Below are 136,488 nucleotides of genomic sequence, written 5' to 3'. Positions count from 1 at the left end.
CAGGACAAACGACTTCTTAAGCCTAAAATAAAAAACACATAAAGAAAAAGATCTCTGTGGCTGTTATACATTATATAGATGAAAAAAATGAATGACTAAAGAAGAAAATCTTCACATTTGAGAAGATGTGAGTCGATGACTATGAAAATGGGTCCAACTTATTTTCCTTTCAGCTGTACTTGTATAAACAGCAGAATGTTTCCCATCCATCCATTTTTTCAATCACCTCATCTTCAGGCGTTTATCCACCTTGAAGATCACTGGTTTACTGGAATCTATCTCAGCTGGATATGGGCGAGAGGCAGGGTATACCCCAGACGAGATGCCAGCTCATCACGGGGCACAGGGAAGAGAACCAACCATTCATGCTCTTGCACAACACAGGGGGAACATACAAACTGCACCACCATGCCACCATCTGTAGAGAGTTTTAATTTTTTAAATGGTATTTTATAAGAAAATATATTGTAAGAAAAGAAGAAAAAAAATAAAATCTCCACCTGACATAAAGTGAAGCAGAAGTAGAAAGTTACATGAGAAGAAAATATAACAAATTTAAAACTAAGGGCATTCCTCTGCTGACAGAGAGGACACGTAGCTGACGATAATAAATGTGGTTCAAAAGAACAGAGCAAGACGAGAGAAGGAGAAGGTGTTCTTTAATAGAAGGATAAATATTACACAGCAACAGGTTTGACATTTGGTTTTTCCTTTGAACGTGATCTTTGCGTTAGATAACTCAGGACCTCCAGGAATCCCAAGCAGGAAATGAGGGTGCAATATAAAAATGACGAATTTATTACTTCTCACTCTCACATATTGCCTTTTACCATTTCGGCAGTGTTGCGTCAGGGGCAACATTTGCTCAGTTTACATGTGACATTCTAAGGTAAGCAAAGCACATGACTTAACCCTAAAAACCACAGCACTGCTTTATCATCCACCTGGATATGGAAATTAACCTACGGCGACAAACACCTATTGGAAAATCCACGATGGGCTGATTTGGTATTTGTTCTCATAATCAAACTTCAACCTTAATCATGGTAAGGTACACAAAGAAAAAAAATTCCCCAGCCTTAAAAAAAAAAAGTATTTATGAACATGTTCTTCCTTGTCAGAAAGATAAACTGTGATGAATATTACAGTAAAGCTCAGTCTGAATTTGCTTTAGCTTCTTTATTGACTTCGGTAAATGAAAAACAACTGTGTGAACTAAAAGCCCAGCAAAAGGTGAGCAGAGTGTGAGGCATTCAAATGATATGAAGCCTGTGTAATACTGTATGAATACATGCCATGGCGCACAGGAAACCCAGTGTAAAGTATGACCGAACTCACTGAAGCTTGTGTGAGTAAAGTTTGTCTGGCTGTGAGGCCTGGCAGGCCCTGTCACAGGTTCCCCTTTCTCTGATGTCTTTGAGGTCGTAGTCTGAGTGTCTCACTCTGTTTCTCCTCCTATGGTGGTTTACACAGATTGGTGATGTAATGGGTAACATATGAAGGCCACACACAAACACGTGCAGACGCACACACAAACACTGATGCACATGCACGATACACAGACACCGCACTTATACCACCACATACCCATAATTACACACATGTACTGTACGCACACCCATTTACACAAACCCTGGATTCCCCCTTTTCCAGCGGGCATGTGCCAGTGTTTGCCTGCTTTCTCATACACAAAAAATAAAAGTCAAAACAATCATACATGACGCTTTTTTTAATGCGCTGCGCCGCCACGCGTGCATGTGCGCACACACACACACACACACTCAAAAGGAACCCCCACCATTGATGATTTGTGAGCGATCGACGCTGGCGGATGGCCTAATAGGGGGGCTGTGTGCTTCAGAACCACCCAGGAGACCCCCATCATGAGAACGAAGGAGAGTGACTAACTTCACTTTTTCTTTTCTTCTCTCAGCAGCTGTGTCTTCAAACGGCCCTTTCATGTGGGAAATTAAAAAGAGCGAGTGTGTCAATATCTCCCTACGTCCAACCACACTCATCTATTTCCTCCCCTCCGTCTCCTTCGCCTGCTGTTCTTCACTACTGTTGACCCGAGAAAACATGATGACCTTTGTTAACCACAACAACTCCGCCACCCACTCGCTGCCACCGAGCCCTCTGTGTTTTTTTTATTTGTGGAGGGGGGGGGGGGTTGGTTGCTGTTGTAGGGCCACCACTGGACAGGCAATTCTGTGTGTATATGAGTGTGCCAGTGTGCGCATACAAGGCCCACCACTAATTATTTTCTAACCACATCATGAGTGTATGTCTGTGAATGAGGGTCTCCTGAACTAAAGCGCTTTCTTGCCTTTCCCCCAATCTCTCTCTCTCTCTCTCTTTCTTAGTTTGTGTTTCTGTAACCAGGGTTCCACCCAAATGCCCCAAAAATTAGAACATAGTTTTCATAAAATTTACCAAACGTATGCTGCTGTTAGGTGAAAATGAGGGCCTGGGATGAGTAACATGAGGGACTGAGACTCCAGGCAGGTGTCTTTAAAGAAGAGGGTGCAGCAGTGTGATGTGATTAAGAGTATCTGAACTTTTGATGGAAAAACATTGCAATAAAACATTTATTCAACAAGGTTTTCATCCTCCTCATTAGTCCATGCATGTATGGATTCCCTAGTGATGTGAAGAAGAGAGCGACGCATCACCTGTCCCACCGCCATGGTTGGAAACTCATTCTTGATCCTTTGCAGTCGTATAGGCCATGCTTTCCTGCACCTGACAGTGTGTTTCCAGAGTGCCTCGCTCTCCTGTGTGTGTCTCTGTGTGTGTGTGTGTGAACGTGTGCCTAAAACATACAAAAAGGGTATGAAACCGTGCGCATGTGTGCTCAGTAGTATTTCATGCATCAGAGTTTGTTTTTTTGAGCCGCAAAGTATATTTTTGTTGTGTTTTCAGCTATTAAAGCGGTGTGTGACTGTTGCACTCGCATCCACGTCGTGTGTGTCTCTGTGTATGTGTGTGTTTTTGACCCCAAACCCCCCCGACCCCACCCCACTGACCCCCACCCTTAAAGCAAGTGTCTGTGTCAATGTCAATGTGTGTGTGTGTGTGTGTGTGTGTGTGCGTGTGTGTGTGTGTGTGTGTGTGTGTGTGTGTGTGTGTGTGTGTGTGTGTACGTGTACGTGTGTGTGTGTACGTGTGTGCATGCGTCCACTCGCTGTTTCTATGCAACACCACTTTCAGAGGCCCCTTCTGGTCTGGACAACACCTCTCTCCTGCTCCTATCCGTCTCTCACTCCTCACTCTTTCCTTCACCCTGGAGAGAAGGAGTGAAAAAATAAGAGGTGGGTGGGGGGGCAGTGGAAATAACAGGCTGCTGTCCCAGGAGGGGCTCTGAAAAAAAAAAGAGAGCAAGGGGTGAGAGACGGAGGGAGAGAAATATGAAATATGTTGTGCATATTGATTATAATGTAATAAATAAAGAAGGGGTAACCTAAGAGGACCCTGAATAAAATAAACCACGTGAGGACACTTTCTTTGACAGCTGGTCCTTGAACGCACCACCAGCACCAGCACACGGGCGGGTGAAGCGTTGGCTCTAAACGACACACAGTTGCATGAGATGTTCTGATACACGTGAAAACAATGAGCTTTTTAAAAAACGTCTGCAGTGATAGAGATAGAGAGAAACGGAGGAAGAGATTTCGAGATGGAAAGATTAAAAAAAAAAAAAAAGAGATAGATTGGCGCAGGTATAGCGGGATGCGACGGAGGAAGCTGCTGGAGATAGCGACCGGACAGGACGGGGGAGAAAGTGATAGAGGAAAGAAAAACAACAACGGAACATTTTTTTAAAGTTTCGCAAAAGGGAGACGGGCACCGGGGAGGGGAGGAGGAAAGAGGGAGAGAGAGAGAGAGAGAGCGTGTGTCTGTGTGTGTGTGTGAGTTTTTATGAATGAAGTGAGTCACTGCCGATGTGTCATAGGCCCGACGTCTTTATAAAGGAAGTTTTAAACAAGCCTAAACACTTCACAGCGCGCAAAAATTGGACTTACTACACTCGCATCCCTCTCTCTGCATTTCTGTTGCCTCTCTCTCCAGACTGTCAAAGTGTCTCTCTACCTTCAGCACTCCATTAAAACTTAAGGAAAACTTAAGAAAGTCTGACTATATATCCGACTCTTGCCTTCCTTTTCTAACTTTCTCTGTGGGTGCTTCAGTCATCACCCCACTCTCTCAATCATTCCCTCTCGTCCTGTCAACTTTCCTCCTCACGCAGCCTCGAGGAGCGCGAAGAAGAAAACCGGAGCGCATGACAATTTCCGGAGTGCAATTTATTTATTAATTTTCTATTTATTTATTTATCTACGTTTCTCTGCTGGTTTACCTATCTCTTGGACCCGAATCAATATGAAATGTAAGTTGGGTTTGTTTTTGTTTTTTTGTTTTTTTTTTTGCTCGAGTGTATCTTGATTCATAATGACTTTCATGTTAATTTTAAAGCTTTTTTTTTTTCCTCAAAAAATTTTTAATTTTAAAATTAAAAGACTGTGACATTTATGTGACTTGTTAACAGCTACCTTATCTCCCCCTTGCACTTTAAATCAAACTGTGCACAAATGACTATGTCTTGACGTAGTGTGGTTCACTGGGTAGAGGGCAGGCAGATGCTCCTTCTGTGTTATTTCGGCTGCAATTCTTGTGGTTCACCTGTAATTATCAAGCATTCATCATTTCAACAACACTGTGGTTCCCTTTTAATACTTAGTCTCCCTTGTATTTGAACTTGAAAGGAAAAGAATGAATGAGCTTACTGTTGACTTGACTGGGTCTATATAATTTATACCACCAACTCACATACTTATCCAGTTACAGGTGTGACAATCAGCAGCATTCATTGCATTGCTTATGGCAAAGAAGTGATGGTGATATTCAGTGTCAAAGCTCAGCTTTTAATGATTTAATGATTTGCATCCAGCTTGTGAAAACATGACTGTACCACTAAGGCTCTCCAGGATTCCTCTGCCAAGTCTGGAGCTATTGTTTATATTATGGTGCAATATCTTCCTTGGAGCTGACAGCCGTGGCCTGAGGTCTTTATCATTATGGCGAGATGACAGCGCCTTTCCTCTAATTGTTTCCGTTTTGTTCTGCCCCTGCAGTGCTACTTGACTCTTCCTCATCGCTCCTCTTCTCGCTACTATTGGCTCAGCTGCCTGTGTTCACGTCTGCCTCTCCGGTACCTCAGCGGCGGCCCAGTGACATGGATAAACTGTCCAATCAAACCAAAAATCTAATGAAGCTCACTCAAGAACTGCTGGTAAGAGAAGATGTTCCCATTGTGATGCCTAATCTCAGTTATTGCTTAAAGGAGATACTGATGAGGGCCTAACTATCCTATACTAATTGAATTGTTAGTTTGAGGGTGGGGTGGGGGGGTCCTGGTCATTAAGCCACACAGCCTGTTTTGATAGCATGGCATCTTCAACAGCAATAACTCCACACTGGACCTGGATGTTGAAACAGTTTGGCTGAATTATGCTCAGCTCGCTCAGGATTCAGTTTGACTTACGCAGCTTTTATTGATGACAGATTGGCTGGAGGTCATCTGCATGCTTAGATCTGGTGATTGGTGACCAATCATGTGCACTTATCCAGTCCAGCAAATGTGCAATGAAATCAACATGTTTTATGAAAATTATGAGAATAAGCATTTTCATATTTTTTTACTGTTATGGCATTACATGATACGTGATGTATCCAAGGATACAAGAAAAACAAAAACAGTTTTAGATTTCCCATGAAGACACATTTATAACTTCATATCAACACCATATCTGTATCCAACAAAAGTTGAACTTCCACATCAGCCATGGAGTGACAGCAGAGTACATCTCATTCTTGTTTACATGAAAACATGTTTAGGTTCTGCGGTTGTATTGTGGAAGGGCAACAACCTGGTGTCTCCACTCTCTTTCTTTGTAATGAAAACTGATTAGGAAAATAAGATTTGAGAACATAGCCAAGAGTTGGCTCCAGCTGGTGATTGTGTATCAACACCGTGTTTTAACAGGTGAAAAGAAAGTAGGATCATATCTCCGGATCTTTGGTCACACATGACTGATGCTGATTCTATTTTTGCATTATGCAAATCTTTAAAGTCTTTGTTCAGGGGATGAGTTTAAAAATAGCAACATACTCTCTAGTCCTGGGCACGATAGTGTTCAGAATGCATGTGTGTGTGTGTGTGTGTGTGTGTGTGTGTGTGCGTGCGTGCGTGCGTGCGTGCATGCATACAGTATGCACAGAGGCCATTCTACAGAAGCAGTGTTTACTAAGATGAATTTTTATTGATACTTTTTCTCTTTTTTTTTACAAAGATAGGAAAATACATAAAACAGAGATGCAAGGGAAGTCCCTGCAGGAAAAAAAAAACAAGAAGAAGAAACGTGCATGTGTGTGCATGCAAACAGGTTTATATAGGTGCAGCATGATTGCAAATGCGTGCACGCTTTTGTGTGTTATTTTGCGACCCTGTATGTGAATTGAGGGTTCTGTAAATAGTAGCGGTTGTGTAGGTGCAGTGTTTAGTGTTTTGCTTTTGGTCGCCACAGCAAAGTGACCTGATAAAAATCAAAAAGATTTATCACATTCCAGTATTTGCATTCAGGAAGAAAAAAGTTGGATGCTAAGTTCTGTCGGGTGAGGTCATGATCTACGATGGAGAGAGCAAGAAAAGAAGGATAAGACGCAGAATTAAAGGCTGAGAAAGATGGAGCAAAAAACCACAAGGGATGAAGACATCAGAGAGCCAACTGATGACAAGCTAGTGGCGTATGCGTGCACGTGTCTGTGTGTGTCTGTGTGTATCGTTTGTGTCTGTGTATGTGTGTGTGTACATGCACATGTTCACGTGACAGTGCATGTGCTGGCGCACCTGGTGTGAGACAGAGAGAGAGGGAGAGGAGAGGGGAAGTGAGAGGAGAGGGGAAGTAGGGCATGGAAATGGACAAAAGCACTGGAGACAAAACATTTGAGCCACAAACATAAGTGAGCTCTTATCAAAGCTTGATGGAGAGAATGCAAGACAATGTGGCACATTCATCACAAACAACGTCAACACAAACAAGAGGCAAACAGTAGAACAAACACTGCATGAGCAGGTCAGGAAGCATTAGCTACACACAACCTTTTTAACACAAAGCAATCATCAGCTTAATATTGTTTTGTTGATTAACTGATTGGAAATGACGTAAATCATCAGTCATCTACATTAATCCCCACATATTTGTGAATCAGGCGTGCACCTTTGATACTAAATTGCTGCCTTTTTAACACTTGGGCCTGCAATCAGGTTGTTACTCCCCTCTGGTGGACATCATGAGTACTACACCCACCGTCTGAACAAAGTTTACAACACAACTAGCTGGGCAGCAGCACTGCGTCATTCTATCTTTTTATAGCTGTGACCCTGGAGTTTCCCTACAGCCCTGTGTTGCCTATCCCACTTGGAGCTTTCTTAGTCACTGCATATGTTGTTATCCTTGCTCTTTATAGAAAACATCCTGTGGGTTCAGGTCATTTGCTCTTATTGTTGACATTTGGGGTGGCTGAATTTGGGTGAACTCACACTGACCTGATTGACCATTCTCCTGTCAGTGAAAGCTACCATTGCTAAGCACAGAAAACAGTAACACAGTCGAGGTGCTGAACTAATACTTTCCTCATGTTGCCGTGACTTGTCTCAGGATGAGTAAAATTGCGCTGATGCAAATTACTAACTGGCTGGTCTGGGTCTTGTTTTCTCTTTCAGAGGGAGCATGCATTTGACTCAGATGTGGAGCCCCACAGGTTCAGGTCTCTGCCAGAAATGAGCAACAGATCAGTCAATGACCTCAACAATCTTGAGGTAATGCTCTGATAATGTATTTGTGTGCGACTATGTATTTATGTGTGTGTGTGTGTGTGTGTGTGTGTGTGTGTGTGTGTGTGTGTGTGTGTGTGTGTGTGTGTGTGTGTGCGCACATGGTTGTAAAGGGTGAGGGGCTGGTCTGTTTCTGTCTACACAGTTACATCTTGCCACACCCATGCTAAGTCTCTAAAGTATGTCTTTGTTGTTCCCAGTTGAAGCCCACGCTCTCTCAGCTCCATTCTGACCTGAAGCTGTATGAGCACCACTTTGAATGGCTGAACAAGGTTTCAAAGAAGCACCACCACCCTGCGTTGCCCAAGTTGGTAGACATGATCAGAGAAATGAAATCGCTCATCAGCCTGCTGCACCGTCAGGTAAAGAGCTTGCCTTCACTGTGAACTGTTATATTGATCCATTTACATTTTGGCAGGACACCTTGTAATTTAGTAAAACCTTATGATAAATAAAGTGATCTTTATTCTATTTTCTTTCTTTTTTTCTCACCTCCAGATGCTCAGAGTTGAAGCACCAAGGCTGACCCCAGCTACCCCATCCCTCCCCCCTCAACTCCCCTACCAGTTTGATGTCCTACAATCAAGCCACGAGCTTCTTCAACACTTCAAGCTCTTCTGTGATTGGGCATACAGAGCGTTCCTCAGCCTCAAACCAAAAGTCTCTGCAGTACAATCATAATGCATACACATTTGTTCTTTGCCTTAAACTACTTGTCTGATCCAGTGATGGAGTGCTGTCTCTGCCAAAAGGGGAATTAGGACCATAGTTTGCACTGCAGTCAATAGCATCCCTTACAACTCCACAATATCAGCTGGTGACATATGTGTTGAAGAAAATGTCTTTCCGTCAGAGTCGACGAGGATGCGCTATAATGCAGCCAGTTACATCCATTGATATTTCCATTAAAACAAATTGCCAGCTTAACTAGAATGACCCCGCCATCATTACCCAAAACTCAGTCCTAAAGGCCTTTTTCATGACCATGTTATTTATGTATTTATTTATTTATTGACTGTTGGTAATTTATTTAATTTTATTTATTTGAAGTTGTAATGTGTCACTCTATCTGTATTTCTGTATCAGTGTGGATTTACTTTTCCCCACATTTCTATAATCTTTATTTTTGTCTTGTGTCTCACTGATCTTTCAGAAAAAAACACAGTAGCACTTGCTGAACCTATAGCTCTAATAATGACTTGTTTAAAATAATTTAATCTACTTTGCTTTTGTGTATTACTTTCAGTGAATAATTCTTCCAGTAGATGTAGCAGATATTTGGGACAGCCAAGGTTCTTATTATCTTTCTCTTTCAGTGCTCTTAAGGTAAATAGTTTAGAAGAAATTAATGCCATCTTCTAACCACGAAAAAACATGCCACGTATTAAAACATCAATTGATAACCTAAGAAATTAACCACATTTGTATGAAAATGTCCACATGCTAGTCAAAGAAAAGTGAATACTTTCTTTGGTACCTCATGCAGAGTCAAATTTTTCGACGACATGTTCTGCATGAGGAGGCATATTTAATGTTGTGGTAACGTTGTATGAATGTGCCCTGTTCCTGAGCACTGATTGACCTGATTAGATTCTTTGCACAAACTTGTTAGGATTAGCCTCTTGGATGAGTGAGATGGCTGATTTTGAACATGTGCTTTGGGGTATAAAAGTTTTTTTTGTTGTTGTTTTTGTTTATTCTTTTAAGTTAAACACCCAAAGCCTTAAAAATACTATGTATTGTGACACTATATTCTGTACATGTGTACATAAATGTACAAGAATGTAAATTGTTGTATACAGTGCGTCTGTGTATTATGTTGTTTTCTACAACATTAACTTTGCCAATTTTATCACTATAATTTTGATTCATTCCTATTCTAGTATTTGTTACAGTATTTACTATTTATTTAAGTAACATGGTGGAACTATTTATTTTGTGCTGCAGTGGAGCAAGCCTCCTATCTTTTTGTACTTTTATACAGTTTTTATTCTCATTTACTATTCTAATACCATCATGTTTAAATTATTGTTGTAACATCAAGATGCCTCTTCCACACCGTGATTGGCCTCAATGTGAAATATGTGCCTTGGTGAAATAAATTCTAAAGAATGTGCACACTGGGTATGAGTACACATTTGTGACGCTAGTCAAGCACGTAAACTGCGACAGATGTAATAATGGACACATGAAGATGATTTGTAAAGCAAAAGCAAAGAGTCAATAAAACTCTGTGTTTTTAAGAAAAAGAGTGCGGGTAGGTGGATCACAGATAAATGTTTTCCATTTAATTTGGAAGTAAAAATGATTTCAATGCGAGATTTAAAAACGTCAATCTGTCGGATGAAGCTCTTGACCAATGGGAGTGCGTGGTCTTTTGGCGAAAGCAGCCAATCAGAACCCTTGTTCTTAGGAGGCGGCATCGGGCGGAGAACTGCTGTTAGTTTGCGCTGTGTTTATTGTTAAGGTTGTGTGGATTAGCACTGCGGTACCCGTTTGCTTTTCTTAATATCTACAGAGCAAAATAGCTTTAAGATGAATTAAAGATGCTCGGTGAGTATTGCTTTAGTCTGAATTCATGGTTGGCATTGCGGGGCGGTGAAATGGAGCTATTCCGCAGTGGCTAGAGGTAGATTAGCTTTAAATGAGGGCCAGAAGCTGTTGTTGTTACAACAAACACTGGGGTGCTGTGCTGTGTTGTGTGTGGGCTCGCTAGCCAGTGACGGTGGGGTACACTTTAATAGTGTCCTAATTTAGCTGTGGCCTCTTTTAGTGGGAAGCACCGCACTGCGGGGAGGAACAGAATCGGACTGACGGCCAGATGATAGACAGCAGGGAGGGGGGACGAGGTTCATAGACGGGAGGGAGGGAGGCAGCGGTGGAATTTAAAGGGGACATTCCTACCCAGAGTTACCAAGTCTTAATTGTGTGTTTATTTCCATGTCAGACCTGTCCGAAGCTGCCTGCTGAGGAAGACAGCTGATGTTTCCAGTTGCAGACAGGGAAAGAATTCATGAAAAACTGAAGAAAATAATGAACGAAGGAAAGGTGAAAGAAAAAACATGATAATCCACCAAGAATAATCCACGTCTGCTTTCCAAAAACCAAACCTCATCTGCTACTAGCTTCCTCAAGTCATGGCTAACTCAGTGGCCTTGGTGGTCCAAGCAGAGCTTTTACCGCCTCAGTCCAACAACTCCCTCTCTGCTTTCCCATCCCTTCTTGGTTCGGGAGAGGATGGTGAAGAAGACAGGGCCAGAGGAGAGCTGGTGGATGGGGATAAGGCAGTGGTAGAAGGTGGAGAAGAGGTGGTTCTAGACATGGTGACGTCATCGGTGTCGGTCCCAGCTCAGCCGCCTGAGCAGTCGGATCATCCCTTTCAGTGCATGGACTGTGGGAAGAGCTTCAGGTGGTCATCCAGGCTGACCCACCACCAGCGGAGCCACAACAACGAGAGACCGTACCGATGCAACCTCTGCCCCAAGGCCTTCAAGGGCTCTTCTGCTCTGCTTTATCACCAACGGTACTCGTCATGGTTTTTTTTTGCTGGCTTTATCATTGTAATGCTGTTACAAAGGCGTAACAATGATGTTCATGTTTTCTTACTGACTGAAGTGAATTTACTGAGACAGATTAAATATTCTCAAGGTAGAAGCACATGTTGACAGAATCTTCAGCATGTGGAACAATTATCCACCCCTCCTTACTTAATGAATTGATTCAGTCTATCTAAACTTTCATAAGTAGGATGAAAAGTACATGACCTATATACCTTAAGTAAGTACAGTACAGTACAGCCTTTGCCAGGGTACCACAAGAAAGAATAATGCAGTGTACTTTCGTATTGATTCTATACTGTCTTCATTACTGATGCCTCTTTTAACAGTGATAATATTTTCCTTTGGCAGGTCTCACTCGGGGGAGAAGCCTTACAAATGTCAGGACTGTGGAAAAGCTTTCAAACGCTCCTCTCTGCTCCAGGTGAGAGTTGAACCAAAGTTTGGTATTATATAAACAAGGACTGTGTCAGGGAAAATGGGAAAACATCCCTTTCTCTTTGCCCCACAGGTCCATCAGAGCGTCCACACTGGAGTGCGTACTTTCTTGTGCCCCTATTGCCCACTGACCTTTAAGTGGAGTTCTCACTACCAGTATCACCTGCGCCAGCATACTGGAGAGTGTCCATACCCCTGTGACACCTGCCCCAAGGCCTTCAAGAACTCGAGCAGTCTGCGACGACACAAGAATGTCCACCTTGGTCTCAAGCCTTACACCTGCTCAGTGTGTAACAAATCCTTCACGCAGTCGACCAATCTGAGGCAGCACATGAGGATACACACAGGTGAACGGCCCTACATCTGCAGCGAATGTGGAAGAAGCTTCACACACTCGTCAAACCTGGCCCTGCACAAGAACTCACACTCCAACCTGAATGCAGGAGGGAAAGAGGGAAAGAGGGGAGAGGAGGCAAGGAAGGGAAATGAGGTAGTGGAGGTGGTGGTAGGGACAGAGGAAGTGACATCATCCATCTTGACAGACATGGTGAGATTTGTGAGCCAGGAAGGAACTGATGGAGTCGGGGTGGGGATGGAGGAAGTGTTCCTGTCAACCACCTCCTCCAGCCAGAATACGAGCCTTCTCCCTCAGCTCACCCTCACCCCCTCCGGGGGAGACGTGTGTTCGTCTAGGGCCATCGGGACAGAGGTCCACCTGAGCACAGACACTGGCGCCAGTGTACTGCTGTACAGCTGTGGCAGCTGCAGCCACACCTTTGGCACACGAACACAGCTAGAGGAGCACCAGTCCATCCACATGGCTCCAGAAGAACAGGGGGCCAATGCCGAGGCGGGGCCCGGCACGGGGATGGAAGTTGGGGATGGACTGGTAGGAGCCGGCCACCTTCTGGCTGATTTTGAGGAAGTGGTGGAGACAACCACTGTGGCTGAAAATGGACAGTCAGCAGAGGTGCTGCTTGGCTTGACGGAGGGAACAGATGGAGGCAATGCAGTAAGTGATGTGCGCTAACAGATACCCATTAAAAGAGAACACTAAATCCCTCTATTTACAGCCAAAGTGAAGTGGCTTGCAGTATCTGCAAAGGGAGTCAGGTCATGGGGCGGTTGGGGATGTTTGTGGACCAGTGTTGATGTAAAGATTTTTGTGTTTGTTTAATCAATGCATATCGTAGTAACTGAGCTTGCAACTTCTGTGTGAACTGAAAGTGACAGCATTATAAATATATTGTCTACTGATTGGTTTAAGGAAAATAAAACAAGCCAACATCAACAGTGTCATGCTATTGAATAAAAACAAAGAGGAAGTTCAATCTAATCAGATGGTCACGCTGCATGAGGTACTCTATCGTTACTGTTTGTAATCTAATTTTAGTTGGTCTAAAAAAATATCTCCTTGTCCTTACAGAGTGCTTAAGTATGGTATGAAGATGTGTTTTTATATGCGTTACTTCCACAGAATGTAGGCACCACCCAGGCCCAGTTTGACCTGCTGCAGAGCTTCACTGAGGTGACTCAGAGCTCTGAGACCATCCAGCCAGAGGCCAGAACCACATGGGCAGGGCTGTCATGTGGCTACTGTAATAAGACCTTCAAGACCAGTGGAGGCCTCAACAGACATGTATCACTGGTGAGGATAGTCCTCTACTAACAGAGTGCTGCAGTGTAGGCGAAGAACTGAAATCGATCTCTTGTTTTTTGACTTATCAAACTTGTGTGATGAAGTAATGATGTCTCGCGGGTTTCCCGTTTGCTTGTCCAGATGCACTCTCTTTCATCGCAGTCCCGTTCCCAGTTCAGCTGCTCCGCCTGCGACCGCTCCTTCCCTCTTCTGTCCTCACTCCTCACCCACCAACACTCCCACACCCCTGAGCAACGTCTGCTGGCTGAGGCAGAGGCTGAGATCGTGTGTCCTCCTTCCCTTTCCCTGTCTCTCCCCCTTCCTTCTTCTCCAAGCCCAGCTGACAAGCAGCAGGAAGGCCAGAGGGAAATTCACGTCAACATCATCACTGTCGGTGAGGAGCAAGAGGAGCAACCTGCCAAACCAACCAAAGCATCCAAAAAGACAGGAGCAAGCAAGAGCACTCCTGCTGGAGGTACAGTAAAGACATTATCATTGCATGACAGGCACAAACCCGCATTTCACCAGAGATTTTTGTATTATAGGGTACAAAAAATGATTTGCATTTGATATGCACTCTTAGGACAAAGCTGTGAAATGGTTGAATAGTTCTTAGACAACCATCAGTTTTAATTTTAGTTTCCTGGCACTGTTGTACAGAGAGGCCGTATCGTTGTTCAGAGTGTGGAAAAGCCTTCAAAGGTTCATCTGGGCTAAAGTACCACATGCGGGATCACACTGGGGAAAGGCCTTACCGCTGCACTGAATGTGGAAAAAGCTTCAAGAGATCATCGCTGCTGTCAATCCATCAGAGGGTAAGGACATGTGAGAGGTCTTTCATTTAAGGGCTAAATCTAACAATTTATGTCACCTTAAAGCTGAAAATGTCTCTTTTATAGGTCTAGTGTGTTTCACAGCTAAGCTACAGATGAAATCAAAAAGCCAAGGATATTTCTTTCATTGCAACTACCCTCTGTAGTTATAACTGAGGAAAACACTTAACCAGCTGTAACGTTTGATGGCATCGTTCACAAAATATAAAATGTGACCATTGGATTTCATTACACCTTTTCATTACAACTTTACAACTATGATTGCTTAAACATTGTATTTACATATTTAATGATAAAAATAATACGTAGCAGAAACTTGTTTTTTATTTATTTTTTTTCCCCTCTCAAAACTATTAAGTGTTGGTACATGTGTAAATGTTGTTAAGGACAATCCCAAAAAGCATAAAGGATCCTTTATTCTGTGCTCACATCACCCAGGTACACACAGGCGTCAGAGCATTCCAGTGCCCCCACTGCCCTCTCACTTTCAAATGGAGCTCCCACTACCAGTACCACTTACGTCAACACACAGGCGAGAGGCCGTATGTGTGTAAAGAGTGCGGCAAGTCTTTCAAGAACACCAGCTGCCTGCGCAGACACAGTCAGATGCACTCTGGCCTGCGGCCTCATACCTGCTCAATCTGTTCAAAGTCTTTCTCACAGACGTCAAACCTCAAACAGGTCAGTACAGCATGTACAGATTCAGTTTTGGACTCATGAAGAATAAACAAATCTGATGAATCTGTGTTTTGTCCTTAACTGTTTCCCACATTTGTCTTCCCTCTTCACTTTCTGTTATTTTTGCGAGCAGCACGAACGCACCCATTCTGGTGAGAGACCTTTCCAGTGCACGCACTGCAATAAAAGCTTTACGCACTCGTCCAACCTGCAGCTTCATCTTCGTACGCACTCCTCAAGCAAGGACTTCAAATGCCCGTACTGCTCAAAGGAGTTTGTCATGCACTCCTACTTGCAGAGGCACATCCGTACCCATGGCAGTGGGGTTCCCCTGCCCTGCCCTGGTGGTGGAGGCAAAGATGGAGTGGCTGTGAAAGCCAGTGTTGGGGGAGTGACAACCACCACAACCCTGCTCAACCCCATCACTCTGGAAACCTCAGGAAATCACGGTAGTCTGATCGTGTCCCAACCATCGCTCAATATCCCTCCCAACACCTCCCAGAATTACTTCATGATTCAAACCACCAGCGGCCTGCAGCTCATTCCTCTTTCGTCCCCGATGCCAGCCCCCCAAGCTCCCCCACCGCAAGCACTGCCACTTCCATCCCAGCAGCAAAACTTCTTTCTCCTGCAATGCCCCTCAAACAACGGCAGCCATTCCAATCTGATTCTCGTCCCGACGGCAAATAACCCGCCTCCCGCTCCAGAGCCTCAGGCCCTGTCGGTGCTTCAGACTATCCAAACACTCCAACCTGTCCTGAACCAAACTCAGACGCAGATGCCTCAGTTTTCAACCATATCACAGCAACAGCAGCAGACCAGGATCATCATCACCAACAATAATAATAATGTAAATACTCCCGCCGCCTTGCCAATGAACACTCTCTCAGCCAACTCACTGCTGACCAAGCCCATATTAGGGAAAAGCACACGGACAGCACGGGGTAGACGGGGACGCAAACCAAAAGCTGCTCTTCAAAAACCTACAACCGCTCCTGTCAGTCAGGCTGCAGGCGGATCTCTGTCTGCACCAGGCTGTCATGTGACCAGCGTCACACAGACTATCACAGACTCATCGCTATCATCTGCATCCACTATGTCTTGCTGTCCCTTGTCAACATCTGGCACTACTGTACCACTACTTTCAACATCCACCACTGTAGCTCCGGTAGTGGACGCCTCAGGACACCCATCGACCGCTACTGTGGTAATGCCAGTTACCACAGTAACCACAGCATCGGTTTCTACTCCTGTCCCACCAGAAGAGAATGCCTACGATGCTTTGGGGCAGTTGAGGACAGGGGAGGCCATGACAGGGAAACAGTTTGTGTTGTGTTTTGATAACGAAGGGCAAGCAAAGGAGGAGATGAATATGGAGGAGGACGGGGACTCGTACGTGTTACAGTTTGAAAGCGGCGCATCAGGAGAGGAAGTGGATGGCGAGGGGAAATCAATCGTGTTACAATTCCAGACAAACGGTCAAGGGGATGAGGGAAAGGGGGGAGATAAGGGAGGGATGATTTCACTTCTTCGTGAATGGGGTGGGGAAAAACAAGGAGAGAAACAGCCGGGAGAGGAAGGTAGCCAGGGAGAGTCTTATGTTCTACATTTCCACACTGAGGCACAAGACAGCAGTTCCTCCAATGCTGCCTTCAGCCAAGGGCAAGAGTCCAGCCTGCAGCTTTCCTGCACACCAGCCCAAAGTTTGTTACCACTTGACGGGCAGGAGGTGGTGTTTGAACTTGGGAGTGGGACCAAAATAGAGCAGGAACCTGAAGAGGGTATGCAGATGATAGCCCTGATCGAGGGTGAAGGGGGATTGATGGGACAAGAAGGGGTGGATTCCAATCCAGTCAGCAGTAGAGTTACTGAGGGTGGAGAGGCCATGGAAGGTATATTTCGACTAGAAAATGGAGAGGAAATTGTTATAATCGAGGTCAGCACCAGCAGCCTAAGAGATGGAAGAATGGAGAGAGGGAGTGGGAGGGAGATCGCACAAAGTAGTGAAGAGAAATGTGAGAGTGTAACAGCGGAGGCCAAGGAAAGGTCTGTGGAGGAACACACCTCCACAGGTGACAGAGAGGTACCGACATCAAGTGGAGACACGATAATAAACGGACCTATTCCTAATAAAGACACGTAGTCTCTAACTAACAATGATATGTGACAGAAAAGAAGGCTGTGTGTGACCGAGAGAGCTCATTTTTATTAAAAAGTCAGTTTGGGGTTCTCCTGCAGCCGAGGGGAGAACATGTAGTTAGATGAGTACTGTGTTGTAATCCCATGGTGCCACATACTAGAAATGTTATACATTCAAATAGGCTGTCATGGACTTTTGCTAAATATATTAGTTTAAATGATACTGTCATTGGCAGTTTGTTTATTAAATACAGTTCTGTGAATAATGTACATGACCAACTTTCTTTGTAATGTTAATAGTAATTAGCACCTAATTATTAATAAATATGTCAACCAATTTCTCATTTGGCTTTTATTTTGGTTTCTCTTTTTGGCCGCTACTTGTGTAGATACATGGCGTTTGATATTCACGTAGCGTTTACGCAGTACGGACTGTAGGTACGTAAATGACGTAGATGGCTATTCGAAAGCGTACAATCGGAAATAAAAAGCGTATCTCTATGCAGGATCCATCGCTTCCGTAAAAAAAATTAAAAAAATAAATCCTAGTGGTCATTCAACCGAAGGTGAAACAACCTGCGTGGACAAGAAACAAATAACCCACGTTAAAGAATTTAACTCCAGATTCCAGTATAATCTGAGCAGCGTGGTGCGTAAGGTAAGCGGAAGTGAGGGGGTTGAGAGCGGGAGGGGGTCGCAGCCCGCAGGACTCACTGACAGCCTTATAAGGATCTAAGAACAAGGTCTGCTCGCTTTCACTGTACCTTTTGATGATTACACCGGTAAACGTGGAAATGAGAGCTTTAATATTTGCGCGCATGAAGGACGCAGCAATGGCGACGCGCACACGCTGCAGATCCTCTGTCAGTCCCATCGGTCTTTGTTTGGATGCAGTGTGGTTGTTGTGTTAATATTCACTGCACAGCAAACAGGAATGACTGAGAAATAATAATTTCACTGTAGAGTTGGCGCATCGGCGCCAATATTCATTCTATAATATTGTCTTGTTACGATTTCTGATTCACTGAACCACTCAGATTTGACTGTCACCCGTTTGTCCACAAAGAACAGCTGTCATTCCATGTAATCTCGTGTGTGTGTGTGTGTGTGTGTGTGTGTGTGTGTGTGTGTGTGTGTGTGTGTGTGTGTGTTTAGTGTTCCTGTGCACACTGTGGATGCTGAAGTTTGCAGTATCGCTGGCAGCTGGCTGTTAGAACATGGTGAAACTGGAGCTGGATCAGGTGGTGATGAGGAGGATGAAGGAGGAGGACATAGAGGTGGTCAAAGCCCTCATCAAGGTTTGTAGAGGACGATAACAGCTTTAGATGTATGGTGGGAATTTATGATTTTCATCTGACGCTTTTGATTCTCCCAACTTGCATCAATGTCTCTCCAGGAGGGCTGTGAGGGCACAGAAAACCGTCTCATCCTCCACATCCTCACTCGTCCACTCTGCCTCTTCATCCTGGCTGTTTTCTCTTCAGTCCTGCGCTGTCTTGTCCATTCTTTTCTCCTAGCGCTCGCTATTCCAGTCTTTCTGCTAATTATCTTTCTGAAGATAACCATGCCACGGTCCACAGGGGTTCTGGGCAGCAGCCGCCCCTACTGGGACTATGTGGGAAGCAGTTACAGAGGGACACAGGATGACACACTGAATAACCCCTACTCTAGGATCAGTGGAAAAACACCAATGACTAAAAGGGTCAGGGTTGGCAATTTTTATTACAATTAACTTAATCCTAACAACCAAATTTTTCAGCTAAGAAATATTATTTCATTTTCTCAGCCAAGGTACAGGATTGGACCAAAAGAAAAAGACAAAGAGACTTCGACAGAGAAGATCAGCCCAGAGAGGGAAAAGACAGCGGGACAGGTCTGGGTGGCCGACTGCGAGGGTGACATCCTCGGCTGCATCTTCAGAGAAAATGAGAATCGGGTGGGCATCACAAGGATCTGCAGGTTGGTGACGGGCAGCTGGTATCGGAGAGAGGGCTTGGGCCGGCTGCTAGTCCAGAGTCTGGAGCAGAGGGAGAGGGAGACCGGTGCCCTCAGAGTGTATGCACATGTCCCCTACCCATCCAAGGTGGGGGAAGTCTTCTTCAGGAAACAGGGGTATCACCAACTTGGGGAGGGGACTGATGAAGAAGATGATGAGGAGAGGAAGCTAGAGATTCCAGAAAGAGGATTTCTGGGACACCCTCTGACTAAAGTGTTTTACAAAGACCTGTGATCCAGTGACGATTGACTCATGGATACAAAAATGCACCACGAATGTCTAAAAATGAAGGTAGCTGTCATTTCTGCACGATGGAGTTACATATATATAATCATTTGTTGCATATTTGTTTTATTTATGCCAGTGTTTATTTATTGACTGTGCTGCTGCTGTTTGTTTTGACCTTTTTATTATGTTGAAAACAATGACTTCATTTCATAAACCACATGTGTTGTTTATGGTTTAATAATCTCAAAATAACATGAAGCTTTATTTGTCTTATTCATAATTTGTATCAAAATAAAACATTGAAATGTTGGTTTGCTAAATGTATGTTTATGTGGTTCTTTACATTTCAGCACTGTGTGTGTGTGTGTGTGTGTGTGTGTGCGTGTCTGTGAAACCATGCAGATGCATAGGAGGTTGTACTTTAACTGTAAATGAAGTGCATGTGGTTTTAGGTGAAAAAGCAAAATCAAGCCTCTATTCTCTCATTGTTAGGTTGTTGTTTCCTTCCTTTACTTTGTGGGTTAATGAGTGCTAGAAAAAAAAGAGCTCAGTCACTTTGCATCAGATTTCTTGTTCTTTTTTTTTCTTTTCTTTATTTTATTTGATGATGGGAGTTATTACACTTAATTTATGCAAATATTTAGTACTTATTTAAATCATTAATTCACCCTGACATCTATTAAATATTTTCTTTCATATGAAGTGAAAAACATTTCCATCACCTGTAACAATATATTTTAAATTAACTGATAAGTCCAATTGCTTCCCTGAGATGTGGAATGGATCGCAAAGTGTTCACACAAATTGATTCAGTAATGAATATTTTCAAAATGAATTTGCGTCACATTTATTCATCAGATATTCAGACTGGAGATGTCTGTGGTTTGCAGGTGAATGACAGTTTATGTGACTGGGGGGAAAAAACACACAACCTCACTCTGAGGCCAACCTTAATATGGTTAGCAGCCCTCGTGCTTGCCTTGCGCTCACCTGCACTGCTAACCTCAGACGATGTCAGTATAGCATTAGTGTGCCACAAATAAACACCACAGGATGTTTGTACAATGTTAACGTGTGGGAAAGAGTCATATCTCATCTGAAGTGAAGACAAATACAAGCCTATGCTTCACCCCAAACTAAACCATGCAAGCTCTAGTGGAAAAAAAAAATCACAGTTCTTTAATTTGATGAAAAAGCCATGACACCTAGTAACATAACACTGTTGTTACTTTCACAAGTGTGTGGTCAGAACATTTTCTCCTTTACAAAGGTATGTTTTGACTGGTGACACGTTTAGGTCATGATCAGGCTGTTTCTTCATGACTGTCAAAGAGCAGACACCTGTTAGCTGAGCCTGGACTCGCCTGATCTGTAGCTATTATTGTTGTCAGGAAACAGATGTGAGTTCACACACTGGAAAGAAAGTCTGTTTGTGACTGTGGTCATGTGTGTCTGCACGTTATGGCTGTGTGTGTGTGTGTGTGTGTGTGTGTGTGTGTGTGTGTGTGTGTGTGTGTGTGTGTGTGTGTGTGTGTGTGTGTGTGTGTGTGCAAGCGCGTGTGCTGGGTGTGGGCGGGTGGGTTTTGGAAAGTATGACTTGGCATTTCCTACACCCGGTTTCTGCCCCTGACTACAGTTTAAATGCACAGCCATGTCTGGCTATACTATACCAGTCCACCACACACACTCACACACACAAGCACACACATTCATTCACACAGACACAGCACGAGAGTGGTAGTAGCGCAAGGGAACGTTCAAGCATGACTGTGAGATGACCTTGGTCAACTGTGGTCAAACCCAGAGAGCTTGGTGGGAAGTGGTTAAATACGTATTGGCACTTGATCAGCCTGTTGAAGTCAAGAAAAGACACATGCACACAGCATCAAATGTGCAAAGAAATTAGCCAAAATGCACCGTCAGAGTAATGTAATATGATGGGAGGTCACTCAGAGCATGGAGGCACACACACACACACACACATATGTGGGCACCGTGCAGTCGTAGGACATATTAGATAAATGTGTTCCAGATGATGTATAACATATAGGCTGTGTTGATGACATGCTCGTACAGATGGCTAACACACACACACACACACACACACACACACACACACACACACATGAACTCCCAAAACAGCCATCCTGGGAAACGGTGAATTCCCCAACCACAGACTGCATGAGAGGGTGAGGGGAGTCATGGGAAAGCAGGATGCCTGCAAGCAGTGCCACTGAGTGAGCAGACTGGACCAGAGCTAAAGCAGACAGAGCTAAGAAAACACGGGAGAAAAATAATACGCATCCCGATTTGATGAGAATAGATGAAATCATTTGATAGTTCAAAAGCTTATTAGTGAGATTTATCCACACGCCGCATTCGGTCAGTTGGACGGCGGTTCTAGCAGACACGTGAGGTTAGGAGGTCGAGTGCAGTTCTGCTCCCAGCCTGACGCAGCTTGGGAAAACCCAGGTTACAGGATGAAGAATAGTAGGTGTCAAGGTCTCCAAGCTCTGGGAATGCCTGTGGCTTCACCATACCTCGGGGCGCTGAGGAAGTTGAACAATTAATGGGTGAGGCTTAATAGAGGGAGTGACTGTGGTTGATCCCACGGCAGAACAAGGTGAGAAGGTATCTCACAGTTGTCGGTTCACAGTCTAAGAAAGCAAATATGAAAGGGGCAGAGACTGGATCTGACTTAAATGTCTGGAAAGTTCCAGTCAGTTGGCTCATGCACTTTACTGGCGTCTATGAAAAACTCCAAAATTTACAAATCATGTCAAACACGTCCCTTCTGAAGTGCGGTCACTGAAATTAATTTGAGATGTGTAATATGCCTCCCCTCCTTGCCTTGTTCCAAAGAATGGTTCAAGTTCAATTATTATGTGAACTAGAGATATTTCTATTCCTTTTTTTTAAACAGATGATTAAAAACCAAAATACCCTGAAAAAGAATTTAGCAAAATTTGTAATTTATTTATATCTTTAATTGTTTTTCCAGCAATGCAATCCGTACATCTCGTTGGTATTACACGCCCTAAATTGAGTTTTAAAAAAAACAACATTTCATCCAACCAGAAGTTGCCTCTGTTTTATGCAGGATGTTTATGTTTAGAGGTATATACTGTAATCTCAGTTCCCTTCCTTTAACACAACACACACTTTCGATCTTTCTCATTTACATTCATTCATTACCCACGTCCGCCTAAACGAAGCTCGTCTTTCGAAATGATTACGAAGCTTGACAGGTAAGCAAAATGGCTGCAATCGACTTGTATGCTGAGCATTTTTATTTTGACACATATTTTTATATAAATTTAACATGCATAGTTTTTCACAAATATCTAGAAATTACAATACTTATATATTCTTGTGTTCTTCAGTATAATGCTATACCAATATCTATGTCCCATTTGAGCGCTACCTGCGGGTTTCAGGATGAGTTCTCTAAATGCTGTCAAACTGAGACTAAGACTGAGAGTAGTGAATGTTGTCTTCTGACTGTCCATCACTCACGTTAAGTTAACCACAGGTTTTACATCACATTATTGTGCTTAAAGGGTGGTTTAAAACCATGAGTCATGAGTGAGCCCCTAAATACCACTAAGATGATGTGCAACATTTTTAAAAAATTCTGAGCGCCAAGTTTTTGTTAAAAAAAAAAAAGACTTGAAATATTCCGTCAGTAAGTTGTACCGCACCCACTGTGTGATTTCTTTTTCTACTCTTGTTGCATAACACAACACTGACTTACAAGAAAAAGGTTGTTTTGCTCTTTTTTTGCCTCAGCGTGCTTTTGCCCCGAAAAAAGTTCATCTACCATTATAAGAACATGCGCTGGGCGAGAGGCCGGTGTGAGACGTACCTCTGCTTTGTAGTGAAGAGGCGGGTGGGGCCAGACACCTTAACTTTTGACTTTGGACACCTCCGTAATCGCAATGGCTGTCATGTGGAGGTAAGTACTGTAGGTACTGGACAGTCCTGTTCAGAAGAAATAACATAGCTTAACAACAGGCTCCATTGTCTTATTCCTCCATAGCTACTTTTCTTACGCTATCTGGGGGCCTTGTGCCCTGGATTGTGGGGCAGTGGGGGTACTGGGGAGAAGAGGCTCAGTTACTCCATCACCTGGTTCTGCTCCTGGTCTCCCTGTGCCAACTGTTCCATCAGACTGTGTGAATTCCTGAGCCGAACGCCCAACCTTCGCCTCAGGATCTTTGTCTCTCGTTTGTACTTCTGCGACCTGGAGGATAGCCGTGAAAGGGAAGGCCTAAGAATGCTGAAGAAAGCCGGCGTGCAGATCTCAGTCATGAGTTACAAAGGTGGAGGAATAAATCTGAAAATGTGGTGGAGGAATAAAATCTATGTCAATAACAATATTTATGTTTTTGCCTCTCCTTTTAGACTTCTTCTACTGCTGGCAGACCTTTGTGGCTAGTAAACAAAGTAGTTTCAAGGCTTGGGAAGAGCTGCATCAAAATTCAGTACGCCTTGCCAGAAAACTGAACCGCATCCTCCAGGTAGAAGTTTTACCATACACCTCATTTTCCAATAGGATCAAGGTAAAGCCAGTGAGGATTTGTTTGGAATTCCAGTACTGAATGTATCGTTCTTTCCCAGCCGTGTGAAGCTGAAGATTTAAGAGATGCCTTTAAGCTTCTTGGACTGTGAAACACGACTGTGACACGAGCTGGAGTTACAGAAAATACATGCTGGTGTTTGCTCAGCACTACAACATCAAAACCAACGGGAAGAAAACTGAGAAAAATAGCTTTCAAGTTGTGGCAAGGCTTTTAACATTAAGTAAATGCAGCTTGTTGTTTATTTAGCAATGTGGGAATGTGTAATACAATCATATGCAAAGATCTGTCGTCATCGTAATAATGTCAAAATAGAATTAAGATCAGACTAATTCATGTAATTATCTTTGGAAGGCTGTACAATTCACAATCTGTTCACTGGGCTTCAAAAGAAACTAAAAAGTCATTCAACAAACTGCAGCCAAAAAAATAAAAACCCCTTAAAAAAATGTAAAAAAAAACAAAACACAATCACATCACAACCAGTTCTGAAACTTTTACACTAGCTCCCGGTAATTCACAGAATCATTTCCTATTCCTTGCTTTCAAATCCCTCTGTGGTGGTGGGCCAAAATGCATAGTTGGAATGCTTGTGCCACACGAACCATCCAGAACCCAGCATCTGGTTCTGGTTTACTGGTTGTCTTGAGAGTCAGATGAAAAAATGAGGAAGTAGTATGTTGTTTTGCAACCTCACAATTGTTATAAGAGGCCCAAAACAATTTTTTTTGCGCTGCCCACTGCTCCCATTAAATACAATCATTTCAGTTTTGAAACTCCTTTGATTTAATGTGTCTGAATTCACTTAAAGTGTTTAATAATGGAGTACATCTGCATTCCATTAAATTAATTATCACATATTTTAAACAGTCCGAGATGATTTTTTTTAAAAATATTGTAACTTGTTCATTTTTACCTGATTGTGAAATTTTTATCTTTATCACTTTAAGCTCTCACGTTAAAAACATATGTGAAATGTGCTTTATAAATAAAGTTGTCTCGCTTTGCTATATGTTGTCTCGATGATGTTTACCCATCTTATGGACGTGTAGTGACACAGTTTACCCTGGCTATCATCAGCTTTTAAGAATGATTCAGATCTGTGCTGCAGATCATCACAATCCTGAAGGATACTGCTGTCATAAATTATTTCATTCCTCTAATAACACAGGTCAAATAATATGACATTTTACATGATCTGTTTGATAAATATTTCTTAACTCTTCACACTAGTTTTTGAAGCAGGTTTTCAGTAAATTTGTTGTCACTTTTCCATTAATGTGAAATCACTTGAGTTTCTCAACAATTATATTTACTGTATCATCTTTTTAAAAGACAAACTGAGGGTATCTCCATCATGACAGACACCATAACACTGAAACGGGGTCGCCAGCTTGTGCGCATATACTCGGTCTATTACGGTCACGCAGCCGTCAACGCCGCAAGGGCACAGCGCTCACGGTCACCACCGGCGTACACCGACCGAGCAGGAGTCAAGATGGCGAACGAAGGTCCGTCTGAATACGAATCGATCCTCTGTGTCAAACCTGAAGTCAACGTTTACCGAATTCCACCGAGAGCATCCAACCGGGCCATCAGGTGAGGGTGGGGAGGGGGAGCGGCCTGGGTTTTATGAACCCGCATCCGCGACTGCAGGCGGCGGTGGCCGTTGCCTCGGCGACCTACCTGGTTAGCTTACCACACCAATGTGGCGTCCTCAAGTGGAGGTGGATTTGGTGATTGATTTATTTTTGTAGTCATGTGTTGCGTATTTACAAGGTCACTTTTGGAAATGAATCAGCTAACAGTTTACGTTTGTCACTTGCGTTGCGGAAGGTGATGATTAAATGACTCCCACTCTCAGGTCTAGCTCTCTTCATTTCACTGTTACCTAAAAAAAAACATTTTATTTTTCGAATACTTTTGCTTTAAATGTTCTTGTTAAGTATTAAAAAAAAAAAAAAAAAAAAAAAAAAAAAAGCAATGCTGGAGCTGTAAATGGTGTTTATCGTGACCATTCACACTGTTATTATATTTTTAAGTGACAGCACAGGGAATGGTTTTATAGTTGTTGGGTTTTGTTTTTGTTTTGTTGTTTGTTTGTTTGTTTTTAAAAAAAAAGGATGACATTGAATTGTTTACCCCGTTTTCCATTGGCTGGTGCTCCAGCCTGACACGCTGGAGCTGCATCTGAGTGGACATGACAGCCACCCAACAGTAGCACAGGCCTGAGTCCCACGAGAGACGTGATTGGTTAACCAGTGACCATATTTACAGTGAGTAAGGCTGGTGACGTAACACGTCAGCCTCAGGTCTCAGTGAAATGCCCCTCTGAAGTCCTGGTCACGTTCTGCTCACATAGAAACGGTGATGAGTGTGTTTCCATGAATCACAACAATCACACACACAGAAAAATCTCCTGTCTTTTCTTTTTTTTCTTCTCCTTCCTAACCCCCCCCCCCCCCATCTGTCTCAGCATCAGTGTCTTTAAACTGCTTCACCTACATCACAGTGTCTCCTGCGCTGCTTGTGTCTTTGTGTCCCAAGGGCTGCTGATTGGAAGCTGGATGCTCCCGACTGGACGGGACGGATGCGTCTGACAGCACGGGGCAAAGTGGCCTATGTCAAATTGGAAGACAAAATCTCTGGTGAGTGAAAAGCACACAGGATGGTGGTATTTACTGGCGCTACCTCTGTTGTAAATTACTCCACTGTGTTGTGCCTATGCGGTGCTCATCTTTTCCAAGGTGACCCAACCCATGTCTAAGCAGTCAGCTTACTGTGAAGCAAAGAGGCTGACAAGCTGTCTCACTTTTGGTTCATTTCACGTATCAGCAAGCTTGTTGTCCTCAGTTCACATTTCATATTGATGCATTTTTTAAAATGATCTACCTACAAGAACCCACCTTGCCTAATAAACAATATTTATAAGAAGGAGAAGCTTTAATTTGTTATTATACAATTGTAAAAGGAATTTCAAGGTTAGTGTAGACACCTTTTTCTGAGCCGCTGTCACTACATAACCTAATAGTCCTAAATGCATGTTTTTCCCGATGATGGGGGAAATGGAATAAAACATGGAGAAAACATGCAAACTCAGCACAGAAAAGTCATGAAGTCATGATTTTTCAGGTTGACACTGAATGTTTTCATTTTGTGGGAATCTACAGGGGAGCTTTTTGCTCAAGCACCAGTTAATGAGTTTCCAGGCATTGCAGTGGAGACCGTTAGTGACTCAAGCCGTTACTTTGTGCTCCGTATTCAAGATGACAATGGTGAGTGAATTTTAACTAAGTCATAAATATTCTGTAACTCACAATTTAACAAACGTTTACATTTTTTTCAGATTAATTTTAGAAACTGTGTTTTATAAGTGTGGAAAAACTGTCTGTCCGTGCTGCCTCAAGATTTTTAATCTCCGTTATTCTAGCTCACATCGATTAATTTTATTAGTGATTTCACTGATGCATACACCCATGAGCTATATCTAAAAACATATTGTGTTGTGTTTAGTTATGTTCCTCCACCCTTTTTAAAAATAATCTTCAGCCATGTTCACTCAAAACAAAGGCGTTGAGTTAAAAGTCTTCTTGTCTCTCTCAGGTCGCAGCGCATTCATAGGCATTGGCTTTGGAGACCGAGGCGACGCCTTTGACTTCAATGTTTCACTCCAGGACCACTTTAAGTATGCAGTTTTCTTTATAATATCTGATCAGTTGTAAATAAAGCAGGAGGAAATGTATTTATTATTTTTTAGTAGAAAAATTATAATCCTTCTCCATCTCACCCCATTCCCATTTTTTTCCCCAGATGGGTAAAACAGGAAACAGAACTAACCAAGCAGGCACAGGCCCCAGATTCCACTCCTAAACTGGACCTGGGCTTCAAAGAAGGACAGACTATCACTCTAAATATTGGGGTAATCTTACCTTGAATATGTAAGAATGCTTGTCATGACTGAACAACCAAATATTCTCAGCTATTCCATAAAGTTAACATTTGTTACGTGACCCTGGAGGATGAGTTCATTTGTTTGTTGTTTTTCTGTGGCTTTGACAAGTAGTATGCAAACTTGCATCAACGCACAGTCACACACTTGTTTGTTTGCATTTTTCTACTGTCCCTTTTCCAGCAATCGAAAAAGAAGGACAGGTCTCGTCCTCAGAGTTCAGGCGGTCTTGGACTCCTTCCACCTCCTCCTGGAGGAAAGTTAGCCCCACCCCCTTCATCCAGATCTACCAACCATTCCATCCAACCGTCTGCAGCAGAAAGTGACTCTGGTAGGTAGCTGTTGCACAACACTCTGTTTGTGTTTTGTTTTTTCTTTTTCACAATCCAAATAACTTCAAAAACATCAGAACCACGATCTGTAACTAAGAAATAATTATTGCATTCTCATTAGGAAGCAATTTATAATGTATGACATAAAGAACGCAAAAATAATAGGTTATTCAAAGTCACAAAATTTATTCTTCATGATGACAAGACAATTTTAAAAATATTGAAATCATTGTAAGTCATCTTGCAGTGATGTGTGTTGTTCTCTGCCCTTCACCCAAATATAAAGAGCAGGGATTAGCTGACGTAGTTATGGTTACGCACAACTTTATTCTTACCATTGCTACAAGTCTGAAAAGATAAACACTGTTACCCAAATAATCCAGTGGATTGCAGCTGTCCTTCCACTTTTTTTTTTTGGATTGGTACAGCTGCTGTACTCACAGGAGTTGCTATAACACCAAGAAAGTCAATGCAAATGATCCCTGTGGAGCAAACAAACTCATTTTGTTGTTGAAAGTTTGTATTTCCATGGCCTCATTGGTGTTTGTTTAAAAGCTATTTTTGGTGAAGAATTCATGTCATCGGTCTTTACAATGAAAGTGGTGAGTGTAATGTCACGCTGACTTGCAAGAATATCAGCCAAAACCTTTAGGGAGACTCCAGTTGTAAAATGCTGTTTTTTTCCTTTAAAATGTATTTTTACCTTCCTCCTCTCTGGCCAGCTGTAGAAAAGATGCCTTTGCAATGGATGTCACATTGATTCATCTCACAAAACTGCATACTTTTTACACATACACACAGTTTCGGTTCCGTGTGTCGAGGCTTGTAGATGCCTGTCTCTAAGATTGTTGGCTGTGCTGCTCAAAACATTGAAAGCTCTTTGAAAAATTCCGCAGCTATTTGTCTTTCCGCAAATGATTTCCCAATTTCTCATCTGGAAACAGTTTTCATTGGAACTTTTCTCCACCAAAGAAATAGTCCCCAATAAAGAATGAGGTGTGGGGATTGCCAAGAGATAAACACAGACTATTTAACTGCTGTTGAGTTTAACTTTTGAATGAAAGTGTGTTCACCCCCATCGCATCTAATGGTCTGAAGACCAAAACCTCAGTATATACTGGAAGTCTGAAAGTATCGATATGTTTACATATTGCATGGGTAGGTTGAACTCAAATGGTATGAATGTACTTCTATTTGATTTTATTGGAGTTGTGAACTAATTCAATAGCAAATTACAAACCTCATAATTTATGGCAGGTGACATGTGAGATTTTTTTGCGTTCTAATAGAAGAATTTACAGTAATTTTCCCTAAGACTAATAAGGCTAAAAACATTAAGAATCATCGTGTGTTTTAATAATTTTCATCTCCAGGATCGTTGCTGGACCTGGACTCCAGTACTTCCAACTCAGCGCCTCCATCCAGTGCAGCCAGCTCAGACCTGTGGGGAGATTTTGATCCTGTATCCCCCAAGTGAGAAGATATTGATTTGGTTTTCTGTCTCTTATCTTTCTGTAAATTTATGCAACCCTTTTTGTAACTTTGTTCTCCCTGTTATTGCATCACACATCACTCCCTGCAAAACCAGTCATCCTACATACTAGTTTGTTTTATTTTAATTCAGGTCTTCATGGCGCTGAAATGAAATAAAACCGTCATTCTCCATTATCTTTCTTTCTTTCTTCTGCAATTAATATAAATTGTAACTTACTAGTTTACATTGTACTCTTTAAATACTGCTTCCCCTTCCTCTTTTCAATGTGATTTTGTTTGTTTTGTTTTTTATGTAAAATGTCATCATAGAGTATACATACTAAACATTTAATTAAAGGTGACATAGTCAAAAATATCTCTTAATGAAATCTAACAAAATATCATATAATTTATGTACAGATCATGTTAAATTAATATATGTACAGAGACTATCTATTTTAAATGTATCTGGTGTCAGTAGTTGGTAGTTTTTGCTGCTGGTGTTATAAAATGTATGTACTTATAATTTATAATTCTCCAAGCCCCAAGCAGTGGGACTGACTGTATGCAAGACCGGCAGTCTAGTCGGTCTATGTAATTATTAATGCATTAAGTCTGCATTTACCACAGGGATTGTTCAGATCTTAGATTTAGGTTCTAGTGAAGTTTACTACAAAATGATTTTACTTGAATGCAATAGCTGGTGTGAAGACGGGCTGTGCTCTCTAGCACCCCCTAGGGGAGCTGATGCTGCTCTGCAGCATCGTTTTGAGAGAATGTGTCGAACAGAACCTCAGCTGTTGAACACATATTGCAGTGGGATGAGTCCTGACCACTGTGTGCGTTGTTCCACGTGTAGACTGGTACAAAGAAAGAAGGACGTGGGAATGTTGGATGTTGATTAGCCTAGCAAAAGATCAGTAAACGAAAGGGAAGCGTTAAGTGCTTTTATACTAGCCCCAAAGGGAAACCAAGATTATTTAGTGCTATGTCATCTTTATTCAGCACAGCTGCAAAGGCTGAGACTGATGAGTCATTTAGGTCAAGACCTGCTCTCCTGCTCAATGAATGGGTCTGTGTTTGTGCCCCCGTCAGTCCGTGGAGAACTTCACCTCCTCAAAGCTTTACGAGAAGGTAGTCAGGTCAACCGACCCCAACCGCAGCAGGTCGAGTTAAACAAACTAGTTTTGACTGTGAATCCTGATTCCATGTTAAGATGCTAATAATGGTACTCTGTAATGTGACAAAATGCAATGTGGGACCAAGCATGTCTGTTTTGTTTTTTTCAATTGCGATACTGCTAATTTCAGAGAAATGGAACATGTTGCATATGAATTGTGACGGATGACCATGATGAGTGGTATGAGTTGGATGTTGAATGGAACACAGATATCGTGTGAGTGTAAAGCTCTACCAGTGTTTGTCAGTACCTGTTTACTGTTTAAATTATATGCATCGCTCCCAAGTGTTACTCGTTATTCCAAACTGTATGTATGTGTGAACATGAATATGCAAAGATAAACAAAGATAACACTAAATGACCATAATCTTTGTCTTTATGTTTTTATTCCTTCATATAGGGTGAAAATATAACAAAAAAGTGAGCAAATAACTAACAGATGTAGTGTTGTTGATAAAATAGTGCACATAATACTGGATTGTCAATGATTACCTTACAATCCACAACAGGGTGAGCATTTCTTTGGTCAATGTCGTGATTCAGTGCTGCCTTAGGTACATCACTACAGTACCTTAAGTGGTTTGTAAATCATTGAAGACATGATTTATGTCCTATAACACGCAAGTGAAACAAGCTTTCATTTGGTATCCACACAACATACTTAAACATACACATAGATACGACTCAGCACACTAGTGCCAATGTCTTAAAGAGAAAGAAAAAGACCCCCAGGTGTTGGGTTTGGTGGTAGATTTATGATGATGTGGATTAATGGTTGTCTCCAAAAAGGGGCTCCATCCTCGCTGGTGGTCACATCGCCATCCAGGACCCCTCAAGCCTTGTTTGCCCAAGTTTTGAGGTTGCTACGGCGATTGAGACAGCGTTTCCTATTAGATGACCTCTCAATTCGTCTGGGCCACCCAGACCTCTCTCTGCATAGTTCAGCTGTAATGTGGAAGAGATAGATATTTGAAAAATGTGTTTCACGGAGTCAACATTGAGTTTAAAGTTCTTGTAGAATGTGTTACCCTTCAGGTACTCATCCTGTTGGCACACTGTCCTCACACAGATCTCATTGTTGATCACGTAGACGCGAGGAAGGCTGCATCAGAAGTTTGATCATGTTAATATGAAGGATGTCAACGTAATGCTGCAGATGAATAATTTGCACACAACACATAACTAAAGTTCAATTTACCGGTGTTAAATAGTAAACCTCACCTAGATCAACCACCATGAAGACCCTCTTTCCAGTTTAAAGCTTGACATGCTGTTCTGTTACATGATCAATACTTTAATGTATACCACTCTGTTATCCTGATAATGCTAATAAGCTTTAAATAAAGTCACTAAATTAACATCGAATGGAGAGGCAGATATTTGTAATACTATTGTTCTATGTCATATTTAAAATTTGTCATATTTTGTGGCAAAGAACTTGGTTGGAGGTGTGTGATGCCACATATTTATTTGGACCAATCAGAGATAGGCAACATTTGCTTGACACATTATGCTTTGACAGTTTCATCCCACTGGACCCAAACAGTCCCAATGAAGCAGATGAATAATGTTAGTATATAATTTAATGTAAAAACTAAGGATGTCTTATTGTTTTATTGTTGTTTTTTTTCAGTATTGTTGAATACCAGAGAAAAAAATCTCAGGAAATTAAGACAGAAGGATATTTGCTTGTCAGGAAATATTTTTGTTGTGGCTGATGCTGCTGATCACTGCTCATTCATGAAGGTGCAGGTAAATTGCTGATCACCTGTAGATACAAATGCCACCAACATATCGCTTGACGGGTCGGTGAACTGAGTACATCCTGGTGCAAGGATACATCTCCTCCCTACAGTCTGTGGAGACAGAGGATAAATAACATACTGAAACTGCATCGATCACAATGACAGCCTGAATCGCACACAGGGGGCTAGCGGTGCTTCATTGGGCCTCCATGGAGGGAGTTCAGAGGTCACCACCAGTGTGCTGTCACTTACTGGCTGGCAAGGTTCCTCCAGGTGCTTGAGTGGTCTCTAGCAACAAGAAAAGAAAGCACAGTCACATTGGAAACTTACTAGCGACCCATTACAATGAGTCACAGACGGACAGATGTCATGCACCATAAATGTTCTTGATTGAAAATGTGACTTGTGAAGAGAAGGGCATTACCATCCTGCTGGGCTTGAGCTACAGCTGCGAGCGCTGTGGAACAAAAAACCACATGAGGGGACTGTTTTGCAGCACAAAAACAAACACAGTGCAACTCAACCATAATTAAACAGGATGATTTGTGTGTTCAGTTTGGCAGCAGTACCATGGAAACTGCATAGGAGCAGGACCACTGGAAGGTTGCCCATTCCTTCAGTTTGTAAGAGGTAAGCTTTACGAGCTGGAGGAAACCAAAGAGGAAACGAGTCAGGGTGATTTCACAGAGAGGAACTGTTCAATATCCTTGCTCAAGATTTTTGTGCTGTTTATGTTTCCTTTAATCTTCTTGCTTAAACATGCTCACAAAGTTCCAGGTCACTGTAATGTTTTCCCTTAAAGTTTTGCTCCATCTAAAAACACAGAAAGTCATGCTATGTTTTGGACAACAGACAAGTTGTTGTGTAGTGTCGTGGAATAATCTGACCTACAGTTTATTCTTGTGTGTTTTTGTATTTGGACTGCTTGTAAGCAAGGAGTTTGATTTGAAAATGACTTTTTTCTACCTGTGAAAATGTTATTTTCTCTTTTTCCTCAGTCCTTTTGTTGCTATGTCTCCTTTCGTCTCCTCTGTGCCGCCCTGCGTCATTCCTCTTGTGATGTGTCAGTGTAACTTTGGCGTCCAAGAGTGAGTTCTCTCAAAAGAATGTGTTTTTTGTGCCCTATTTGCGCTCCCCTCCACTCCTCCTGTTTTAAATTGTGCATTATACTTTTCCAGCTTTCATAGAACATTTCACTGCTTTCCAACTGCACAATCATCACCGACCACTCTTAGCATCACATTTTATCAGTTTGTGTCTTTTCTGATGTGAGAATTCCAGAGTCATATATTTGACATCACTGTGTTGAAGCTCGACATTGTCCCGGTTCATCTCACTGCATGCCTCTATTAATCTGTTTTTTTTAGGGTGACATGTTTTTCACAGCTTGTTCCAACAGGACTCTGCAAATGTAAAATAATCATTCTCAGGTCAATCAGATAATCAGTCAAGCATTGACGCCTTTCCACGTATTACTTTACCTCCCTATTTATATCTAATCAGTATAAAATACCTTTCCGTTGATAATTTTGCACGTGGCAAATCCTGCAATATATGAGCTATCCTGTTAGAGTCAGGTATAAAAGAAGCATAATGAATTTGTACTCACAACTTTTGCTGTCGTCCACAACTGCTTTGGTTTTATGAATCTTTTGTCTTCTCCTCTTTCCACTCCTTTCCTCTCTCCTCCTCCTCCTCCCCTTTCTCCCCCGTCCTAACCATTTTTCTTGCTCTTCACTTTTTTCTTGCACCAAACCTGGTTTAAAAAAAAAAATCATATCAATTGTTTTTTTTCTTTTACATCACATATACCTTTTAATCATTCACATGGAGCAAGTTATGTATATTTTTATTCTTTTTTTAAAAATGTTTTATTATGGATGCACAGCACTTGTCATGCCTCAATAAGCCATCACAACACAAAGTAAAAGATGAAGGCACACAAGTGACAGAGAACATTTCACTTTAAAATAGTTTTGGTAGCGCTCAAAGTATTTGAAATAGATTGATTAAAGACACAGGCTATATTTTCTCATTTCGTTATAAAAGCATGCAGAGTTGTGTGGACCCCAGCAAATAAATTAAAAGTCTAATAAGTGAAATAATGAAGAAACGAAGAAATCAAGACGGGAATTTGACCACAGTGGGATTTGAACTTGACTGTTGCGCTACCTAATAAGGCCACCAGGTGGAGCAGTAATCTTAAATTATAGCCCTTGCCCACAATCTCAATTAATGGTCAGTGAAATAAAATGAGTGATTCGGGAGAACGGTTAATACTGAATAGTCTGTCTTTGTGTGTCTCTTCGTCTAATATATTGTGTCACCATAACCTCAGTTATCTCTGCAAAAACAAATTTTACAACCGCATGACATTCATTTGTCATATTGAGTGCTAATGGGCATGTTTCTGCCATTTTAAAAAGCAAATAATCAATAAATCGACAGCTTCATTCAAAGGGTCACTAAGTTCAAATGTCCACCAAGTAGGCCCAGATTTCCCATTCTGTCATCCATAATAAAAGCAGTAGTCCCACAACAGTTTGACCCTTATAATTTGACCAATTCCTAGAACTTTGTGGTTTACTTCAGTGACTTGTGAAGAAAAGGCAAATTTACCAATTTTGGTTTACCACCAAGATTCCAAAGCTTTGCTGCTCAGGTCATACCCTACCTCTTCAAAAGAGGAAGTCAAAACCAGTTCACTTTGTTCCCAGTGACCTGCATCACCACTTGTTTGTGATTTACAATAAGCCACAGTTACTCACCAGGTTGTTCAACTCATCGTCCTCTCAGATTTATAGTCTGTGACCCAGTTTCTAAATAACAACTTGTCACATATTAAAGCTGATGAACTTCACCTACTGAAATAGAAGGGAAATTGATTTATTTTGGAGCTGTTTAATGTTTGTACCCAATCAAAAATCACAAGTTTACATTTACATAAGCGGTCATTCAGATACCTCAAGAGTTTATCTGTACAAGACGAAAGTAACCCTTAAGACCAAAGTTCTTAACCCTTTGTCTGACGGGCTCTTTGCGTTGAAAGAGTCTATACATCCAGATACTTGAGGGAAACTTGACTCTGCACTGGCTTCGTTGAACTTGACCAATATAAATATTTCCACACATACCCCTGAAGTCACACATGACAAATCTCTATCTGGCTCTCACCCTATGGGAAGACCTGGTCGGTTCAAGGGGGAGACACTCATCATTTCCTTGACATATCAGGGCTACACAGCCTCCAGTGCAAGTGCCTGCGGGGTGGCCCTAACAAGGTCGACTGGGCAAGTCCGATGACAGCTTGACAGATGGGGGCCATGTAAGCAAAAGAGAAAAGGAGAGGAGCCAAGAGGAGTGATCAATCCTTCAAACACATCAATCTTCCACTCTGCCTACTCTGCTGGAGCAAGAGGGAGAAGTGGAGTTGAGAGGGGGAGGAAATAAGGAGAGGACAGACAAGAGTGGAATAGAGGGGACAGGTGGTGAGGGAGGTAGAGAGCAGCATAGATCGGTTAAGTCAAACATACCAGATAGTAAACACATGATAAAGTATGGACTTGTTTATTTGTTGGAAGGCAATGTGTGACGCATGCCAGCTCTGCAATAGATTCTCCTTCAGTGACCTCCTCTCCATTCCAACACATTCCTCACTCTACTTCTCTCTTACTGTTACACTGTACACACATATTCTCACACACACACACACACACACACACACACACACACACACACACACACACACACACACACACACACACACACACACACACACACACACACACACACACACACACACACACACACACACACACACACACACACACACAAACTCAAGCAAATCCATATTAATGTCAATGTATGACGCATTTGATTTGCATCGGGTGAAAGGAGATCTCCTGACCCTAAACTGAACATCATAATTAATGCCTAACACCAATACTACCACCAACATAAATCTGACCTGAACCAAACAGCTCTTTGAAGCGGGAAGGAACAGCCAAAATGTCAACACGCTGCAGAAATGTCTTCACTCTCCTGATTTCAAACTAAAAATAGCAAGACAAGTATACAGACAGGGAAAATGAACTCTCCCGTGAGCATGTCGCACTTCTCAGGAAATGCTCATTCAAGACGTGCTGCAAACTGGATCCGATATTGCTGTTCAGCAATCCTCACGCTGCAAAAGTGATCATTTGCGGTGTTGAGCCTTAAGAAGTAACCAGGCGACAGAAAAAGTTGGGATAAGTTGAGCCCATAAATCCTGCTGACCTTCTTGAGGTTGAATGTTTTGTTTCAAAGTGAGCTTCATTCAATATGAGATGAAATCTGAGTCCTGCTGATGCTGCAAATCTAAATATGATGTTCTTGAAGATCTCAATTTAGAGTTGTGTCATTGCACTTCACAAACATTTTGAGCTATATGATGAAAAACACCCGCGGTGCACTGGCGTCGTGCCCGAAGTGTCCCCCGCCTCACGCCCTATGCCAGCTGGGATAGGCTCCAGCTTCCCGTGACCCGCTACGGCGGATAAAAGCAGCAGAAAATGAATGAATGAATGAATGAATGAATGAATGAATGAATGAATGAATGAATGAATGAATGAATGAATGAATGAAAAACACGCTTTCAAGTGAACTGAGGTTCGCCTACCTGACATTAAAAAATGTGTTTTTTATTACTTTGATTTGGTTTCATCGTGGCGCTGCAGTCCTCCGAGCCAACCTGGTTTCTCCTGTTTTCATCATCCCTGCTGTCCTCGTCGACCTCCAGCAGATTTACACCTCGATTAGTGTCTTTGTGTTGGCACTCTATTGTCTCAATGGGTCACACCATGTGTTTCCATTTGTCAGGCTGAGGTCCTTCATTAACTCCCCATCCAAGTATCAGATGACTCTTGCTCCTCTGTTTCCTGGATCGCAATACTATCAAGTGTTTTATTGTGAAAATACTGGATTATAAGATACAATCACAGAAACAGTTCTTGGTTCATGTTACTGTTACCCCGAGAAGAGGAATGTCCTGGCTGAGAAGGATCACTTTTACCAAAGCTGCTTTAAGTAGACGTGGCCACAAATCTGAAAGGTTGAGACACGGTCCAGGTGGCGCAAGAGGAGCAAGGCAAGGGAAAAGTAATCAGTAGGAGACCCACAGATAGAAAAGAGCAGAGTTAACTGGCGAGATGGGCCGTCGTGTTCCAACAAATTGCGCTGTTGCAGGCCTGCAGGCGCCAAGGTGGCCTGGCTGTTCGTTTGGGGGACGGTGTGAGTGTAGATAGTCAGAGAGAGGTGATGACGTGCATGCTAGGTAAATAGATGGGTCTGGGGTCTATTTATACAACCATCTGGAGTGGCCCTTAGCAGGGGTTAGCGCAGATCCTAATGCCATAGACATACACCCTCAGCATGCGTTAGCAAGTTTGCTCCCAGCAAGGATCCGATCCAATTTGAAACTATGATATTGTGCAAACTGCAATGTGAAAGTTTAAACTGAGGATTTAATTCTTGTAGTGACAATTTTTCTCTTCACAGCTGAAGTAAATCTAACTGCTTATGTTTTGAGATCAAGTTACCTCTAAAGGTATGTTATATCCTTTTCCTGATGATGAATGCTTGCATCGGCATCATGTGATTCAGCAAACGTATGCAAAGCGAACATAAGCAATACAAGAGTGTTCTTTAGGAGTCACCACAACGAGAATGTGGGAGATTTTTCATTTTGCTATTGCCCCCTCCCCATCCCGCCATGACAGATTTAGGACAAACATCCCCATAAACAACATGGAGTTCAACACAACACATGTGCAGATTTTATATTGGTTTGTTTTACTGTCAACGCCTCAAATGTTCATTTATCTAAGATTCACTTCAAATGTTCCAATAAAGATCTTTCTAGCTCTGAAGTGACAGCCCATATGAATAAATGTCATGTCTTTCCTCCTGTGGTTTGTGTGTCTGAGCTCCGCATCACACAAACTTGGAAGATCACACTGGTATCATGGTCACGTTGTATTGTTCAGTCCAATTTTAGATGAGCTGTTTTTGTTCTGCAGCACCTGTCGCTTCATCGTGTCAAAGATGGCACTTCTTTCCATGGGTGCACTTTTCCAGAATGTCTTTTAAAGCTATCAGATGTTGTCAGTGATTTTTTTATAAGTAATTACCTCCATTAAGGGGGATATGTTTTCACTGGTATCTATTTCTTTTTTTTTTGTTTTGTTTTGTTTTGCCAAACCACCACATGCAGGATTTCTCACGCTTTTGCAGATGTAGCTGCTCTACTGTCACGCTAGTTGATTCTTTAATTATTTACACAAACATTTGGAGAAAATGAGACTTACTAAACTTTTTATTACATCTATTATTATATTACATCTTTATTTTTACTTGTTTTTGACTCTTAAGCAATTAAGGACTTTAGGACTTGCTTAAAGTGGGGGGAAAAAAAGTCTTCTAATCTCACTGGTCTCCTCTCATAGTGATATCCAAGGACCTGTGATGGCTTAAGGTGACAACTGCAATAAAATGACAGAGCACATTTTCTTGTAAGTGCAATGATTTTATTGTTTTCACAAGTTAAAATACAAATGCATAACTGTAAAAAAAAAACAACCTCAGGTTGCATTATGTTTAAGTGCCTTTCTATTCCTGTTATTTGGGTAAAAAGAGTCGTAGTTTTGATCTTCCATCATTCAAACCAAACTGAACTGACTGTTATAGACCATGTATGTGTAGTTTACAGCATGTCATGAAAAATTGAGGTAAAAACAAAGAGCATATTTTATTCAAACATCATCAAACCTTTCTTTTACAAACTATGAACTCCTTTGAAACACAGACATATTTATGCACACATACTCTGGAATACACAGGAAGTGCTACCTTCAACAATAACCTTTATGCAAGTATGAAAATATATCACTTAAGAGAGTGTATATTCGTACTGCATTTATATTCTACATCAAAATACATTACGACATCATGCCGGGCATGTTTTATATCAACATGTACAAAAAAAACGGTTTAAATGAAGACAAAATTTATCTCTCCCCTCTTCCCTCCCTGATCAACTCATCTGCAACCCCTCCCACCTCCCTTATTTTTCTGGCCTCCTTCTCAGCTTCCTCTGCCTTCCTCTTTTCCTCTATCTCAGTCTCCATCAGCCAAGGCCCCCCCAGGTAGCTCAGGATCTCTTCTGGGCTTCCTCTTCGTTTGGGCTCCGGATGGAGCAGCTCCTTGAAAAGAGTCATCACTAGCGGGCTGAGGCCCTCAAACTGTGAAGGAGGGGGGTTGTTTTTTAGGAAACTGTCTATTTCCTCTTCATCGTTCCACTTACCATCCCTGATCTTTTCCTTTTCAGCCTCACGATTAAACCACTCCTTGTATCTACGGTAGCCGCGGTCATCTTGGGTACTCTCCTCCCAAGGGAAGCAGCCAGTTAAGAGGCAGTAGACGAGAACGCCGAGGGCCCAGCTGTCAATGGAGGGCTCCACTGATATCCAAATGTCCTCCATTTCTTCTTCAGTCCCCTCGCACACCCTCCTCTCCATCTCCTTCTCTGCTTCTTTGGCAGCTTCCACCTCCGGAGTGCAAAAGGGTGACTCGTACCAAACGGCACGAACGTTGGAGCCGATGGCTCGAGCGAGGCCAAAGTCACCCAGCTTGACCCAGCGGCACGAGCTGTCGCACAGGAAAATGTTTTCAGGTTTAATGTCACGGTGGACGAAGCCAAGGGAGTGCAGATGAGTCACAGCGCCACTCAGCTGGGCCATCACCCTCTGGACGCACTCTTCACTCACTCCAACCTGAAACAGAATCCATATCAGTGTGTTCAGATCAGGAAATACAACTCTATTTATCAGAATGAAGAGCAAGCAGGTGAAGTAGTGAGAAAGAACATCACATCAAAGACTAAATCTGCGTCATCGAAATGGAAAGTGACGCTTTTGGAAACAGCTGCCTTTGTGTTCTTCCACTTCATCTCATGAGAGCAGGATGCCCTTAAGTCGTATCAGGGCTCTACTATGTTACTGGCATTGACACAGTCAAACAGGGGTGATCTGGAAACATCTCACAAAAGCACACGTTTGCCTTTCCATGAGATCTGTTCCAGTGTTGCATTTACCTCCAGGTTTCATGCAGATGCCAATGTGCAACCTTCCCTTCCTTAATTTACTCTTTCATGCCATCTCTGATATTACAGCCTAGATTAAATTCCTATAAAAATTGCCCAGGTGATAAAAACACATTGGCCAAGGCTGAGGAAAGGGTTAGGATTTTTTTTTTAGACAAAATCTTTAAAAGTGTCTCTGTTGACTTTTTCAATGTTGGAAGGAAAATGTGTGAAAAAGAAGTTCTGACATCAATTTTCAACTTTCAATTACGATTACTCCAAATTATGTTGATTTAGAAAGCTGATTTGATTAGCTGTGCATTTTTAAATGGATTTTCCATGGCCAATAGGAAAACCCTTAACAGAATGTTTCCTGGAAGTGGTTGCACCCCAGGACACATGCGTTTGCAAATTTATTCATCTGAAACTACAGAAATCATTGTTAATTTTCTAAGCATGTTAGGGTGAACACACCACATTTCACACCACAAACTAACTAAACTGACCTCAGACACTATCACACTGTAGAGGTCACCATATAGACCGGCTTGCTGGGCAAAGACGTAGTAGGAGGGTGTGGAAAAGAAGATGCCAAGGGCCCGTGTCAGAGAAGGATGGGTACAGTATGACAGGGAGAGATTGTATTCACGCAGGAAGGAGGTGAGTGAGGTACTCTCACGGGGGAAAAACTTCAGAGCCATAGGGGTTCCTGAAGGGAATGAAGCAAGACAACATGTGTTGAATACTGCAACATCTAATCAGCTTTAGTCAAACTGTCATCATGAGTGGAATGTGAGCGTTGGTCATCATTACCACCGTGAACAAATATAACTTCCCCTTTGGGGCGACTCTGTTACACATCTACGGCCCACTGCGGCAACACTATCTCCCAAAATGCACCAAAGCGCTCCATTATAGCAACAGAAGCGCAACATATCGAGTGAACACTATCAAAAAACATTGGTCCTTGTGTTACTGCAGCGCTAACCCAAGATAACATGTGCAGTGGCTTCAGAAGAAGATGAATGTGCAGAAGTATGAACCCCCCAAATCAACCACACAAATCAGATCAGGCTTGATTTTGATTGACTAAATGAGCATTAAACAGTGGCTCCTGAAGGTTGATCCATCTGTGGCGTAATGATCTGAGTGACTTACCTCTCTTTCTGTGTACAGCTAGCATGACTTTTCCATAGGAACCCTCTCCTAGGAGCTTCACCATCTGGAAGTGTTCGGATAACTTCAGACTGGGCAGGGACTGTGCTGACAGGAAACATCGCTCGTCAAGTTCCTGAGCCGTTGCAGCCTGTTCTCACAAACAAGCAAACACACACATACACAAATTCAAGTTCACCATCACTGCACGATGCCAGACGATGATTGACTGCGATGCATCAGGTGAAAGAAGAACCACAGCTTGATCGGCATGTGTTGATGTTTGTGACAGATAACTTCACAGAACGAAGTCTGAACCTGAGGCTACGATACCTGAAGCTGCTATTTTTAAAAAGACCTTGCAAGGAATACATCTTATTAGTCACATGACTGATGTGTTAGTACTACTCTTTTATTGTTGCTTATTAAAACTTCTTTCACTTTTCTTCCAGCATAAAATGTAGCATCTCTTGCCATTTTTTTCTTGTTTTTTTTAAATTTCAAATGATTAACAGTACGCTTTAAAAATTGCAGAGTTGTGCATTTCCTGTCCATTCCCCATAATGTCTGCCTTACACTACATAATGCATTGATAAATGTACTTATAGCCAGACATCCATAAACTTATAAATCATGTGTTAATAGATTCAAATGTCCATTAAGGAAGCAGATAAAAACAATAACAATTACACATAAGGCAAAAAAAGAAGATTTTTCAAAAATCTTTTTCCATTTAGAAAGTTTTAAATGTTGGTATTTCCATGCCATAAACTTGCCATTATTTTTTTTGATGCCATCTCATTAAGATTTTTTTAAAATAATCTTGCCTTTTCTTACTATTCACATGCCGTTCCAACACCCATCTGTTAAAATCCAGATGAATATACAAGAATTTCTTTGTTGTAGTTTTTTTTTTTTTTAATAAATGTGACATAACTGATCAATCATCCTACAAATAGGTTTAACTTTTAGAAATTAGCGTGTCTTTTCATCAGGAAGGATTAGCAGAAATCTCACTCATTATGACCTCTTTTAAAGTAGTTCCCCACCACATACCACAGCTAATTAGAAAGGCTGTGAACACTTACCATGCATACCTTCACACCACAGCTAACGTGGTTGTAGGACGATGGTATATTTTTACCCTTGACCTTCTTTATGTTGCATAACAGGACTTACTGAGAAACAGACATTAATTTGGTTATATTACAGATTACTCCCTCAAACAAACTAAAAATATTGTTGATTTGATATGAATTACTAATGCCTTGATTAGCCTTATTGTAATTAATACTTGATAAATATCTAATGACAACACAAAACCAACCACTGCCATACATACTTAAGATTTATTTAGGAGTTATACCTTGATTGTTGTTTATAAAATGTAGCTGATGGATCTCAGTTCTGAGTTGCTGTGTGACAAACCAATGTATCTGATGTACAGCTGAAAATAAGACTACAGGTTTCAACCAGTCTGAGACCAGCCCTCTTTGGCACAGATTTTTACATGGACAGCTCTATTTAAAATAGAGCGATGATGAGCTGCGTCAAGATCAATGGCATATAGATTGATGCTGTTCTGCTGGTGCACCGTCAAGCTGTAGTGTGTCTCCAGAATATAGACAAGTCAGACTGTGAGAAAACTAACTGGTTGATAAACTGCATTTTTAGGGGAAAGAAAAAGGGAAACAGATTGGAAAAATGCTGTTTGGTGATGTTGGAAGTCATTGGTCTGTAGGAATTCATCAATAACTTAATGCTGTGGGATAACAGATGAATACACTCTTTGTGTATTCATCAATGCCTTTTACAGTTTTGAATTTCAATGCAAAGTTTTAAATTCCTGTAAAGTTGGATTTCATTCAGTGTTGGGGTGTAGTCGATAAAGTTATTTTGTTTTCTATCTGCTCCTCATTCCACTCACGCCAGAAGCCCAGTTAAAATATGATTATCCTTTATAGAATGTAAGTAGATCCACAACAGCTACTGCAGAAGGAGTATTCTGAAATTAGACACGTTCTTGTAAAATAAGGTGATAATCAATTAGATTCCTGTTTGGCGCTTGGCATTACACCGCAGATGAAAGTGAGAGTTTGATAAAGGCTCTGCATGAACTCATGTAATGAGATTTGAAACTGGACACAAGAGCTCAACATTACAAGCTGAAAATCCTCATAATAAAGTTGTCTGTCAAACAATAAAGCAATAAAAAGTCAGGCATGCATTTGTATCATGCCAGCATGTCATCATATCATCTCACCATATTGTTGGAAAACACACATTCGCACACACGCACACACACACACACACACACACACACACACACACACACACACACACACAGTATATACTGTATATACATATATACAGTATATATACATATACTGTGTGTGTGTGTGTGTGTGTGTGTGTGTGTGTGTGTGTGTGTGTGTGTGTGTGTGTGTGTGTGTGTGTGTGTGTGTGTGTGTGTGTGTGTGTGTGTGTGTGTGTGTGTGTGTGTGTGCGTGTGTGTAGAAAGAAAGAAAGAAAAACACCAGTTGCATTAATTCACGTTTCTTTGCTGATGCTTTTGTTGGCAGAAAACAGGAATATTTTTTCAATAACTGAAACCGTCTTGTAACTTGTTACTGGCTTTAAGTTGACAGAGAAATTGTGTGTATCTTACCGTCATTTTGTGTTCAGTCGGTCGATACCTGTTCTCTTGGTGTCGTCTCTTCTCAGCCTGACAGGCTGGCTGCCACTGATGCACCTTCTGCTCTGGGTCTCAAGTGTGCTCCTCCAGCCGGTTTGATAATCTAACTGGATTTGAAGCTGATATTTCTGCTCATGTTCCGTGGGTCCGTGGGTGCAGGAGCGCAGCTGCTTTCTGACAGATCCTCAGAGATGTTCACTGCAGACCTGAATATTAACTGTGCGCTTCCCCCCCCCCCCCCCCCAGGAGACACACGCTGAACTCTGTCCCTCTCTTTTCCAACTCTTGTGCCAAATCTCTCTGTCTGTTCTCCCTTAGGTTGGCAAATACATGTGAACCAGCTAGGAGTCCTCTCTCTCTCTCTCTCTCTCTCTCTCTCTCTCTCTCTCTCTCTCTCTCTCTCTCTCTCTCTCTCTCTCTCTCTCTCTCTCTCTCTCTCTCTCTCTCTCTCTCTCTCTCTCTCTCTCTCTCTCTCTCTCTCTCTCTCTCTCTCTCTCTCTCTCTCTCTCTCTCTCTCCCTCCCTCCCTCCCTCCCAACATCCCATCCTTTCCAATCTGACAGCCTGCCTGGGCGCGTTAACCCATCGTTCTCCTGCCACTCCTCCCCTCAGCTGTCCCTCAACTCCCAAAACCCCCTTCATCCCCTTTTTCTTTCCATATACTTGTCTCTTTCTCACCCTCTCATCCAGTCCTAGCGGGTGAATTCCCCCACAGTGTAGGATTCCTCTTTTAATCAACGGGTGTGTTGGAATGAAAGAACAGGCCAACATGTAGTACTCATGATCCCTGAATCTTACTGGGATTATAAAGGTTGTGAACTTTACCCTTGCACTGTCCAATTCCAGCCTTCTTTTCCCCCCCAATGCGCCCATCATTTCTGGCTGACTCTGCTAAAATTATCACAAATATTAAACACTAAAAATACCTTTTCCCCAAGAACGTCTTCTATCCTCTGAGGAACATCTTCAAGCTTTTCAACTAAGTTTTAATATACTTTTCAAACTCCCTCCGCTATGCCTCATCCATGCCTCATAAAGACTCATCTTTCCTTTATCTCTTTCCAAATGCATGCCATCACAGGCTGACCAAACTGACAGCTGAATCTTCGCCGTGCAAAACCCCTTCATTCTGTACGGGGCTGTCTACGTGCCAGCTCCGTCCCCTACTTAACACCAGCAGCAGGTCAGGCTTCTCCTCCACCTCCTGTGGCCTTAACACCCTTCTCCCCTTTCTGCCCACTCATATAGATGTCCCCTGGTACTACATACAACGGGGCTATTATTGCCACTAGTGTGGTGGCGGTTTGTTATGTAACCCAAACACTGGCTGCTATCACAACAGCTTGGGCCCAGTTCAGGTTTCTGTGCTGGTCAGGGGGTCTTTTGGCCGCTGCTGTGACAACGTCCATGACCAAAACAAATCTTTCGTCGCTTTTACTAAGCTACTGCCAGGAGTAATTTTCATTCACAAATACGCGATGTGACACATACACACACACACACACACACACACATACACACACACACACACACACACACACACACATACACACACACGCATACGCAAAATGCACTTACTATACACAATCATGCACTACACGAGTATGGCCCTTGGATAATGATACATGGGATCTTACAGTACATGCATGCATGAGAACACATACTGATGACAGCTTTGTCAACAGCGACTGTCAAGTTACATAAAGTTTGCCTTTGGTATTTGGTTTCCCGTCTACATTTCTAAAAGGTTTTGAGAGGCAAAAACCACAAATAAGTTGTACTCATAGTCCCAGGAGAGATGACAGGGTCCTCTCTTTCAGTTATTGATACGGCAAAACCAAGAGTAGCTACAACAATCAATCAGTTAAAGAGAAAACATTCAGTGGTGAAGAATTATTATATAAGTTGGTTCAGACTAAAAATAAGTGGGATTTTTTAAATTTATTTATGTTTAAAGCAATCAATATTTTTCCAAATCTAAAGTTTCAAATTTTGGCAAGTGCAGAACAATTTGCAGCATATAAACATGCACTAAACTAAAGATCTGGAGGTATTTGGATGTGACTGCCCTGCTGGCATCCTGATCATGGTTCTCATTGGCCTGTTGGCTACTCTGGTAGTTGTAACTATGTTGTATGCCTGCTATCCTGCTATCTAGTAAATCCACCCATCACAAGTAATCACCTTCTCTCCATTTGCCACTATGCAGCCACACTTTTTCAGACTGAATGACATCCTGATGTTTCTGCAGTAGATCCCAGAGAGTCCGTGTGTCGTTCACTGTCAGTGTACATCTTAGCGTCCTGATGGCGTTCACGTACAGGAGATGGTTAATGGTCACTGTACGACTGAATCATCAGGGTACTTTTTGTCTGCTGATTGTGTTGTATACTTTCATGTTGTCGATGGTATTGCATCAGTATTACAGATGATCTGCTTTGTCCTACAGTGAAAGCGACGGTTCTGTGAATCTGAAGCTGCTACTTTGACCTGCTGGCGTTGATTATGGTGTATTTAATCACATCCCTATTCAACTTTGCCCCTGTGTGTGGGGCTTCCATTTGAATGAGAGGCAGGTTGTTGGGTGATAAAAGGAAGTTCACTCTCTGAATGTTGTGACCTTGAGGTTATAAATGAGTATCTCAAGCTCAAATGTTCCAGGGTCATATATAAATTTGTTGGTTCTCATGAAAGCTTTGCTGTGGCACAGTGAGGAGAGCTTTGTTAACATCAGAAAGTTGCATTTCAACAGGAGTTTGTCTGTGAGCCAGGGAGCTAACATTTGGATGAAACTGTGTTGATTCTCAGGTCATTATGTTCTTAAAGTAAACAGGTAAACAAACCTTCAGGGTGAAATGATACCTGTAATGTTTTCCAGTGTGAAAATTTACTGTCTGACACATTGCTTGATGATGAGTGCCCATTTCAGGAGATATTTTCTCTTACCTGCAGGGTCTCTCAGTAATGATATTCAATACGTAGAACAAAAATGAGGCCATGATTTAAAAGCTTGAATTCTGAGCCGACTGCATCAACAAGACCAACAAGCAGGTTCAAACCATTTTAGTTATTTCTCGTGCAAATTTACTCAGACTAAGGAAGTACAGGCTATAGGAAATACAATTATGTAAGCATTTTTTAAAAACACATCACCAAGAAAACTACCTTCACCATCTTTTTTCTCCCACCAGATCATCCGACCCAACTTTATTTGAGGGACATAGACTCATTAAGATATACCAGGGAGGGGTCAATGAGATTTGATTTAAATCAGAAAGTGCAAATGGATTTCCAGATGGGTTTCCATGCAGACAGTAATGAATTCGCACATTGTGCAATCAAGACATTGATTTGCTTTCCAACAACGTACCTGTCAAAATGGGTCTTCAGCTCATCAGCATAGACCGTATCCTCCTCTATGTTCACTGATGCTTGGGTTTGTGTTTCAGTTTAACTTCAACTATTTTAACCTTGCAGAAAAAATACTTTGCACCCAACTCAAAGTATATAACAGTTGAAATCTAAATATCAGGTTGTTCTGTGTCTATACTAAGTCTCTCTGTTATCCTGTGTGTGTGTGTGTGTGTGTGTGTGTGTGTGTGTGTGTGTGTGTGTGTGTGTGTGTGTGTGTGTGTGTGTGTGTGTGTGTGTGTGTGTGTGTGTGTGTGTGTGTGTGTGTGTGTGTGTGTGTGTGTGTGTGTGTGTGTGTGTGTGCACTTCTTATTTATGCAGCGGGCCTCCAAACAGGAGATATCTGTGGGACTGGGGTACTGGAGGATGTAGAGTCTGGCCAGTTCAATCTCACCATATTACTAAGTTCTGTTCCCATTGTGGCGGGATTAGAACAAGAAGAAAAAGCTTTTGTTTTTTGGTCATTATACAACAGAATTGCAAGTCCGCTGCCACTATGGACCAACATAACCTAATAAACTTAAGACGCATGTTTTTCCTGATGAGAGGAAGAAACCAGAGTACCCAGAGAGAACCCATTCAGACACGCAGAGAACATGCAAACTGTACAGTCTACACAGAAAAGCCATGTTGGGAATGCTGGTGTTTGAACCCATGACCTTATATGCCACCATGCCACTGATTACTTCTCAGTCTTTAGCTTCGCAGCAGCTTCCTCCTCCCTTTTCCTTCTTTTTTGTTGTTATATTTTAATCGACAAAATATTTGATTTATTCAGCTTCTAAGAATCTTGTTTAATTAGGTCTGGTTCAAGATTACTTTTGGTCATTTTTCTTTTTTCCTGAAGCAAGCTAGTACATACCTCCTAAGGGACTGATCTAAATCACCAAAATAAGAAATATTGATTAACTTGTTTAAAGATTTAGAAGTATGATTCTATAAAACACTTCAAAGTATTGATTTTGTGTTTTTGTGATAAAGAACAGCTATGATCTATTTAAATTAAGCTTTAATAATGCTTGTTTCACATATTAAATTCCTTTTGTAATAATTTATTACCTGTGTTTTCCAGGCTGGAAGAGGAACTTTCCATTCCAATCCTAGTGATTGGAATCAGTCTGTCCCTGACAGAAAATGGCTAGTGAGCATAGAAAATACACGGTGTAAAGATTCTCTGGGACATGACAGTGGAATAATACCTACTATAATAGCGTTTACACTTCTTATAATGCCTGTATTTCTTTATTTATCTACATGAGATTACTTTTTCCAAAGCAGAGAGATAGTGTTTTACAGTTATATTGTTTGCATCAGTCATGCTGCCATGTTTACTGCATCCCCATCTGCCCATAGAGAGTAGACAGAGATAAAAGGATAAAGAGATGGAGGATAAAAGGGGAGTTTGTAACACAAATGCACACCAGCTGTTCCTGTGTTGTCCCAATCTGCAGGGCTTACCAAGAATTATTTTTAGTTTTACTGGTAGCCTCTCTGGGAGAGGCTGTTGCCTGAGAGTTGGTTCAACAGCGCCTCTCTGTGACCACTGGTTGTTATTGCATGACATCAGAAGACTGAAGAACTGAAGAACTGAAGAGAATAAATTATGTGTTTATAACTGATATTGCTAGAAGAATCCATGGAATTTTGCAACCCCCTTTAACCTGGCCTGAATGGGAAGCCCAAATAAAATTTGGCCTATGTCGGTAAAGGGACTCTAACTCTCTGGCAGATCATGGTAGAAGAAGAAGAAAGTCCACTTTATTATCCTTCAATATGCAATTTCCTCCGGGATTAATAAAGTATCTATCTATCTATCTATCTATAAGGAAATTGTCTTTCACACTCGAGCGGGATTCGAGCCATGGATGGCTGGGCGATCTGTCTTGAACACGTCTGCTCTACCGCTGAGCCACCGGGGCCCCCAAGAAAGAGTCATCATGTTCATTCTTGACTTCGGATTAAATTTTCGATAGTGATGTTTGTTCTCAGTGGTCATGATTGCAATTATATCTCTTGGTATTATGAAAGCATATTAACATGAGATTAAATTTGATTTTTTAAAAATTGACAAAATACTTTATATTCATGGGGTAAATTAATAGTATGTTATTTATTACTATATGAATAGTATAATATACAGATCAATGCTCAGATGAAATAATCACCAATACATACATACAGTACATACATACATACATACATACATACATACATACATACATACATACATACATACATACATACATACATACATACATACATACATACATACATACATACATACATACATACATACATACATACTCTATTAATCCCGGAGGAATTTGCACATATCCACTGATCAGGCATTACATAATAACAGAGTACGTACAGTAAATTTTACTTTATATTAGAGCAGTTACTGATCTAAAAATATAACTTTAGATCAAAGGTCCATCAGAGCATTTTTTTGTTAAAAATAAAAAAATGTAATTTTAATCCCATAGGTAATTAATTTAGCTATCAGATACGTGTAATGGTGTAATATGTACCACACTGTATAACAAGTAAATAATAAAGTACAGTACAGTACAGTACAAAGCATAGTTTCTAAATTTGCACTCAAGTGAAATTGGTTACTTTTCAACACTACAGAGCCTCTTTGCTCCGTAAACAATAGGCGTTATGAATACAAATTAAGTATAGAATATGTGAATTTCAAAATGGTAAATTGTAGAATAACAGTCATCATCACCATTAATCATTATCAATATTCAAACAGGGAATAGAATCACATATCAAAACCAAAATGTCATCTATTTCTTCTTTTTCTGGGTGTGTTTTTCGTACTTTTCTGCATAACTGTGACGTTCCTGTGATCACGAAAAGCTCATTGATTATTCATGAGCTGCTACTACCAACCCAGGAAAACAAAGCAACAGGGGGTGCGGTCTTTCCTGTCGTCTGGAGCGGAAGCGGAAATTCTGCCATCTCCTCGTACATTCAAGCTACAACAGGGTTAGTATTACACACTTGATTTCTTATTTATTGTGCAGCGTTGTTAGTTGTTTTTTTTAATATATTGTGATTTAAACGTTTATAGCAAACACTGTCCTGGACGTGTCCTTTGAAAATCATGACAGTCTAACAATTCTGTTGCCAGTTGCCAACTAACAAGCAGGAGGTAGCTCGCTAACTGCCACCTTGCTAGCTGGCTAGTGGCTAATCTTTCCTAGCAACAACAGCAGAGCAGCAAGTTATTTCTTTCAGCAGGCGAACTGGCAGGTAATATCAACGTTATTTAATCGTATGGGTGACTCTGTGTTATGATGAAAGCATAACTTTTCTTTTGACTTCGGCTTTTATGCCAGTTCTGACCCGCTTTTATAGTTACCCATACTTAATCGTTACCCAGACCCTGATGGCAGAGTGCTAGCCATCTGTTTCGATAAGCCTGTGTGTGAAGAGAGGAGCTGCTTGTTTTTCTGACGAATGTAAACGAAGAGAAGCAGCTGACGGCTAACGTTACCTGGGTAAATAGATAATAGCGATGACTCGCAACTTGTTTATCGCACATACAGGTTGTGACACACATGCTCGGTTTACGGATGTTGTGTCAAAGCTGTCGGATGTTATCAACATACCAGTCAGCTGTCTTCATGATTTACTTTTCGCCCAGTTGGAAGTTGACATGTGGTTGTTAGCTTGTGTGACGCCAAGTTATCTGTTCTGATGCCAACAAAACGTCAGCTAATTTTTTTTTTTGCTATCGTGGTTGGTGTGACAGTGGAAGCTGCAGTTGTGTGGCGGAGTAACGGGTGTCAGCCTGATCAGCCATCGGAACGGAGCGACTCCTTGTCAATGCAGTCGACGCTCAAAGCAAAGTCAAACTGCATCAAAATGAATGAAGCTGGGGGGGGGTCAACACCAGCTGGGTGTGGAACCACCATATCGTGACTGGATCACGGTGTAGATGTGCTTCCAAATCTACTGGTATTCAGTTAATTATCTACAATGCGTCGTTAACGTGTAGCTTGTCATTTGACATGTGTTCTGAAGTTCGCCGAACAGCTAGTTATGCACTGCGATAGATTGGTGTACTGTCTGTAATATAAACGTCAAAACATTGACGCTACTTTTTTTGTCTGTGAAGCCTGGAGATTTGCTCACTCTGTAGGGATGTTCGAGACGGATGAAGACGCAAGATACAAAAATGCGCGTTACTTTTTTTATCATAATTGTTGGCGTGTTTGAACTTTGGTACCGCGTTTCAGAAGTATATTAACTGGCCTTTGCAATGATTACCTAATGAGTCGTTATGCAACGTGGTCTTATTTGTTCTACCTACAAATTTAAACATGAACTCAACGCTTTATTTGCCTGTAGACGGTTTTGCCAAGATAGATGCAACGCCTGGACAAATAGTAAATTCCAAATCCACATGTACGACTTTTTAATTGTTGTCACTAAGTGCATTTGTAATTGACAGAAACGAGTGGATGTCACTCTGTTACAATGGTGCAAAAGGACCAAAATTATGTGAATTGATCTTGTAATTCCCTGACTGTCAAACAGCATGCTTTCCTGTGAAAGTCCTTCTGAGAGCTATATAGTTATTTTGACAGTTTTTAATCTCCTGTTTGAGTTAGTTTCAGTTTCCCATTGCCATTAAGTTAAATACTTTGGTTGGATGAACACAAAACAAAAATCTGTTTTGTATAGATAAGAGAACACTATTTGTAGTCAAGGTTATCTTTGTCGCACCACATTGCCTCATTAACGATGGAAATTTGGGTATGTACAGTACTTGTTAAAAAAGTCATGACTATGTTTTTGATATTACGCTTTGCTGTAATGGAAGTGTGGTGCAAATTTGATCAATGTTTTTAATCCTAATCCCACTCACTTCTGAGTGGAGTTTGCAGGCATAATAGCTGGAGGAAGGCATCATTGTTTCTTGGTTTCCAACTTGTGTTTTGTTTTGTTTTTCAGTTGGAAGAAATCTTCTAGTGGTTGCAATTAATTTTATCATCACTTTTATCAAAGGGATTGTGCCTTCAGTGCCTTGAGGGAGTGACAAAGCAGAGCATTTGAAGATCACCTTAAATGCCCTTTGGTGAACTTAAACAAACTTTTCCTTTTTCCCATTGTTTTATTAAAATTATTAAATTTTTTACAACAAGCATCAGCTCTTAAGCAATTTTTAGACACGTGTAAATATTTTTTACAGTCCGATTAGGTTATAAATTCTAATATCAGTTTCATTGAGTTTTGGTTTCTTTTTCCATATGATGTCTTCTTGCACAGAAGAAAATTAATATGATCAATATTGTTAGTATTTTAATATTTTTTAATAGTAAGATTTTAATCTAATAATTTAATAAAAAATAATTGCATCTGTATAATTCATGATCTTATGTAATAAACAAGTTCGGTCAAAGTTAAATATTATAGTCTTATGTAAGGTACATTGTACAGTATTCCTAAAATGCAATAAAGAGCAAATAGATACACACACAGACACACACAGTGTTCACTGATTAAATGGCCACATCATGTGTGCAACCAGTCATGACATGTAAAACACACCAATGGCACAGGTACAGTCACATTTCAAGATTCATGGACTCACAAACATTGCACTAACAAACATTGAGGCGCTGGCTCCACCCCCTTGAAGCTATATATATCTATATTATATATGGCCTTTGCTTGAAGGTTGATGCCTGCAGATTATTCGTTCCTTGAAGAGAAGGAATTCACATATCTTGTTATGAGTAATCCAAAAATGGTGTGGGAAATGGACAAGCAATTGGTGTGACATCAGCGGTAATTTATTGCATTGGATTGTAGTTAAATTTATGGATGGATGGTTGAATGGATGGGGGGCGGTGGATTTTATTTAATAAAGTAATTTTGTTGCATGGCTTTAACTAGTTGGAAATATAGAATTTATGTATTATGTTATTCCTTCCAGCATAGCTCATGTACATCCCGCTTCTGCATTCCAAGTCTGTTGTTATTTTCTGAAGTTTGCAAAACAAAATACATAGGACTAATGTTGGCATTTTTTCCCCCTGACTTTTACTGGTTCATAGTTCCTGTTTATTCTTAGAAGAATGAAAAGGGCATTATATTTGGTTCTTTAGGAAGTGAAATCCATCATACTTTGAGTCAAAGAGTTTGACTTTTCTTGTACTGTTGTTTGTCCTTTGTCCTTACCTTTCAGTGGTTACTTAGATTTACAATATGATTTTTATTTGTTGTTGTTTGCTGTGGGATTTTTTTAAACATTAACTTCAATCTTCTTTCATAGGTTTCACCCCCCTGTGCCTGTGAGTTTGGGACCCAATGTTGCCACGGGAAGAAACAGACAAGCTGTGAATGAGTGGCTCACAAGTCAGACAAACGAAGAGATACCGGGAGGAGAGAACCCTAGTCTGCATTATTCTTGTGTAACAGGTGTGTGTGCCTCTCTCTGTCATCCTGTGCTGTTAGCAGCTGTCACAAGATTGATTTCTGATTTCACACTCTTTCCTTCTTAAGGTTTCCTATCATGATTCTTGTATCTACACGAATTTTCTCTAAGATATTTCAATCTTTACCCACTGGCATTCTTTTTTGGTAACATTAACCTTCTTTTCTTTGCTTAAAAGAAAGCTGTTCCCTGCTTTGTCTTTGTTTGTTTTGTGTTAACTATATATAATAATGTTTTATCCATCTACTATTCAGATTGCAACAAACCTCAACAGCCAGCCTGTTGCCATGTCGACTTCATCGCTACGGCGACAAGTGAAGAACATTGTCCACAACTATTCAGAGGCTGAAATCAAGGTTGTGTGTCTCTCTGTAGAGCTAGCTTTTCTTCTCTTTCTCTTATTTACACCCACCTCTTCCGACAGCAGCTTAAGCTTAGTTCATATGTCACTCACAGACATGATATACTTCCTAATAAGCTAATATGTCTTTAAACCCACCTCTCGCCTCCTTCTTCTTGTAAACATAATGAGATTATGATTGTAATCATATTGTGGAGTCATTATTTTGATTGAGTACATATTACTGGCAGGAACACAGAACCTCACTGCTTGGCAAAAAATTACAGACACATGTTAGTTTAATGTTTTTTATAAATACGCTTTTATTTTAATAAATACAAGTGAAATAACTGACAGTTTAAAAATAGTGTACAGTATGTATTGTCCATGTGCAGGGGAACTTGTTTCTTCAGAAAACATCCTTTCAATCAAGTTGTGTGAAAGCCTTTTACAATATGTTCCATTAAGACTGTATTCATCACTGACTGCTTCCCACAAATGCTCTGCAAAACATTTGCTTAAATGTTCTCTATGGGTTAAAATCTGGTAACCGACCAGTCCAACTGAAAACTGGCATTCTGATTCCACTGTGCAACTTATTCAAACTTGGAACAACCGTTTTTAAATATACATATGTTTTCATGCTCCTTTGCATTTATGTACCTCTGACATCTCACACCCTCAACAATGCCAGATGCAGAAAACACCTTAATTCCATCTCCTCCATGTCTGGCATAGATTCTTTCTGGGTTGAATTTTTCTAGTTAATTTATGAAAATATTATACTTGAGCATTGGTACACAGCACAAAATGTGACTCATCAAGTTCTCATTATCCTGGTGTGACTTCAACAGGTGCATGATGTAATGTAACACAAATAATAGCTTCATATTTACAGTGTTGTACTACACAGAGACACCTGATGTCTTGTTACCAAAGATGTGATGTTAAGTCAACTAGAGTTAGGATGTTCTTTGGAATGCTGCACACAGAAACATACCGTTTGTGTTTGGGTTTTTTTGTACATGCATTTAGGTCTACTGTAAAACTAAGCTTTAAGTAAGGGAAAGCACAGAGCAGTTCGGCATGAATGATGCACTACAAAAATAAAGTGAAACGGTCTTTCATTTTAAGCATGATTAAACACACATGCGTAACAGATTTAGTTTTTTCATTGCTATATATTTTACCTTTTATCGTTTGATATGGAGGCTAACTTAAGGTGACGTCTTGTTGTTTTGTACAGGTTAGAGAGGCAACGTCCAATGACCCATGGGGCCCCAGCAGCTCTCTAATGTCAGAAATTGCTGATCTGACCTACAATGTTGTGGCCTTCTCAGAAATCATGAGCATGGTGTGGAAGCGCCTCAATGATCATGGCAAAAACTGGAGACATGTGTACAAGGTGTGTGTTTTTGTGTGTATTCAAGCTGGAACTATCCAAAGCTATTTTAATCAATCAGTTCTAGTGGAACTAATTCAGTTCTTACTGTTCAATGCTAAAATGAGAAGATTACATATTATAAAAAAACTTATTTCCACCTTTGGCTTCATGTGTTCATATGTAAATAGATGTTGAGTTTACTTAAAGAACTAATTGTTACTGTCTATCCACTGTGGTTACATATTTTGATTTCCTTGATGTCACTATTGAGATGTTTCTTTTACAGATGGTCATTTCTTGTGTTTTATATTCTCTCCAGGCTATGACTCTTATGGAGTACTTGATCAAGACGGGTTCAGAGCGTGTTGCCCAGCAGTGCAGAGAGAACATATACGCAGTCCAGACCCTCAAAGATTTTCAGTACATCGACAGAGACGGCAAAGACCAGGTAAAACAAAAAGTCTAACGTGCTGACGAAGTTGCATAGAGAGTTCAAGTGCTTAATGAGTAAATTCCACATTTATTTCATTTAAAGGAACCCAAGCACTCTGTGGTGCAGTCAAGGGCATTTTAGAATATTTTCTAGGCCTCTTGTGTAAACTAAATCAAAACCATAAAAGTTTTTGTGGTTGTTCACTTACCTGTATTTTTCCAGGGAGTGAATGTACGAGAGAAAGCCAAACAGCTAGTGACTTTGCTGAAAGATGAAGAGAGGCTAAGAGAGGAGAGGATTCATGCCCTAAAAACCAAAGAGAAGATGGCACAGACATCCAGTGGTAGGACTGGTGCTTCAAAATGTTTAAAACAATTCATTGCTTTGAAGTTCCATAGATTGAATGTCTGTTTTTTTCACCAAAAGCCTCCTCTGCTCCCTCAGCACCCAGCATAGGGGGCAGCCTGTCTGTGGGCTCCCACTCTGGAGGAGACCCTGAGCAGGCCTGGCCTCAGAGCTCTGGGGAAGAAGATCTACAGCTGCAGCTGGCTCTGGCCATGAGTAAAGAAGAGGCAGAGCAGGTAACAAAAAGCAACCTATTCAAGGACAGAACAGCTAGTTCTCAAGGAACAGGATTAAAGCATAACTAGAACTAGCCAAGTTTTCACTTTACTCTGTTGCAGTGACTGTGTACACAGTGGGGTATTACTGATATTATCCATTTCATAAAAATAGTAATGCTCTCACCGTGTAACACCTGACCTCCCCCAGACTAGATCGGACCCTTTGGAGGACGCAGAGATCCGCTATGCAATCACACTCAGCAAAGAGATGCAACAACAGGTCAGGGGCAGAGCGTGTGCCCAGAGGACTGGTTAGCCAGTCGTCTATCTGTCTTTCTCTTAATTGGATCTTTGCAAACAGATATCAAATATTGATAATTCAAAATAATTGATTTATGCCCGTATCATGTCTGATTGTCTTCAAAATTCAGATTTGTTATTTGTTTCAGGACTACAGTTGAGATAATTTAGTTTGTTCCATTGTCATATTCTTTATATCCAAAGTAGGTGCTTTTCAAATCTGACATATATTAAAATGATGGAAAGGCAAATGGCCAAAAATCTGATTAACTCTAATTCTTTTCTGTACTTTGCATGACATTGACAATTATTTATTATAATTTCCAAATGGAAGACAAAGATATATAGAAGCATTGATGATTCTTTCATCTCTGGTAACCCCTTTGCATGCTATCATGCATTCATTTGTAACACTGATTTGAAATGGACTTTTCTTTTTCCTGCTCGACTCTTTACTGGGTGAAAAGTGTTAACTTGTGACTTTCAGCTGGTTGGTATTCCTCATTCTTCCTGGGTTGACCGAGGATGGTCTGCAAGGTCTTTGTTTTTGTTTGTTCTTTTATTGAATGGTATTGGCTACATAGATCTGTTTGTACTCCAGGTTAGCCACATGATAATGAAGCTCCATTGTGCTGAGATAAAAGACTGGCGCTTTTATACTGTGCATGTGTGTGTGCATGATATCCATTATATACAGTATATTATATATATAGTTGTATATCTTCTGTTCAAATGCCATGTTTTCATGATGTAAATGAAATGACAGCAAGAAAAATAATTTCACAACTTTTTCGACCGTTTTGTGTGATTTATATCCTGTACAATGCATTTTTAAAAACAAACCTTTAAAGGGGAAAAATAAAAAAGTAAAAGAATCTGTTTGCGTAAATACGCATACAGAGATCTATGTAGCCAATACCATTCAATAAAACAACAAACAAAAATATGCATATAAGTATTAAGTTGTATGTAAGTATTGTGAGTGATAATCGAATCATGTCAAGCATTAACTGTTAGCAAATAGCAAGTAATTTGTGTTGAACATTCAAAATGACAGTATGTGTCTGGAAATAACCGACCACACCACCAATTTGCAGCTGCCTCTCATCTCGTATGTACTGCTGGTATTTGAAAGTGTCTTAAAACCTGAAGGGTCTTTTATGAGTATGATATTCATTTTGAGAACCAGGCAGGCTGCGACCAAATGGCTTGGCTTGTGACAATAAAAATACTATAATTTCTTTCCACATTGCTCTGTAGATTTTTAGGCAGCTTGGCAACATCAATTCTGGATAAGCTCATTTTATATGCAAAGCTTTTGTAAAACTTTTTTTAAATATTAATATTTGTTTGATGATGTTTTCTTGAGTTACTGTGGAAATGAGACAAAATTTATAACTTGACAGTTGTACCAAATCTTTTTTTCTTTTTGCCTGGTATTTATTCATAAAAGTTATCAGACCCTCTCCCACCAATGCGGACTCTAAATACGTACCTGTGATGTATTTTCAATGGTGGAACGTCTGATTTCTGACATCAAAGTGAATGTCTGATTGGCAGGAAGAAAGGCTGCGCAGAGGCGACGACTTGAGACTGCAGATGGCCATCGAGGAGAGTAAGAGAGAGAAACTGCAGCCTGAGGAGGTGTGTTTAAATCTGTCCCATGAGATCAGCCACACCTGAAAGCAAATCATTAAGACACGTCTAATAGTAATTATAGCAAGTTATTGATTAATCCTAGTGATGAATGATTGCAGGATCACACCATCAATACACATTGCTGACAAGCCAAAATGGAAGAGAGCATGTTCACTCAATAATAAGGACATTGTTGCTCCTCTGAATGTTTAACCTGGCAGGATGTACAAGTCTCATCTGAATAGGTCTTCACATTAATGTTTTGTGTTTAAAGCTCCCATGCTGAACTCAACTTTGTAGAAGATGATCATATTTAAACGATCTCTACATATTTCTTGGCGCCAACTACTGGAATGAAAATCTCACGACTGACAAAATAGCCTTTATTTACTAGAATTTTTTGTTTGTTTCAGACAAAATAGTGTAAGAAAATGAAAACATTTTCAAACTGTAATCACAACACTTTTATGTAAACTCAGAATGCGTGATGGGGCCCCCATGTTTCTTCCTGAGCACAGTTGGAGAAATATTTATCCATCATATAATCTCTTCTACAGGGCGCTTTGATGGAGCTTAGTGCTGTGGATCCCTGGGGGGCCCCAGCTGCTGCTGCCACAGCCACTGTGAGCTCTGCTGGTCCCTCACCCCCACCCACTATTTCAGCCCCTGCAGCCTCGGGTCCCTGGGGCACAGCTCCCGCAGACCCATGGGGGGTAGCTTCACCCACATCTCCTACAAGCTCTGATCCCTGGGGTGGGGGTGCTCCACCAACTATAGCCCCTCCTCCAGACCCCTGGGGAGAGACGTCTAACAGAGTTAACAACGTTGACCCCTGGGGAAGCTCAGGTAAGTGACTAAAACAACCAATCAAGTATTAACTGTGCAACCAATCGGGTTAGTCAGATGCGCTCATCAGAAGACAGCCGCGTGAAGGAGGAATGGAGGACGTCAGCCTTTGCTCCTTTTCACGCCTCTGTTCCATTTTCCTCTGTGGTTTTCTGTCAGAACATACTCCCTCATCCACTCACACTCACTCACTTTCACTTTGTGAGGAGGAAAAACACGCATGCCAAATTCATTCTCCCTCTGTGTCTAAACCAGTGATTTCTATCCTCTTGTTTCCACTCAGGACTGACTGTGGCTGTGTCCCAACCAGAGCTGTCTCATCTCTTACACCCACAGCGCCTTTTTAGTTTATGAGATAGCTTCTTGTTGTCTTCCCTCTCCTCCCAGTCCTCAGATGCAGAATAGGTGGAAGTAACATGGTGGATAGCTGGAAAAATCCTGCTCCCACCTGTCAGGTTAGTCAGATTGCAGAAGGTCGAGGAGAGGAACACTCATGTTGGAACCCAGCCCAGCTTCCTGATTCCGTAATTGTGCATTGTACCTGTACGATGTTGTGTTAACCCTCCCCTGCACTGCGTCTCCTCCCCTACCCTGTAGCTGTGACCCCCCCCAGTGCTGACCCATGGGGCCCCTCAGTGCCACCCAGCACTTCCTCTTCGGGGGGGCCAGTAGACCCTTGGGCAAGAGACGGGCCTGTCCCTGCCTCTGACCCTGTCACCTCCTCTGACATCTGGAGTGACACCGCCAAACACACTAATGGCACAGGTACAGTTACGCTCCAAGCTTCATGGACTCATAAGCATTGAGGTGCTGGCTCCGCCCCCTGGAAGGGAGATATATATAAAAAATATAAAAATAATATAAAAATAGAGTGTGCCCTCGCGCATTCACACATCAACACTTCTATTGGCTGCAGCATCCGGAAGTGCTTTAGGTTCTGTGAGTCTCGGACTTCCGTGAGACACGAAAGTGCTTTAAACAGTCAATAAGAGTGTGGGAAAAGGTAATACAGATAGAAGGTGTTTAATATCAGTATGGGGAGGGTTCATAAATGTTTAAATTACTGTAAATAATAGGATAGTTTGTTGCTATATTGCGGAATTCGTTATTCACGTGTGGTTCCTGGAACGCATTAACCGTGAGTAACGGGGGTGCACTATATACACACACACACTTATGCAAAAACCGAGCTGCATGTACAGTTGTCTTGCCTCACATTTCATCCTCCTCTGGAGTTTATTATAATGCAGTTCTGCAGTGTTTTACAATGACAGACAGTTTTAATATTCTGTGTCTGATTTACTCTTTTCTTTCTCCCTTTAGGTGACTCAGAGCAAAGAGGGTCCCCAGCCATTGGCTGTGACAGTGCAAGCTCCCCGGTGCCCTTTGACCTATCATCTCTTGGTTCTTCACTTCCTGTTCGCAAGACTCCTGAGTCCTTCCTCGGCCCCAACGCAGCACTGGTGGATCTCGATTCGCTGGTGTCATCTAAACCCAAACCTAAACAGCTACCACCTCCTTCCATCTCTTCCTCTTCAGCACATAACCCCTTCCTGCAGAACACAGGTGAGATCCAGGTGTCACGTTAACCACAATGTGTAACCTAAGAGAAGAAAACCAACTCTGTAAGCTCAATCCTCAAGTGAAGTTACACTTAAAGCAATGTTTACTAAGGGTATTGTTGATTTATTAGAACTTGCAGGAGGATGACTCATCTGGAAGGTTTGTTTTTTTCACTTTTGTCCAAATAATGTGTGGATACATTTGCAATATCAGTGATTGAGTGGGAAGAATATACAGACAGCCAGACTCATTCTTGTGTCATCAAGATGCCCACCTACTTGTTAAATAATCCATACAATTGCCTGTTTGGTTCAGACATAGTTTAACTGAACATTATACTGGAAGCTGACTGAGTAAAGCCAAGCCAATAGGGACAGACAGCCATTCACACTCACTTTTGGATTGAAAAGCTTAACCTGCATATATTTATACTATCAAGAGAAGGCACAGGAAATCCACAAAAAGACCCCACTGAGGGGATAATGCTAATATGTTTTTAATTTAATTTTTTAATATTAGAAAGGAAGGAAATTGAAGAAATCTTAGAGAGATTGCTAAAGAAATTGGTTTAAATCTGATGTAGTGTCTAGATGTTGTTCAGGAGTTTTTTTTATAGAAAAAAATCTTCGAGATCAAAAAATATATTATGAACAGAAGTTAATGTCACATGAAACAAGGTGATGAGTAAAAAACTTACATGCTTTAATCATGGATGTCAAAGGACAAAGACACACAGAAAGACTCATAGTACATTCTTCTATTATATGTAAATGTGTAGCAGCAACCAGTGGATATACCAAACTATTAGAACTATGTGAACGTGTGGTTGAAGCATTGTCCCAACTGATGGCTTGATGGCATTTATGGAAACCAGAAAACACTTTATGATCATGTGCACAACAAGAACAACAATGCAGTCACAGACTGCAATATTCTGTGACACCCCTGAATTCAAAATGTTACCCTGACCTACTTGCATAGGTCAAAGATCAAAGCTGGTGCTCTGACCTACTGTCATTAAGCTTTGATCTATGGTCTTTCTCACACTGGCCTTCTCCCTCGTCTTTCTGTCTTATCTGGTTCCTGAGTGTACAAAAGTTGAATTTTACATTGACCTTCTTTTCTCAAAGTCATCATCTCATTTTCATCCCCTTTGCCGCCGAAGTAATGCGCTTTTTGTTTCATCTTTCTATCTGCAACGGTTTGCGAAGATATTTGGTGGACAAACTAACGGACGGACGAACAAACACTGACAATTACGATACATCACCTATTTGAAGTGGGATGTAAATATCAAAAGCTTTAAATACCATCATGAACATGGCAGCTTGTCAAAAACACAATATGTACTTTTGTCAGACCCGAAGTTGCATTTGTAAAAAAGACTCAACATAAATCAGTTCATACATAGTACTATAATTATATGATACATTTCCTGCATTAAAATGTGTAAAAACAACTAGACCTTAAATTGTCTCAAATATCTCCAACAATATTCAAACCCAAACTGATCCATGGTTTTTTTTAATAGCAACATTTCATCCCTTAGCAGAGGAAGAGTCTGACCACAGCATTTCTAAAATTTTAACAGTATGCCATGTGATCGAGTTTCATCAGATGACTTTCAGATTCTCAACCACAATCATGTTTGTTCAGCACTGAAGACAACTCTCATGATCTCATGCGACAACTATTTTGTTTTTATGGAGAGACCCTTGGAGGCTCTCACTTATAGAAATCAAAATGTAATGTATCTTCAAATTATTTCTACAAACCATAAATATACTCTTGTCCCCACTGTTGATTGATCAACCATCTGCTGGACTTGCTATTACCGGTAATTCCAATTTAAAGCGCAAAACAGTTTGTGTGTGTGCCTCATGATTCAGAAGTACTCCAAATTAGTGCTACGTCACACTCATTCACAAACTACCTGCAGAAATATTTTGGCTGTAATCTCAGACAGCCAAAGACATAACTTGCCATTCATTTTTGACTAATTAGACAATTATTTTTTGTTGTTCAGTCAGTCATAACAGAACAGAAGATGTTCAGGTATCCGTGTTAGTTTTTTCATGCCAGGGGCAAAGCCTTCAAATGCTCACGTTTGTCCAGCTAATATTGAGTCACACACAACAGAAAAGTAGCAAACATTCACACTATATTTGCAGAAGCTAATCCGAAACCCTTAAAACCTTTTAACGTAAAAAGCAAATGTGAAGTGAAAGTATCTTGTGTTAAACGTCACCTCTGTCCATCAGGCTCATCCTCTACTCCTGGAATGGCAGTAACTCCAGGCAGCACCATTTCAAGTAGAGGAGTGTCTCCAACACCTGCCTCCTCCAATCCTTTTGGTGTGGCTCCATCCATGACCTCCATCTCACCTCAGCCGTCATCGCTTGGACTGAGTGGCCTTCGCTCCAGTCCTGTGCCTCCCAATCCCATGCTGGGCATGGTGCAGCCAGGAATGAGTATGGCACCAATGAGTGTGGGTATGGGGCCTCCAGGAATGGGTTTGGGCATGATGCAGCCCAGCCCGATGGGAATGCCCTACAGCGGGCTGTCGCCTATGGCTCCTCCAGGTCCTACCCTGTTGGGGCCCGGAGGTTCACCAACTCCTCAGCTTATTTTGGGTATGCCCTCTGGAACAGGAGGAGTAATGGGAGCAGGAGGACCAGTGGGTGGTGGAGGAACGACGGGAGCGAGCACCAACCCTTTTCTTCTTTGAGGAAGTGTCACCACTACTATGATCACCTGTTTCAACCTCTGTCATACCTGCTGCCACCTTCATTCATGCCCCCTCAAAACACACTTTGTGTCCAAGAAGAAAAAAATGTGTACATCTATATATTTAAAGAAAAAAATGAAAAAAAGCAAAAATTATCTTTATCTTTTCATTCAAAAGCATTATTTCATTTCAGAATAATTTTCTAGTTTCCTTTTATTTCAATATGGAATTTTGTTGTGGAGAGATCTATTTATTTTGTTTTAATCCCTTTTTGTTCTGTATTGTTCTTTATATTGTTTTTTCAGTCCTGTCTTGAGATGAAGGTAAGTCTGTGAGGAAGCTTTTTCAAGTGTCACTCTATTCTAATATTACTGCACTGAGAGAGACGGAGGAAGAGAAAACAGCCACTAGCTGACAAACTGCTGTACCTGTTGTACCTGCCTCTTCCTCTAGAATGAAGACAAACACTGAATCACTGTATTGAAACCAGTGCATATTTTTATTTCACTTATATATATATATATGAAATAAAAATATGTGAAGACCAGAGACTGAAAATCCTGTATTTCTGGCACAATGTGGTCAAATATTTCACTTTTAATTTAATGTTAAATGTAATTTATTTTTTTTTCCAATTCCTGGGAACAAATAAACAAGGAAAATCACACGATGATGCCATATAAATCAAATGTTTATTTTTTTCATCCTGATTTATTGCAGAAAACTAGACATCTCTGACGTGTGTGTGTGTGTGTGTGTGTGTGTGTGTGTGTGTGTGTGTGTACGAATGTGCACGAACGTGCAAATAAGCATATGAATGCTCATTTGTGAGTGTGCAAGAATGAAATAGTGCAAATGCCCATTTCTATGTCTATGTGTCAATATCTGTCTCCATTTTTCCTGTGTCCGATCTTATTTGAGTGACTCATGCAGGGAGAATTGACATCAGTTATTTTTAAAAAATGGTCACCTGTATAAATACTATGTAAAGAGGGTTTCAAATGAGGTAGTCACATGTTTCTCTGCCAATCATGTCATTTTAAAAATGAAGCTTTTCTTTTTTTTCATGGTCACATTTCATACGGGGTCCCTGGTACACAGGCGTCCCAGAGCACCACTGTGTTTCATCCCTCTCTTTTGGAGGAGGGAGAGATACTGATGCTTCTTGAAAGACAATTATTTCACTGAATGAATGGGGGGGGAGGAAGCAGGGACTTGACAACATGCTCCATGCTGTTCTTTTAATTGAGTTGGATGAATTTATTGTTATTTTATATCAACAAGAAAAAAAAATCTCTTCAGTAAGGTTGAATTTCGTGTGGTGATGACTGTGAACATCCACATTTGACGGTAAAATGGAAAAAAAAATGAAAAGGAATTTATGAAATAAAGCAAAAACACAGGATGCTTGGCTTTTGTCATACTTGCTTTAGTTTATGCTTGTTTTTACATCCCATAATAACCTGACTGGAATAAGTACACTCCTTGATGAACATGGTTACAAAGCTGCTATCCAACAACAAAAAAACTACTCTCTGCCATTTACCTGCAACGAATGAGCAAAACAAATATTACAGCATAGGAATTGGGGGGGGGGGTGAGCGACCTTTCTAACTGAACTTTCAGTCATGTGAAAACTCTGAATTTTGTCTGAGAAGCGTCCAGATGCCCCCCCTCCCCTCCACACTGAGGCATCTCCTGCATATGTCACACATGGCTATGAAGAGCCACATATCTGAAGACTTATGTCTTATGAGTTAGGATCTCACGTTTGGTTTGAATGGTCAAAGGAGCAGAGAATCCCAGTCAAACTCATCCTGGATCTCCTCACTGTTGCTCTGCAGACTCTTTAATGAGGGACGCTGTCGTGGCGTCAAAGACTGATGCTGCATACCTGCCGAGACAAAGACAAACATGGATCAAGACCAGGGAAAAGAAAAACTGAAAATGCAAAACATTGTAGACTATAATGTCCAGAGCTTACCGGGTTGTGTTAGCTGTGGTCTTGGTACACCTTGTCCCTGCATGTGCAGAGACCTCCGGGGCGGCTGTGCTCCACCGGTGGGCGAAACTATGGGAGAGTAGGCCAGGGGTGAAGGCTGTGTGAGGCAGCTGAGGGTAACAGGTGGGGAACTGGTGGGGAGTTGTGGGAACTGTAAGGGATGAGGTGCACCGAGGGTTCCTTGGGAGTTGTTGATCCCAGGCGTGATCATTCCCCTCTGGGCGAAGAAGCGGTTCAGAGAGTCACAGAGGGAAGTGAACAGCGCTGGTTCCAGGGCCCAGTCACACAGCTCTGCCTGACGCATGCTCTCCAGCAGGTCTGATGATGGGGGGGTAAAGGAGGGGATGTTATGAAAAGTTCAGTCATTCAATAATCTGATAATACTTGTATCTTTGGGATTGTAATTTTTTTTTGTAATCACCCTGCATTAGCTTCAAAAGAGAAACATCTTACAGGGTCAGTTCACCTACCCGGCAAACACAAAACTAACGTATCTCCAGTGAGATGCGTCCATAGAGATGGTTAATTATGTAAGAGACATCTAGACAGCAGTCAATGGATTCAAGGCTTTTCTTTCACAATTAATAAGCAAGTAATTGTACCAGTAGATGAAAACTACCTTGTAAATGCAACTTTTGTTTCAAAAAGCTTAAATTCAAATTTACCATCACAAGGAACAACAATAAACTATGTGTGTATGAGTAACCAAAAACATGTAACCGCATACAAAGAAAGTGTGAAGAGTGTAAAGATAATTTCCCCACATGTGGACAATAAAGTGGATTAAAAAACCTTCAACCTTTGTGTTCTGGAACAAAAAATATTTTAAAGACCAATACTAGTTGACACATATCACAAAAACTTCGATAGGTAAAAGCTGATACAATGTGAGAATATTTGTAAGTTATTTTGGGTGAAGTTGTCTTTTAACGTCCAGTATACAGCACACACCTGGATGACCAGACAGGTCTATGTTCGCCCAGTCCAGATTGGTAGCAATGCGAAAGCTCTCCTTCAGAGAATCTGGGCTGCTGAACCAATCAGGTGGCACGGCTGAAGTGGAAAAAGAAAGGTAACTTCTAGAAAGTTGTACACAGGTCATGCATTTATGGGGGTTGAGGTAATGTGAGACTTACTGTGCTGTGAAATGCGCTCTGTCTCAGGAGGGTGTGCAGGGGGTGGAGGAGGTGCAGGGTGAGGAGACATTGGTAGCAGAGTTGGAGTGTGAAGTGGGGTGATGTCATTGCTCACAACAGCTGGAGGAGCAACATCCGCTGCAAAGGTCAAAGACTGTCATTCACCCAGGCTGTTGATGTGTGTATTGTAGTTAGTCTACATAGTCAACAGACACACACGAGACTCACACACAGGGGTACTTACACTGTGTGCCCCCCCTCTCTCGCATGGTCTTGACGAGACATTTGAAAGATGAGTACATGTCTTGTAAATTCAAGTCATCAAAGGTAAAACGGAGCGGAGGATCAGCAGGAGGGTTTAATGATGCAGCAGAAGAGGCGGCAACATATGATGGGATGGCAGAACCCGGGGAATGAGTGGGTCCTGACAAGGTGTTAAGGGTCGAATTAGAAGTGCAGGAGAAAGAGGAAACAGACACAGGCCTTGTGGGAAAGGACAGAGCATCACCAGATGAAGTGGGAACAGCTGGAGAAGCTGTGATCATATTACAAGCAGGCAGAGGTGCAGCAGTGGAAGTGGGGATGGACAGGATGGGGTCATGTGGAATGAGAAGGGAGAAAGAGTTCATGGAAGGCATGGGGTAAGCAGGTGGGAACGCAGCGGGAGGGGAGACCGATGGGTGATGGACAGGAACACTGGACACTGGATTTGGCAGGTAGGCAGCTGGTCGCTGTGGAGATAGATAGATAGATAGATAGATAGATAGATAGATAGATAGATAGATAGATAGATAGATAGATAGATAGATAGATAGATAGATAGATAGATAGATAGATAGATACTTTAATAGATACTTTAATAGATACTTTAATAGATACTTTAATAATAAAAGACATAATGCAAGAGTTTAGAAACAGCCAGCAAAACTAGTGCTATAAGTGGGAGAAGGTAACTCTACCTTGCATGGGGGAGGGGAAAGGGATGCGGACTGGTGTGACTGGTGGTCCATCTGGGAAGACGGTGTTGGTTCATGAGGTGAGGGTTCCCTCTGTGCTGGTGTCATCTGTGGTGGAACAGAGTTAGCATTAGCAAAAGTAAAAGAGGTGTCAAAATCCTGCAGGACATTAAAAGTTCACATAAAATAAAACATCAATAAATATCAAATGGATGAACACTTTTTTTTTTTAACTTTGCCATGCTTTTATTTTCATTCATTCATTCATTCATTCATTCATTCATTCATTCATTCATTAATCTTCTTATCTGATTCTTCTCTTTTTGCAGGTCACGCCGGTGCACCACGGAACCAAATAAAAGAAAAACAACTGCTCATGCACACACACGCACACACGCACACACACACACACACACACACACACACACACACTCGCACACACACCTACGGACAATTTGGAACTGGCCAATTCACCTGAAATGCATGTTTTTGGAAGTGGGAGGAAGCTGGAGAACCTGGGGAAAATCCACACAGACACAGGGAGAACATGCAAACTCTGTCCAGAGGGGAACTCCACAAGGTTACCCACTGTGCCACCGTGTCGCCCATTTTTATTTCAGATAGTGATTTTTAATTTCTGCCTTAAAGCAGTAAAAGTAAATAGTGACAAATAACTTATAATAAAGCTCCTTTTAATAATTGCTGACATTAAGGTCTGCTGATTATTTTTTCTCTAGTAATGTGTTGTTATTTGTTAACACAATTACACAAAAAACTACTTCACATTTCCTGAGAAATTTAGTTGAAAGGTTTGGGGTGCACTGTGGAAGAAGCCATTGAATTTTAGAATGAATATGGATGAAGGGGTGGATCCAGAAATCTTTTTCACTTTAATTGCGTGAATTATTTTTTTAACTTGTCAAATACATTTTTCATATTTTGCAGTAAATGAAAGAGTGGATCAATACATCATTTTCACTTTATTAACATTGTGAGAGAGGGCACTTCTTTTCTTTCCTTAGTTTCAATTATTTATAAACTACCCGACCAATGCTCATGTATATTATAAGTTAATGTGTGGAGTGTAACGGAGAAGACTACTAGTGAAGTTTTGTTCGCCATTTTTGGTGAAACCAGAAATTATAGAGACGCCTGTTTTCATAAAACCATTACAAGTCAATCCAGCAACCAATGGATGGATGTTTAAGTAACATTGAAGGTGAAAAAGCAAATAAAAGTTTTCTTAATTTTTAAAAAAGAACTTGGTTACAATGACATACATCCTCCCGCTCCTCTTTCTCCTCTGGGTAGGCACGTTTTGTTGGTCTCACTTGATTGGCCTGCGTGGGTCCATCCATTGTCCAATAGGCACCCTGGAAATACAGTCCAGACTTTTAGTACTATGTTCTTGTCTCATTTACAGATTGTGATGTGAAGAGCACAACATTCATAAAACATCATAAAAGTCAGCAAAGTAACTCGCCTTGCCGGGGTCATTTTGGGGACGTGGAACTTTCCTGAAGCATTTATTAAGGGACAGATTATGACGAATGGAGTTCTGTTAAAAACACAAATTTAAATGAAGTAAGAATTCAGACCTGAATTCAATATTAGAATTGGCTCAAATCAGTAAACATTACAGTATATTTGATCTATTCTTCCATTATGAGACATTGTGCATCGAAGCTTACCTTCCATCCACGGCCGGCTCGGTTGTAGTACGGGAAAGCGTTGCTGATCCATGTATAGATGTCATTCAAACTCAACTTCTTCTCAGGTGCAGCTGCTATTGCCATGGCGATGAGAGTGGCATAGCTGTGGGGGGGTTTCCCCTTGGAGTTGGAAGGTGTATTGTCCAGCAGAAGGGGTAGAAAGTCTCCTCTCTCCCTCCCTGCATCTTTCTTACTGCCCTTCTCCCCTGTTCTTCCTTCTCCTCTTTCCCTCCCTGATCGCAGGCTGCTGATTCCCAGCTGAGGCAGCCAGTCAATACTGGTGAGACTGGAGTCCAGGTTGGAGGACATCGTCTCTTTTTCTCTGTTTTAAGATCTGAGGGGTTCAGAAGACGTACTTAACTTTGTTTACTTAAAATGCATGAAAATCACAAACATGGAGAAATGCTGTGATTAACTGCTTTGCCTTCTATGCAGTTATGTCAACCGTTCTCTTATTGAACTTCAAGCATCAGTTACAAGCAAATACGCTCTGACACAGGACACCGTGCTACCGTGGAAACTCTCCACTGACAGGCAACAACACTCTGCATGAATGTGGAAGCAGTTCAATTATCCATTTATACCTACATGTTGTATATTATGAGGAAGAGTGACTTGCTTACCTCTTTTAAGTCACTCGAGGCCCAGGGCCTTATGAAGTGTGAATGTTTGAAGTTATCATCAGCTGTACACAACCGCTGACAAACTGCTGTCCCTCCTTCCCTTCAGATTTCTCCTCAGCATGTTAATTCCCACATGGCCGCCAGTCAAACCTGATCTTTGTGAAAGTTTGTGTAACTTTGCAGAAACATATACAAAAACTTATCGGAGTGCTTCCTCTTTCTCTCTCTCTCTCACCCCCTCCCTCTTCTTCTTCTCCTCCCTTTCTGGATATAACAGAATTACATCACTCACTCCTCCCCTTGTGAGGTCATTCTCAACGCCCGCCTCTGTGAGCCGGTTCCACCTCTCCAGTTTGAAGTTTACACAGCTGTGAGCGCCGCAGGATGTCAATAAAAAGGAATTACCATTCAGTCATTTTCAACCAAAACCATTTCATGAACCCAGACGCAAAACATTTTTTTATAGCAGCATCATTTTATTGAATGACTTTTTCTGAGACGTTGGAAGAAATTGTATCTGTGTAACAAAAGGACAGATGATGATCTCCCTACAGAGCACTGAAGAAGGCGAGGAGGCTGGTGTCAGGAGAAGGGTGAGCCATTAGCTTCTGGATCTGTCAGTTAAGTTGGAAAAAAAACATGTTTGTCATTTTCTTGGTAACAGATTCAGAGTGAGAACAATTTTGTGATATATGAAGGAGCAAGGTGCCAACCATTCAACCAAAAAGAAAAACAAAAGTAGGTTTGATCACTGTTTCCACGCTCAATTATAAGATCATGTGCAACATGTCAACAGTGTCAGTAATATTTATTTTATGCAGTTCTGTGGTAACTTATTTACTGCACTGCGTTAAAGAGTTTAACAAAACACCAAACTTGGGTTCCTTTCGTGTATGCAGCCAGACTGACTTTTATGACACATCTAAAAGGCCAAAACAGACAGCAGAAGTAATACGGACCTCCTTGAAGTTGGGGTGTTTGGCGTCCTGAACCAGCTGCAGCAGAACAGCCTCTGCGGTCGTGAGGAAAGCGCCGCTCTGCTTCAGTCGGGACAAAGCAAACAAACGATCTGTCTGGCTGAGGAGAGAGACATAAAAGTAAGAACATGCAGTGCATATAGTTTCCAAACACAGGAGGACATTTATATTGAATGTAGGTTATAATGGTGATATGTAGCTGAAACTAAAACAGAATGATCAGATACCTCCTGGATGAGACTGCATCCGCCACAATATGAACCTCAATTCCCTTTTCAAGGAGATCATAAGTTGTGCACTGTGACAAAGAAAAAAAGTTGTGATTCTTAAATATAAAATTGATGCAGCTCTCTAATAAAACAATTCAATAATATGTCAAAATATAATTACGTTAATTACACAGTAATTCACCTCTCACGTTATCACCGCCCTCATAATCGCATATGACTGCATATTCAAAGAAGATGCTGGTTTTTCCCAGGCATTCCCTGCCTCTCGCCCATAACCAGCTGAGATAGGTTCCAGAAACATCCGTGACCCGCAAAGTAGAAACACGACTGAAGTGAATACGATTCTTGTCTTCAAGAAAATAGAATGATGATAGATAATAAGAATCATCATCTGGATCCAGGTTTTTCTTCTTTTACAAAATTCTCTACTATTGTGGGATAAGAGTTATTAGAATTTCTTAATTATAACTAGAACAAAGGTAATATTATGTATTTAATGATCCAGAATGTTTAAATCTATAGGTCTACTACAATGAGTTAGCTTGAGATATAAAGACAAAAACTTATTGGACAAATTACTTCTAGCTATTTTCCCAGCATATTACCCAGCATACACTCCTTCACAGATAACTGTCCTGGGCAATCACATTAGGAAGATAAAGATTAGTTAAAATATCTATGAAACAAATACTTCTGCTAAATTGATTCAAAAATTCCATGTGGACTGTCATGATCACGAAGTCATATTAAGAGTGTCAAATTATCAGGAAATATTGCTTTTAGGTATAATGACATTTTATAATAGACATAAAAACAAAGATAAAATATACCATGGCACGTAAATAATACTGACTGGCATATGGAAATGTATAAGACATGTTCTGATGTGTAGCGGCATGTAGGCCTTCCTTTAAGATGATGCAAATCCAACTAGGGAATTAAATCTGGCGTGGCAGTAGCTCAGTTCACAGGAACCTGGTTTGGGATTAGGAATGTGGCTGGTTTAAGTGCAGCATTGACCACAAGTGTAAAATTTCCAACTATAACTATGGCATGCACAAACTCAGCAAAATCAACATCAGTTTGAATAATCTGTACAAATCCATGTCTTACTGCAATGCAGGCATGTGCCTCTATTCCACACAGTATGGCCTGTTTGGGGTTCCCCAGGGCATCCAGCTGCTTCTTCACCTCCTCTATCATCATGGTGAAAGATGTTTTAGGATGAGCAGTGAGATCTTCTGCTCCAAGCTCCGGTACTGTTGGACCCAGACCTTTAGGGTACTGTTCTGTCAAAATAGCAGGGATGCCAAGAATACGACTGGCCTGTGAGAAGAGAAAAACAGACAGATTTGATTAGGTACTGTATGTTAAAAAATATACACACCGTGAAGCTGATAGTCTGGTATAACCGGGTAAGTTGTGTGACAGTGTAAAATTCCAACCTGAAGCAATCTGGATGCGTTGCTCACAATGTTGGTGAACTGGAAGATGTTTGGTCTGAACTTCTCTTGCATGTCACAAAGGAAAAGAACAGAATCCTTGGTGCAGAGTCTGCCAATGTTTGCCACTGGAAGAAACAGATCACAGAAGACACTGTACACACATGAGCTCACCGATAGAACATATCAAGATGCACGATCTTTAGAGATGCAGGTGTTGGAAACGACTGGCTGCTAAACTTAAAAATGACACACATTCAATACCTTTAAATAAGGCCATCTGAGCGACTCTACCTTTGAGGCGGTTATGTGTTCTCTAACTAGCTTAAAATGGATCTGAAGTGAACTTACTGTTACGCAATGTGAGGAGTGGGTGACAGGTTGAGCAGGATAAAGTTCAGCGGTTCAGATATTTCATGTGACGTCTCCTGTGTAATATAAAACCACCAGTCTTCAGGTAAAAGGCCAAAGCAGTTCACTCGCCGAGTTGACCTGTTTCAGAAACACAACTCACTTCCTGTATGTGTCACGTGGGTCTTGCGTGAACCGCCCCGTTTGAGTTTACGACAAATTCTAGTCTACAAGTAGCAGTAAACGACATACAGGTAATCCATTCATTCATTTATTATTAATTATTAATTAATTTTTTTAGAACATGTCTCAACACAAAATTGAACATATGTAGCGAGAATATTTAGTGAATAGATAAAGCTTTGTGGTCTCAGGCATTCACTTGTAAATTTGGAAAATGGAACATATCGTAGAAAGGCTGTGGCAAGACTGTCTAACCAATCGCAGCCCAGTACTATTGGCCAATCACAGAGTAGTAAGGCGGGACTAACACGGACTTCTGTTGGAGAACGGAACATCTGCAGTCTTTCCAAAATGTCTGATAACGTCGAGTCTCCAACAGAGGCTCTAAGAGAAGAGTCGAAGCCGCAATCAGAGGATTCGGCAACAAATGAAGAGAAGAAAAAGAGTAAGATATATTGCGAGAATTACATTTTACGCGAATGAAGCTTGTGCGATCGAGAAGTGTTGTAAAATGTGACGACTGACCAACGTTTTGTCCAATTGAAAGTCAGATGTGCTTCTCCTCGAGCCAATCACCTTTTAGTTTTCATTGTACAGTAACGCTAAAGCTAGTAAAGCTGAAGCCTAATGTTATGAAGGCTTTATACCATAGACTTGTCACAAAGATTTAATTAAATGCTTCTACTATATATACTGCACTGAAGCCAAATCCAAACGTATATTTTGTACATTAGAATATGACAATGCTAGCTACTAAGGCTAAGTTAGGCTACGGCTAGCTAAAACATTGTACATTTAGTCTTGTTTACTGTACTGTTTGTCGTTTCCGGGGTCCAAAAGAATCTGTGGGTCTTTTACGCTTTTGTCAAGTAAGATTCGGTTATTTAGTGAAACTAAACACTTAAGAGTCTAATAAGATATATTTTATACTGTTAGCTGCCCAAACGTGGACCTTCGATATCAAGGTGTTGTTTGTAAGTCTCTGATCACATGGTTCGAATTCAAGCTTGCAATTAAAATGTAAAGTATTCAGTCATCAGATCTTCGTAATGTAAAATATTTACAGCAGTCATTTTTAAAGTAATGGGTTTTTAATCATGGTGACTGAAGCACTACCTTTACTCTTTATTGTCTGTGTTTTTTTTTTTAGTTGATGTTCTGCTAAAAGCTGTGGGTGATACTCCTATCATGAAGACAAAGAAATGGGCAGTGGACCGGGGGAGGACAGTTCAGTCCCTGTCTCAGTTCATTTCTAAATTCCTCAAGCTTGACGCCAGTGACCAACTGGTAAGGGTGGTTTATCTACTGGTTTAATTTTCCAAAATGATCGTTTGAACAGATACTTAGAATATATGTTTCAGGTCTTTTAATTTGTTTCTTGGTCTCTCAGTTTATTTATGTAAACCAGTCGTTCGCCCCCTCACCAGATCAGGATGTAGGAGTCCTTTTTGACGTGAGTACAGTTACACACCCTTTTTAAACATCCATGATTGTACTTATTATTTACCCACACGGGAAAATTAAGTAATTGCTTGTCACCCTTATCTTTTTCATTTTGGGATCCACAAAACATGAGTATGGAAGATTGTTCTTGGACATGTCAAAATAATATCTTGAAGTGCCTTTTGTACTTTAACTGCATCTTTAACAAATAAGTGTATGATTTTACGTTCCATTCACAGATGTAGGCGACTGACTGTAGTTGTTCATTAGAACACTGCCCAGTAAATGGAACTTTTGTTTACGAACTTGTCCACAGACACAATTGCAGTAGATGTACAGTCAATAACAGTCAGTGCTAAGCCAGTCTTACAGATGTCAATTTTTGGATGATATTAATTGTCTGAAATATTTAGGTATGTACAAAGTGTGAAACTCTAAGATGATAATAAATATGTCCTTGTTCCTTTCGGGTGTCTGTCGTTCCCACTCAGGCTTCAACTGGGGTGATATTGAAAACTTACAGTGACTGTAAAATGTATTTTAATTATAATATCACTGTAGTCTCTAACCTTAAATGAAGTCAGAAATTTTGAGCTGACCATATGGCAAGCCTGATTTGGTGAATGAGCCATGTGGAGCTCTGACCAGCAGAGGGAGTGACAACAGCAAAGGTTAACTAACAGAACACAGAGACACTGATTTACATGTTGATAGCAAATACCACAAATATCCTGCTCTCCTTAAACTTTTGATCAACCCACCAGATAACACCCATCTTAGAGTTTCTATAGCATCAATTCCTGGTTTTTTAACAGTCGTCTTTAATGTGTTTCTCTTTTTTTAGTGTTTCGGCAGTGATGGCAAGCTGGTTCTACATTACTGTAAATCTCAAGCTTGGGGTTAAACAGCTTTCTTCAACTTCTACTTTGTTTTCAATTTATCTACTAAATATTTTTTGCTTTTTTAAATCAGGTGCCTTTGTTTCTTCTGTACATATTGTAAATAAACTGTTATTACTATATGAAGTTGTTTCGGCTCTGTTTAAGGTGTCACATCTGTCTCCCATGAAACCACACTTGGGCACAGGATTTTGCTTTGCACTGCATAACAAGTAAAATCATTCATTGTTAACAGCTTTATATTCCTGGTTTAATATCTGAAAATCTATTAAAAGGCAGGCAGCTTAAACTAGTACTGAAGGGTTAGGGAGAAACCACCTCTAAAAAGGGACAGACGATAGGAGAGAAGGGGCACCACAGTAACAGATGGAGTTAGAGGGATTATGTGATTCAGGATGGGTTTGTGACATAAATGACCAAGAAAGACAGAAAATAGAGTAGGGTGGCGTGGAGACAGATTCAGTCACCAGTCCCACATCTTCGTCTAAGTATTGGGAGGATTACAGTAGAGAGTGCAGCTGGAAAGCTAAGGGTCACTGATGCTCATCTAGGAGGAGGAATACTGTTGACGGATAAGAAGGAAGAGAAGAGGGGAGCGACATGGGTTTGAAGCAACAAAAATCCAGTTGCTTTGGAAATATTTGACGAAGGTAGTAAAACCAAGGTTTTTACATTTAACAGTAAACAAAGTGTTTTTCTACTGTGGTGGTTAAAATATTTGACCTGAAGTTGGACCAAGACAAAGCTCCTCGGTAGGTAACTGTCACTGATTTCTAAAGAAATATAGGTGAACTGAGTGAGTTGATAGGAAAATTACTGCTTTGCACTTTTTTGCAAAAACACTTATTTGGACAAATGATTGTAAGTATTCTCCACTAAGGGCTTTAAGTCTCAGACTGATGTTAAAAGAAGTCACGAGTATTTTCCCCTTGCAGAGCTGGAAGATAATAGGCTTTTTTTTTTTAAATTATTAAACCGATGAACGAATCTCCGTTCAAAGTATTCAGCTTTCTAACTGTCACTCTTGGTGTTTAACATTACTTAAAGCAAAGCTTGATGCTAAAGGCTTATATTAACTCGAAAGAAATATTTAAGCTGGCCTTATTCTGTGAACGTTGTGAATGTCACACGTAAAGAAATCAACACCTACACATATTGTAGGTATCTGTTAATGAAAAGGTTTGTCTTGGATAGCTCCAATGATACCAGGTATTTCCCTAAACGTTTTGTGAATATTATTCAGACACCATAAACCATTATGTGTAGTTTCTCATGTATATTACTGATCCTGTTAAATTCACTTAGCTTAAGTCACGATCTGTTGTATTTGTGACAGGGAAACATTACAGAAGAGAGGTGTGGAGCTGTCAACCGATCACCACCTGGTGGTGTGTTGGCTCTGATGGTGGGGGAAGATGCCGGTCCGACCTGGTAGACCCAAACGTATTATGAGGGTCTGCTGGGAACGCCTGGCGGAATCCCCTGTCAGAAGGAGTTTCAACTCCCACCTCCGACAGAGCTTCACCCACGTCCCAGGGGAGGCGGGGGACATTGAGTCTGAGTGGACCATGTTCCGCGCCTCCATTGTCGAGGTGGCCGACCGCAGCTGTGGCCGTAAGGTGGTAGGTGCCTGTAGTGGCGGCAACCCCAGAACCCGTTGGTGGACATCGGTGTTAAGGGATGCCATCAAGCTGAAGAAGGAGTCCTAGCGGGCCTTTTTGGCCTGTGGGACTCCTGAGGCAGCTGATGGGTACCAGCTGGCCAAAGGAATGCAGCTTTGGTGGTTGCTGAGGCAAAAACTCAGGCGTGGGAGGAGTTCGGTGAGGCCTTGGAGGACGACTTCCAGATAGCTTCGAGGAAATTCTGGTCCACCATCAGACGTATCAGGAGGGGGAAGCAGTGCAGCATCAACACAGTGTATAGTGGAGATGGGGCGCTGCTGACCTCAACTCGGGACGTTGTGACTCGGTGGGGAGAATACTCCAAGACCTCCTCGATTCCACCAACACGCCTTCCCATGAGGAAGCAGAGTCTGGGTTCTCTGAGGCGGGCTGTCCTATCTCTGGGGTTGAGGTCACCAAGGTAGTTAAAAAGCTCCTCGGTGGCAGGGCTCCGGGGGTGGATGAGATCCGCCCGGAGTTCCTAAAGGCTCTGGATGTTGTGGGGCTGTCCTGGTTGACACGCCTCTGCAACATCGCACGGACATCGGGGACAGTGCCTCTGGATTGGCAGATTAGGGTGGTGGTCACCCTTTTTAAGAAGGGGGACCAGAGGGTGTGTTCCAACTATAGGGGGATCACACTCCTCAGCCCCCCTGGAAAGGTCTATTCAGGGGTTCTGGAGAGGAGGGTCCGGAAGTCGAATCTCGGATTCAGGAGGAGCAGTGTGGCTTTCGTCCTGGCCGTGGAACAGTGGACCAGCCCTACACCCTCCGCAGGGTCCTTGAGGGGGCATGGTAGTTCGCCGAACCAGTCTACATGTGTTTTGTTGACTTGGAGAAGGCGTTCGACCGTGTTCCTCGGGGGGTTCTGTGGGGGGTGCTTCGGGAGTATGGGGTACCGAACCCCTTGATAAGGGCTGTTCGGTCCCTGTACGATCGATGTCAGAGTTTGGTCCGCATTGCTGGCAGTAAATCAGATTCGTTTCCAGTGAGGGTTGGACTCCGCCAAGGCTTCCCTTTGTCACCGATTCTGTTCATAACTTTTATGGACAGAATTTCTAGGCGCAGCCAAGGCGTTGAGGGTGTCCGGTTTGGTGGCCTCAGTATTGTGTCTCTGCTTTTTGCAGATGACGTGGTGCTGTTGGCTTCATCAAGCCGTGATCTCCAAGTCTCACTGGAGTGGTTCGCAGCCGAGTGTGAAGCGGTTGGGATGAGAATCAGCACCTCCAAATCTGAGACCATGGTCCTCAGTCGGAAAAGGGTGGAGTGCCCTCTCCTGGTTGGGGATGAGATCCTGCCCCAAGTGGAGGAGTTCAAGTATCTCGGGGTCTCATTCATGAGTGAGGGTATGATGGAGCGGGAGATGGACAGACGGATCGGTGTAGCGTCTGCAGTGATGCAGACTCTGTATCGGTCCGTTGTGGTGAAGAAGGAGCTGAGCTGAGGAAGTCTTGATTTACCGGTCGATCTATGTTCCTACTCTCACCTATGGTCACGAGCTGTGGGTCGTGACCGAAAGAACGAGATCCCGGATACAACCGGCGGAAATGAGTTTCCTCCGCAGGGCTTCGGGGCTCTCCCTTAGAGATAGGGTGAGAAGATCGGTCATCCGGGAGGGACTCAGAGTCGAGCCGCTGCTCCTCCGCATGGAGAGGAGCCAGATGAGGTGGCTCGGGCATCTGGTTAGGATGCCTCCTGGACGCCTCCCTGGTGAGGTGTTCCAGGCACGTCCTACCGGGAGGAGGCCCCGGGGATGACCCAGGACACGCTGGAGAGACTATGTCTCCCGGCTGGCCTGGGAACACCTTGGGATGACCTTTTCAGATGAAGTAGCTAGGGAGAGGGAATTCTGGGCTACCCTGCTTAAGCTGCTGCCCCCGCGACCCGACCCCGGATAAGCAGAAGGAAAATGGATGGATGGATGGAAACATTACAGACATGGATAGAATCCACTTCATATTAATATACAACCAGCACAATCAAACTGAAGCAAATCACCAGAGATTACGTGCACTAATTTCGTGTACATCTCTGTTTCAGCCATGCTTTAATCAAAAAACGTTATCTTGTGTTTGTTCTTCCATTTAACTTGTGTTCCAGAGGGTCCAGCAGTGGAGGTCTTCATGAGCAGCAGGGTCAGGACTCATCATGCTGATCAGAAAGCAGTTAGATATTAGCCTGGGTCACAGGAGAGCACACATTACCCCATAAAGGCTTCTGATGAACAGCGTCTTGAGTCAGGTCTTATATGGCCTCAGGTAGATTTATCATTACATGTCACCATATGGGCGCACTGGCTAAATCCTCTATGTGTCCCACCCATGCATTCATTCTAATGCCATTGCCGTATGATGAACCAGGATTTCCTCTATTGTCCCTTCAGGTATACAACTTCAAATGAGGAATTTTAGCATTTTCAAATGACCTTACAATTTTTCAGAACCATCACGGTGATTAAGTGCTCACAAGAGCTCAGAGGATGTATGGCCACACCCACAGGAACCAATAGTAGAAGATCACATTAATGCAGTCTGGCCAGGTATTGTCCTCACATCCTACCGTTTTATCCCACTCTGGACCATCTTCCAGCTAAATCACCCTCTTTCATTTTTTTCATTCCATCTGTTCATCTCCCCTTCCCTCCCATCTGACTCTTATTCTGTCTTTTAATCCTGTTGACTTTTCAGTATCATTTTGTCAGCTGTTTTCTCATCTTCTGTCTGTACTGTTACATCACATTTATCTTTGCTTTCCATTTAAACCTGGAAGCTCATCAACTGTTTAAAACCACCCCAAAGCATCTGTCCCACCCCCTCAGCTCCATCTCTGACTGCAATCACACCTTCTGTCCAGTTTGTCCCATCCCCTCTCTTCACCCATCTCTCTCTCTCTCTTTCTTTCTCTCTCCGTCTCTCTCCCTCTGGCCTCCCTTCGCCCCCCTCCTCTCCTGTGTGGCCATGCTGGAGGGTATGTCCCGTCGTTCTCGCTCCTTGCTCTCCCTGACCTTGACCTCTCTGGCTCTGGCCCTCTCCATCCTGGCTCTCTGTACTTCTTACTGGTGTGAGGGCACTCACAAGGTGGTCAAGCCGCTCTGCCTGTCGCCTGTCAAAATGAAGAATTGTGGTCAGAACGACAGCGAACCTTACACCACAGGTACTTGGCTTTGTTCTTTCACCTTCCTACATTGAGAAATGTTTTCTGCATTGTGATCGGTGTTGCTCTTTCTGTTGCTTAGGTCATCTTTTAACTGGTAATGAACACAAATGTGGGTAAATAATTTCCATTTTTGGAGTTGCATCATTCGTTTCCCAAAACACTATTGATGGGACAATAATTTGTCAACTGATTATTTAAGTAAGCAGGCAGGGTGGAGAAGTCTAGTTAAGGCCTATTTATTAGAAAGATGCTTATCTCAAATACAATAAAAAGAAACTGTAACATACAGCTTAGAATCTCAGAAACAGTCACATTGCACATGTTTTTGTGGTGGAAATGCAAAATGTACTTTTTCTGTGAATCAGAATGCATGAAGCATGTAAATACCTAAAGATATGTTGACAATAGTGATAAAAATTCTTCACGAAGAAAAATCAGTTGCACTGTAATGTTATAAACCTGCATCTATGTTTAAATGCGTAACCAGAAAACAGATTCTGTGTAATAAAAAGTGTAATGTTTCACAGTGAGATAAAATCTTTTGCTTTTGAGTATTCAGAATTTTCAAAAGCAAAAAAAGTGGATGCATAAGAACAGGTGGACGAAACCTCATGAGGATATTCAGTCAATAGTAACTGTAAGAAATTGCTGGTGAATAATCCTCTATGTGTTGTGACATGTTTGCAGTTGCTTTGCTGGTTTAATTTATCCATTCTACTTGCCACCAACACAGCCGTGATGTTTTCATGGTGTTAGATTTCAATAATAGTAAGGCCTAATTTGAATGATGAATCATCATCACAAATCGTCATACAGTTTGCCTTTTTCAAACTGATAATCTCAACCTTGTGCTGTGCTTCCAAAACACAACTTCGATCAATTAATTTGAGTGGCATTTTAATGGCTAATTCTCACAACTTCATATTTATTTTAATATGTATCATCAGATATTTGGATCCATGGCTAAGAAATCTGAAAAATCACAATAACTTTACTACACAATCCCAATTCAAAGTGTGCTTAACCAGCAGCTTTCCAGGAGCTTTCAACTACGTCTCACGGTCTCTATCTACAGGTATAGAGTACAACAAAATAGATTCAAACCGTGCTCACTGAGCAAACTGTGAGATGTGTCTCAACAGTTTTTTTTCAATTTGAAAGACTAGCAAAGTACACTAAATACAGTGGTACACATAGTAGTGTGTACTCAAAGTATCACATCTTGATTGTCTGTGTATGTCGTTTGTGACTTACTGTGCATCATCTCCAAAATCCTTCTTTTAGAAACCCAATTTTGGCAACGTCTGTCATAACTGGTTACACAATTATTAGCTGTCTTTATCTTCACAATATGTCACTGTATAACAACTAAAGACAGGAATCAATCTGACTGCATTCCCTCTCTTGGATACTGAATGTTCTTGTTTTATGTTTTTTTTTAATTACTTTTTGCCCACACCTTAGTCCCGCAGGGATCCTAATTATGGCTTAGTCCAAATCTGTGGGGTGTGCAGTGAGCTCCCAACACTTTTTTATCCACGGAGGAGAGGTTTACAGGATTAACAGCTCCTGCTGTATAAAGCAATCAGTTTAGCTCGCTAAGCGTATTTTGTGTATTTATACAGAAAGATCTACCTTTACAGCAATGGATGCTTCTCACCCAGTTGACAGACACACATGGAATCAAGGGAGGACAAAATAATGACTGACCAACCTGTATGTGACTGCAAAACCTTATTTGTTTTCTTTACTGTGGAGTGACAGTCAGTGTGCAACAGACTCACAGGTGATTTGAGGTCTCATTCTAAATTCTCTTCTTAATAATTTCTAGTATTTCTAATCATTTATGACTCACATCAAAGATCAAAAATGACGATTCTTTAGCAATAAATACAGCTCCCACAATTCCCTGCTACTTACAAATTCAGATTTATTTTGAGAACTACAAACTTCTCAAAGATATAAAGCATAGAAACCATAGAAAAGCATAGTTGTATGTCCAGTCATACAACTATGCTTTCTATCTTTCTGTTTACAAAGATAGAATATATATATTTGCTATTTTTAGATGATTTTTGACAGATTAAGTTTATAAGTTAATTTTCGGTCAGCATTTCCATGTCTTCACTGCTGCGGTGTCTAGATATTGAATTACTGATTCCCCATAAATGTGTGAGAATGAGAACTTTTTGATGCCTCTGTTAATCTTTTATTTTACGTCACACAGAGAGTCCAACACAGAACCCTTTCAACCGGACCATGTCTCCAGCCAGGAGGGACGAGCTGGCCAGGATCAGACAGAGGCAGCTGGCCAACGCCGTTCACTACATCTGGGAGACGGGAGAGGACAAGTTTGCTTTTAGATACTTTCACACAGGTTTCTGGGAAAGCTGTGAGAAAGACAATGATGGTAAGATTACAAAGCATGCACCTAATTTTGCAACATCATCTGCACTTAATCACAATATTAGCTCTACTTCTCTACAAGAAGATTGATGAATAAATGATTAATAATGATTGATAAATTCATACCCTAGGGTAGAAGTAGCAAACATATGGATTATTATCCAATAAGAGCTTCTTGTGCATAAAATTAGAACTGCACAACTTATGTCCTTTGACCTTTGGCCAAAAACTTATCAATCATTTCCTCTTATCGATCCCTAATTTATTGATGGTTCTTATCATCTTTGCACAAATTGTTTTTCTATGTCCAGTCAAACAACAATTCATTTCTATCTTTCTGTTTGCTTGAATCTGTCATTTTTCATCAGGGGAAATATGTCGAAGCTTTATCGACTTAACACCTGGAGAAACACAAGGTATGTCTACGACTGGTTGAAATATTAAAATGATTAAATTACCATTTTTCCAGGGTAAAAGTGTTTTAAACTGTATGTGTCAGTTGTGTATGCATTTTCTTATATTACAGGTGTGCTCTGGCTGTCGGTTATTTCAGAGTTTACATACATCGGTCTTTTGGGGATGGGCTTCTTGCTAATGTGGTTGGAGGTCTTATGTTCCCACAAAGAAATGCACTCGCTGAAAATCAATGCCTATGCAGCTATCTGCACCGTGTTATCAGGTGAGACTTATTCATTTTCACAATACTTGAAATAAAGCACCTCCTCGCTTTGTCCGTCTGTATGTTCCTGCTCATTTGTTTTTTTGACCTGTCTGTGGTTTCTTTGTTTCATGTCCTGTGAAGGTCTTCTTGGGATGGTTGCCCATATGATGTACACCACAGTATTCCAGATGACTGTAATTGTTGGCCCAAAAGACTGGAGGCCTCAAACCTGGGATTACGGCTGGTCATTTGCGTATGTAGCTGTTCGTGTATGACACAAAAGTAAAATACTTCATAATTTACAGATATAAATGTTAATTCCTTATACCATCGGTTCCCAGCTTAGCCTGGGTGTCTTTCAGTTGCTGCATGGGCGCCGCTGTGGTCACACTCAACTCCTACACGAAGACGATCATCGAGCTCCGTCGCAAACAGAGGCTCCGTTTGGAGGAGGCGAGAGCAACCACACAGGCCCCTTCCTATGATGAGGTTGTTCCAGGAGGGGGGCTCTACTCCGTCAGCGGCCTCCTGCAGTGTCCGGATGGTATGATCGATGTGACGTGGGCCCCGAATGGCAACATGGTTGGAGTGGGAAACGGGGATGTACCGACATTGGTTTTGGTTGGAGGCTGTGGGACGGAAGGGTGTGAAGACTGTGAAAGAGAGATGGATGAGATGGAGGGGGACCGAGTTGATTCACCTTGTTAGGGGATTATTTATGTATTTGTCAACTAAAAGGAACAAAGAAGATGAAAAGAGAAAAGACAGCATTGCCCTGCTGGAGGAGGATTAAAGTGAGCAGACATCTTTTTTTTTTCTTTACCTGCTGGACCTCTAAAGAAGTTGTTTTCTTGAAAGCTGATAAAAACGATAAAGAAGAAAAAGTAAAAATATATGTATTACCCACACATATATTTTTATAATTTTTTCTGTATCACACTAACCTGCAGGACAATGTCTTCTAGGTAATTCTCAGTGCCTCATGATGGTGAAAAAAAATGCATGTCTCCATATGTAAATTCATATAAATATTTATTGTATTGTTTATTATTAACATACACTGGATCAGATGATCTACATGAGCTGAAATGAACAGAACAGCCTGTCTTTCAGGGGGAATGTAAAATATATTATCACCTTAACAGGACATTCGAGATGCATCCTTCTTCAAAATCATCACAAACTTGGACGATGCAGCGTGCCCAGCCTACAGCACAGACAAACCCATACGTTCCACACATAGCGATAGAAAGATTAGAGATTTTCAAAAGTCTGCTCTCTGATGTTGAACAGAAGATTACGTGTAAAGCAGTAATCCCGAGTTGGATGGAAAGAAGGAGGAACATGAGGGATGGCAGGCATGTGATGGGGTGGCAATGGAGAGGGGAGAAGGGGTATGAAAGTTATGAAGGGATGCAGACATGCATTTATTTTAACATCACATACTTTAAGCGAGGTCCTTGTTCAAATGGGTTTTACATTGTGGTCTTTACATTTACGTTAAATGTAGGTTATAGATGTGGGATAATCCTGGATTTACAGTCTGGAAAAATATATTTAAAGGTTAGAAGCACTGTTTGAAGCATAAACAGAGGAATTTGTTCTTGCTTGGTGAAGATATGTCGTCGTATGGCTGTATGAGAATATTTTTAATGTATTTTACAATGATTAAAGCACAACTCCTGAGAGCTACTGCATCTATTTAGACATTTCCACTTCTGTAAAAAATTTAAAAGAGCTAACAGCATGAAGATAATATTATCATAATCTTTATCTTACTTTCTCCAGAGTCGAGTTTAATTTCAAAAATTTAAAGCATACAGTATTGAGTTACTGTTAAATATACGATGCATCTCCACAATATAAATGCTATAAATCATCTTTTTAGTGCTACACATTTTGTGAAACTCTATGTCACTCCTGGTATCTTTCAGTCTATGTAATAGATTTCTGTTCAAACATTGACAAGAACATGACACAACAATGTGCAACAAAGACAATGCAAAGAGGAATATTTACACAGATGGGTTGAGTGCGGCCGAAGGGAGGGAGTCTAAGGAGAGACAGAAAGAGTGTGAAATAGAAGCGTGTTCATTGTTTGAGTGGCTCATAGTGGATTAGACGCATCGCATTCTCATTTTCAATCACTCCTTTGATGAACTCTCCTTCAGCCAGTCTCTCTGTGGAGGGAAAAAAGAATAAGAGCTGTTAAAGCAGGATGACAGCCGTCAACAAGATATACAAGATGGTGTGCGAGGTGAAGATGAGGTTAAATAATAACTCTTATCTAAGAAATCCGGTCTTATCTTCTGCGTGTGTGTGTGTGTGTGTGTGTGTGTGTGTGTGTGTGTGTGTGTGTGTGTGCGTGTGTGTGCGTGCGTGTGCGTGTGTGTGTGTGTGTGTGTGTGTGTGTGTGTGTGTGTGTGTGTGTGTGTGTGTGTGTGTGTGTGTGTGTGTGTGAGAGAGAGAGAGAGAGAGAGAGAGAGAGAAAGAGACAGTAGCATGCTAAGCAGCAGACTTTAGAGTTCATGTCCTGTGGTTGGTACGTACTGTACATTGTACAGCTGGTATGAAACAAGCGGTGCTAGAACAGGGGATGTGCCCCCAGGTGGATTTATTATTATAAGGCTTGACAGCTGATTGTGAACTATAATCTCCACTGCAGGATGTAAGAACAAATGATGAAGAAAGGTACTAACGGCTTATACTGATTCTTGTCTTCTCTCTCTCTCTAATACAAGCATATCGTGTTTAAACACAGGGTTGTATATACATGTGTTTGCGTGTTATTTCCCTCACCGTTGTCTCTCTTCTCGAAGTAGGACCACAGCTTGTTGGCTCTCTTCTCTGGAGTGTTCTCATCCTCTGGTAGCTTGCTCTGCTCCTCTTTGGGAATCAGTTTAAAGATGGCCTAAGAAAGAGGTTGGGAATAAATTTTACAATATTTTTCACATACAATTAATGTAGTGAGCATCAGCATAGCTCTTAAAACAAATGTGTCCGAACCCCTTCATTAGGTTTCATTTTTATATGTGGTTTATTCTGCTTCTGATGTCAAAAAAGTTGACATGTGGCGGTCCTTCCTTGTAAAGTTCTGACGTCTACTTTCTGATTACTGTCACAAGACGTACAAATCCTACACAGTTTGACTGGACACCATCAAATCAAATAGTCTGTCTACTGAATGCAGCCACCAGAGCAAACCTTAGAGGCGTGGTTAATACGCTTCATGTGTAGACTATGTATGTAATCTAAAAATCCCCTTATTGCATTCAGGAGCCTACATATCGACACACAATGGCACATTCAGGCCTGTGTGTTATTTCTCATTCTGTACTCTGCCACTTGCAATTCAGCAGATTGGACATAACTGTGCACTTTAGGTTCAGGTCTTTAATTGTGTGTCCCACTTAGAGAGGAAGAACTCATCTGCCACATTTAAGACACCTAGATTAACATGGATTAGTGCCAAGACTCAGGCCACAGTCCAAATACCAAGATGTCATCTTTTTTCTCCCAGGATTGTCCCTCCATCTTACCTTTCTGCTCCTATGGTCTGTGGAGTTCAAACTGGCAATGTGGAGACGGTAAATACCTTCTGTTATAAGTTATTAAAAAATAAACCTTATCTGCATCAAACATACACATTTGAACACCCATTACAGGAACTATGTAGTCACACTATATCTTGCTTAAACATGACATTAAACTAAAGTATCTTTTAGAATTTCAAACCCATATCTGAAAACAGCTCTAACTAGATTAACTTTATGTAATAATGATGTTGTATGTGGACTTAGACCAGTTGGCCAGGAATTAAATCCCATTATAATGCCAGCTGGATCCTCAGCTGATCTGTTTAAACCGCTTACATTTCTTTTTAATTTGCCTCGGAACGTGCAATCTCCATCAGACTGAGCTCTGATCATGTGAAAATAATGGCTAACAAGTATTATGCAGTAATTAGCATATATGAATCAAATGGGCCCCGCGAATAAAGAGCAGGGATGACCAGCAGCTTCCTGGTAGAGCGGTGTCTCTTAAGAATAGGACTACTTGTATTATCAGAGAGCCTCTAAACCTATAATCATGGAGATTATCAGGAGTTTGGATCTCAACTAGGCTGGGCTAATTAGGCTGGCCGTTACAACCGAGACCTACATACCATAGGAGACATGGTCGCTTTCCAATAAACAGGGATTCATTTTACTCAGAGGTGTAATAAACCCTTCTGGTAATAAAATCTTCCAAAGTCAGTATTGTATATGATGAACAGAAAATGAGCATCCAACATTCTTGCTCCGCAACCTGTGACTTAATGGAGGAGGTGGTAAATACAGAGAAAACCTGATGTGTGGTTGTGGGCAGAATGATTATAGAATTAAACACACCTCTAAATTCAGGTTAACTTAAAGTAGAGAACAATTATTATGAACAATGTCAAGTAATCTATTGTTGACCTCCTGTTCTAAATCTTTAAAAATGATATAAACATTTTTATACTTTTTTTCTTTATATCTTAGACACTTCTAGTCAATATAATGTGATAATTGACTCCAAACTAAGAGATAAATGTACAAACTGTCACAGTTGAATTAAGATTGAATCATCTAATCCTCCCATCCTCACCCCATCTGTCTGACACATGTAACCTCTCACCTGGCAGATCTCTGTCACTTCTGTCTTGTTGATGTACCCATTCTTATCTACATCAAACAGCGAGAAGGCCCACTCTAGTTTCCGTGTCGTCTTCCCAGTGGAGGTCATGTGCAGTGCAATAATGTACTCCTTGAAATCCAAAGTGCCGTCGTCGTTGGTGTCAAAGGAGCGAAACACATGTCGGGCATAGCTCTTGGCATCGCTGTCAGGAAAGAAGCGGGTGTAGATCTGCTCAAACTCTTCCGGCGTTATGCGTCCCGTCGGACACTGCTTCTGGAAGTTCTCGTACCACTGGCAGATCTCATTTTCTGTGAATTTGGTGCTGAGCTTCAGGTCTTCCAGGATCTCCTTTGATATTGCGCTACTGGTTGCATTTCCCATGGTGGTTGCTTCTTAGTATCTGGTAAAGGGAGAGTTCTGGCAAACTCACTGGCAAATATTTGCCAACTGAGTTTTTCTCCTCCTGTTCCACTAGAACCCTCTTTTGTTGAAAATGTGTCTTTGATAGCTGGCTTGACTTCTCCTGGTGATGTAGGAGGCCAAAGACAACTGCAAGTTGAAAAAAAAAAAAAAAGACTTACATTAATGGGGCAGTCCATGGATTAAATCCTACATCTAAATTATATAAATAAATTAATCGTATTGTATGGATGATCAAAAAGGTAGGAAAAGCTTACCTGTGTGTTGAGTGTGGAGGTGATTGCTGGAGAGTGCCTGTCTCGACAGTAAGACAGTGAGAGATAAGGAGAGCAGGGGGAAACACACTCCTACTGCGGTTAATGCACTTAATGCAGGATTTAAGGTGGCTGAGCTTGTGGCCAAAATGAACCTCCAGATCCTAATTTTTCCTTTTGGCTCTGGATGTCTAGAGAGATCTCCTCTACATAAGTAGATGCGGTCATACATCTGATAATTTATCTATAAACTGGGTTCTGCTGGCAGTGAATTAAGAATTGTTAATTAATTAGTGCTAATAAGTCACCAGAGATTCAGTGCACTCAAAGGATCCCTGTGCTTACACATTGGTTTATGGTATGGAAGCATTTGACTACTTGAATCAAGAAAACCTTCCTTTTTTAATTCCAGTACTTTTCCATATTGGCCAAGAGGTCATCCATGGGTTCCTTAAAACTTATCCCAGATGGGTTTTCAGAACATATCTTAGGTCTTTAAACAGTATGTCTGCTATTCAGGTAGTGCCCTTTCAATGAGTTTAGTTGACCAATGGCATTTAATTCCAGACTACCATCTGTCCTGGCAGTTTAACTCCCTCATCCCCCACCCACCTTTACCTCCAATCCCATGGACGCCCCTTACATTATCATCTCACCTCTTCTCTAAACGTGACATCCTTTCCTCCTTCCCGCACCAACGTGAGCAGTGAAGATGATGAAGTCCTCCTTTCACCTTTCACTACGCAAAACAAACGGGGAAAAAACAAGCATATTCTTACTCAAAATTTTATTTATGGGCTTTTCTTTTGCCTCTATGAAGCATTTTTCATGAACTAAAACAATCCCATCTCAGATTCTGACAAACACAAACATGTTTACTGGTGTGAACTACTCTATACATCTCCTTTTAACTCTGTCTCAAATATTTTTTTTTTATAATTTAGTACTACCTGAGCAACTAGCTTTCTTTACATCTTCTAGTATTAACTTGATTGCCCTATTTTTATTCTTGACCCACTTAACATGGAGGCCAAGCGTATAACTGACTGTGGATTACTATTTGCAGGAGAACATGCATATTGAAACAAAACATTAAAAAACTTCTTTTATGTTTTTATAACATTATATAATTAGAATTTATGTTGTATTTTTGCAACAGCAGTGTCTTTGCTCCAAAACTATTCTCAGTGCGTCCATTTATTGGATTACAAACGTCCTTCTCCTTCCCACCCAATCCAACACTTAGCCAATTACCAACATCATCATCCTGTGAGCACCACGACCAAAAGAAATTAGTCCTTCCTCACCACAAAACAATGTCTGAGATGTTTTGCTCAAACTGTAGCAGCTCACAATTTTTGGTCATACTTGCAACGGTTTTCCTGTAGTTGAGACAGTGAAGCTTCATAGAATCATGTAACGAATCTAAAGCATAATACCACAATAATGAAATATAAAGTCCTCATAGTACATCTTTGTAGATAATTTGCCATTTTGCATCACTGAATAGGATATGATTTCTGTCTGAAGACAATAAAATATAAACTAAATAAATCAATTGTACAATCACAAATGAACATTTGTCAGAAGTAAAAATCTACACATCTAAAAATAAGTGCAGTTAGGTCAATAACTCTTTACTGGCGGCATCCCAGTTGGCCGCTCAACATCACCACCTGATGGTGTCAACCTTCACTTGTGTTACACTACAGATCTGGAGCCAGATACACGTCAGTGCTGAAGTATATGTACTGTAAACTAGCCTCGCTCAGGGTTCATCAGACAGGGCAGGTTCATACAGCTGAGTACTGTATTATACTTAATAATACGTATATGTACGTATACTTAATACGTAAATGTGTAATTTGTGTGTGTGTGATTACAATAGGTTATTTACCAAAGAACATGAATTACAATGTTAAATATAAATATTTCATTAGCAGCAGACAATTTCATATCAAATATTCGGAAAAGTCATTCTCCAATGTTTCTGGGCTGAGAGCACTGGTGAGATAAAACTCAACATCAGTGGCACAAAAATTGGGAATGTTGAACAGGAAAACACTTTTGAAACAGAACAACCTACTCTCAGCCAGAACAATGCTTCAACAAGACTCGGACCTGAAGAGTAAAACGGAGAGGAAACAAGGAAGGGAGTTGTTTCTAGATAAATATCTGCTAATGCGTTATAATGATGCTTAATGACAGACAAGCGCTTCCTTCTGAACACAAGGGAAGAGAGAGACAAACACATCATGACAACAATCTTGAAAATTGTGTCCGCCATCTTTTAAGGCCCCAGTTTGTGACGTACGATAATAAAGGTGGACACACACACTTTGGTGCTCCACTCCAATTTCTCAACCCATTGTCCAGGGAGCAAGTCAGTACAATTTTTAAGGCTTTCACTCAAATCACTGAAAAATTTAAAAACTAACAGGATTATTTCAGAAAAAAACAGTTTCCATCAGCATCTAAGCTTCTGATTCAACATTGAGGTAAGAAGCCCTATGTGTTTTGTATAAAATACAGTTTGGTTTTCATGAGTTAGCATTATTTAGAACACATTTTGATCTCAAAATTATTTAAAAAGCAAATCTGAATTTCTGGTAAAGAGCATTTGCCCTTCTCTTTACTATTTAACAGAGTAAATACAGTAAATACATGACTATATCCACATCTTTTTTAGCTGCTATAGCAGTACAATAGTATGGAATTTTTTTGGTATCTTAATCTTTCATAAAGATGAAAGGAAGAGTTGAGAGTTTAGATGATATTTCCATTTTTAAAACTGAAATTAAATGATAACCGTTATGCTGTGTTGTAGAAGAAAGAAAGAAGAAGAAACTGCATACAAGGATATATTTTGGGCACCGTGATTCACTGACAAACCCTGACAAACAAGATGGAGACCCTTGATCCTTCAACTCTACCGGATGTCACTCCTGCCGTCACCTACAACCGTAAATCCGAGACAGTGATCTTACCAGGAGGGGTCGTCTCAGTGGCGGGCGTCACTATGATGACTGGGGGCACCGAGCTGTCCTGTGGATCCTGTTTGCTGGCCTTTGGGGTTTGGGGAACCCTCATCGCTTTCAGTTGCGTAGCTGTGGGAATATGGGATGAGATGAACCAGTCCAAGGGGGGAACCTCTCACTTGCTGGTATTTGGATTTGTGATTCTAGGCCTCAGTTTCATGGTGGTGGGAAGTGTGATGGCATTTTACTTCCTGACAAAGACGAAGAGAAGGATGACACGGTCAGAGAGAGAAGAGGGAAAAGAGGTCCTTGTTGAGAGTAGTAGGGTGATTAAAACAGTCACAGTGTAGAAAATAGTGTCAGAATAGAGTTGAGGAGCATAATTCTAAATGGATTGTGTTGTGATTAACTGACAGTCACTCTAAGTAGGAAAATTAACCTTCTTATGCTTAAACCAACTCCATGACATCCCTCTATACCTTCTGCACCTCCTTTAATCTTTCAGTCTGAGCTATGCAGAAATGCAGCTCCTATTTAAAAAACACTTTAACTAGCAACTTGTAGTTACTGGTTACATTTCTGAAAAACATTGTGCATGCATAAACTTTTGTCTATGGTTTCTTGTATAATTACAGATCCAACTGCCATAAATTATGAAGTATAATTATGTTGAGCGATTGTTGCTGTTATTCAAGTAGCACTTCACAATTCTTCTTCCACCATTCAATACCATTGTACTGTTTTTGTTCTTGTAATTTGGGTATATTTCATATGATGTTTATAATAAATTAATAATTTGTAAACTATATATACTGTATGTATGTGAGTGATAGAGGAACACACAAAGAAAAATGAAGAGAGGGAAATGAACAGGATGAACAGAGACATTTCGGCAGATGAAATTATTTTTCTGTCAAAATATAATCCAAAGTATGTATTCTCATTATATTACAATAATTCAAGACAAGTAAATATTCACTGCATCTTCTGCAAAGCCAACTTCATGAAGAAAAATTAATTTTAGACATGAAAGACATAGGGTTGACAAGAAAAAAAAAAGTAAACATTGAACTCACACCAGTTTCTTTTGGATGAATTAACCTGAAACCGCTGGAATTGTTCTTGGGTCTGAGTAAGGAACAGATCTTTATCTGCACTGTACTCTATATATTCTTTATTTAGATACTATATTTTTGTGAATGAACAGACAATTTTGTTGTGTATGAAGTTCAGGGTTGATCCATAAAAATAACATTACTGTAATTTTGTATAAATTTTAAGGTAATAAAGATAAGGATGGGAATTGAATCCATGCAGAAGTTGACGAATCCGAGGCAAAATAAAGGGAGGCGACAGGAAATCCATGTGGGGTTAAATGTTTCAGTATCGCCACCTGCTGGTATTCAAAGGAACTGCACCCCATTTAATGAGTCCTTCAATGTGATCACACTTTACTACACTGAGTGCAATAAAATCATTACACAACTTCTTTGCCAAAGCGGTGTCAGAATAAAGACGTTTGGCTCTGACGCCGCGTTTTCCTTTCCTATTTAACATCTGACCAACTTTATTGATAACCGTCGGTCACAAAACAAATCATTATCTTGCCATATTCTGAACACTGACTGGTATGTGAGGTATTTCGACAGGTATCTGACGGGCCTTAGTCGAGTCACCTGACAGTCCGCAGCCACCTCTTTGGTCACGTGTCATAGCTAAAGTTTCAGGAAAGTTTTTTTTTCACGTTTCAAAAGCAAAACGATCCACATCCCGCCTCTTCTCTTCTCCTATTGGTTACACGCGACAGCTGTGGTGATGTGATTGGCCAGAGGTCGGACTTGTCTCTGCTCGTTGGAATCAAACAACGTCCCCTTCTTTAAAAGCGTTTGTGTATAATTGGATATCATCCCCCCCGGAGAAACAAATCGTGGAAACTTTGTGAGTTAAGTGAAAACAGAAAGTGAAGCACGCAAACTAGTCTTCTATTAAGGTAAGTTTGTCAAACGATCGTCTAAAGCTGGCTTGTGTTGTTCAAGTTAAAACTTTCTAACTTGGTGCCAAAAGATCCCAAGGTGTCCGATGTCAGTCATGTTACTAATTTATATGGTGCTGTATGTCTTTTCAGGCCAGTCACCGTTAAAGTTCAAATGTCAAACTTATTTTAAATACATTTAGTTAGCCAAGAAGGTGCTGTTTACACTGTTGTTGTCTCTCCCACGCACTCTTCAGGCGCTCGTTTGCTTTGCACTGTCAGTCGGTGCTACACATTACCGTGGATGTAGTTAGAGATCAGTTCTGACAGTAAGATCCATTTTGACCCACATAAACAATGTTTACATAAAAAGTGTCTGCAAACATGTCAGCGAGACGCTGAAATATAAAGATATTAGTTCCGTGCAGATTTGGAGCTGCACCCTGTTATTACACGCCGGGCCAAGCATGTATGGCTCTGCATCTGGGGATTATTATTATTATAGTTATAATATGATCAGTAAAACTACAAGTATTTTCTTCATTAATAGTTTGATTTGCGAGGTGTCAAGAGAAATACTCAAAACATCTTGGGTTTGTTTTGCTTACAAATAAGAGTATTCATCCATCGGTCTTCCAGAAAAACAACTGACAACTAATTTAATTAACGAGTTGCTGAAAATAAATTGAATCAGAAGCATCGCAGATGCTTAGAATTTTTGTGTTTATCTGACACATTGATTATACGACATCTAGTTTTATGATTACATTTGATAAATAGTTCAAATCCTAACAATCATAACCAGTTTTGTGTCATGAAACATGTTTTTTGCATGTCTGTGAAGGTTGTTATCCATCCGGGTCACGGTCATCCAAAGGTCAATCCACTGGACCTGTAGAAGGTTCCTTGAAAACCTTTCACCTCTCATCCAAGAGGCTCCTTCGGTTCTGGTGGTGGTTGGTGTTGCCTCAGCTTCTAGTCTGTGTAAGGTGTGGTCAGTAGTCTTCATATTCCAAAGACCTTTGCCCCAACCTGTCTAGTTACTCCAGTGACAGTAGTTGAGAGTGTCAGGAGTGGGAAGATATTTTTTACAGCGCCTCTAGTTGTAGGAAAGTTATGGGTCTTAGCCCAATTACAATACGTTTGTTTCTGTATTTGACCTTGGTGAGAAATCCACTGAGGAATGAAAGTGTGACTCCTTGTAAATCCAAAGGCATGCTTACATTTGTCAGTAAACCACAAGAGCACAAACAACCAACTAACTGTCCTAAAAAGTCCTAAAATTTAAATTCCACCCTCCTTTTTGAACAGATGCTTTGGTTTACATCTGAGTGATGTTTAAAAAATACTTTTTTCACAAATCATAAAAGAGAAGTGGCCTTGTTTACACTAGCTTTAATCTGATAGTTGGAGGGGGAAAGCATCCTTAATTGAATAGTGGGGGAAAAAAACCATTGGCTCTTACTTTGCTATTAACTTGACAACATGTAGAAAAGACTTGCGATTCTAATATACTTCATTTTTTCACAGGATGGAACCAAAATCACCTCCTGACATACAATAAACTTGGGTGATGGTCTTGTCAAAAACAATTGGAACATTGCGTTGTAGAGGACGGGTAGTGATGGGGTGGAAGAACAATCAGAATTGGTTTACAGAGATGTAAAATCATTAATCTTGGGTTTTGAGGGTGGGAAAACGCTTTGATAGTTAATACAGAAAATAAAAGTCACTGGATGATGGAGTGCAGTGAAAGAGTGCTATGTGGAATGGGAGAGCTGGAGCTGGATCCCAACATTGTGAGTGAAGAAGCAGGGAAGCTCTATTCAGAACTCCAGGTAAAATACATTTTCTTTCTCTTCCATTACAGTTCCAAATGACAGATTTTTTTTCTCTTTAATGTTATTATAACGCTGCTGTGGCCACCGATGATTTACCTGGTTTCTCATTCCTTTGCTTTGCCCCTTCGCAGACCGTTATTGACACCCATGGTGAGGCTGTGGTGGAGACACTCTTACCCATATTTGTGTGGGTCCTGGAGGGACTGGCCAGCTGCAAAGCCCAGCTGAGAGACCGGGAGGAGGAGGTGGAGAGGGAGAAAGCGGATCGAGAGGTGCTACTTGAGAGATACCAAGCAGAAAGAGCATTGAGGAAAGAAACTCAAGAGGTGTGGATTGATAGAGTGCTCATAATGTAGTGTGGTATACCTTGATTTCAGTTAAGCTGTTTTATTCTCCATCACACGGTAAAAGGTCTTTGTTTTCTGCAGCGGTATCTAGAGCTTGATGACCAAATTGAACAAGAAAGGAGATCCATCAGGGGAAGGGAAAAGGAGAGAGCACAGCGAGAGAGAGAGCTTGAAATGAAAGCCAGAGCGCAAGCTGATCAGTGTGAGTAGTTGAAAAATAAATATGACAAATGCCACAGTTACTTTGAACTGGTTATCTATATTCCATATTGTTCATTTTATGACTGGAGATATTATAACTTTGAATCTAGATGTTTTGTTTTCTTCCAGTGGTGGCCTTGGAGGAGCAGAAGGCAAATCTAAATAGAGACCTGATCACATTGAGGCACAGTCACAGCAAGGTCAGATAATTTTAACGCTGGTATATCAAAATGTGTGAGTTCTTAAATACAGTAAGCTTCTGCAGAGTACAGTTGCCGTTCTACTCCTCTCATGTCCCTGATGTTCTCTGCTTCAGTTGGCTCATACCTATCGGGAACTTTTGGAAAGGAAAAAGGACGCTGGAAGAGATTCTCTTTTCAGGTTGTTCTCATCCTCTGCTCTTCTTTCTAAAACTAATTCCTTTTACAGTATACAGAGTCTCAATCAGAAAGACTATTAGTTTTCCTTGGCAGCAGTTTAAATTCAGCCAAAACTCTTGAATCAATGAAATGCACCTGTGCTGGAATGTACTTATTATAATGCAGTATTGTAAGACTGCTGCAGTAGAATGGTGCAAAAAGATATTTATAATATTCTTTCAAATGACTAATCTTGACTGTGTAACGTCACTATGTTCGATCCAGGAGTCCTGAGCAACTCAAGAATGCAGAATTTCCATCCAACCCAGTTATGCAACAATCCAGTGATCATGAAAAGGTAAATCTTCTCTCACACTCATATTTAAAAGATTTCTGCAAAAACGTGACAGAAGAGAAGTAGCTGTTGTTTTTTATTTCTTTGCAGATGATCCAAAGACCACACTCAGATTCCAGCCCCTCATGTTTTGAAGATATAGTAGCCAATGAGAAAAAGGGGATTGATATTATAAAGCCCCCTGCAGATCAGTTTATCAGTGACATCATAAGCTCCACTCCTGAGCTCAGGGGATTTCATGGCTGTATGGATGCAAGGTAATAGATTTCAATGAAGTTAAGCACGCTTAACCTTATTGACCTGTTCATCTCAAAGTACCACAAATATTCACAAATTTACTCTCATTTTTCATTTATTTATTGCTTTTTATCACCAGCACACCAGTCAACACCAAAGTGCTAGAGAAAAGTTTGGGGAATGAGATACAGAAGGTGGAGGAGAAGAATGGGCAGAGAGATCTCAAAATAGAAGAAGCGGAGAGACAAACTAAAGACAAGGAGGTAGAAGAGGATAGTATGGAGTGGGAGCTGCGCAACACTGAGTCGGTGTTCTCTGAACTGTCAGATCTGAGTCGGGATTATGTGGCAAGTGTAGACCAAGGGGCAGGCATCGGAGGTAAATTCAGTTCAAGACCTTTTTTCACAAATGCACTTGATGCACGTCCATCTCATAAATTTTAATACAAGCAAAGACAGCAGGAATTCTCCAGCTGTAATGTTGGAATTTTGCACTTTCAACATAGTAATCTCATTTTGGATGGGAATGAGGACTTAATGGTAATATTACAGTAGTTAGAGCTACATTGCTTTATGTGTTTTCTTATTTTCTTTTCCTGCAGGCAGCACAGACCAGTTTGAGGAAATAGTTTCCCAGTATGAGGAACTGAAAGCCACCCAGTGAGTTCTATATTTAGTTTGCTTCACCTTTTTTTTTTAAATTGTATAATTTATTTTAGTGTGCGAGGGGGTTTTCCACATGTGTCAGTACAGTTTCTTTTCTTGCTTCATTTCAAACAAATCAATGAAAGGAGAAAATATTCATGTCTCTATTTAACTGAAACTTGAGACACAAAGAAACTCCTTGTGGTCATCTCAAATTATTCCTCTTTTGTGTTTTCTTCTTCAGTGAGTTAATAGAAGCTGCTCGTAAGGCTTTGATATTTCGGGTTGTGGAGCTGACTGGTGATCGTACAGATCTTCAACTGGAAGTGTCTTCCCTTCAGGAAACTCTCTTACGAAATGAAGGACGATTAAAGGAAAGGGAAGAGGAAATTAAGAGGTATGAAGTGCTGTTTTACTCCATTTAAACTTTTTCCTTTTAGAATGCTTTATACCGTACTTTTACAATAACTTTGTGCTTTGTATACACTGTTTTTCATAGACTTCGGAATGAGCTGGAAGCGTGCCAGTCTGAGGATCCTGATGTGAGGACAGATTGTTTTCTTCTGTATTACACAGACAAAGTGCAATAATGAGTGCTAATAGTGAATTGTAATGCATAAAACTGATGTACTTCCTCATTAAAATAACATAAATCTACTGTATGTGTCCAGGCCTCTCTACCACCATCCATGCGCCACTTCTCCCGTTCTGAAATGGCTCGTGTCGTCATGGAGAAGAACCAATATAAACAGCGTCTGTTTGAGCTGCAGGAAGCTGTAAGACACAGTCAGACACTCAGGTAACTTAAAGAATTTGTAAAAATTTGAAGTTGTTCCTTTACCAAAAGCATTTGTTTCCTGTTTCTATTTTTAACCTAAATATTATTTTTGTTTTATAGAGCAACAAAGGAGGAGAGGTTAACTGAAGAAAAAAGGTCAAGTGTGTGGAGAAAGTGAGTGTTTTAATGTATCTAAAACTATATAGAAATATTACATGTCACATAATGGTGTCCATTAGTTCATCAATGCAGTATAGTTTTATATAGTTTTATGCTATGAAATATTATAAATATATTTTTTTAAAGGTTCAACCACTTCTTTGGCCTGTCAAAGGAACCCCTGATCCCAATGCCCGCTTCTGCATCCACCCTATCAAGTTCTCCTTCAACAACTCGCTCTGCTCTGGGAACTCCACAACTCCTGGCTGTCAGTCAAACTCATGCTGAGTAAGCTAATTTGTTCATAGATTCTTGTATATACATCATAATTTGAATCAAAATGTATTCACTATGAAAGGCGCAGTTGAGCTGATTTCACACCCTCCATGTTCTCTCTAGAGCTGCTCCTTCTGCTACTCTTTCCCCACGGGTCCGGAAGAGGGAATTGTACAGGGAAATTCGCACCCACATTTGGGAATCTCTAGGAAAGCGTCAGATACATGGCTGGAGCATACCGCTGGCAAATTTGCAGGTCAATGAAATACACACATTTGTAAATTACACTCTCAGGGTGCATAGAAGTAAAGTGAAGACTCCTTTAACTGTTATGAATTTGAATTTCCCTTGGGATTATTAAAGTATAAATCTATCTATATTTGTCTAAATTGTGCATCTTTGGTAGTGTAAAACACATGCTTGTACTAAAACAATCACATGCAAAATGTCCCAATCCTAATGTTGTTATGGTTAACTGCCATTGTTACAGGAATCCCATAAACCCATCCCAGAGCCTAAAGATGTTCCTGTTCTAATGCAGCTCAGACTGTTGGATCAAAAAGACTGCACAGCTAAGGTATATCACCAGAGCCTTGCTGTCTTGTGATCAAACATCTGGTGAACAGGAGCCTTGTTTCTAACCTGTTTCTTTTTTCAGCTCAAGTGTGCGGTCGCAATCCCACCTGAGATTTCAGGAGAGAGCACAGTAAGTTAACCACTGTTAACACGCAGCCTCTAATCACTAAGTAAATGCCATCTGACCATGACTAACAGCTCCTACTGATGTTTGATTTCACACCAGTCATCTCTGATATTCCATGTCCGTTCTACTTTACCAGTGTTCAGTGTGGGTAATTTCTGGACCTGCTTCCAGCGGTGAAGTCACGGTGATTGATCCGGCACGGTCCAACACAGTACTGGATCAGTTCAGCCTCCCTCCCACAGCTCCTGCTATCTGCATCTGTGCAGTGCCTCCTGTGGGTCAGTACCGTACAACAGCCTGTAGCAGTTACATATATACTTGTCTGAGACTAAATTCAGACTTACTAACTTACTACTTAGTCATATAGTTGTAAACATTAACATTAACGATGAAGATTTGATTCATTAGCTACCCTTAGCCAATATATTTCATGTGTTTTCTTTAACTTTAATAATAATGATTATAATTCCTTGGTTACAGGTGCCTACATTATTGTTGCTATGTTTGATGCCAAAGACAAATTCAGGAAAGAAAAGCCTAAAAAATAAACCTGAAGTACTGTATTTATTTTTGTTTGCCTTTTCCTTATTTTACTCAGCTGTTTGCACCTTATGCTACACGGTTAAACAATTGTTTGTTGATAAAAGCATATTTCATTAAAGGTTTAATCAACTATCATCTTAATTGCTTTATTCTTAGTTAGCATACTGTATATCTTAAACACGTCAAGCTGGAAGCTAATGATGATTATATAAGGTGTATAATCGAAAAGGTGTACGTTTTACATTTAATTTATGTGTGATTTGATTAATTGAAAAAAATCATAGTTTGTGGCAGCCTTACGCATACTTTTGCTGATAGAGAAATCCTCTAGGGTTGAGTTGTTGCTTTCAAGGCAGGAGCTAGAAACATGTGTTATCCAGATGGAGTCAACCTAAAAAGGATACTCTCTAGGTGGCATACTTTAATACAATAAAGTCTCATTTGGTCTGAGTGCAGTCCGGTGAACTAGCATTATAATAAGAAGTATAATTGCATTACCAACTCTTACCATACCAATGATTTCCTGGAAACAGTTGTAAGTAACTGCAAGCTCAACCTTTCCTTCCAACAGGAGCTTACTTATCTTGTTATTTCAGATAAAACTGCAGGAACTGTGTGGATTGGAACTCAGGAAGGAAGGTTAGTGTGTGCTGATTCAGAAGCTAAATTCAATAAATAGCACTGCAAGTGAAATATTTGTGTACAAATTACTCTGAGCATCTCACTGTGTCTTTCTTGTTTTTCTGCTGTCTGTATTTCAGTGTACTGGTACACTCAGCCTCTGCTGGAAGGAGGTGGTGCTTGCAGTCTGTTTCCCTCTCAGAAAGTATTCATTCACTCACGTGAGTTTAGCCTGCTTTGTTTTTAAAGCATGTTTGTGCTCATGTTTATCCGCTGTCATGATGAAAAATACATTGGGTATACACAAAATGGCTTAGGTTTGTCCTTCACGTTTAGTTTTGGGATCCCAAAATGGTTCATATTTTTTTCACAAAACCTGTCCTACAGACAACAACCAAGTGGTGCTTTAGAAATCGTTAAATATTTATTAAATATAATTTTCATAGAATTTTTTTAATTTATTTTGAAAATGAAGTTTTTTCTCAGAAAAGCTGTGAAGATTTAAGTTTTTTTCTGTGTTTCTTGAATGAAATGCAGCTGTGGCTAGACATCATGAGTATTTCATGCTAGTCAATGCATTAGTGATGCAGTGCGATTCTAGATTTAAATGTTGATTTTTTTTTCCTGTTGGCAAACTGGTAGCAATGAATTTTGTAAGAGCCGGCAAATATTGGTTTGGCAGGGCTGAGGGTGAGTAACCAGCAAACTGGTGTGTAGCAGAGCCTCACAAGCATGTTTAAAGTGTGTAGATACTCACCGCCAGAGGAACTATAAGCATAAGCACTTTAGCATTGCAGGTGTCGATGTGACAATTATTCATCTTTGCAGTGTCTTTACAAATAATCTATACTTATTTCTCAATCTTGTAGATATTCTCCAGGTCACGTCATAGCTGGTTTAGGGGATGGGACTTTAGCATTCTTCTCCCACAATTCAGGTAATTATTTCTTCTTCCAGTAATATATGACTGCTGCAAGTAATCTAGCTTACTGTTTTGAAAGCTTCACACGCCTTACCTTTGTAGTGACACGAGTACTGAAAGTGTTGTACTTTACAGATGGATGGAATCTACAGTCACACTTTCTGATGCCTGTTGGATCAACTCCCCTGCAGCCCATTCGCTGCTGCCTTGCAAAAGGTAGTCGTCTGTGGGTGGGATACTGGAACAGAGTCCATGTGGTTGACACAGTCAATAAGAAGGTTGAGGTAAGAAGTTGAGGACGTAAACACACCGTATGTGTCTGGAGTTCACGCTTTGCCTGTGACCTCACTGACCTTATTCCCTGTCTGACCTCATAGCAAACCTTCTCAGTCTCTGAGCGCGGCGAGCAGCAGGTTCGTTTCCTGTGCGCCGGTGGAAGTGGGGTTTGGGCCGCCTGCCGACTTGACCCAATCCTCAGGCTGTTTGATTGGTCCACAGGACGACCGCTACAGGAAGTGGATTTGACTCCTTTGGTCACCAAAACATTAGGCACTATATTTTTTCCTCTTTCATCACAAATCTGTGTTAAATATCAAAATAATAAAATTCATTGTTTAATGTTAAAAAGTTTATTTAATTACACCAATGTTTGATAAGCTGAGATAGGAACCTTTCTTTTTTTTTTGCATGAGGGAACTCTGGAGTAAAACCCTTATACTTCAGCCGAGCTAACACTTGTATCTGCTTCTGAAGGAGAAGCCTTCCTGACGCTCTCACCTCTCCAAATCTCTTCTCTGGCGGTCATCTGTGGCCGACTTTGGGTGGGCACTGGAGGTGGTGCCCTTTTCTCCATCCCATTATCTATAAGTGAGTTTTATTTTGACTGGGGGAATAAGAACTTACATTTTATATTGTGATCTGTCTGGTGTAAACTATGTTAATGATTGTCTACACTACAGCATCAGAGGCTGTTTCCATCCCATATTGCTCCATTGGATCAGCACAGTTGTGTTACCATGGACATCGACAAGCTGTCAGATTCATCATTGCTGCTCCTGGTAAGATTCTAACGCTAATATGCCCAAATTTAATCTTTCAGGTAGAGCCATCAGAGCCGGGGATGTAGGTCAGTGGTAGAGTGGATGCTTCCATGTTTGCTGCCCTGGGTTCAATCCCTGGTTGATAAACCAGTGTCTACTGTAGGCTGGTCCCAAGCCAAGCCTCATCCAAAATGTAAAAAGGATGACACACTGGCGACCCCTAACAGGACAAGTGGAAAGGAATTTTTTAGGGAGAGAGCCTTCAGAGTGTCGTCAACTTTAAGTGACTACAGTATGTTTTAATTCATGCTTTACAGGCTGTTTGATCACCTCTCCTGGCAGCAGCAGCATCACTACCTCTCATCTAATCCTCAGTGGAGGAGAGGGTTACATCAATTTTCGAATTGGTGAGTTCAAGAAAAACAACATTGTACTATCAGTTTTCTCTGATGTACAGGTGAGCCTCAGCATAAGGCATTAATTGGTTTCAAGAGATGCGAAGTTGAAAAATGACGTGTGTCGAATTGAATTGTCTCCAGGCTAAACCGAAAATAGACATTCAGTACTGTCCTTTAGACAATCCGTACTGTCCTTTATTTATGAATGCATTCTCAAGAATATGTGGTTAATAAAAATCCATTTTAAGTTGACTAAAAAAATGTTTTAATATAGTAAAAAAAAAGTCTTCAACCGCTTCTACTGCTTTGGGGTCACAGGGGTTACTGGAACCTATCCCAACTTAATACGGGCTAATAATAAGATATTATACGTTTTAATTCACATTTATTGTTCATTTACTTATTCATTTTCTGAGCAGCTTTTTCAACAGTGTATCGCAAATCCTACTTATTGCACAGTAACATGATATTACATGCTTTTAAGGGTTTAATGATTTTACATTTCCAATATTTGTGGCAGACAGATGTAGAGTTTAGTGAAATGACGTAAACTTGATTTTTCTTTTTTCCATGTATTTTTTTGTGAAAACTTGCATAATCGAGAACGATGCAACTCGAAATGTTGTAAGCAAGTGTACCTGTATTAAATCACCATAGCATTAAATTACATATTTGTCATTGAGGGGTTAGGGTCAGTGGTTTTTTAAGTGCTTAACTGAGCCATTTACTCCCTCAGGAGACGATATGAATGACGGATCAGAGGAGTCGTCCCAAGCTACTCCTCAGCGGTCTGAACGTGGTCACATGATCATCTGGCAGAATCCCCCTCCTTCTGCATCCAGCTCTGCACTACACTGCTCATCTCTTGTCAAACCTTTTTAATTTGTCTAATATGGAGCAGATATGAGCCGAACACAGAGCTTGAGACAATATTGGAAATTGCATATTTTGATATCTTGCTCATAACTTAATACGTGGGTGTTCCTGAAGCTTCTGTGAACACACTTTACTGTTTATTGTGAACTGGAAGAACCTTTATGGTTGAACGAGAAGACAATCAAAATATCTCCTGATGCTGCTTTGAGAACACACATTTTGTTGTGATTGTAATGCACTTTTGCAATTTTCACATGTTCTCCTCCATATTATGTGTAATACATGCCCATCACATCTTAAAGGGTTTTTTATATAAAAAGAATATATGATATTCCATCTTTTAAATAATTTCAGTGATATTCATATACATTATTTATTGTTTTTATGTCTCTGAATGTCTGAATTTTGCCAAGTAAGGGCGAAGCATATCTTTGCAGCGCCATCGGCAGTCTAATTAAACATTTATGTTCACTCATTGATATCATAGTGTCTTTATTTTCGACAGGAAAAAAAACACGAGTATGACTTCCTACTCAGAGTTGTGAAAAATTATTCAGTGGTTTATGCATTAACTTAAATTCAAAGCGGTCAGCTTTGTCAGTGAATGAATGAAGCATCTTCAGAGAAAATTGACAAAATGCAGGACTGTATATTAACCTTTTTAATATCGCACAAAAATCCTGAGTTTTGTCCATAAGCATAGTCAAGTGCAGAGAAAAACACAAACAAATGACCTTTAAAAAACAAGAATGACACTTCTTTGCTTCGAGCAGCATGGCTTGCAGTCTTGTGAAAGGCAGACCCTCCTGTGCCTTATCTCGGTTATTATCAGAGATCTATGTTGGGCTGCTTCGAGTCCTTCCAATGCGGATCCTGCGACTCAAGGAGCGGGCAAGTCGGTCCACAGCTCCCCCTACAGTACCTCCCAACTCTTTGCTGGAGGTCAGACCCTCAATGTTCCCACTGTACCACATGACCCAGCCTGCCAGGGAGAACAGCACCAGCAGAGCTCCTGTGTACACAAACAGATCCCCAAAGTCCCGGCCATCGACCTCCAGTGGGGCGAAGACTCCCAGCAGCAGGGCCACCACCCCTAAAAGGTCCATCAGCACAGCAAACACCAGCGCCAGCTTACAGTGCGACAGGCCGTCGTACTTATGTGCCATTGATGCGCTTTAAAAAAAAAAAAGATGACATAAAATGTAGAATTAAAAAGTATTTTTAAATTATTTTTTTTGTCTAAAATACATCAGCTAGGAAACACTTTTTAACTTCCCACTCACAGTTTAGTTTGTTATGCTGACCAAAACAAGAGCCCCACCTGTCACGTACGTGACAGAAACTTCATCATGTAGACTCAGCGGCCACAACAACATTAACAGAAATATTTTAATAAAACACAATCCAAATTCACTTACCGATGTATTACCACGTTGCCGATTGTTTAGAGTTCACACACATTCGGAATGACAATCTTGCGTTCCGAGTGTTTCCTGCTCTTCTTCAAACAGCGACCAAACAACGCTGAAACCTGACACCTCTCCACCTGCCATACCTGTCCGGCAGTTTTGTGCGGGGCTAAAATAAAGTGTCAGGTGAAGTGTAAAACTTGGGTGCACATTTATATCGTTTTTCGTATACATCAATTTATTTTCTAAATAAATATGTTTTCCGCTTTTAAAATGTAGTAAATCAAATAAACTTTACGAACACGTTTTTTTTTTTTTTCGAATTCGTAAAACTTACGGTAGGTTAATTTTATTGACACCGGAAATGACGCATAGAGTACAGTATTGGAAAAAAAATAAAAACGCGGTAATTGTTATTGTTAGCTTGTTAGCTAGCAGGCGGACTCGTGAATGGAGATATGACTGAGTAATAACGTGTTATTACATGTACACGGTTAAGTTATTACAAACGTAAAGTGGTACGTACCAATCTCTGCATAAAATATAGGCAGAATATAAAATCTAGTCATTTTTGGTTATTGAAAATAAACAGTCAGTGTGCAGAAAGGATGGAGGTGTAATTTTTTTTTGGTCGTTGCTAAATTTCCGCTAACATTACGCCAGGCTGTCTAGTATGGCGGAGCTAACTGATGGTAGCTCTATGCGTGGTTTAGACGTTACCAGGCCGCTAAAAAAACTTAAATTTGAGTAAAAGAATAAACTTTTACTTTTCAGCATGAGGAGGGAGGTACGTAACAAAACAATGCTTGGCTTTCTGGTTATATAAGAAAAATGTTACAGCCCATATAACGAACGCATTGAACTGCATTCACTAAATAAATGAGTGTAACAACAGTGCTTGTTCTAACCCCCATTTGTTCAGCATAGCCCGATGACATTTACTTAAAACCTTAAATAACCAAAAATTACTTATGATTCCTTCTGCGTTAGATGGAAGACGGAAATAGAATTGATGCTGCTTCTACATCCAAAAGCCACGCTGGTTCACTTCACCTGCAGAGTAAGATTTTATACAGGCAAAATATAATGCTGCCACTCACTTAAGGTCAGACATTATTTATTTATACTTTGCTAAATTTCTCCCTTTCAGCTCCAAAAAATGAGGATGCCTATGAAATTGCCATCCCCTACGAAGAGAACAACTTTGAGCAGCAAGGGTTTTTCAACCAGAATGATCAGAATTTTGATGGTGATTACAAGAACTAATATATGTTAGATTACCTCATTGTTTTCAGTCAATTTTTACAGATATATTATGATTTCCCAAATTCTCCTCAGAGTCACCCCAGTCCACTGGCCCATCCCCAGTCAACAGCTCATACATGGTGATCACTAACCTGCGGACTCAACTGCAAATCTCTGTGGAAAAAAACTCTTGGCTGCAAAAAAGAATCGAGGACTTAGAAGAGGAGAGAGACTTCCTCCGTTGCCAGTTAGATCGCTTCATCTTTTCCACAAAGAGCCATGTACAGGAGCAAAGTCAAAGCCAGTACAGTAATGGTGAGGATGGGAGATGTGTGAGATAAAAAATGTTTTGAGTTTAAGTTGATTAGAAACAGAGGTTTTGTTGCAAGAGACATCCTTAAGCATCTAAAACAATTTCTTATCTGTTGGTATTTTTCTCTCTACAGGTTATGAATCTAGACGATTCAACTGGAGGGCTAGACGAGAGGATGATCGTCCCAATGGTAAAAATAAAAACATGTGTTCACTTAACTGCCACATTAAAATAAAATAAAATTTAATCATAGCCTTATTGTACTACTTACAGTATATATGTTTCATCTGACCTTGTAGATTTCCAAATATGTCTTCCTTATCTTCATAGAGCAACAGAAGACAGACTCACAACATTTTCCCTCACGTTCGTTTATACAAAGAAGGCCTGGCCCGCCAACCATGATGTCTTCCAAAAACCACGTCTCTAGTCCACTAACCAATCAACTTGCCTCAATAAAGGCTTTGTTCAACACCACGCAGTCACAGGCCCTCTTGCAAGGTCACAGTCATGGTACTTCCAGTACAACACCCAGTGTCAGTATCGGCAGCAATGCTTCAAGGTCATCTTTGAATGAAATAAGTGGACATAGCAACACTGGCCCAGGTAATACAAATAGCCAAAGCTTTCCTTCATTTTATTTTGAAGTGAAAGGAAATAGGAAATAAATGTTTTCTGTTTTTGAATCAGATTCACTTTCACTCTTGGCGGAATCTGATGAGTACTTGGAACAGGACAGCTACCTGGAGGAGGAGGCAATTATATCAGGGGAAGATGTTATGTCAGACACCATTAACAGCAACAGACACCAATTAAAGAGAAGGCGGGTCTTCCGAGCACCTAGAGAGCGGCAGAGAGGTAAGGGAAAGATAATATTGTAATAAATCATTAAATTTTAATTTCTTTTCCACAAACATCAAGCTAATTTTCTTGTTAATTTTGTTTTACAGTGAAAGATGCTGCAGGAGTACTTTTTCGCTACAAGAAGATCCTTCTTACATATCAACGTCTAAAAAATATGTCTAAAGCCTTCCAAATCCATGGAGTGGACCGCAACACAGTGGCATCCACCACACCCATTGCTGAGCTCTTACTAGTGGCCCCAGAGAAGGTTGCAGAGGTGGGGGAGTTTGATCCATCCAAGGAAAAGCTGCTGGACTATGCCCGGCGCTGCTACACTGCTTTGGATGAGGAGACACTCAGCAGGGTGCAGGCCCTGAAGAAGAATAATCTGCTTCTGCCCATTTCTTACAGGTTCAGACATTGAGAGGAAGAGGACAGAGGAACAGGAAGTGTCTCTGGTCACAGTGGATTTGGTGGTTAAGCTTGATGAGAGGGGGCAGTTGGTTTCTGCTGTAGCAGGCAATCTTTCCTCAAAGGCAAATAGAAATCCAGAAGAAATATTTTGTTATCTCTGTGTCCTTGATATGGCCATGTTAACTGGCAGAGCTGTTCAGAAAAATCAATGTTCAACATTTCACTTTGATCATCTGTATATTGTACTTGAAGGCAACATTCTTAAACAGAACTCCATTGTTGTTCTAGGATTATTAAGGATTTTAGATGCCTGATGCAGTGTGTAAGAAAATGACATGATCCCAACCTCTCAAAGAGAAAAATGAAATATTACACAAAATTGTGTTTACTGTTAGAATTATGGAGTGGCTTGATTTTCTGTAGTCCATCACTGTGACCAACAGAGGTCATGAGCTCATTCATACTTCAACATATTTCATGATTGCAGAGACACTCCACAGACCTGTTCTTTGTAGAAACTTTGGATCAGCTTGAGGCCAGCAGTGATGTCAGTTGGAGAGGTTAAATTATTTCAAAACATAGCATTTTATTTATTTTGTCTGGTGTTTATTTGTTGTATTAATTTTAACTGTTATGTTCAACAATTTCAAGTAATTTTAATGCCATTTTTGTAATTCACTTCAAATGTAGTCTTTCCCCCTCACTTAAAACCCACTGAGTTAGAATCTGAGTTGCTTTGCATTCTCTTTTTCCATTTCAGATTTAGTGGAGGAAATAATAAGAGAATGTGTTTTCACAGTAGTTGATACTATGAAGTTATGGTGCAAAAAACATTTTTGACAATATAATATTTCTGGAAATGAAAGCTACTTTTTAGTGGAAAAATCAAAGGTGTTACTGGTATTGTATGTGTTTGATTATTAACAATAATACAATTACATTAATCTGTTTCACTGAGGGTTGTACCAACGTTTTAATTGTTCACTCTAAAATACAGCAACCTTCATTTGCTTAAGTGATGAAGCTCTTGCATTGCTTCGGTGACAACCAGGCATTCACTACACTACCTATTTGAATTACTATCTAATGTAAATTCATGATTGATAAATTCTGTGAATAGATCATACAAAAAGTTTCACAGTGTGAGGTACAGAAGAAATTTAAGCAACCATTTATTCCAGAAAGAGAATTGCTTCCCATTGCTATACTACACATGGATATGAAAAGAGCACCTTCTTTGTCTTTACTGTTTAAATGGTACTGTGAAAATATAAAATCTCTTATATTAAAAGACAATACCAGTATATAATGGTTGATTCCAGTATCGAATTAAATTTTTTCAACCAAAGTGGACAGGTACTCCAAACTGAAAGTTGTAGAAATATTATGTTTGTCTAAAAAAAACCCCAAACATCTATGATGCCTTACTGTCTTTCTGTCTGGCCTCCTCCCACCTGAAGACATGCAGCTTACGTGATTGGTCACTCCAAATGACGTAACTGAGTGTGTGGATGAGTGGTTGTTCGTCTTCCATGTGACCCCGCGATGCGCTGGTGACTCGTCTGTGTTGTATCCTGCTTCTCCAGCAACACCCGTAACCACCAAGGCAGACAAGCAGCTGAAAAGAGATAATTTTGGTCGTCTCGACTTCAAGAAAATTGATTGATGGAACATGTATCTCACCGAACCAAGTTCTTTTATTTATCAGATGTATAATATGATTTATATTTCAAAAAAGTTTTTGATTTAATACATAAGTTTGTGTCGTGATATAGGTTTACCATATATCACTTCCATGACTTTACAGATGGTGAATTAATAGCTAGTAACACAACGCTGATCCCATTTTAGACACACACTTAATAGTTCATATTGTTTGAAAAACAAATGACCATACGGTATACAGTAGTTATTTGACACCTAATAATTATGTGTGACCCTGAAACACAGCGAAGCTTCTCCTTTACTCACCGGAAACTTGTCACTTATCAACTTCCGGTGTCACGGGGACCCGGGAGACGGAGCGCAAAAGCGGGCATACCGAAGTCTTTATCCTATTCCTTTGTCTGAAGACGTTTGAAAGAGTATATATTGACCTATACATTTATTATAGGCCAGTGACCATTTAATATTTTGCATTTGGCTTTGAAAGTAGTTTCTTTTTAGGGTTTGGTAGGAGCTAGCTGACTAGCTTCCTCCCCCCTAGTGTCTGGAGCAGCAGGCCCATTCTTCTGGACCTTGCTACAAGCTAGTTAGCTAAAATTAGCAAGCTAACCCATGCGAACACGTTTTCTTTCTCAATGGTTTTCTTCTGCTACGTCGTAAATTAATACCACGTGGCCAATGTATGTAAATGCTAACACTTTATTTTAATTCCATTGTTGCGCAGATTGCTAGTTGAAGCCAAATAGGCTGAGCTACTACAAGCAGGCGCTTCTTTTATTGGTGTTCTCACTTTTTCGCTAGCTTGCGCTAGCCACCGTTAGTGGAACAACGCAGTCGCTGAAAGCCTAATAGGCTTCTACGCAGAGATGTCCGACTTCGACGAATTCGAAAGGCAGCTCTCTGAAAACAAACAAGGTAAGTGAATAATTGCACCGTAATTTTTAACGAAATTTGTCGTTTTGAATGGAATCGTCATCGATTCATCTGATCTTGGACGTGTCTATTTGCTGGAATATTATAAGCTATATCAGTAGCGCGCAGCCTTATACCATTGAGATGCCATAGGGTTGTAAGCTGCTGACTCAGTCTTACTCTATGATAGAAAGGGTTATCTATTGTTATTTTATATGGCGTTAGCCAGTGACTAGTTAAATTGAATGAAGGACAATATCACATTATTTGATCCAACAACGTTTTTTTCCTTCGACGTAGGGCCTAGTAGTCTTTCAATAAATGAATGACTTGAGGCAATTTAGCATCCGCTGCAACATATATTCCCTCTATTTCCACTTGCATCGTTTGTTTTCTGTCTTTAGGACACCCAGCCCGTAAATCCAGAAACACCGTAGCTACCCTTGTGCGACATTAAGCTCCTTAAAACCTAGTAAATATAACAGCGTGATGCTTGTAATTAAAAGATGTGACTTCTAATCCAACGGTTTATGTTAGATACTGTACATCTGTTTTATTTTATTTATTTACATTGATTACTATTCAATAATTGCTGCTATAACAATATTGTAACAGTTGTAGTATTAAAGCTTTGATATAATTTTCCAAGTTTTATTTTCATGTTCTCATCAATGGTTTTGCTTATTGTCTTTCTGTCCCTCTTTGGTTATTTGTTTTTACTTTTTGAGGCATCAACCAAGCATGTATAACCTGTGTAAATGACAAATTTTTAGGAATTACTAGATTTTTACTATTTCACTGGCTTGTTACATTTACTTTGTATGATTTCTGCAGCTGAAAGAGACAAAGAGAACCGCCACCACCGCCGATCCTCTTCCCGCAGCCGTAGCAGAGACAGAAAAAGGAGGAGCAGAGACAGGGATAGACGCAGCAGGGACCGCCGTGGAGACAGTAAAGATCGCCGACACAGACGCAGGTGAGTACTGAGGGCCGGTTACACCTGGTCCAATGAGCCTTTAATACGACTTGTCACATCATCATACCCCCTTTACTGGTTTTGCAGCCCTACGATTTCTATTGGTAGATCAAGTAATAAAGTAGACGTGACCTTTTTTTTTCTTATCAATTTAAAGAAACAAACTTGTTATTGACAATTAACTCAGCATAGTTCTCAGACCAAATCTATATTACATTAATGTACGTAAGATATACAGGCATTGACAGACTACCCTTAATGGTATGGGATATTGGGGAAATTTCCACAATATCTATTCTATCAAAAATCTGACTTGCTAATGTTTTTGATGGTTCTCATTAATCCAAAGCATGGTTATCCAGTCCACCGGACTTGTAGAAAGTTCCTTGAGAGCCTTTCACTTCTCATCCAAGGAGCTTCTTCACTTCTGGTGGTGGTTGGTGTTGTCTCACCTTCTAGTTTCTGAGGTGAGGTCAGTGGTATTCATATTCCAACAACTGTTTTCAGGACCCCTATAGCTGCACTAACGATGGTAGTTGGGAGTTTCAGGGAGTGTTAATAGTGGTCGTCAAATTACGAATTTGAAAGACGTCGGTAAGCCCATGTATGCTAACGTTGACCATTGTAAATAGGCGATAGATGAGGTCGAAGATCTCCCTCCCATTCAGAGATGGCAACATCATCTATTGTTGAACAATCACCATTGACACTTGTTGGCACTCCCAATGACCATTATTGGGGCAGCTAGACCGGTCCTGGCTACGATCATTGGAATATAAATGGCACTGACCACTCCTCACAGGATTTAGAAGCTGAACCGACACCAACCCCCACCAGAACCTTCAGTCACATTTGGATCACTTAAATGAATGTTGTGATGCAAACTCATGAAGGCAGTGGCTGTTGGACAATTATCATTTCATTTTTCAATGAATATTGACAACACAAATAATGAGCTACAAAGCTGTCAAGTAAATATGATTGCCTCCCAACACATAAGCCTTTGCTACGTTTTATATCGTCTCTAATGGTATATGTGTGGAGAAAACTAAACTCAGTAAAGATGCAATAGTCCAGTTTACGGGTGATTTTTGTTCACGGTAACAAGACAAGGTAGGTTTTATGTAGTTTGAAGGATATTCTTTCTGCTTTATCATCTCTGCATTATTAGTTTTTTATTATTGTCATTGCACATCAGCTGTGAGGCTTAATGAATGCAACTTTAAAGAACATTTCACTTACATTACTGCAGAATATCAAGGTTCCTATTACTTTTTTAACTTAAAAGAAAGTCAGATTCTGAGTTTTTTAAGTGGTGAAAATGTGACATTTGCATGTTTGATTTGAGAGAGATGTGAAACCCTTCCAATGTCATTTCAGCTCACCAGCCAACTACCCCCAGGACAATGCTGGAAGGTAATGCAGTAAACTAACACGAAGCCAGTTTGTGCATTATTGCAACAACTGCATTTTTATGACCTGTCTTTTTATATTCTGTTTTGTCTTCATTTTAACAAGTATCCAAAGTTTTTGTTGAGATGATCATTCATAAATTATTAGAATTTGTAGTATAGATATATACTTTATTAATCCTGGAGGAAATTCTCTATTTCTGTATATTCTCTGTATCTCTGTAGTCTTCAAAAATTTGAAAACTTTACTTGCAGTGATAACTCATAGTTTGCTGGTTTATTTTTGAGAGAGACCTATTTTATGGTGTATTATTGTGCTTCCATTTCACATGTCTTCTCTTCCACCAACAGCCGTTCTCCACACCGTGAGAAGAAGAAGAAGGTGAAAAAGTACTGGGATGTTCCCCCACCTGGTTTTGAACACATCAGTCCCATGCAGTACAAAGCCATGCAAGGTCTGTGTTTTACATCCTGCGAAGCGGTGATGTATTGTAATTGTCAGTATTTGTGTGCTTGTCCGTCCGTCTGTCCACCAAATATCTTCACAACCATTGCAGATAGAAAGATAAAAGAAAAAGCACATTATTTTGGCGGAAAAGGGGATGAAAATGAGATGATGACCTTGATAAAATTAGGTCAAAGTCAAATTTCAACTTTTGTACTCATTGTGGATTTTTGGAAGGCAGTCACGTGACACCGTATGTGCATTATATTGGCTGATGGCATCCAGAAGTGCGCTGCATTCTGTGAGACACGAAGTGCTTTAAACAATCGATAATAAAGAGTGTGGGAAAAGGTAATACAGATAGAAAGTGGTTTAATATCAGTATGGGGAGGGTTCATAAACATATAAATTTCCGTAAATAATAAGATAGTTTGTCGCTCTATTGCAAAATTAATTAATTGCATGTGGTTCCTGGAACGCATTAACCGCGAGGAACGATGGCACACTATACCTTTTTAGGTACACATCTCTGAAACCTGATGAGATATAATCACAAAACAAATAGTAACATTTTCAGGAAGCCAGTGGCACAAAAATGTGTAAATGAGGGTAAAATGTTGAATTCAGGGGTGTTGCGGGATGTTGCAGTCTCTGACCGCTATTTTTTTCTATTTTGAATGAATTAATCCAGTCATCTTCTAATGATTATTATGATTATTTAAATATATATATATAAATATATATATATTTTTTATTTTTTAAGCGGTATAACAGTGATTCTCAAGTGGTCTGGCTTTGGGACTCACCATCACTCATTAATGACAGGGAGCGACCCAAATCACAAAAAAAAAAAATCAAATCTTGTAATTGATTTAACATAACATAACAACGTAACAATTCAGTAACTGTACTCTGTTTATTCAGTGACTAATTATGGCAATAAAAATTTAATCAAAAACAAAATAAAAGTGCAAATATGACAACTAACAGTGCACTGTGGAATAAATTGAGTTTCTTCATTTTTTATCCACAAACTCAAAATAAATTGAACGAAGTGCACTTAAAAAATATTCAAGTATACAAAATTAACTTTTGTTCTGATAATCATATCAACTAGTAAATACTTAAAAACATTATTCTTAGCCACAAAATTTGTGGAGCTGCAGTACACCTAAATAATTAAAAGTTGATGTTACGTGATGAAAGGTGAACAGTCAGTTATCTGATTTAGAGTCATAGCCGCTACATTATTCTCAAAAAGTTATGGTCTGAAACAAACAGTGAAAAACTTATTTTCATTATTGGATATTTCCTGTTTGGCTTTGATCCTCAGCTGCGGGCCAGATTCCAGCCACAGCCCTCTTGCCCACGATGACTCCAGATGGCTTGGCTGTTACTCCCACCCCTGTCCCTGTAGTGGGCAGCCAGATGACCCGACAGGCCCGTCGGCTCTATGTGGGCAACATCCCTTTTGGTATCACAGAGGTCAGAAAAAGGGCAGCATTTGGCTTCTAAAGTGTATTACCCTGCTGGATGTGTTCCTTATTTGTTTCCCTCTCTTTTGTAGGAGTCCATGATGGACTTCTTCAATGCCCAGATGCGTTTGGGTGGTCTTACTCAGGCCCCTGGAAATCCTGTCCTTGCAGTACAGATAAACCAGGATAAGAACTTTGCCTTCTTAGAGGTACTTTCTTTATGTCCTACCAAAGGGTCGTATTAGTTAATTTCAGTAAAATATTTTATACATGTTTTGTAGGGGCCCTAAGGGGCTGTGTCTCATAATTGCTTCTTCATTATGCTTATTTAGATACTTTTAAGTACATTTTAATTTATGTGAATATTATTTGCGATATGAAAATGTTTATGCTCTATTCACAGCTGAACAAAGTTTCCAGTTGTGGTTGAACTATAATTGGATGCAAATTTTCTGTTTTACTCAAAGCTGCCTGTCCATTAAGTCATGTTTGAATGTAATTTTGATAAGCTAACATTAAGTGCAGTTTAATCATTTTTAATCATGTGTCTGTGTAGTTCCGTTCAGTTGATGAAACTACACAGGCTATGGCCTTTGATGGCATCATCTTTCAAGGCCAGAGCCTCAAGATTCGTCGTCCTCACGATTACCAGCCACTGCCCGGCATGAGCGAGAACCCCAGTGTCTATGTGCCTGGTACACAGCCAATTAATGGTTTTTAACTCTAAGTACTTGTGGCATAATTCATACTCATAAATATCTACAGGAGCTTGCTCCTTGTGTGCTGTTGGTTTTGTTCTCTTACTGTTATGTTGTTGTGCTCTCTAGGAGTGGTGTCCACAGTGGTGCCTGACTCGGCTCACAAGCTCTTCATCGGTGGATTGCCCAACTATTTGAATGATGACCAGGTTAGTAGTATTATATCAACCAGCTTTACGTCAATCTGGGATACAGTGTATGATCCTTGTTTTACAGTACAGTTCCCATTATGTTTTTCTGCCAACATAAAGGCACTTAGTATGTGCACAGGGAAAGGCTTCTGACAGTAAAGCTGATTGACTACAATGTATAGACACAAAGTGAAGTGAGCCATTAGGCTATGGGTTTGCCAATTTAACTGAGATGACATGTATCGAAAAGCCATGAGTGGGAGATGAGCGCAGGGCTGCCATGGGCTGTCCTGATTGGACCTTGAAACTTAGATCTCAGGACAAACTTAACTCTTTTATTCTAGTATTTAAGTGGAAAAGCAAAAGTAACTGTTTTACGCATGTGAAGCATTGTCAAACCATGGAAATAAACTCAACTGCAAGAGAAATAAGAGGATGATAATATCCTTCTATTCTTGCAGTGAGATAACCCATCAGCATAAGCAGCTGAACCTTTTAGCTGTGTTTTTCATTTCATACCAGTATTTCGAGTTCTTAAAAGGAAATTGTTTAAGTCTTGCTGACTTTTTTCCCCCCGTGTCACAGGTGAAGGAGCTTCTGACGTCATTTGGCCCCCTGAAGGCCTTTAATCTGGTGAAGGACAGCGCCACAGGTCTATCTAAAGGATATGCCTTCTGTGAATATGTTGATGTCAACCTCAATGACCAGGTAATCAAATCAGAAAAGGGTCTTACATGTCTTAGCTGAAGTTTATTATTCTTTTTTGATCAAAGTCAAACTGTCTAAATATTACTTTTAAGTTCTTTTTTTTATAGTTTCATAATAGTATTATGTTTTTAAAAAGTTACTGAGAACTTTTATATCTCAATAGGCTATTGCTGGGCTGAATGGCATGCAGCTGGGAGACAAGAAACTCTTGGTGCAGAGGGCAAGTGTAGGATCCAAGAATGCCACTCTGGTGAGTCTCCAAATGTTGAACCGTTTCCTGCTGGCAGGGGGATTTCGCATGTTCTTTTTAGGGTTCTTAGAACATGTAAAATAATGATAATCTATCATTAAAGCCCTGAAATTAATTGGATTTAAAGTAACGTAACCCTGGATTTACCTTTATTAATGTCTGTTTTTGTAGACAAGTATAAACCAGACCCCAGTGACGCTGCAGGTGCCAGGTCTAAACAGCTCAGTGACTCAGATGGGTGGCCTGCCGACTGAGATCCTGTGTCTGATGAATATGGTGGCCCCAGAGGAGCTGCTTGATGATGAAGAATATGAGGAGATTGTTGAGGATGTCAGGGACGAGTGCAGCAAGTACGGCCAAGTTAAGAGCATCGAGATTCCTCGACCAGTTGATGGCCTGGAGGTGCCTGGCACTGGCAAGGTAGGACCATCACATGATATCGATTTATGGTCATGTAGGTATCATTAAAAGTGAAGTCATGTGTTTAATTTCAATTCATTTTTTTCTCCCTTCACTGCTGTAGATCTTTGTGGAGTTCATGTCAGTCTTTGACTCCCAGAAGGCCATGCAGGGACTGACAGGAAGGAAGTTTGCTAACAGGGTGGTGGTGACCAAATACTGCGATCCAGACGCTTATCACCGCCGAGATTTCTGGTAGAGAAGACATGAAAAGAAGAGGGGCTGTTAGGGGGAGGGAGGGAGGATGAGGATATGTGCTGCCCAATTCCTTTTCAGACCACCAAATGAATTGGAACATTACAGGTAGAATTGGGAGGATAATTTTTTTGGGGGAAAAAATGGCTGTGGCTATATCCAATTTACCATTTGATCTATGTATAATGTCCTGGAGTTCAAAAAGAATGGGGAGGGTTTATATTCAGTCTAACAGAGGGGGTGGGGTTCTAAGTTCTGGTGGTCAGGGCGTAGCTGGGCAGGGCAGGAGTCCCAAGATTTTTCAGAAATGTGTGTAATATTAGGTCCAGGGTGGGGTCAATCATTTTTATACTTTGTGAGACAGGGATGACATTTTGGGTGGGAGGGGGGTGCCACACTCGGAAGGTTTGTATTTAAATGGAGCTAGCCTGTTTTAAGAACATTAGGGAGGAGTTACAGTAGGGAGTGTTCAGATCAAGAAGAGGGTTAAGAAAACAGGAGGATTTATTTGTGCAAGATGTGGGGAGATGTAGAGAAAGATGAGGGCATTTCAGTTTGTCCATCTAACGTAGAAACCGTAAATGTAATGCCCACTTCAGTTTTTGCCACATTAGAAAGGCAAGTCCTTTTTGTTTGGATTCAGTCATTGTGTTCCTTCACTTTCATCAGACTACTACCCCCCTCAGGATGAGTGTCAGAGAATCTGTTGTCTAGTTGGACTCTTTCTGAGTGTTAACTGTAATTGTTCCAATACTGTGTAGCTTCACTGATTTCAGCTGTAATATCACTTTGTATTCAGGCCACAAAATAACCTGAAGTGCAGTAAAGAATGTTTAATTTTCTGTACCCCTTTCCCAGTCCTTCGTCCGTACACAGCTTTTAACAGGTGACATTGATTTGCTCTCAGCAGTTCAAATCCAGATTTAAACCAAGGGGAAGCAGAATAGTACTCAGTAGAGCACATGCCACCGTCAAGGCGGAGTCATGTCTGTAGCTCCTGCTGTACAGCATTAAGATCAACCCCTCCAAATACATATCATGATCCGGCAGATCTGTTTAACATGAAAATCTGCCCTGCAGAGACAATTAAAAAGGAATGATCAGATTGGTAGACAATAGTGGATTTGTCTCTGCATGATAACATCCTAATGACATTACCTGTCGATGAGCTTGTAACAGAAATTCAGATTGCTCCTATGAATGGTACCTGGATGCTCACGGAGGTCTCTAGCTTTAACTTAATCATGGCATTGCTAGTTTCCTACTATGTTATGTCCCACCAGATTTGGACAGTGAGATGTGTTAAATTTGTGTACAATGGCTCCCCTCTTTATCCCACCAAGTAAACATGACTGATACCATGAAATGAAATCTTTACCACAACGTCTCTGTTCTGTCAAAAATTCTGCATCATTCATTGGAAAACATCTTAGAGTGATGGGTGATGAGCAGCTCGCCGATAAAAGTAAATCCAATGTATGAGATGCTTTTTGAAATAGTTTGGTATGTACAGACATGCATTCCTTAAACTAATGTCAAACAAAATCTTTTTACATTTTTGTGTCCAACTGTAGTGGCTCTATTATTCTCTCTGGCTCTTGGATGATTTGAACTAAAACCTAAAGGTAGATGTGAGGAAACTCCTCACATTCTGGGGGAAAAAATTCTGCTTTTCTTATCTCCCTCATCTTCTGTCCTCGATTCTTTGAGAATCACATTGAACGGGCTTGAGACGGCTTTCATTTTGATACCTTGGGTTGCTTAAGGCGGCGCTGAAGAAATTCGTACCACAAGATGTTGTTCCTTACTTTCTGAAACCTGCTGTCTCAGTGTCACTGTCTTTTTTTTTCCGTCTGGAAATGTGATTTCTTAAACAATTTAAAACCTAAAACCCACATCTGGTTTATAAAAAGCAACTGCAGTCTTTCATTTGTCCAATTTGTTTTCGATTGTTGATTAAAAACTGAATTTACATGACTTTAGTTTTTGTCTTTTATTTACACACACTACTGCTTTCAACCTGTTTGTTATATTTACAGGATGATATGGAGACAGTAAGACCAGCCATGTACAGTAATTGTCTGAGGAGTAGAATACATACAATTATAAACAATTTCTGTACCAAATATACAATGAGCTATTGGTATCAACATATGAGCAGATGTTTGATTGCTTGTAATATCCATTTATGTAAGGCATATCAAATCAGGTTCAGCCATTGCAGTCAGGTACGCCCAGTCCTGTGTCAATGTTCCACTTCTAATAAGGTATCAGAAACTGCAAGACAATTGAAATTTTGTGACATGATTTTATACTTCACTCAACCCTGAGGATTTCCTCAGCCTGACCCCGAACATTGATGAACTTGTACGAAAGATGAGAAACTCAAATATCAGGGTCAACCTCAGACAAGTGAGCATCACACAGCAGTAATGTATTTTCAGTTTTATATTCAGTTATTTAAATTTGTTTCTTCCTCTTTCAAGGAAGCATTCTTTGGTCTGTGCCATAGATTTTGTATTTTATTATATTCAGTTGAATGGACTCAGGGAAAATTGCAGATAAGAGCCATCGGAAAGGATACAACTGATTTGATTTTTTTTTTAATCTTACTATTTCAAAGCAGTGATTGGTAGGATCATAGAGCAGCACAATATTTTTTTTAATTTTTTTGTACAGTAATGTATTATTATTGTGCATGCACAATATTATTATTGTTCATGCAACAATGCATGCACAATAATGTATTTTCAGTTTATAATGCATGCAATTTCATTCATGCATTTATCTTGATGTTAAGGAACATTTTGTACTTGAAGGACATTTACTTTTTTGATTTTTTCCTGTTGAAAAGGTTTCCCCTTAAAAGTTACAGCCAAAAGCCAAAAGAAAATATTGCTTACTTTATTTCATCATTGAATAAACTGTGTTAGCTCATGGTTCAATAGGCTATGTTCATTTCAATATGTTTTAATAGACATTGAACCAGTCCAGCGCTCGGTTTGTACCAAATTTGTTTTTTTGGACCTCCGTGTATTCGACTTTGAAACCCCTGCTGTAGAGGTAGCAAATGATACGTTTACGACATTCCCTCTGTCAGCTTTGTGCTTCCCATCTGCATCGCTGCACCCCAGTGAACAGCAGCCAGCATCAGGACCACTGATGCAATACTCTCCACCTCCTTCCCCCGAGGACTCGGATGAAACATCAGGTCTCCTGGGCTGTGTAAACCATATCCATCAGTGCACACATGCAGAACTGACCTGCCACACATACACACACACACACACACGCTCACACACACACTGGGACATAATAGGAGGCCCACGACGGATGATTGGCAGCCCTCCACAGGCCGAATGCTGCAGTGAAGACTCTAAATGCGTTATCGCCCTCTAGTGGTGGACGTTAAGCTCTAATGGTGGTCATTGTCATTCCGGGCAGCGCCTCCACATTGATCCTCATTCAGAGAGAACACTGCAGTATCGGCAGAGTGAAACACTGGAGCAGGACAGACGCAGAACTCCATGATAAACATTCCAGCTCAGTGTAGTGAGGTGAAACAGGGTGAACGCTGTTCAGGAAGGAACTTTGACACACACAAAAAAAATCTCTCCTATAAACATACATAAACCTCACAGACAAAAAGCAATGTTAGAAAATTCACTGATGCATTTGGACATTATTACACTGACTTCCACTCTGGCTTTCAGTAAACATAGCGTAAAGAGAAGTGAACAGTTTATTTGCTGGGGATTATTTTCTGTTGCACACTGCAGTGCAATAATTTCCATTCATGACACAGAACCCACGGGACGAGCAGCAGTGCCCATGATGTGTTTGGTTTGTTAATGTAATTTTGAGGGCAACCACAGTTTTGGACAACCATGGAAAAGTTTGTCACAAGAAGACAAGGATTTTTGCTCTAATGCACATACATTTGTTAAGGGGGGGGGCAGACTCCAGTAAGAACAGTTTTTCAGCTTCAATTTTAGAAGCTATACTGTACATAACATTTAGTTTGCCTATCTTTAAGCTTTTCAGAAAATAGACTATCCCCTACCATGAAGTAACAAGCCCATCAGGACAATACTCATACCGATCACTTCACTGTTGAATTTGGTCTTGATGTGGGACTGGCTGTCATTAAGAAAAATAAAACCAGACTATTTCTTTGATCAGAGAGATATTTTCATCAAGGTCACTTTCCAATGTCAAAACAAGAATCTCGTGTAGCTGATACCTACAAAAAATGGTCAGTGTGCTCATGAATGTGCACACGAGCATAAGTGTGCCCTTTAGTGTGTTCAAGCATGAATCAGTCACTTGAGTGATGTGGAGACAACATTTTTCACATCAGCATCCTGTATATTATTGATGGCCTCACACTGACTTCAAGAACCTCCTGTCAGTCTCGTACAGTGGAGGGCTGTGAATGGAGGAGGGAAAAAAAAAACATTTTCTAGACCAGAAACAATTCATATTTGAGGTTATCCTGGCTGTCATGTGACAAACATATAAACTACAGTCTGTGACGTCACCAGTCCTCCCAAAAAGGAGCGGGTCTCTACTATTCAGCATGGTAAAGGTGTTTTGTTCCATTATCTCCCGTTCTGCCCCCACCCCTCCTTGATTCATTCCCAACCGGTATCCTGTCTCCCCCTTCCCTTACCCCTCTCCCTCCCCCTGGGGGCTGGGTTGGCCTCCCCCTCGCTGTGCCACGTATGTAACCTACACTGTAGAGGAGCCACGCAGGGCTGGGCCATGAAAAAGCTTTCCATAAGACCAGACCGAGCCTCCAAAGTCCCTGGATCTGGTTCAGCGAGGAATTAAATGGGGCCGCACTTCCTCATGTTCCTCTCCAAACTTCTCCATTTCTACCCAACGCTCTCCACATTTGTTTCTGCCTCAGACCTCTGCATTCCTTTACTTTTTCTTCTACTTTTCCAGATCTTTTCTTTCCACATGCACCCCCCCCCCTCTCTCTGCTGCTCTTCTCACACCAGCCTCACCATCACCCTATTAGGCTCTCATTATCACTTCATGTTGTGTCGCTGTAAAACATTACCCCGAACCCTCTCACACGAACATGACCTCATCCGTTCACCCACGCTTAATGTCATTAACAGGTGGCCGTCGAAAATAGACGCAGACATACACACAGTTACAGATGCAGACACAGGTTTCCTCCGAGCATCGTGCGCCGTGCGCCACGGGAGCGCATGGACCCATGACGTCATACATGCGTGTATTTGGAACGGGGTGCCGCTGATCCTGAGCATGAGTTACAGGTGTGATCTTTGCAGTGAAAACAAGACAGATTCAATGATCAACACTGTGAACCAACCAGGCTGCAGCCCCCTCCCTCGTTACACTCACTTTACATAACCCCTATGTACCTCCCTCCCACCCCCTCTGCTTTCTCACTAACTCTCCCATCACCGCTCTCACCCTCTATTAAGTTTCAAGCGTCTCTTACTCCCGAACTGAACAGCTAGCACCAAACAGGTCAGACATGTTCCTCTTTTCACTTTAACTGGCTTTTGCTTTTTTTTCCACAAAGGTGGCTCTTCTTTTTCTTTTTCTTTCTTTTTAAAAAAAAAAAAAAAAAAAAAGCGGTAGAAAGTTTCTCACTTACAAAACATAAAATGACCGGCTTATAAAAAGATAATTGTTGGCTGTGGTTCCAAACAACTCCAATTTTTGTTCCTCTATCTTCCTCAAAAGCAGCCATTCTGACCACATCCAGTAGTTTAAAGTGAACATTTTGTTCCAGTAAACCAGTAAAAGTAAACTGGCATGCTCTGACACCTCAGATCATGGCTAATATGGATGTAACGTGATCAAGGTCTGAAATGTGATCAATGACCACTAACATGCCTGCCACAGACTGCAGTCTTGATATTCCTGATTAAAGTTTGGATGACTGATCTGCTGCATGTTTCATTCTGAATCACATGCATGCATTTGCTGCTAGTTATCAATGGATTATAATTTATCGAACTGTTTAATCATGATTCATAAACCCACATACTTCTTAACTTTACTACCAGCATCAAATGAACATCTCCAAACAGGATGCAATTAAAGTCTAAATCAGTTTATGCCAAAACAATCTCACCACAAGAGGCATTTTGTATTTTGTGGAGGTTTAGCTCATATCATGTGATCTTTGAGTTTCCTCCCTCAGATATAGTAATCACTTTGTTTTCAGACATATAAAGAGTTTGATGATGTGAGTTTGCACGACAGCGAAACACAATTTTAAGCTCTGAATAGTAGTTCAATATGGGATTTTGTACGCACGTGCTATACTGTACCACTAATGTTAGGATAGCTGCCAATTAAGCCTAGTTCCTCAATATTTTAAAAAAAACTGTTCAATTTGCAAAGAAAATCAATAAAAAGCAACAAAAAATCAAGCAAGACTTTGAAGAAGCTTAATTCTTTGTTAAATACTAAAATAATCAATCGCCCGGATACTATATTAAACCTCTGATGCTGTCAGCATGACGTTCTGCATTAAGTGATCCACCAACTGCTGCTTTCTGCATCTTAAATGGCGGGGCCTCCTTCCTCCACTATGTGACCTGTTGGATTGCACTACAGAGTTAATTACTGCAGACCCCACACTCTGTCAGGGGGTCCAAGCATGAATTATCACCTCCTCTGCAGCCTGACGGTGACGCGGTCGTACCCCATTACCCCGTGTGTTTATGCATCTCCACAGGCCCCTCGCGCACAGTTTAAAATAACAGAAACAACCGTCTCAAGCCACATTTAGTTCAAGTCTGTGAGGCACACACAGGAAAAGGCACACGAGCACGTGCACACTCAAGAACACAGTCCTGACAGCAGATTCCATTGGTTTACCAGTACGCATCGAGGATGGGAGGTATTTGTGGAAACCATTATCCCCTTCAGATCAAAAGGGATCCGAGTGTAAGCCAGAGATAGTGTACCTGCTGGGGGGGAATGCTCTGCTGTCTCCTCCTCTGGGATAACAGAACATGGGTGGTCCAGTCTGGTGCTGTGGCGTTATCTCTCACCTTGACCCTGCATCAACCAAGTCCAGCAGCTCCTTCGGCACGATTGTTTCTCCATCTGAAGTGAAATCTGCCTTTCAGCGAATCGCCATGTGGCTTATCTATTGTTGGCTGGCGGTTTGTCACGCAGCGTTTAGGGAAGGATAACTGTAGATGGTGACAAAGCTGGTGGAAACTAAACATCAAGTTGTTGATGAAAGGATTTTGCTCTTGTGAAGAACAAGCTGGTTGCTCTCACATCTTTCTGTTTCTGCTCTCTGTTTCAGACTGGAAAATACTCACTGGTCCATGACTCTGTCTTGTCCCATTTCTTCAGCCCACTTATTAATTTGATTTGTACTCAAAAAAAGATATCAAAAATCATTGTTCAGCCCTTTAATTGCTACTTGGCTTACCGATATATCACTGGATAAATTACAGCTGTGTCTCTTCTCTTTTTTAATATACTGTTAGTTTTGCAACCTGAAGCTTCTTTGCCCATAACCTCTGCCTTCATCTTATCTACGTTTTGCTCCTGTAATCTCTAATCCAAAATCCCCCATTTCTTATTTGCCCTGATCTTCTGTGGGTTAGAATGTGGTCCAACTTCTTCGTGCAGCAGGATGAGGAGGGGCGCATTGGGGTGGCGGGGTCTGGACAAGCAGGGGGCTTGGGTGGGATGAAAGGTGGAAGGGGACAGAGGAGGGTCCACAAGATGAGTGACAGCCAAGAGGGAAAAATCAAGCTTGCCTTCTTCGTATCCATTGTTGGCGTGACCCTGACGGTGCTGGGCATGGGGACAGAGTTCTGGGTGGAGCTGGCCCAACCAAAGAATTTCAGCGGCAACCAAACCTGCCAGATGGCTCATTATGGCCTGTGGAAGGGCTGCCTCCGCACCCTATGGGTGGCTGACATAGACCCGGAGAGGACAAGCTGTGGCCCTGCTGAACTTCCTGGAGGTGAGACTTCTCTGTCTGTCTGTCTGTCTGTCTGTCTGTCTGCCTGTCTGTCTGCCTGCCTGTCTGTCTGATCGCTGCAGCATTTCATAGGTGAGGCCTCTGGAAGGAATTTGTCCATTTTGTTACACCGCCTGTCTGCTCATGTCTGCTTCTCTGTAATCTAAATTTTCTTGCTATGCAAGCAAGCCTACCTTTAGGCTGACTTCACACTGCCGTGCTCGCCTCAGTATGAAAGTGAATAAATGGTAAGTGGTAAAAAGGTGTTTCTGAGCGACTGCAAGTTGTTGATGTTATAGAAGGGAAAAAAACAACATGCAGTTAATCGCTGCTATTTGTCTTCTGCCATCACCACTGATGTGAAAACAGAGGGCGCAGGCATAAATAATATGATGTATGCCCTCTGGGAATATGCTTACATCTGTAGGTCTTTCATGTGAGGACATGTGGTTACTGAGGAAGGCTATGCTAAGACTTCGTTTTCATATAAAAAACAACAACACCCCCCCCCCCCGATACACAAGCATCAAATTTGTGAGCATCGTTTACAGTCTTAGACAACGCTCTCCTCTGAATGTACACATGTGCACATCCGCCGTGACTTTGTAAAGGGATAGAGAGAGGATAGCTGTGTGTGTGAAGCCGCCTGCATATATATGCATCTAGGTCATCCTACAGATAATGTGCAAATGTAATCATTAAAGAAATACAATGCTTGGAAATGCAGGATGAGCAGAACTGCAATAAGATGTAGATTCTTGTGCGGTTTTGAACAAAAGCCTGATGCAAGCTCATCCAGCACCGTACAATGCTGTCAGTGTGTGATTGAAGTTTTACTCTTGCTTATCTTCTCCTGTCGTTGACACAATGCAGACAATTGATGAAGGAGAAAAAAACGAAAGTTTCATTTTTGATTAATATCAGTGCTCAGATTTGTGACAGCTCCAGTCTAAAAACACTTGATTCAACTTAGTTATGCTTCCATAATTCATCGAGTATCTGCACAAAGGCCTGGAGATGGAGAACAGCAGGTGTGGGAAGAAATCAGAAAAGATGCTTCAAGAGGAGCCGTTCTTGGATTCGCTCAGGGAATCTGCTGAGAAATGGCCAAGGTTTGAAGTAACAAAAAAAAAAAACCCATCCAGAGGGAATATACGGGGATCACATAAATACTGCTCACATTTGTCACCTTGAAGGATGTGTCACAGATGTGTTGTTTTTCTATCCAGCTGTCAAAGTCTAATTCATCTCACCTGTCAAGACGTCCCGCATATCTGGCTGCCTCCAAGCCAGCAGATACAGATCTGTGCCCGGTCTGCTGGTGTGTGAGGGTGACCATCGCGTTTCTGACAATCTTTCTTCACACGTCCTAACACTGTTTGCCCTCCCCGTCTGTCACAGACGGCCGTGGGCCTGTCGCGTTCGGATGAAAACAACTGTTTTGCCATCTTTGCTTCTCTCATTCACATCCCTATTTACACTTCCTCTGGCTCACATCCCGAGTAACAACAACGGCACATCGATGCCAAACCCACCGTCTCCAGACCAGCGGTCCACCTTCTTTATCTGCTTTAGAGTCGCATGACAGCTTAAAAATGACTTCAGCGGGCAAAAGCACTTTGATAGCATGATGCGTTCATAAAGCAGTAGGCTTTGTCTTCTTCAGCAAAACATGTTTGCAAATGTGTCTCAGCGTAAAGCCTGCCTGTGTGTGACAGTAATGTGTGAGTGTGTGTGAGCATGTGATCGTCTTGGACCACTAAGTGGTCCCTATGGGCTTGTGAGGCCACACAGAATCTGACTACTTCACAGTTTTGTTTAAATATAGGGAGGAGGAAATGAGGGACAGACATGGACTGAGAGCGACTGTATGTCTAATGCAGTATTAACCAGCCCCTGCGTTTCCTCCCCCCTCTTGACATCTCCTGCTCCCTTCACTGCCTTCTCCATCTGTGACTTTCCTCTCTTTCCCTTCATTCACCCACCCCTCCATCTGCCCCCCAACTCACTCCTCCTTTCCTTGGAAATCTCATCCTTTGAGCCTCTATAGATATTTCCTGCAAACCGCCCTTCATCATTCACTTACCCAATCTATCTTCCCTGCACCCCCTCTTCCTCTCCAGTCAGACCCCTCCATTTCTATCCTCCATCTGTCCTACCTCCTTATCTACCTCTTTTCTCTCTCCCCTCTACCATCCGTTCCCAGTGTGTTGCTGCCTCCCATCCTCTCTGGCGGCACCATATGTGGTGATGAGCATTGTGCATGTGTGTCTTGGGGTATTCCAGCGAATGCTCTACACTTGGATAAAAATAGTAATATTGCCTGGAAGAACAGGGGGCATGGAAGCATAGGAGGCACATAACAGAAGACCAGCAGCAGTGTGTGTGTGTGTGTGTGTGTGTGTGTGTGTGTGTGTGTGTGTGTGTGTGTGTGTGTGTGTGTGTGTGTGTGTGCGTGTGTGTGTGTGTGTGTGTGTGTGTTTCATCTCTTTACATGATCTTTATGATCTTTTTCCTTCACCCACAGAATCCAACTGCACTTACTTCAAATTCTTCACCTCTGGGGAGAATGCAGTCATATTCAAGAAGACAACTAACAAGAGTGAGGCATTACACGCATTCTTTTTTTTTTTTTAACATTTTCACTCTGTCCATTAACAATAAAGTGATTTGCTGCATATGTATTAGAACATGCTAGAGATTTTAGCCTGTTCCAACAAATTACGGTAACCTCTGCTTCTACTTTCCAGAGAAAATGACAATCTGTCAGATTGACGTGTTCTTTTATCATCTCAGTAGACACACGTGTCAACCAATTTTAATTACAGCAAGCATAAATTCAATTTGATATTTTGATCAAATGTTCAGAAAATATCCCTAAAGCTTTCCAGGACATTTAGTACACGTTTTAACAGGAATGTGAATGAACTGTGCATCAGAAGTTGTGCTAATATAGAACCCGAAAAGTATACATAAAGCCAAAATTTGTATCGTAGCTGTATGAAGAGTATAGCAGGATGTTGTTCAAATTTAAATTTTGATTTTTGCATTAACACAAATACAAAGGAGTAATCTACCATACCATTGGCCTTAGAATATCAGAAACATTTCTTCAATGCTGTAGCAAATTTCTATTTTGACTTTTTTTGGTCTAATGGTTTAGTCAATTTTTGCCTTGGTGAGATAGATTGACCTATAATGCATGTTTCATGAGATGCTAATAAAGTACAACTTTGTTAGAGATGGGACTTGAATGCATGACTTGGAACCACAATAACTTGAGACTTGTGTGTCCACGGATGACGTTGCACTGATGACACCAGGGTAAGCACAGCTGCAGCTGCTGACGCACCTCATAACCCTGGGCTACAATACCTTCACACAGTGCACAAAAAAATTGCTGAACACAATGTCTGTGATGCACAATAAAGGAAGAGGGATTGCCAAGGTGCTCACAAGTTATTTTTCTCAAGTCCAAGTGAAGTCTCTAGTTTCTTATGGTTGATAAGATAAAAAAGGAATCATACATCATGAGCAACCACAGCCTGTGTGTGAAGAGAAACAGAATAAACAGAAGCTCACATTTTTAAATGAAAACAAAAAGGCATTCAAATTAACTGTAACTTTATTGTAAATAGTAAATAACAGATACTGTGGTACAATGTCAATGACTTTCCCTCCAGAGCTATAATGATCTCTTTTGTTTGTTTACTGTTAGATCGATTGGCAAACATTATAATTTAATATAGCTAGATAGCTAGATAGATAGATAGATAGATAGATAGATAGATAGATAGATAGATAGATAGATAGCTAGATAGCTAGATAGCTAGATAGATAGATAGATAGATAGATAGATAGATAGATAGATAGATAGATATAAAAAAAACCTTTAGAATAAACATTACAAATATACGGGCAGTATGTACAGTTCAATGTCAGATAGAGATTACCAATAAATATGCTAAATAAAACCATCATCAGATAATTTTGTCATTAACTATAATATTAGTATCAGCACAACTGTACTTTATGTACAGCGTGAACCACTGGACGTGTCAAAAAGTCAAAAAGTTAACAAGTGTGCAAGCTTTTCTTTAGACTGCTCAGTTTGCCAAAATGTGTTTTTTTATCCACAAAATTCCACCAGGAACAAACGTTTTAGTATGACTAAAAAGTGTTAACTTAATCATAATTTAAAAGTACTCTGCCTGCCAACTTCATTTAGCAAAATAACAAAACCATTGTAAAATATTTAATTTGATCATTGTCATCAGGGAAGTTTTGTCTGATTGCATTTTAAAATGTATGGACACACTTATACATAAACCACTGCTATACAGGATGGAAAAATGAATCAATCAACTTAAACCTGTGTTGCTGTCCAAAACAAACCTGCTAACGGTCTTTATATGCTGCTTCATGTCAGCTCCTTGGCACCTTTTCCTTGCTGATACCATAGCCCATCCTTGAAGCTTGTATCTGCTTTGAGTAATAAAATGATAAATATATCTGTTTGATGAGGTGTCAAAAAACAAACCAACACCAAGCTGGCACTGACTGCTGGGAAATACTGAACGATAACACCTGTTCAGATATTTCACTGCCAAAAAATAAAAACTGAAATACATCTAGAATGGAGAGTTGTACAGTCCACACCATGTTTGAATTGTCAGATATTAGTAATCAAGAATAATCATTATTTCTGTCCTCTCAATTTCTAACTGCATTCAATCTTGATTTTAACTTGTCACTTGTTTTTCACACATTCTTACACAATTTTCAGTATTAGTGTCTTCAATTTCTCCTCCACAGATCTCAATCTAGCTTCAGCCATCTTGGCCCTTTTGAGTCTGGCCATGATGGCGATGGGCTCCATCTGCATCGCCATGTCCCTCAGCAAAGGAGTGCCCTTCTTTCTTAAGCCAGCCTCTTTCTGCTTCATCCTGTCAGGTGGGATTTTAAAATACTGTAATGCATATTTACATTCAAATATTGCACAGTCTCAGATCGACTTCTTTTTCACCTTTGTGCAGGTGTGTTGGTCCTCCTCTCTGTCTTGATATTCCACCAGTCTGTTCTGGCCTTGATGTCCAGTGACCACTCCATACCTTTACACCATGAATTGTCCTGGTCTGTGGCTTGTGTGGGTGCAGCGGGAGCCATTCTTATCCTTGGAGGTTTCCTCTTCATCATGCTCTCTCTTCCTTTCAGCCCCTGGCAGAAATGCTGGCCTCACAAGAATAGCACCACCTAGCACTTGAATGTTGAATTATGCACTCCGTATTCTTGACATCAAGTTTGGGAGCACGTGGGAAAGTCAGTCTCCTTAGAGTTGTGACTTTTGCTCGCTCTCAACATTATTATTCAGAGAAGTCATAATAGGTCTTAATCAATTTTATAAAGAGCATTTAGTAAAGGTTCCAGAATTTCTTTTTGCAGTCTGTTTCATATATGGAAGCTCATTTCTGCTGAAAAATTATCAAACTTGACTCATAAAGAAGTTAAAAAAGGACATGTGTTTGCATGTAAAAAGACAAAAACCTGAAAGGTCTGAAAGAGAGAATCATTTCCTGATGCTGATTCAAAGCAACGTTAGAATAAAATCCTGTAGGAATTATTTTTGTCAGCTGTGTGTTTGTGATATTATTATTATTATTATTATTATTATTATTATTATTATTATTATTATTATTATTATTATTATTATTATTATTATTATTATTATTATTATTATTATTATTATTATTATTATTATTATTATTATTATCATTAGCATCATCATCATCATACAATTTAATGTCATCCAAATTTGTACATAATTATGGGATATCACAAGCTGCCCATGCCTAAATGGCTTCTTCTTGATTGGTCGATGATTTTTTTTTTTATTGATATGACTAAAATAATGCAGTGTTAAAAAAATATGTACAAAAACCTGCCTCTATACTTAGATTTACCTCAACATTTCCTCAACTGCTTGCTTAGCCTGAGATCAACTCTCACACAAAACGTCATGAGAATCTGTCAAAACCTTTTAGAGATTCAAGTATTATTTCTTTTTTGATTGTTTTCAAGCACTACCAGAGTGCTAATGAATGCTATTTTTGATAATGGTTACAGTAATTTTGGAGCTTCTAAATTACATTACTTGCTGTATCTGCTACATGTTGCCTTCTGAATAGTGTAGATGAGTGTTAGTAGTATTTTAGCATATGAAGCTTTTCAACACTTAATACTTGAGGCTTCTGTTGTCATTATTTGACCTTTGTGTATTTTACTATCAGATGAATGTATGTTTAATGAACTGAACTTTGGGAAGTGATCAGTATAGCATTTTGTATATCAGAGAATTCTATGGACTCACTTTATAAACTCAACTTTGTACATAAACTGAGTGAATGTGTTTATATTTTATGAATGGTCACTGTTTGCAGTGTTATCGCAAGTCACTGAATTTGCAGCCTGTGTTCAGTAAATACATTTTTGTCATAGAATGCTTGCATTACATGCCTCTGCAGCAAATTGTGCTTTACAAAATAAATGCTGGGCTCATTTCTACTCATGTATATTTATATGTGTGTGCAGTATGCGGCACCAGTTTTGCTTATAATTAAAGAATAGGTTTGACATAAAATACTTGCCTCGGTTTTGTTTGCTGAAAAAACATGCTGTCTGCTCGAAACTCTCAAACTTGACATTCACTCATTTTCACCCCTTCATAGTTCGACTGCTAATATCTCTGCCAAACATCCCCCTCCTCCAAATCCGCTCCTCTATAATTAGACCAGAGCTCATCACAGTGCATTTCACTGCAGAGGTTGGGAAACCTTATCCATGAATTTCAACTATCCCCCCCCCCCAGCAATCCTCATACCTCTGCTCTGCTTCTCTAGCCCTGACCTGAGTGCGTCACTCTGCTCGCACTCTGAAGTGAAACCTGGTGTTCAATGCTTCTCTGTCCCATGGTCAGTCTCCCTAAACTACACACACACACACACACACACACACACACACACACACACACACACACACACACACACACACACACACACACACACACACACACACACACACACACACACACACACACACACACACACACACACAGAAGTAACAAATGATGTCCCAATAACTTCCAGTCTACTGGGGAGGGCTGTGTGTGTATGTGAGTGGCGACACACACTCACCTGAAAGCTCACACACACACACACACACACACACACACACACACACACACACACACACACACACACACACACACACACACACACACACACACACACACACACACACACACACACACACACATGCTTTTAAGTCCTGGTGTGGGAAGAAACTGGATCCACATGACACACTATCCTGGTTGTATATATAGCTGTTAATAGTCCTACTGAGACAGAGTGACAAATGGTATGTAACCACTAGCTGCATGTTTTTAAATGGAAATGGGCTTCCAAGAATTCTTCATGGCGGACTTCCACGTTGAAGATTGAAACTCACAGAAGAGGAAAGTTGCAACTTTTATTATTGTTATATTTGCACAATAAGAATATCAGTAGATATAAATGAAGTGAGACTATGGTAAAGAGTGATGCCTGGATTGTAGATGATATTTTAATTTAGCAGCCTCTCACCCTTCCTTGGTGGATCTTTCATCACAGTGCCACTTTGGCAGAAACATTTCCGAAGGCATGATAATAGCAGGTGAAGGCTCTCTAGATGAATATAACTAAAGGCTTTAGTGTTGCTTCATACTGACAGTATTCCTAATTCCTTCTGGGATGTTTGAAGCAAGTGCTACCTGTTAAACCAGATATCACCAGGTGGCAAATAGAAATTTAAAATATAACTTTTGTACTGAAAAGTAATAAGTTACTAGATCTTGTTCCTTGAAGTATGTGAAACTGTTCTACTGTTTTGGACTGTTCTAGCAGAGAACAGAGAAAAATGTAAGAAAGGGAATCTAACTGGATAATTGGGACCAACAGGCCGAGGGGATAGATTAAAATATGCACCAAGAATATTAAAGCAGAAAAGTTGAACCAAGGTGCATAAAGATAGCAGCAAAACAGTGATCTGATGAACCAGACAGCACTCAGAGCAGGCAAGTTTCTGCCAATGAAGCTCATTTTACCCATAAAATGATTACTGTGGACCATGCAGACAACATTCAGAAATTGGAATCAAATTGGTGGTTTTCTGATGTATCTACCTCCAAAATGTGAAGGCTTGCTCCAGGACATATGCCCCACCCTTCCACCCAGCGTCTCTGGAATGTGGTTTAATGACGAGTGTTCCCGTAAGTTGTACAGTGCAACATTCAAAAGAATTCCTCACTCTCTCCTCTTCCAAGAATTTAATGGATTCTTCTCTGTCATGTGCCCATCATACTGAATTTCATGAATCTGCCTTTGTGTGTAACGCTGCTGATGAACAGACAGAAAGACAACCAGACAGATCGAGCTGATGAAAATATTACCTCTTTTGCAGAGGTAAAAATAACAGACAACTCATGATGTTCCACCACGATACGCAATTGGATCCAGATCTGGATCATAATCTGGATCTAAGAGATTAAAATGTATATTTGGAGGGGACAGTATGTTATGGGTCACAGTACAGTAATAGACCTAGGTAGAGACATGCAGCCAACATGTGGCTGACATAATGCAGATGCAGCATCATTCATATGAGTCTCATTTATCTGTCAACTCTTTGGTGACTTAAAACTGGAGCTTCGTCCTCTTCTCTGCTCAATTGTATGGAGGTTACACATACAAATGCAGCTTTTTAATGTATAATGTCCAAATTGTAATATTGCAGTTATTTTCACTTCGATACCCCTTACTCTCATTTGCACTGAATTAGTTTCCATTAATTAACAGTATCCGCGGTGCACTGGCGTCGTGCCCGGAGTGTCCCCCGCCTCACGCCCTATGCCTCCGAGATAGGCTCCAGCGCCCCGTGACCCGCTGCGGCGGATACAGCGGTGGTAATCTGAAGATGACTGACTGACTAATTAACAGTAAGTTTAATTTAAACAGAGTGTCATATTCAAGTAGTGTTTACACCTTTGCTTGTTGTTCACTCCCTACTTCAGAGGTTATCACACTTGAGTAAAACAAAAAAAAAAGAAACCAAAAACAGCAATCTGTGAATATATCTGGTAATTTTTTATAGAAACTTCGTGCAATACAGTGTTTAAGTTTATCACACATTTAGATAAACCATATTCATTTATCTAGATATATCTATTCTCAACTACATACTATTCATATGCCCACATAAATGCTATCTGTGTGCACGTTTATCACATTATTCTTTTTCTGAAATGAAAACCAAGAAATGAAAACACATAGCATCTGGAAGCATCTGGTTGTCGTTTTTTGTTTGTTCGTTTGTTTGTCCTTCATTCTATCATGAAGCCATGTGTCCATCTGCAGTCATTCAGGACAGTTTGGAATCGAGTGGAGGAGTGTGTACATCCGTTTACATTCTCATCAACAGAAACAGATCAGAGTTGGGACTCCAGAGTCAGCAGTCAGAGGGGAAGCACAGTGAAAAGAATCTTTGGGGAGGTTGTGGTGTTGTCCCTGTGGTGAATCTTTTAGTTGGCATGATAAAGAAACTTCAGACCATATATGGGCAGGGAGGCCGGGACAAGTATGGTGAGTACAGGAATGGCAGACGAAACCACCCAATGAGAGTCCAGGAAGGTCAACAGCGAACAAACATTTCAACCAAACTTACTAAAAATGCATACCCAGTTTGAACAGTGGTCCCAAAACAAAATAAAATATCAATAGACTCTACAAATATATGTACGCATAATTACAATGTACATGTATCTTTTCAAAAAGGTTTTTCTGTATTGTGTTTTTTTAAACCCTCTTAACCCACATATACATATTGTCTTTTTTTGCCACTGAAAATGATGACTTGCATGTCTCACTCTTCATAGAAAAAAAATGATTAGGCTTTTTTGTTTTACCGCTCAGACAGGAATCATTTACCTGAATCTGTACAAATGTATTATTTTGTCTTTTTTTTTTTCTTCTTCCCCCCTCAGAGGTTTCTGTTAATGCCCAAGAATAAACATCTTCAACACAACTACAGCTACAAGTACTACTGTCAACACTGAGTACATGGGAATGAGACTAACAAAGAGAGGCCCATAGAAAAAACTCA

General features: G+C 40.7%; 19 protein-coding genes across 35 annotated transcripts; 13 read left to right on the top strand and 6 right to left on the bottom strand.

The window, feature by feature from the left end:
* Positions 1-4,011: 4,011 nt before the first annotated feature.
* Positions 4,012-10,002, top strand: il11a (interleukin 11a). Its single transcript, XM_068323868.1, has 5 exons — positions 4,012-4,384; positions 5,130-5,287; positions 7,781-7,876; positions 8,092-8,253; positions 8,390-10,002. The coding sequence occupies exons 1-5, from the start codon at positions 4,378-4,380 to the stop codon at positions 8,570-8,572; spliced, it is 606 nt and encodes a 201-aa protein (XP_068179969.1). The 5' UTR covers positions 4,012-4,377; the 3' UTR covers positions 8,573-10,002.
* Positions 10,003-10,307: 305 nt separating this feature from the next.
* On the top strand, positions 10,308-17,509 carry znf628 (zinc finger protein 628). The gene is made up of 9 exons (XM_068323867.1): positions 10,308-10,444; positions 10,839-11,414; positions 11,800-11,872; positions 11,960-12,898; positions 13,364-13,534; positions 13,667-14,000; positions 14,186-14,340; positions 14,797-15,039; positions 15,170-17,509. The coding sequence occupies exons 2-9, from the start codon at positions 11,029-11,031 to the stop codon at positions 17,177-17,179; spliced, it is 4,311 nt and encodes a 1,436-aa protein (XP_068179968.1). The 5' UTR covers positions 10,308-10,444; positions 10,839-11,028; the 3' UTR covers positions 17,180-17,509.
* Positions 17,510-17,671: 162 nt separating this feature from the next.
* On the top strand, positions 17,672-19,703 carry nat14 (N-acetyltransferase 14 (GCN5-related, putative)). Of its 3 annotated transcripts, none has more exons than XM_068324064.1 (4): positions 17,672-17,833; positions 18,331-18,473; positions 18,572-18,877; positions 18,962-19,703. In XM_068324064.1, the coding sequence occupies exons 2-4, from the start codon at positions 18,393-18,395 to the stop codon at positions 19,403-19,405; spliced, it is 831 nt and encodes a 276-aa protein (XP_068180165.1). In that variant the 5' UTR covers positions 17,672-17,833; positions 18,331-18,392; the 3' UTR covers positions 19,406-19,703. The 3 variants fall into 3 exon arrangements, with proteins under 3 accessions (XP_068180165.1, XP_068180163.1, XP_068180164.1); XM_068324062.1 differs by lacking the exon at positions 17,672-17,833 and adding an exon at positions 17,846-17,918; XM_068324063.1 differs by lacking the exon at positions 17,672-17,833 and adding an exon at positions 17,907-18,038.
* Positions 19,704-23,168: 3,465 nt separating this feature from the next.
* aicda (activation-induced cytidine deaminase) lies at positions 23,169-24,849 on the top strand. Of its 2 annotated transcripts, XM_068324339.1 has the most exons (4): positions 23,169-23,354; positions 23,439-23,721; positions 23,804-23,919; positions 24,020-24,849. In XM_068324339.1, the coding sequence occupies exons 1-4, from the start codon at positions 23,232-23,234 to the stop codon at positions 24,068-24,070; spliced, it is 573 nt and encodes a 190-aa protein (XP_068180440.1). In that variant the 5' UTR covers positions 23,169-23,231; the 3' UTR covers positions 24,071-24,849. The 2 variants fall into 2 exon arrangements, with proteins under 2 accessions (XP_068180440.1, XP_068180439.1); XM_068324338.1 differs by having other exon boundaries at positions 23,804-24,849.
* A 581-nt stretch (positions 24,850-25,430) lies between these two features.
* LOC137601961 (adaptin ear-binding coat-associated protein 1-like) lies at positions 25,431-31,271 on the top strand. Its single transcript, XM_068324468.1, has 7 exons — positions 25,431-25,578; positions 26,527-26,627; positions 27,150-27,254; positions 27,583-27,664; positions 27,790-27,898; positions 28,112-28,259; positions 29,634-31,271. The coding sequence occupies exons 1-7, from the start codon at positions 25,478-25,480 to the stop codon at positions 29,735-29,737; spliced, it is 750 nt and encodes a 249-aa protein (XP_068180569.1). The 5' UTR covers positions 25,431-25,477; the 3' UTR covers positions 29,738-31,271.
* Positions 31,272-31,280: 9 nt separating this feature from the next.
* On the bottom strand, positions 31,281-37,375 carry mfap5 (microfibril associated protein 5). The gene is made up of 8 exons (XM_068324469.1): positions 37,345-37,375; positions 34,268-34,414; positions 33,228-33,302; positions 33,083-33,115; positions 32,911-32,946; positions 32,682-32,769; positions 31,942-32,015; positions 31,281-31,858 (listed from the first exon to the last, which is right to left on the bottom strand). Exons 1-8 carry the CDS (start codon positions 37,358-37,360, stop codon positions 31,746-31,748), a joined length of 582 nt encoding a protein of 193 aa, XP_068180570.1. The 5' UTR covers positions 37,361-37,375; the 3' UTR covers positions 31,281-31,745.
* A 1,836-nt stretch (positions 37,376-39,211) lies between these two features.
* Positions 39,212-44,856, bottom strand: sbk3 (SH3 domain binding kinase family, member 3). The gene is made up of 4 exons (XM_068323821.1): positions 44,598-44,856; positions 41,933-42,080; positions 41,281-41,483; positions 39,212-40,466 (listed from the first exon to the last, which is right to left on the bottom strand). Exons 1-4 carry the CDS (start codon positions 44,601-44,603, stop codon positions 39,702-39,704), a joined length of 1,122 nt encoding a protein of 373 aa, XP_068179922.1. The 5' UTR covers positions 44,604-44,856; the 3' UTR covers positions 39,212-39,701.
* A 6,089-nt stretch (positions 44,857-50,945) lies between these two features.
* epn1a (epsin 1a) lies at positions 50,946-64,956 on the top strand. 5 transcript variants are annotated; one of them, XM_068323295.1, is made up of 13 exons: positions 50,946-51,031; positions 54,330-54,475; positions 54,746-54,847; positions 56,078-56,236; positions 56,535-56,663; positions 56,871-56,991; positions 57,093-57,229; positions 57,420-57,491; positions 59,072-59,155; positions 59,707-59,995; positions 60,593-60,760; positions 61,319-61,561; positions 63,820-64,956. In XM_068323295.1, exons 3-13 carry the CDS (start codon positions 54,779-54,781, stop codon positions 64,284-64,286), a joined length of 1,938 nt encoding a protein of 645 aa, XP_068179396.1. In that variant the 5' UTR covers positions 50,946-51,031; positions 54,330-54,475; positions 54,746-54,778; the 3' UTR covers positions 64,287-64,956. The 5 variants fall into 5 exon arrangements, with proteins under 5 accessions (XP_068179396.1, XP_068179393.1, XP_068179397.1 ...); XM_068323292.1 differs by having other exon boundaries at positions 57,075-57,229; XM_068323294.1 differs by lacking the exon at positions 50,946-51,031 and adding an exon at positions 51,163-51,298 and having other exon boundaries at positions 57,075-57,229.
* A 738-nt stretch (positions 64,957-65,694) lies between these two features.
* On the bottom strand, positions 65,695-70,960 carry foxj2 (forkhead box J2). The gene is made up of 10 exons (XM_068323297.1): positions 70,716-70,960; positions 70,072-70,426; positions 69,864-69,938; positions 69,661-69,753; positions 68,384-68,488; positions 67,669-68,155; positions 67,425-67,562; positions 67,240-67,341; positions 66,271-66,606; positions 65,695-66,180 (listed from the first exon to the last, which is right to left on the bottom strand). The coding sequence occupies exons 2-10, from the start codon at positions 70,399-70,401 to the stop codon at positions 66,071-66,073; spliced, it is 1,776 nt and encodes a 591-aa protein (XP_068179398.1). The 5' UTR covers positions 70,402-70,426; positions 70,716-70,960; the 3' UTR covers positions 65,695-66,070.
* Positions 70,961-71,165: 205 nt separating this feature from the next.
* Positions 71,166-73,892, bottom strand: isoc2 (isochorismatase domain containing 2). The gene is made up of 6 exons (XM_068324100.1): positions 73,716-73,892; positions 73,368-73,492; positions 73,036-73,248; positions 71,920-71,990; positions 71,675-71,792; positions 71,166-71,329 (listed from the first exon to the last, which is right to left on the bottom strand). Coding segments are annotated over exons 1-6 (594 nt in total). The 5' UTR covers positions 73,717-73,892; the 3' UTR covers positions 71,166-71,263.
* Positions 73,893-74,186: 294 nt separating this feature from the next.
* On the top strand, positions 74,187-76,362 carry atg12 (ATG12 autophagy related 12 homolog (S. cerevisiae)). The gene is made up of 4 exons (XM_068324191.1): positions 74,187-74,343; positions 75,049-75,185; positions 75,289-75,351; positions 76,186-76,362. Exons 1-4 carry the CDS (start codon positions 74,250-74,252, stop codon positions 76,243-76,245), a joined length of 354 nt encoding a protein of 117 aa, XP_068180292.1. The 5' UTR covers positions 74,187-74,249; the 3' UTR covers positions 76,246-76,362.
* Positions 76,363-76,752: 390 nt separating this feature from the next.
* Positions 76,753-85,022, top strand: si:ch211-149k23.9 (germ cell-specific gene 1-like protein). 3 transcript variants are annotated; one of them, XM_068323555.1, is made up of 9 exons: positions 76,753-76,890; positions 80,001-80,158; positions 80,284-80,439; positions 80,588-81,053; positions 83,284-83,466; positions 83,831-83,878; positions 83,989-84,141; positions 84,265-84,376; positions 84,465-85,022. In XM_068323555.1, the coding sequence occupies exons 3-9, from the start codon at positions 80,425-80,427 to the stop codon at positions 84,829-84,831; spliced, it is 1,344 nt and encodes a 447-aa protein (XP_068179656.1). In that variant the 5' UTR covers positions 76,753-76,890; positions 80,001-80,158; positions 80,284-80,424; the 3' UTR covers positions 84,832-85,022. The 3 variants fall into 3 exon arrangements, with proteins under 3 accessions (XP_068179656.1, XP_068179655.1, XP_068179657.1); XM_068323554.1 differs by having other exon boundaries at positions 80,001-80,439; XM_068323556.1 differs by lacking the exon at positions 76,753-76,890 and adding an exon at positions 76,894-76,992 and having other exon boundaries at positions 80,001-80,439.
* Positions 85,023-85,171: 149 nt separating this feature from the next.
* On the bottom strand, positions 85,172-90,196 carry rcvrn2 (recoverin 2). Of its 2 annotated transcripts, XM_068323558.1 has the most exons (5): positions 90,113-90,196; positions 89,460-89,496; positions 88,783-89,331; positions 86,923-87,034; positions 85,172-86,303 (listed from the first exon to the last, which is right to left on the bottom strand). In XM_068323558.1, exons 3-5 carry the CDS (start codon positions 89,161-89,163, stop codon positions 86,215-86,217), a joined length of 582 nt encoding a protein of 193 aa, XP_068179659.1. In that variant the 5' UTR covers positions 89,164-89,331; positions 89,460-89,496; positions 90,113-90,196; the 3' UTR covers positions 85,172-86,214. The 2 variants fall into 2 exon arrangements, with proteins under 2 accessions (XP_068179659.1, XP_068179658.1); XM_068323557.1 differs by lacking the exon at positions 90,113-90,196 and having other exon boundaries at positions 89,460-89,560.
* Positions 90,197-92,361: 2,165 nt separating this feature from the next.
* LOC137601473 (transmembrane protein 100) lies at positions 92,362-92,784 on the top strand. The gene has a single exon (XM_068323665.1). It carries the CDS (start codon positions 92,362-92,364, stop codon positions 92,782-92,784), a length of 423 nt encoding a protein of 140 aa, XP_068179766.1.
* A 1,503-nt stretch (positions 92,785-94,287) lies between these two features.
* On the top strand, positions 94,288-105,043 carry si:dkey-17m8.1 (C-Jun-amino-terminal kinase-interacting protein 4). Of its 4 annotated transcripts, none has more exons than XM_068323975.1 (29): positions 94,288-94,424; positions 95,251-95,390; positions 95,937-96,244; positions 96,379-96,573; positions 96,676-96,796; positions 96,925-96,995; positions 97,112-97,176; positions 97,440-97,512; positions 97,600-97,766; positions 97,886-98,124; positions 98,348-98,405; positions 98,635-98,787; positions 98,890-98,932; positions 99,062-99,189; positions 99,289-99,342; positions 99,475-99,615; positions 99,727-99,859; positions 100,094-100,180; positions 100,262-100,309; positions 100,443-100,584; positions 101,446-101,488; positions 101,611-101,691; positions 102,340-102,407; positions 102,528-102,676; positions 102,770-102,941; positions 103,146-103,259; positions 103,352-103,450; positions 103,750-103,839; positions 104,567-105,043. In XM_068323975.1, exons 3-29 carry the CDS (start codon positions 96,143-96,145, stop codon positions 104,710-104,712), a joined length of 2,982 nt encoding a protein of 993 aa, XP_068180076.1. In that variant the 5' UTR covers positions 94,288-94,424; positions 95,251-95,390; positions 95,937-96,142; the 3' UTR covers positions 104,713-105,043. The 4 variants fall into 4 exon arrangements, with proteins under 4 accessions (XP_068180076.1, XP_068180075.1, XP_068180078.1 ...); XM_068323974.1 differs by having other exon boundaries at positions 95,251-95,395; XM_068323977.1 differs by lacking the exon at positions 95,251-95,390 and having other exon boundaries at positions 94,307-94,424.
* A 182-nt stretch (positions 105,044-105,225) lies between these two features.
* On the bottom strand, positions 105,226-106,279 carry LOC137601660 (transmembrane protein 238-like). Its single transcript, XM_068323981.1, has 2 exons — positions 106,125-106,279; positions 105,226-105,879 (listed from the first exon to the last, which is right to left on the bottom strand). The coding sequence occupies exon 2, from the start codon at positions 105,870-105,872 to the stop codon at positions 105,543-105,545; it is 330 nt and encodes a 109-aa protein (XP_068180082.1). The 5' UTR covers positions 105,873-105,879; positions 106,125-106,279; the 3' UTR covers positions 105,226-105,542.
* Positions 106,280-106,507: 228 nt separating this feature from the next.
* ccdc106a (coiled-coil domain containing 106a) lies at positions 106,508-110,474 on the top strand. 2 transcript variants are annotated; one of them, XM_068323980.1, is made up of 8 exons: positions 106,508-106,633; positions 107,106-107,175; positions 107,266-107,364; positions 107,454-107,675; positions 107,807-107,863; positions 108,004-108,279; positions 108,364-108,531; positions 108,624-110,474. In XM_068323980.1, exons 2-8 carry the CDS (start codon positions 107,106-107,108, stop codon positions 108,938-108,940), a joined length of 1,209 nt encoding a protein of 402 aa, XP_068180081.1. In that variant the 5' UTR covers positions 106,508-106,633; the 3' UTR covers positions 108,941-110,474. The 2 variants fall into 2 exon arrangements, with proteins under 2 accessions (XP_068180081.1, XP_068180080.1); XM_068323979.1 differs by lacking the exon at positions 106,508-106,633 and adding an exon at positions 106,661-106,902.
* Positions 110,475-110,929: 455 nt separating this feature from the next.
* u2af2a (U2 small nuclear RNA auxiliary factor 2a) lies at positions 110,930-120,293 on the top strand. Of its 3 annotated transcripts, none has more exons than XM_068324023.1 (13): positions 110,930-111,275; positions 111,397-111,510; positions 112,342-112,483; positions 113,864-113,899; positions 114,247-114,350; positions 115,674-115,825; positions 115,908-116,024; positions 116,372-116,528; positions 116,643-116,722; positions 117,290-117,412; positions 117,576-117,662; positions 117,834-118,082; positions 118,186-120,293. In XM_068324023.1, the coding sequence occupies exons 2-13, from the start codon at positions 111,462-111,464 to the stop codon at positions 118,318-118,320; spliced, it is 1,431 nt and encodes a 476-aa protein (XP_068180124.1). In that variant the 5' UTR covers positions 110,930-111,275; positions 111,397-111,461; the 3' UTR covers positions 118,321-120,293. The 3 variants fall into 3 exon arrangements, with proteins under 3 accessions (XP_068180124.1, XP_068180126.1, XP_068180125.1); XM_068324024.1 differs by having other exon boundaries at positions 110,933-111,014; XM_068324025.1 differs by having other exon boundaries at positions 110,930-111,510; positions 116,372-116,510.
* Positions 120,294-123,757: 3,464 nt separating this feature from the next.
* Positions 123,758-132,924, top strand: cacng6b (calcium channel, voltage-dependent, gamma subunit 6b). Its single transcript, XM_068322769.1, has 5 exons — positions 123,758-123,824; positions 125,629-126,300; positions 128,825-128,899; positions 131,113-131,250; positions 131,334-132,924. The coding sequence occupies exons 2-5, from the start codon at positions 125,937-125,939 to the stop codon at positions 131,552-131,554; spliced, it is 798 nt and encodes a 265-aa protein (XP_068178870.1). The 5' UTR covers positions 123,758-123,824; positions 125,629-125,936; the 3' UTR covers positions 131,555-132,924.
* The last annotated feature ends 3,564 nt before the right edge of the window (positions 132,925-136,488 follow it).

Source organism: Antennarius striatus, chromosome 9 (assembly GCF_040054535.1).
Source record: "Antennarius striatus isolate MH-2024 chromosome 9, ASM4005453v1, whole genome shotgun sequence".
In the NCBI taxonomy this organism is placed as follows: domain Eukaryota; kingdom Metazoa; phylum Chordata; class Actinopteri; order Lophiiformes; family Antennariidae; genus Antennarius; species Antennarius striatus.
Note: the sequence above shows the minus strand (reverse complement) of the source record. Positions and strands in the feature narration are given on the sequence as shown.

Excerpts from the sequence above, each read along its gene's own strand:
- il11a (XM_068323868.1), top strand. Across the intron at positions 5,288-7,780 it reads AGCTCACTCAAGAACTGCTG|AGGGAGCATGCATTTGACTC; the intron begins GTAAGAGAAGAT and ends TTTCTCTTTCAG. Across the intron at positions 8,254-8,389 it reads TCAGCCTGCTGCACCGTCAG|ATGCTCAGAGTTGAAGCACC; the intron begins GTAAAGAGCTTG and ends TCTCACCTCCAG.
- znf628 (XM_068323867.1), top strand. The coding sequence starts at position 11,029 with ATGGCTAACTCAGTGGCCTTGGTGGTCCAAGCAGAGCTTTTACCGCCT. Across the intron at positions 14,001-14,185 it reads CAAGAGCACTCCTGCTGGAG|AGAGGCCGTATCGTTGTTCA; the intron begins GTACAGTAAAGA and ends ACTGTTGTACAG. Across the intron at positions 14,341-14,796 it reads TGCTGTCAATCCATCAGAGG|GTACACACAGGCGTCAGAGC; the intron begins GTAAGGACATGT and ends CACATCACCCAG.
- nat14 (XM_068324064.1), top strand. The coding sequence starts at position 18,393 with ATGGTGAAACTGGAGCTGGATCAGGTGGTGATGAGGAGGATGAAGGAG. Across the intron at positions 18,474-18,571 it reads TGGTCAAAGCCCTCATCAAG|GAGGGCTGTGAGGGCACAGA; the intron begins GTTTGTAGAGGA and ends ATGTCTCTCCAG. Across the intron at positions 18,878-18,961 it reads AAACACCAATGACTAAAAGG|CCAAGGTACAGGATTGGACC; the intron begins GTCAGGGTTGGC and ends TCATTTTCTCAG.
- aicda (XM_068324338.1), top strand. The coding sequence starts at position 23,232 with ATGCGCTGGGCGAGAGGCCGGTGTGAGACGTACCTCTGCTTTGTAGTG. Across the intron at positions 23,355-23,438 it reads GCAATGGCTGTCATGTGGAG|CTACTTTTCTTACGCTATCT; the intron begins GTAAGTACTGTA and ends ATTCCTCCATAG. Across the intron at positions 23,722-23,803 it reads CTCAGTCATGAGTTACAAAG|ACTTCTTCTACTGCTGGCAG; the intron begins GTGGAGGAATAA and ends CTCTCCTTTTAG.
- LOC137601961 (XM_068324468.1), top strand. The coding sequence starts at position 25,478 with ATGGCGAACGAAGGTCCGTCTGAATACGAATCGATCCTCTGTGTCAAA. Across the intron at positions 26,628-27,149 it reads ATTGGAAGACAAAATCTCTG|GGGAGCTTTTTGCTCAAGCA; the intron begins GTGAGTGAAAAG and ends GGGAATCTACAG. Across the intron at positions 27,665-27,789 it reads TCACTCCAGGACCACTTTAA|ATGGGTAAAACAGGAAACAG; the intron begins GTATGCAGTTTT and ends TTTTTTCCCCAG.
- mfap5 (XM_068324469.1), bottom strand. Across the intron at positions 32,770-32,910 it reads TGGAGGAACCTTGCCAGCCA|ACTGTAGGGAGGAGATGTAT; the intron begins GTAAGTGACAGC and ends CTGTCTCCACAG. Across the intron at positions 32,016-32,681 it reads GGTGGCATTTGTATCTACAG|CCTTCCTCGCGTCTACGTGA; the intron begins GTGATCAGCAAT and ends CTTCTGATGCAG.
- sbk3 (XM_068323821.1), bottom strand. Across the intron at positions 41,484-41,932 it reads AGCTGTACACAGAAAGAGAG|GAACCCCTATGGCTCTGAAG; the intron begins GTAAGTCACTCA and ends CATTCCCTTCAG. Across the intron at positions 40,467-41,280 it reads ACAGTGTGATAGTGTCTGAG|GTTGGAGTGAGTGAAGAGTG; the intron begins GTCAGTTTAGTT and ends ATTCTGTTTCAG.
- epn1a (XM_068323292.1), top strand. The coding sequence starts at position 54,779 with ATGTCGACTTCATCGCTACGGCGACAAGTGAAGAACATTGTCCACAAC. Across the intron at positions 56,664-56,870 it reads ACAGAGACGGCAAAGACCAG|GGAGTGAATGTACGAGAGAA; the intron begins GTAAAACAAAAA and ends GTATTTTTCCAG. Across the intron at positions 61,562-63,819 it reads CCCCTTCCTGCAGAACACAG|GCTCATCCTCTACTCCTGGA; the intron begins GTGAGATCCAGG and ends TCTGTCCATCAG.
- foxj2 (XM_068323297.1), bottom strand. The coding sequence starts at position 70,401 with ATGTCCTCCAACCTGGACTCCAGTCTCACCAGTATTGACTGGCTGCCT. Across the intron at positions 69,939-70,071 it reads GAGCCGGCCGTGGATGGAAG|AACTCCATTCGTCATAATCT; the intron begins GTAAGCTTCGAT and ends TGTTTTTAACAG. Across the intron at positions 69,754-69,863 it reads CCCAAAATGACCCCGGCAAG|GGTGCCTATTGGACAATGGA; the intron begins GCGAGTTACTTT and ends CTGTATTTCCAG.
- isoc2 (XM_068324100.1), bottom strand. Across the intron at positions 71,991-73,035 it reads AGGCACATGCCTGCATTGCA|TGCACAACTTATGATCTCCT; the intron begins GTAAGACATGGA and ends TCTTTGTCACAG. Across the intron at positions 71,330-71,674 it reads AACACCCCAACTTCAAGGAG|ATCCAGAAGCTAATGGCTCA; the intron begins GTCCGTATTACT and ends CTTAACTGACAG.
- atg12 (XM_068324191.1), top strand. The coding sequence starts at position 74,250 with ATGTCTGATAACGTCGAGTCTCCAACAGAGGCTCTAAGAGAAGAGTCG. Across the intron at positions 74,344-75,048 it reads AAATGAAGAGAAGAAAAAGA|TTGATGTTCTGCTAAAAGCT; the intron begins GTAAGATATATT and ends TTTTTTTTTTAG. Across the intron at positions 75,186-75,288 it reads TTGACGCCAGTGACCAACTG|TTTATTTATGTAAACCAGTC; the intron begins GTAAGGGTGGTT and ends TTGGTCTCTCAG.
- si:ch211-149k23.9 (XM_068323555.1), top strand. Across the intron at positions 83,467-83,830 it reads CTGTGAGAAAGACAATGATG|GGGAAATATGTCGAAGCTTT; the intron begins GTAAGATTACAA and ends ATTTTTCATCAG. Across the intron at positions 84,142-84,264 it reads TATCTGCACCGTGTTATCAG|GTCTTCTTGGGATGGTTGCC; the intron begins GTGAGACTTATT and ends TGTCCTGTGAAG.
- rcvrn2 (XM_068323558.1), bottom strand. The coding sequence starts at position 89,163 with ATGGGAAATGCAACCAGTAGCGCAATATCAAAGGAGATCCTGGAAGAC. Across the intron at positions 87,035-88,782 it reads AAGTGACAGAGATCTGCCAG|GCCATCTTTAAACTGATTCC; the intron begins GTGAGAGGTTAC and ends CCTCTTTCTTAG. Across the intron at positions 86,304-86,922 it reads CTTCGAGAAGAGAGACAACG|AGAGACTGGCTGAAGGAGAG; the intron begins GTGAGGGAAATA and ends TTCCCTCCACAG.
- LOC137601473 (XM_068323665.1), top strand. The coding sequence starts at position 92,362 with ATGGAGACCCTTGATCCTTCAACTCTACCGGATGTCACTCCTGCCGTC.
- si:dkey-17m8.1 (XM_068323975.1), top strand. The coding sequence starts at position 96,143 with ATGATGGAGTGCAGTGAAAGAGTGCTATGTGGAATGGGAGAGCTGGAG. Across the intron at positions 100,181-100,261 it reads AAAAAGACTGCACAGCTAAG|CTCAAGTGTGCGGTCGCAAT; the intron begins GTATATCACCAG and ends TTCTTTTTTCAG. Across the intron at positions 103,840-104,566 it reads TTACATCAATTTTCGAATTG|GAGACGATATGAATGACGGA; the intron begins GTGAGTTCAAGA and ends TTACTCCCTCAG.
- LOC137601660 (XM_068323981.1), bottom strand. The coding sequence starts at position 105,872 with ATGGCACATAAGTACGACGGCCTGTCGCACTGTAAGCTGGCGCTGGTG.
- ccdc106a (XM_068323979.1), top strand. Across the intron at positions 107,176-107,265 it reads TGGTTCACTTCACCTGCAGA|CTCCAAAAAATGAGGATGCC; the intron begins GTAAGATTTTAT and ends TCTCCCTTTCAG. Across the intron at positions 107,676-107,806 it reads TCAAAGCCAGTACAGTAATG|GTTATGAATCTAGACGATTC; the intron begins GTGAGGATGGGA and ends TTCTCTCTACAG.
- u2af2a (XM_068324023.1), top strand. The coding sequence starts at position 111,462 with ATGTCCGACTTCGACGAATTCGAAAGGCAGCTCTCTGAAAACAAACAA. Across the intron at positions 116,025-116,371 it reads AGAACTTTGCCTTCTTAGAG|TTCCGTTCAGTTGATGAAAC; the intron begins GTACTTTCTTTA and ends GTGTCTGTGTAG. Across the intron at positions 116,529-116,642 it reads TGGTACACAGCCAATTAATG|GAGTGGTGTCCACAGTGGTG; the intron begins GTTTTTAACTCT and ends TGTGCTCTCTAG.
- cacng6b (XM_068322769.1), top strand. The coding sequence starts at position 125,937 with ATGTGGTCCAACTTCTTCGTGCAGCAGGATGAGGAGGGGCGCATTGGG. Across the intron at positions 128,900-131,112 it reads CAAGAAGACAACTAACAAGA|ATCTCAATCTAGCTTCAGCC; the intron begins GTGAGGCATTAC and ends TCTCCTCCACAG. Across the intron at positions 131,251-131,333 it reads TTTCTGCTTCATCCTGTCAG|GTGTGTTGGTCCTCCTCTCT; the intron begins GTGGGATTTTAA and ends ACCTTTGTGCAG.